General features: G+C 51.9%; 4 protein-coding genes across 16 annotated transcripts; 2 read left to right on the top strand and 2 right to left on the bottom strand.

Annotated features, from left to right (window-relative positions):
• Positions 1 to 5,439: 5,439 nt before the first annotated feature.
• LOC116406529 lies at positions 5,440 to 8,999 on the bottom strand. Of its 2 annotated transcripts, none has more exons than XM_031890620.1 (2): positions 8,896 to 8,999; positions 5,440 to 6,049 (listed from the first exon to the last, which is right to left on the bottom strand). In XM_031890620.1, exons 1-2 carry the CDS (start codon positions 8,982 to 8,984, stop codon positions 5,608 to 5,610), a joined length of 531 nt encoding a protein of 176 aa, XP_031746480.1. In that variant the 5' UTR covers positions 8,985 to 8,999; the 3' UTR covers positions 5,440 to 5,607. The 2 variants fall into 2 exon arrangements, with proteins under 2 accessions (XP_031746480.1, XP_031746481.1); XM_031890621.1 differs by lacking the exon at positions 8,896 to 8,999 and adding an exon at positions 7,333 to 7,439.
• Positions 9,000 to 27,983: 18,984 nt separating this feature from the next.
• On the top strand, positions 27,984 to 29,411 carry lrrc26 (leucine rich repeat containing 26). The gene is made up of 2 exons (XM_031890619.1): positions 27,984 to 28,785; positions 28,908 to 29,411. Exons 1-2 carry the CDS (start codon positions 28,179 to 28,181, stop codon positions 29,213 to 29,215), a joined length of 915 nt encoding a protein of 304 aa, XP_031746479.1. The 5' UTR covers positions 27,984 to 28,178; the 3' UTR covers positions 29,216 to 29,411.
• A 6,800-nt stretch (positions 29,412 to 36,211) lies between these two features.
• Positions 36,212 to 87,217, bottom strand: grin1 (glutamate ionotropic receptor NMDA type subunit 1). 12 transcript variants are annotated; one of them, XM_031890569.1, is made up of 22 exons: positions 71,498 to 72,515; positions 66,619 to 66,753; positions 65,643 to 65,819; positions 61,354 to 61,416; positions 60,385 to 60,485; positions 57,224 to 57,345; positions 56,252 to 56,426; positions 53,970 to 54,114; positions 53,786 to 53,869; positions 53,183 to 53,318; positions 52,273 to 52,400; positions 51,644 to 51,808; positions 51,405 to 51,523; positions 51,102 to 51,214; positions 50,644 to 50,792; positions 49,799 to 49,956; positions 48,173 to 48,334; positions 47,861 to 47,970; positions 45,608 to 45,753; positions 41,713 to 41,823; positions 40,143 to 40,199; positions 36,212 to 36,935 (listed from the first exon to the last, which is right to left on the bottom strand). In XM_031890569.1, exons 1-21 carry the CDS (start codon positions 71,753 to 71,755, stop codon positions 40,143 to 40,145), a joined length of 2,814 nt encoding a protein of 937 aa, XP_031746429.1. In that variant the 5' UTR covers positions 71,756 to 72,515; the 3' UTR covers positions 36,212 to 36,935.
• Positions 87,218 to 97,119: 9,902 nt separating this feature from the next.
• On the top strand, positions 97,120 to 110,675 carry LOC100216141 (uncharacterized loc100216141). Its single transcript, NM_001142116.1, is given in 7 exon segments — positions 97,120 to 97,597; positions 104,986 to 105,174; positions 105,622 to 105,800; positions 106,705 to 106,830; positions 106,923 to 107,042; positions 108,655 to 108,831; positions 109,870 to 110,675. Coding segments are annotated over 7 exon segments (1,368 nt in total). The 5' UTR covers positions 97,120 to 97,182; the 3' UTR covers positions 110,032 to 110,675.
• Positions 110,676 to 111,834: the final 1,159 nt, after the last annotated feature.

Genomic DNA, 111,834 nt, shown 5'->3' with positions numbered 1-111,834 from the left:
AGGGGGTGCCATAGTGTTTCCCTTAGACAGTACAGTATGGGGGTACAGCTTATTGTGTGCCCAGAACATTCCCTCTCTGTATATTTGTATTTATACATATGGGTAGGGGGTGCCATAGTGTTTCCCTTAGACAGTACAGTATGGGGGTACAGCTTATTGTGTGCCCAGAACATTCCCTCTCTGTATATTTGTATTTATACATATGGGTAGGGGGTGCCATAGTGTTTCCCTTAGACAGTACAGTATGGGGGTACAGCTTATTGTGTGCCCAGAACATTCCTTCTCTGTATATTTGTATTTATACATATGGGTAGGGGGTGCCATAGTGGTTTCCCTTAGACAGTACAGTAATGGGGGTACAGCTTATTGTGTGCCCAGAACATTCCTTCTCTGTATATTTGTATTTATACATATGGGTAGGGGGTGCCATAGTGTTTCCCTTAGACAGTACAGTATGGGGGTACAGCTTATTGTGTGCCCAGAACATTCCTTCTCTGTATATTTGTATTTATACATATGGGTAGGGGGTGCCATAGTGTTTCCCTTAGACAGTACAGTATGGGGGTACAGCTTATTGTGTGCCCAGAACATTCCCTCTCTGTATATTTGTATTTATACATATGGGTAGGGGGTGCCATAGTGTTTCCCTTAGACAGTACAGTATGGGGGTACAGCTTATTGTGTGCCCAGAACATTCCCTCTCTGTATATTTGTATTTATACATATGGGTAGGGGGTGCCATAGTGTTTCCCTTAGACAGTACAGTATGGGGGTACAAGCTTATTGTGTGCCCAGAACATTCCCTCTCTGTATATTTGTATTTATACATATGGGTAGGAGGTGCCATAGTGTTTCCTTAGACAGTACAGTATGGGGGTACAGCTTATTGTGTGCCCAGAACATTCCTTCTCTGTATATTTGTATTTATACATATGGGTAGGAGGTGCCATAGTGTTTTCCCTTAGACAGTACAATATGGGGGTACAGCTTATTGTGTGCCCAGAACATTCCTTCTCTGTATATTTGTATTTATACATATGGGTAGGGGGTGCCATAGTGTTTCCCTTAGACAGTACAGTATGGGGGTACAGCTTATTGTGTGCCCAGAACATTCCCTCTCTGTATATTTGTATTTATACATATGGGTAGGGGGTGCCATAGTGTTTCCCTTAGACAGTACAGTATGGGGGTACAGCTTATTGTGTGCCCAGAACATTCCCTCTCTGTATATTTGTATTTATACATATGGGTAGGGGGTGCCATAGTGTTTCCCTTAGACAGTACAGTATGGGGGTACAGCTTATTGTGTGCCCAGAACATTCCTTCTCTGTATATTTGTATTTATACATATGGGTAGGGGGTGTCATAGTGTTTCCCTTAGACAGTACAGTATGGGGGTACAGCTTATTGTGTGCCCAGAACATTCCCTCTCTGTATATTTGTATTTATACATATGGGTAGGGGGTGCCATAGTGTTTCCCTTAGACAGTACAGTATGGGGGTACAGCTTATTGTGTGCCCAGAACATTCCTTCTCTGTATATTTGTATTTATACATATGGGTAGGGGGTGCCATAGTGTTTCCCTTAGACAGTACAGTATGGGGGTACAGCTTATTGTGTGCCCAGAACATTCCTTCTCTGTATATTTGTATTTATACATATGGGTAGGAGGTGCCATAGTGTTTCCCTTAGACAGTACAGTATGGGGGTACAGCTTATTGTGTGCCCAGAACATTCCCTCTCTGTATATTTGTATTTATACATATGGGTAGGGGGTGCCATAGTGAGTACAATATGGGGGTACAGCCCGGGTCAGTGGCACAGACACAGCTGTCAGTTTGGGGCGGGCAGATGAGCGGTTGCCATGGTACCAGGAAGTGATTAGTTCTGCAGACTCGGTGCCACTCGGCGCTTCCCCGGTAACTGAGCACTTTATAACCCAAACCAATTAACCATTAGGCAGCGCTATTGGCAGGTAGAGGGGAGGCGCCAGTTAACCGTGAATGTGCCAGTGGGGATTAGTTCTGAGGCCGGAGATACACACACACACACAGGGCAACAGCCAATCAGATTCTGGTTTTATGAACAGGTTTTATGTTTCCTTTTTTATTTTGTAAACAATAAAATTGTGTTTATCTGAGAATTCCATTAACCCTTTGGTACCAAACTCACTTGTTCCAGTAGTTTCCAGTCTCCCCCAAATCAGAATCAGCTCTGTTCCTGGGTAAGTACTGGGGGGAGATTGGATTCACTTACCCAGGGGGAGGTTCCTGTCTGACCATGGGAAAGAGAGCAGCCCAGGAGCAGGAAGTACAGAGAATCAGAGCTCTGTACCTGGGTAAGTACTGGGGGGAGATTGGATTCACTTACCCAGGGGGAGGTTCCTGCCTGACCATGGGAAAGAGAGCAGCCCAGGAGCAGGAAGTACAGAGAATCAGAGCTCTGTACCTGGGTAAGTACTGGGGGGAGATTGGATTCACTTACCCAGGGGGAGGTTCCTGCCTGACCATGGGAAAGAGAGCAGCCCAGGAGCAGGAAGTACAGAGAATCAGAGCTCTGTACCTGGGTAAGTACTGGGGGGAGATTGGATTCACTTACCCAGGGGGGAGGTTCCTGTCTGACCATGGGAAAGAGAGCAGCCCAGGGGCAGGAAGTACAGAGAATCAGAGCTCTGTACCTGGGTAAGTACTGGGGGGAGATTGGATTCACTTACCCAGGGGGAGGTTCCTGCCTGACCATGGGAAAGAGAGCAGCCCAGGAGCAGGAAGTACAGAGAATCAGAGCTCTGTACCTGGGTAAGTACTGGGGGGAGATTGGATTCACTTACCCAGGGGGAGGTTCCTGCCTGACCATGGGAAAGAGAGTAGCCCAGGAGCAGGAAGTACAGAGAATCAGAGCTCTGTACCTGGGTAAGTACTGGGGGGAGATTGGATTCACTTACCATGGGGGAGGTTCCTGCCTGACCATGGGAAAGAGAGCAGCCCAGGAGCAGGAAGTACAGAGAATCAGAGCTCTGTACCTGGGTAAGTACTGGGGGGAGATTGGATTCACTTACCCAGGGGGAGGTTCCTGTCTGACCATGGGAAAGAGAGCAGCCCAGGAGCAGGAAGTACAGAGAATCAGAGCTCTGTACCTGGGTAAGTACTGGGGGGAGATTGGATTCACTTACCCAGGGGGGGTTCCTGTCTGACCATGGGAAAGAGAGCAGCCCAGGAGCAGGAAGTACAGAGAATCAGAGCTCTGTACATGGGTAAGTACTGGGGGGAGATTGGATTCACTTACCCAGGGGGGGGGTTCCTGTCTGACCATGGGAAAGAGAGCAGCCCAGGAGCAGGAAGTACAGAGAATCAGAGCTCTGTACCTGGGTAAGTACTGGGGGGAAATTGGATTCACTTACCCGGGGGGGGGTTCCTGCCTGACCATGGGAAAGAGAGCAGCCCAGGAGCAGGAAGTACAGAGAATCAGAGCTCTGTACCTGGGTAAGTACTGGGGGGAGATTGGATTCACTTACCCAGGGGGGGTTCCTGTCTGACCATGGGAAAGAGAGCAGCCCAGGGGCAGGAAGTACAGAGAATCAGAGCTCTGTACCTGGGTAAGTACTGGGGGGAGATTGGATTCACTTACCATGGGGGAGGTTCCTGCCTGACCATGGGAAAGAGAGCAGCCCAGGAGCAGGAAGTACAGAGAATCAGAGCTCTGTACCTGGGTAAGTACTGGGGGGAGGTTGGATTCACTTACCCAGGGGGGGGTTCCTGTCTGACCATGGGAAAGAGAGCAGCCCAGGAGCAGGAAGTACAGAGAATCAGAGCTCTGTACATGGGTAAGTACTGGGGGGAGATTGGATTCACTTACCCAGGGGGGGGGGTTCCTGTCTGACCATGGGAAAGAGAGCAGCCCAGGAGCAGGAAGTACAGAGAATCAGAGCTCTGTACCTGGGTAAGTACTGGGGGGAAATTGGATTCACTTACCCGGGGGGGGGTTCCTGCCTGACCATGGGAAAGAGAGCAGCCCAGGAGCAGGAAGTACAGAGAATCAGAGCTCTGTACCTGGGTAAGTACTGGGGGGAGATTGGATTCACTTACCCAGGGGGGGGGGGGTTCCTGTCTGACCATGGGAAAGAGAGCAGCCCAGGAGCAGGAAGTACAGAGAATCAGAGCTCTGTACCTGGGTAAGTACTGGGGGAGATTGGATTCACTTACCCAGGGGGAGGTTCCTGCCTGACCATGGGAAAGAGAGCAGCCCAGGAGCAGGAAGTACAGAGAATCAGAGCTCTGTACCTGGGTAAGTACTGGGGGGAGATTGGATTCACTTACCCAGGGGGGGTTCCTGCCTGACCATGGGAAAGAGAGCAGCCCAGGAGCAGGAAGTACAGAGAATCAGAGCTCTGTACCTGGGTAAGTACTGGGGGGAGATTGGATTCATTTACCCAGGGGGAGGTTCCTGCCTGACCATGGGAAAGAGAGCAGCCCAGGAGCAGGAAGTACAGAGAATCAGAGCTCTGTACCTGGGTAAGTACTGGGGGAGATTGGATTCACTTACCTGGGGGGGGGGGGGGGGGGGTTCCTGCCTGACCATGGGAAAGAGAGCAGCCCAGGAGCAGGAAGTACAGAGAATCAGAGCTCTGTACCTGGGTAAGTACTGGGGGGAGATTGGATTCACTTACCCAGGGGGAGGTTCCTGTCTGACCATGGGAAAGAGAGCAGCCCAGGAGCAGGAAGTACAGAGAATCAGAGCTCTGTACCTGGGTAAGTACTGGGGGAGATTGGATTCACTTACCCAGGGGGGGGGTTCCTGTCTGACTATGGGAAAGAGAGCAGCCCAGGAGCAGGAAGTACAGAGAATCAGAGCTCTGTACCTGGGTAAGTACTGGGGGGAGATTGGATTCACTTACCCAGGGGGAGGTTCCTGCCTGACCATGGGAAAGAGAGCAGCCCAGGAGCAGGAAGTACAGAGAATCAGAGCTCTGTACCTGGGTAAGTACTGGGGGGAGATTGGATTCACTTACCCAGGGGGAGGTTCCTGCCTGACCATGGGAAAGAGAGCAGCCCAGGAGCAGGAAGTACAGAGAATCAGAGCTCTGTACCTGGGTAAGTACTGGGGGAGATTGGATTCACTTACCTGGGGGGGGGGGGGGTTCCTGCCTGACCATGGGAAAGAGAGCAGCCCAGGAGCAGGAAGTACAGAGAATCAGAGCTCTGTACCTGGGTAAGTACTGGGGGGAGATTGGATTCACTTACCCAGGGGGGGGTTCCTGCCTGACCATGGGAAAGAGAGCAGCCCAGGAGCAGGAAGTACAGAGAATCAGAGCTCTGTACCTGGGTAAGTACTGGGGGGAGATTGGATTCACTTACCCAGGGGGAGGTTCCTGTCTGACCATGGGAAAGAGAGCAGCCCAGGAGCAGGAAGTACAGAGAATCAGACCATTGGACACAGGAAAGTGAGAGACTTTTGTCATTTTCTTATTTTTATTGGTTAGTATTTACATTGCCGCTGAAGCCGATTGGGGGTTGAGACCAAGAGCAGGATTTTCTTGGGGTGTCAGATGATTATAGAGGAGGGGAGGGGCTTATTGAGAGTCTGCGGGGGGGGGGGGGGTGGCAGAACAATCAGTTTTCCTTAAACAGTGGGGTGAGCAGCTCCCCGTTGCCCTGACACAGTTGGTCGATGACGGTGCATTTGTAGTTCCACAAGAGCAGCAGCACCACTATGAGCAGCACAAAGAGCACCCCCAGAGTGAGGAGCAGTCTCTCCCTGCAGGAGCCCCCCGTTCTCTCCCTCACCTCAATCTCTGCATCTTCTGTTCGGATAATACACACTTCCTCCACCGGGCGGCACTCTAACCAGTGCTTTATGTTAGCGGCCATTTTGTGCCCCAGTCTCTGCAGTTTGGGGGTGTCAGTCTGGCGGTGTCCGGTTTCCATGGTTTCGGCCCCTGGGAGGAATTTTGTTTTGGGGTTTGGCTCTTTCTTTTCGCTCTTTACCCAAGATGGAGTCACCATTGTCTCTCCTGCCCTGCGGGGTCCTACTGCCCTAGATAGGATATAGGGGCTGAAACAGAGAAGGGAAGGGTTAATCTGTGCTCTTCACTGGGCTGAAAAGCATAGGGGGTAAGTACTGGGGGGAGATTGGATTCACTTACCCAGGGGGAGGTTCCTGCCTGACCATGGGAAAGAGAGCAGCCCAGGAGCAGGAAGTACAGAGAATCAGAGCTCTGTATCTGGGTAAGTACTGGGGGAGATTGGATTCACTTACCCAGGGGGGGGGGGGGGGGAGGTTCCTGTCTGACCATGGGAAAGAGAGCAGCCCAGGAGCAGGAAGTACAGAGAATCAGAGCTCTGTACCTGGGTAAGTACTGGGGGGAGATTGGATTCACTTACCCAGGGGGGGTTCCTGCCTGACCATGGGAAAGAGAGCAGCCCAGGAGCAGGAAGTACAGAGAATCAGAGCTCTGTACCTGGGTAAGTACTGGGGGGAGATTGGATTCACTTACCCAGGGGGAGGTTCCTGCCTGACCATGGGAAAGAGAGCAGCCCAGGAGCAGGAAGTACAGAGAATCAGAGCTCTGTACCTGGGTAAGTACTGGGGGGAGATTGGATTCACTTACCCAGGGGGAGGTTCCTGTCTGACCATGGGAAAGAGAGCAGCCCAGGAGCAGGAAGTACAGAGAATCAGAGCTCTGTACCTGGGTAAGTACTGGGGGGAGATTGGATTCACTTACTCAGGGGGAGGTTCCTGCCTGACCATGGGAAAGAGAGCAGCCCAGGAGCAGGAAGTACAGAGAATCAGTGGGTGCAAGTCCAGTTCCCATGCATGGGGATGCTCTATAGGGAGACAGGTGGCTATAATACCCCCCCCCCCCCCCCGGTATCAGTGGGGGCTGTGGGGCCGGATCCCTGGGTGCTGTTACCAAGGCAAATAAATAGAGACGGGAGCGCAGGAAGTCGGATGTTGGGTAAATAGTGAAATCACTGTCGCTCTGATGCTCCCGGGGGCCCCCGTCTCTTGTTCAATTTGCTGCTTTATGGGGGCCCCTGTGTAGTAATGGGGGGGCCCCTGTGTAGTAATGGGGGGGCCCCTGTGTAGTAATGGGGGGGCCCCTGTGTAGTAATGGGGGGGCCCCTGTGTAGTAATGGGGGGGCCCCTGTGTAGTAATGGGGGGGCCCCTGTGTAGTAATGGGGGGGCCCTATGGGAAGGAAATGTTGCTGGGAAAGCTTGGGGTCTAATTTGAGGGGCATTTTTGGTTTCTTGCTTGTCTGGGGTTTCTCTCTGGGGCCCTTATAGACACATAACCCCCCCCCCCCCCCACTGTACCCCCCTGTATAATACTCACCCACTCTCCATGCACTCGGGGGCGCCCCCTTTCTGTTTGAATTCAGTTAAACTTCAATCCCCCCCCCGGCCAGCAGGTCAGTTGGAGAGAGCAGGATGCTCAGTAAGCTCCTCTCCTATTGGCTACTCCCTGCCTGTGATTGGCTGAGCAGCTCTGTGTCCCTGGGGTTTATGGGGTTCATGTACCCCCCAATGCTGAGCTCTGATGTATCTGCCCCCCCCCCCCAGGGTACGGTGCCCGCAGGCTGTTCCTGCTGAGAGGGTAAATAATCCCTGTGCCAGGCTGTTTGCACTCAGTCTGCTGACAGCGGGGGGGTGGGGGGGGGGGTATAATCAGTGCCAGTAATGCCCCCCCTATAAACTGTGCCACTCGCTCCGGTGCCCTCGGCATCATTGATCCTCCTTTTATTTCTCTATCCACCCCCTCCTTGCCTGTTACTGGAACCACCACCTGGTCTCTAGGGACACGGGCCTTAGCAACCAGGGATATGAATTCCCACAGTGCAAAGGAACAAGTTTCATTAAGGGAAAAAAACATCCCTTTCCGTGGGGCGAATGCCAGACCCCGGGGCCCTTGGTGCGGAGCGAGGGGGACCCCATAGTGGCGCCACTTTCCAGGGGTTATTTGGGGGAGTTCAGTTCTCTCTCATAATAAAATTAACCCTGTGCGTGCCATACCCTGCAGGGGCAGCCGGTGGTCCCATTGCCATCTAGGGGTCAGGAAGGAATTTACCCCCCTCCCAGGGCAAATTTGAATGGGATTCTGGCAGTCGGGCAGGGTTCACAGAGACAGAAAGGGTTAAAGCTGACGGATGGGGGTCTTTTTCCAACCTGCGTTGGATTAACCAGGATTAACCCCGATATCCCAGGAATCAGTCGGATTTACTTAATGCCCCTCTGCCTCAAATCCAACTGACTGTGCCCCTGGCATTGGGCTGGCGAGTAATTGCCCTACTGGCCCTTCACTGTGGGGCAAATAACACTCTATTACAGCCCCCCACACTGCCAGCTGGGGCAGAACTGAATGCCAGATGCCCTCTGTGCCAGTTGGTACCTTGGGCTTATGCCATATTCCCTAAGGTGAGTGTCAGTCTCTCCCACAAGGCTTACAATCTAATGCCCAGCACCTCTTGCTGTGTATACCTATGTACATGTCCCAGTTACCCTGCCTGGGGCACTAAGCAGGGAATATACCCCCCCTGTAGCCTGGAGGCAGTGCATACTTACTGTGTTTGTGCTGTGAGTGTGAGTGTGTACTCAGCGCTGTACTTGGGCAAATAGTGCAGCTGGGTACCCCGGGTGGGGCAATAAGTGCGTATCATGTACAGCGCTGGGTATAGAAACACAGGCACTGCCCAACGTGGCAGTGAAAGAGTTAAATGCAGCAGCCGCAGTCAGGAATAGGTTAATGAGTGCAACCCCTGCAGCCTCCCTCCTGGAAACTGCCCCACCCCTTTGCCCCTCACCTACCCCCTGCCCCTCTCTAGCGACTGACTGATGTACCCCACTTGGTTGTTAGGGTCAGTCAGCATAGCAACCAGATGAAAGACACACTATGCCTTACCTGGCAGCCGCTGGTGGGTGGGTGGGTGGCCGGGACGCAGGGAGTCGGTGTGAGAGACAGAAGGGTGCGGGGAATCCCTCCCTCCCCATGTGCTGAGGGACAGTATTTATTTACAAGCCCAGGCCCCTCCCCTTGGATTCATTTCACCAATCAGAGAGGCCTATATTTAGCCTTTCCCTGGCAGCTGCCAACTCCCCCTGAGTCTGTGCCGCCCGTGTCTGATAAACAGGGTCCCTCGCCCCTATCTTGGGCGCCCAAATCTGCTGGGAGATGGGACGGGTGGGGGGGCACCTAAGGATTAATCATTTGGTTTGGTTTTACTTTCCCTTTACTGTGAGCAAAGCAGCCCATTGGTTACTGTGGGGTCCTGAGCGTAGGCTTCACCCAGCTGTGGCCCCGGCAGCCCTTGGGCAGCGACACTATTGGGCGCCCAGCTCTTGGGCAGCGACACTATTGGGCGCCCAGCTCTTGGGCAGCGACTCTATTGGGCGCCCAGCTCTTGGGCAGCGACACTATTGGGCGCCCAGCTCTTGGGCAGCGACACTATTGGGCGCCCAGCTCTTGGGCAGCGACACTATTGGGCGCCCAGCTCTTGGGCAGCGACACTATTGGGCGCCCAGCTCTTGGGCAGCGACACTATTGGGCGCCCAGCTCTTGGGCAGCGACACTATTGGGCGCCCAGCTCTTGGGCAGCGACACTATTGGGCGCCCAGCTCTTGGGCAGCGACACTATTGGGCGCCCAGCTCTTGGGCAGCGACACTATTGGGCGCCCAGCTCTTGGGCAGCGACACTATTGGGCGCCCAGCTCTTGGGCAGCGACACTATTGGGCGCCCAGCTCTTGGGCAGTGACACTATTGGGCGCCCAGCTCTTGGGCAGCGACACTATTGGGAACCCAGTTGGCATGGGAAGTCCATAGGCTACAGTGGGGGTACAAATGGGGGTGCTATGGGCCCCAGAGAGCAGCAGGGGTAGGTGGGGGACACCTAATAATAATACAATATAACCTGTGGCCCTTGGGCTGTTACTGAACTACAACTCCCAGCAGCCTGTGGGAAGCCTTTGGCCCTGAGTTGCCTGGAGCAGAGGAGCCCCAGCGGCCAATCACAGAGGGCAATCAGCTCGGGCCCCACAGAGCTCAGAGAGAAGGGCCCTGGTTACCCTGTCAGGGAATTCTGGGGAGGGGCCCGGCCGCCCGACTGGTTCCACCAGATTCAGATTCATGTGTTTGTTGTAAAACATTGTCAGAGCCGACGGGAGTTGGGGGGGGGGGAGCGGCTGCTGGGGGATTGTGGGAGTTGTAGTTCGGCAGGGAATGGTCACTTTAGCTCCGCAGGTTTCCCTTCCCCACAACTGGTTTTAAACGGAAAGTTGTGAGGAGTAAAAAAAACTTTTGTCAGATGCTGTCTGGTTGCTATGGGCAAAAGCCCTAGTAACCAGGAACTAGTTGGCATGTCAGGCAGAAGGGGGAAGAATAACGGAGCCCAGAATAGTGAGATGAGAATATTATCAAATAAATCTGGCTCTCTGTCTGCTTGGTGGTTGTCAGGGGTTGCTGGCCCTAGCAACCACATGGCAGTGTTACGATAAGGAGTTTTCTTGGAACCAATCCTGTGTTCAGCTGTCAGGCTCCTCGGCCAATAAGGGAAGAGATGAGGGCCGCAGTGCAGAAAGTCTGTGAGATGCCCCCCCCCCATACAGTAATTTGGGGGGTCTCCTTGCTCTGCCCTGGGCTGGTGTGTGATAGGGGGGCAACTATGCACCACTGCCAACCCGGGGCCCCAAGCACTCGCCCACTGCTTCCTGGGGGTCAAAGCTTTACAGCACGGGGGTGTCCGACCCTATATGAGACCCCAGCACCTACCCCCCCTCCCCACAGGGCATCACTAGGGCGTCACTAGGGCATCACTAGGGTGTCACTGGGGCATCACTAGGGTATCACTAGGGTGTCACTGGGCCATCACTAGGGCATCACTAGGGTGTCACTAGGGCCTCACTAGGGTGTCACTGGGGTGTCACTGGGGTATCACTAGGGTGTCACTGGGCCATCATTAGGGCATCACTAGGGTGTCACTAGGGCCTCACTAGGGAATCACTTGGGTGTCACTGGGGTGTCACTGGGGTATCACTAGGGAGTCACTGGGCCATCATTAGGGCATCACTAGGGCGTCACTAAGGCATCACTAGGGTGTCACTGGGCCATCATTAGGGCATCACTAGGGCGTCACTAGGGAATCACTTGGGTGTCACTGGGGTATCACTAGGGAGTCACTTGGGTGTCACTGGGGTATCACTAGGGAGTCACTAGGGAATCACTTGGGTGTCACTGGGGCATCATTAGGGTATCACTAGGGCCTCACTAGGGAATCACTTGGGTGTCACTTGGGTGTCACTGGGGTATCACTAGGGAGTCACTTGGGTGTCACTGGGGTATCACTAGGGAGTCACTAGGGTGTCACTGGGGTATCACTAGGGTGTCACTGGGGTATTACTAGACTGTCACTAGGGCATTACTAGGGTGTCACTGGGGTATCACTAGGAAATCACTTGGGTGTCACTGGGGTATCAGGGGTCACTAGGATCCTAGGTGTCACTGGGGTATCACTAGGGAGTCACTTGGGTGTCACTGGGGGTATCACTAGGGAGTCACTTGGGTGTCACTGGGGTATCACTAGGGAGTCACTAGGGTGTCACTGGGGTATCACTAGGGTGTCACTGGGGTATTACTAGACTGTCACTAGGGCATTACTAGGGTGTCACTGGGGTATCACTAGGAAATCACTTGGGTGTCACTGGGGTATCACTAGGGAGTCACTAGGGAGTCACTAGGGTGTCACTGGGGTATCACTAGGGAATCACTTGGGTGTCACTGGGGTATCACTAGGGAGTCACTAGGGTGTCACTGGGGTATCACTAGGGTGTCACTGGGGTATTACTAGACTGTCACTAGGGCATTACTAGGGTGTCACTGGGGTATCACTAGGAAATCACTTGGGTGTCACTGGGGTATCACTAGGGAGTCACTAGGGAGTCACTAGGGTGTCACTGGGGTATCACTAGGGAGTCACTTGGGTGTCACTGGGGTATCACTAGGGAGTCACTTGGGTGTCACTGGGGTATCACTAGGGAGTCACTAGGGTGTCACTGGGGTATCACTAGGGTGTCACTGGGGTATTACTAGACTGTCACTAGGGCATTACTAGGGTGTCACTGGGGTATCACTAGGAAATCACTTGGGTGTCACTGGGGTATCACTAGGGAGTCACTAGGGAGTCACTAGGGTGTCACTGGGGTATCACTAGGGAATCACTTGGGTGTCACTGGGGTATCACTAGGGTGTCACAAGGGTATCACTAGGGTGTTACTAGGGTGTCATTAGGGTGTCGCTGGGGTATCACTATCACTAGGGTGTCAGTACAGAGCAGGGTGCCGGCTCCTCGTGCCCCAGGGCAATATTGTTGCTCTTCCAGTTGTGCGACTCCCGTGTTTATATCACACAAATCTTTCATTTCCATGTTATGCCTACAAACACCGGGGCGAGGGAAGTGGGTGTGCGAGGGAAGTGGGTGTGCGAGAGAAGTGGGTGGGTGAGGGGCAGTGGGTGGGCGAGGGCAGTGGGTGGGCGAGGGAAGTGGGTGTGCGAGAGAAGTGGGTGGGTGAGGGGCAGTGGGTGGGCGAGGGCAATGGGTGGGCGAGGGGCAGTGGGTGGGCGAGGGGCAGTGGGTGGGCGAGGGGCAGTGGGTGGGCGAGGGGCAGTGGGTGGGCGAGGGGCAGTGGGTGGGCGAGGGGCAGTTACTTCCTAGTGGGAAACTAAGAGAACCGCAGACTGGGGGTAAAACAAACATGGCGGCTCTTGTTCTTGGTCCACAGTGAGACACAAACCCCGCCCCTGGCTGAAATGAACCAATAAGAATGTAGAGTGGAGCCGGGTGAGTGAGGTGCCCCCCTTCCCTCCTCACTGCCCCTGGTATTGTGCCCACAGATACTAATGTGTGTTTATGAGAGATCAGCAGTGCTGCCCCACAGGCTGAGTTGTGTTGGGGCCCCCCAGGCTGAGTTGTGTTGGGGCCCCCCAGTCTGAGTGGTGTTGGGGCCCCCCAGTCTGAGTGGTGTTGGGGCCCCTAGGATGAGTGGTGTTGGGGCCCCCCAGTCTGAGTGGTGTTGGGGCCCCCCAGTCTGAGTGGTGTTGGGCCCCCCCCCAGTCCGAGTGGTGTTGGGGCCCCCCAGTCCGAGTGGTGTTGGGCCCCCCAGTCCGAGTGGTGTTGGGGCCCCCCAGTCTGAGTGGTATTGGGGCCCCCCAGTCTGAGTGGTGTTGGGGCCCCCCAGTCCGAGTGGTGTTGGGGCCCCTAGGATAAGTGGTGTTGGGGCCCCCCAGTCTGAGTGGTGTTGGGGCCCCTAGGATGAGTGGTGTTGGGGCCCCCCAGTCTGAGTGGTGTTGGGGCCCCTAGGATGAGTGGTGTTGGGGCCCCCCAGTCTGAATGGTGTTGAGGCCCCCCAGTCTGAGTGGTGTTGGGGCCCCCCAGTCTGAGTGGTGTTGGGGGCCCCCAGTCTGAGTGGTGTTGGGGCCCCTAGGATGAGTGGTGTTGGGGCCCCCCAGTCTGAGTGGTGTTGGGGCCCCTAGGATGAGTGGTGTTGGGGCCCCTAGGATAAGTGGTGTTGGGGCCCCCAGTCTGAGTGGTGTTGGAGCCCCCCAGTCTGAGTGGTGTTGGGGCCCCCCAGTCTGAGTGGTGTTGGGGCCCCTAGGATGAGTGGTGTTGGGGCCCCTAGGATGAGTGGTGTTGGGGTCCGCCAGGCTGAGTGGTGTTGGGGCACCCCAGGCTGAGTGGTGTTGGGGCCCCCCAGTCTGAGTGGTGTTGGGGCCCCTAGGATGAGTGGTGTTGGGGCCCCTAGGATGAGTGGTGTTGGGGCCCCTAGGATGAGTGGTGTTGGGGCCCCCCAGGCTGAGTGGTGTTGGGGCCCCCAAGGCTGAGTGGTGTTGGGGCCCCCCAGGCTCAGTGGTGTTTGGGCCCCTAGGATGAGTGGTGTTAGGGCCCCCCAGTATGAGTGGTGTTGGGGCCCCCCAGTCTGAGTGGTGTTGGGGCCCACCAGTCTGAGTGGTGTTGGGGCCCCCCAGTCTGAGTGGTGTTGGGGCCCCTAAGATAAGTGGTGTTGGGGCCCCCCAGTCTGAGTGGTGTTGGGGCCCCTAGGATGAGTGGTGTTGGGGCCCCCCCAGTCTGAGTGGTGTTGGGCCCCCCAGGCTGAGTGGTGTTGGGGCCCCCCAGTCTGAGTGGTGTTGGGGCCCCTAGGATGAGTGGTGTTGGGGCCCCTAAGATAAATGGTGTTGGGGCCCCCCAGTCTGAGTAGTGTTGGGCCCCCCAGTCTGAGTGGTGTTGGGGCCCCCCAGGCTGAGTGGTGTTGGGGCCCCCCAGTCTGAGTGGTGTTGGGGCCCCCCAGTCTGAGTGGTGTTGGGGCCCCTAGGCTGAGTGGTGTTGGGGCCCCTAGGATGAGTGGTGTTAGGGCCTCCCAGTCTGAGTGGTGTTGGGGCCCACCAGTCTGAGTGGTGTTGGGGCCCACCAGTCTGAGTGGTGTTGGGGCCCCCCAGTCTGAGTGGTGTTGGGGCCCCTAGGATGAGTGGTGTTGGGGCCCCCCAGTCTGAGTGGTGGTTGGGGCCCTAGGATGAGTGGTGTTGGGGCCCCTAGGATAAGTGGTGTTGGGGCCCCCCCAGTCTGAGTGGTGTTGGGGCCCCCCAGTCTGAGTGGTGTTGGGGCCCCCCAGTCTGAGTGGTGTTGGGGCCCCTAGGATGAGTGGTGTTGGGGCCCCTCAGTCTGAGTGGTGTTGGGGCCCCCCAGTCTGAGTGATGTTGGGGCCCCCCAGTCTGAGTGGTGTTGGGGCCCCCCAGTCTGAGTGGTGTTGGGGCCCCTAGGATGAGTGGTGTTGGGGCCCCCCAGTCTGAGTGGTGTTGGGGCCCCCCAGTCTGAGTGGTGTTGGGGCCCCTAGGATAAGTGGTGTTGGGGCCCCTAGGATAAGTGGTGTTGGGGCCCCCCAGTCTGAGTGGTGTTGGGCCCCCCAGTCCGAGTGGTGTTGGGCCCCCCAGTCCGAGTGGTGTTGGGGCCCCCCAGTCCGAGTGGTGTTGGAGCCCCCCAGTCCGAGTGGTGTTGGGGCCCCCCAGTCCAAGTGGTGTTGGGGCCCCTAGGATAAGTGGTGTTGGGGCCCCCCAGTCTGAGTGGTGTTGGGGCCCCCCAGTCCAAGTGGTGTTGGGGCCCCCCAGTCCAAGTGGTGTTGGGGCCCCCCAGTCTGAGTGGTGTTGGGGCCCCCCAGTCTGAGTGGTGTTGGGGCCCCCCAGTAGGAGTGGTGTTGGGGCCCCAAGGATGAGTGGTGCTGGGGCCCCCCAGTCTGAGTGGTGTTGGGGCCCCTAGGATGAGTGGTGTTGGGGCCCCCCAGCCTGAGTGGTGTTGGGGCCCCTAGGATAAGTGGTGTTGGGGCCCCCCAGTCTGAGTGGTGTTGGGCCCCCCAGTCTGAGTGGTGTTGGGCCCCCCAGTCTGAGTGGTGTTGGGGCCCCCCAGTCTGAGTTGTGTTGGGGCCCCCCAGTCTGAGTTGTGTTGGGGCCCCCCAGTCTGAGTTGTGTTGGGGCCCCCCAGTCTGAGTTGTGTTGGGGCCCCCCAGTCTGAGTGGTGTTGGGGCCCCCCAGTCTGAGTGGTGTTGGGGCCCCCCAGTCTGAGTGGTTTTGGGGCCCCTAGGATGAGTGGTGTTGGGGCCCCCCAGTCTGAGTGGTGTTGGGCCCCCCAGTCTGAGTGGTGTTGGGGCCCCCCAGTCTGAGTGGTGTTGGGGCCCCCCAGTCTGAGTGGTGTTGGGGCCCCCCAGTCTGAGTGGTGTTGGAGCCCCTAGGATGAGTGGTGTTGGGGCCCCTAGGATAAGTGGTGTTGGGGCCCCCCAGTCTGAGTGGTGTTGGGACCCCCCAGTCTGAGTGGTGTTGGGGGCCCCCCAGTCTGAGTGGTGTTGGGGCCCCTAGGATGAGTGGTGTTGGGGCCCCTAGGATGAGTGGTGTTGGGGCCCCTAGGATGAGTGGTGTTGGGACCCCCCAGTCTGAGTGGTGTTGGGACCCCCCAGTCTGAGTGGTGTTGGGGCCCCCCAGTCTGAGTGGTGTTGGGGCCCCTAGGATGAGTGGTGTTGGGGCCCCCCAGGCTGAGTGGTGTTGGGGCCCCCCAGGCTGAGTGGTGTTGGGGCCCCCCAGGCTGAGTGGTGTTGGGGCCCCCCAGGCTGAGTGGTGTTGGGGCCCCCCAGTCCAAGTGGTGTTGGGGCCCCTAGGATGAGTGGTGTTGGGGCCCCTAGGATGAGTGGTATTGGGGCCCCTAGGATGAGTGGTATTGGGGCCCCTAGGATGAGTGGTGTTGGGGCCCCCCAGGCTGAGTGGTGTTGGGGCCCCCAAGGCTGAGTGGTGTTGGGGCCCCCCAGGCTGAGTGGTGTTGGGGCCCCCCAGGCTGAGTGGTGTTGGGGCCCCTAGGATGAGTGGTGTTAGGGCCCCTAGGATGAGTGGTGTTGGGGCCCCTAAGATAAGTGGTGTTGGGGCCCCCCAGTCTGAGTAGTGTTGGGCCCCCCAGTCTGAGTGGCGTTGGGGCCCCCCAGTCTGAGTGGTGTTGGGGCCCCCCAGTCTGAGTGGTGTTGGGACCCCTAGGATGAGTGGTGTTGGGACCCCTAGGATGAGTGGTGTTGGGGCCCGTAGGATGAGTGGTGTTGGGGCCCCCCCAGTCTGAGTGGTGTTGGGCTCCCCAGTCTGAGTGGTGTTGGGGCCCCCCAGTCTGAGTGGTGTTGGGCCCCCCAGTCTGAGTGGTGTTGGGGCCCCCCAGTCTGAGTGGTGTTGGGGCCCCCCAGTCTGAGTGGTGTTGGGGCCCCCCAGTCTGAGTGGTGTTGGGGCCCTAGGATGAGTGGTGTTGGGGCCCCCCAGTCTGAGTGGTGTTGGGGCCCCCCAGTCTGAGTGGTGTTGGGGCCCCTAGGATGAGTGGTGTTGGGGCCCCCCAGTCTGAGTGGTGTTGGGGCCCCCCAGTCTGAGTGGTGTTGGGGCCCCTAGGATGAGTGGTGTTGGGGCCCCTAGGATAAGTGGTGTTGGGGCCCCCCAGTCTGAGTGGTGTTGGGGCCCCTAGGATGAGTGATGTTGGGGCCCCACAGTCTTAGTGGTGTTGGGGCCCCCCAGTCTGAGTGGTGTTGGGGCCCCCAGGCTGAGTGGTGTTGGGGCCCCCCAGTCTGAGTGGTGTTGGGGCCCCCCAGGCTGAGTGGTGTTGGGCCCCCCAGTCTGAGTGGTGTTGGGGCCCCCCAGTCTGAGTGGTGTTGGGGCCCCTAGGATGAGTGGTGTTGGGGCCCCTAGGATGAGTGGTGTTGGGGCCCCCCAGTCTGAGTGGTGTTGGGGCCCCTAGGATGAGTGGTGTTGGGGCCCCTAGGATGAGTGGTGTTGGGGCCCACCAGTCTGAGTGGTGTTGGGGCCCCTAGGATGAGTGGTGTTGGGGCCCCCCAGTCTGAGTGGTTTTGGGGCCCCTAGGATGAGTGGTGTTGGGGCCCCCCAGGTTTTTGATTCTGCGCCGCTTGAGGGGAATCAAGGTCGTGGGGCCACATTCTTTCCTTCCCAAATACCCCGGGGGGGGGGGGGGTAAGAATTAAATTTGTTTGTACAAAGAAACAGCAGAAACTGCATCATTTAACCCTTCACCTTATGGACCCCCCCCCCAGGCAGCTTTGCATTCATTGTATTTCCCTTTGGGCTACACTAAGGCACTGGGCGGGGTTTCAGCCCACAAGCTGGAGGGGGAGGGGGCTCCTGGCTGAGGGATTGGGGTTCCCAGTAATGGGGGGCATCGTTACTTACACAGTGCACCATATTTTGAATGAATCTGGGAGTTGCAGGCCAGTAATGTGGGGGTTCAGATCTAAAAGCGACACTGCTGATCCCACTTTCTCTGCTCAGCTGGGTCCAAATAAGCCAGTAACCCCCCCATCTGGGTATTAATGCAGGGCCGATGTGGCCCCAACACTCCCAAACTGCCCCACAAACTGCGAGTAGGTTACAGCCTGCCATGTACTGCTATAGGGGCCCCCGCCCCACTGACTGCTCTTACTGCCTGCCCCCCTCCCCTCTGCCCCCTCAATTGCCTCCCTTCCCAACTGGATGGGTGCAGTTCAGGCTAATGCCAGCGGGGGCAGCAGTGAGACACATTAGGGAACCGTATGGGTGCAGTTCAGGCTAATGCCAGCTGGGGCAGCAGTGAGACACATTAGGGGGAACCGTATGGGTGCAGTTCAGGCTAATGCCAGCGGGGGCAGCAGTGAGACACATTAGGGAACCGTAAGGGTGCAGTTCAGGCTAATGCCAGCTGGGGCAGCAGTGAGACACATTAGGGGAACCGTATGGGTGCAGTTCAGGCTAATGCCAGCGGGGGCAGCAGTGAGACACATTAGGGAACCGTATGGGTGCAGTTCAGGCTAATGCCAGCGGGGGCAGCAGTGAGACACATTAGAGGGAACCGTATGGGTGCAGTTCAGGCTAATGCCAGCGGGGGCAGCAGTGAGACACATTAGGGAACCGTATGGGTGCAGTTCAGGCTAATGCCAGCGGAGGCAGCAGTGAGACACATTAGGGGAACCGTATGGGTGCAGTTCAGGCTAATGCCAGCGGGGGCAGCAGTGAGACACATTAGGGAACCGTATGGGTGCAGTTCAGGCTAATACCAGCAGGGGCAGCAGTGAGACACATTAGGGAACCGTATGGGTGCAGTTCAGGCTAATCCAGCAGGGGCAGCAGTGAGACACATTGGGGAACCGTATGGGTGCAGTTCAGGCTAATGCCAGCGGGGGCAGCAGTGAGACACATTAGGGGGAACCGTATGGGTGCAGTTCAGGCTAATGCCAGCGGAGGCAGCAGTGAGACACATTAGGGGAACCGTATGGGTGCAGTTCAGGCTAATGCCAGCGGGGGCAGCAGTGAGACACATTAGGGAACCGTTTGGGTGCAGTTCAGGCTAATGCCAGCGGGGGCAGCAGTGAGACACATTAGGGGAACTGTATGGGTGCAGTTCAGGCTAATGCCAGCGGGGGCAGCAGTGAGACACATTAAGGGAACCGTATGGGTGCAGTTCAGGCTAATGCCAGCGGGGGCAGCAGTGAGACACATTAGGGGAACCGTATGGGTGCAGTTCAGGCTAATGCCAGCGGAGGCAGCAGTGAGACACATTAGGGAACCGTATGGCTGCAGTTCAGGCTAATGCCAGCGGGGGCAGTAGTGAGACATATTAGAGGGAACCGTATGGGTGCAGTTCAGGCTAATGCCAGCGGGGGCAGCAGTGAGACACATTAGGGGGACCGTATGGGTGCAGTTCAGGCTAATGCCAGCGGGTGTGGCAGCAGTGAGACACATTAGGGGGAACCGTATGGGTGCAGTTCAGGCTAATGCCAGCGGGGGCAGCAGTGAGACACATTAGGGAACCGTATGGGTGCAGTTCAGGCTAATGCAGCGGGGGCAGCAGTGAGACACATAGGGAACCGTATGGGTGCAGTTCAGCCTAATGCCAGCGGGGGCAGCAGTGAGACACATTAGGGAACCGAATGGGTGCAGTTCAGGCTAATGCCAGCGGGGGCAGCAGTGGAGAGACTATTAGGGGTAACCGTATGGGTGCAGTTCAGGCTAATGCCAGCGGGGGCCAGCAGTGAGACACATTAGGGGGAACCGTATGGGTGCAGTTCAGGCTAATCCAGCGGGGGCAGCAGTGAGACACATTAGGGAACCGTATGGGTGCAGTTCAGGCTAATGCCAGCGGGGCAGCAGTGAGACACATTGGGAACCGTATGGGTGCAGTTCAGGCTAATGCCAGCGGGGGCAGCAGTGAGACATATTAGGGAACCGTATGGGTGCAGTTCAGGCTAATGCCATGGGGGGCAGCAGTGAGACACATTAGGGGGAACCGTATGGGTGCAGTTCAGGCTAATGCCAGCGGGGGCAGCAGTGAGACACATTAGGGGAAACCGTATGGGTGCAGTTCAGGCTAATGCCAGCGGGGGCAGCAGTGAGACACATTAGGAAACCGTATGGGTGCAGTTCAGGCTAATGCCAGCGGGGGCAGCAGTGAGACACATTAGGGAACCGTATGGGTGCAGTTCAGGCTAATGCCAGCGGGGGCAGCAGTGAGACACATTAGGGAACCGTATGGGTGCAGTTCAGGCTAATACCAGCGGGGGCAGCAGTGAGACACATTAGGGAACCGTATGGGTGCAGTTCAGGCTAATGCCAGCGGGGGCAGGAGTGAGGCACATTATAGGAACCGTATGGGTGCAGTTCAGGCTAATGCCAGCGGGGGCAGCAGTGAGACACATTAGGGAACTTGTATGGGTGCAGTTCAGGCTAATGCCAGCGGGGGCAGCAGTGAGAAACATAAGGGAACCGTATGGGTGCAGTTCAGGCTAATGCCAGCGGGGGCAGCAGTGAGACACATTAGAGGGAACCGTATGGGTGCAGTTCAGGCTAATGCCAGCGGGGGCAGCAGTGAGACACATTAAGGGGGAACCGTATGGGTGCAGTTCAGGCTAATGCCAGGGGGCAGCAGTGAGACACATTAAGGGGAACCGTATGGGTGCAGTTCAGGCTAATGCCAGCGGGGCAGCAGTGAGACACATTAGGGAACCGTAAGGGTGCAGTTCAGGCTAATGCCAGCGGGGGCAGCAGTGAGACACATTAGGGGGGAAACCGTATGGGTGCAGTTCAGGCTAATGCCAGCGGGGCAGCAGTGAGACAGATTAGGGGGAACCGTATGGGTTGCAGTTCAGGCTAATGCCAGCGGGGGCAGCAGTGAGACACATTAGGGAACCGTATGGGTGCAGTTCAGGCTAATGCCAGCGGGGGCAGCAGTGAGACACATTAGGGGGAACCGTATGGGTGCAGTTCAGGCTAATGCCAGCGGGGGCAGCAGTGAGACACATTAGGGGGAACCGTATGGGTGCAGTTCAGGCTAATGCCAGCGGGGGCAGCAGTGAGACACATTAGGGAACGTAGTATGGGTGCAGTTCAGGCTAATGCCAGCGGGGGCAGCAGTGAGACAGATTAGGGGAACCGTATGGGTGCAGTTCAGGCTAATGCCAGCTGGGGGCAGCAGTGAGACACATTAGGGAACGGTATGGGTGCAGTTCAGGCTAATGCCAGCGGAGGCAGCAGTGAGACACATTAGGGGGAACCGTATGGGTGCAGTTCAGGCTAATGCCAGCCGGGGGCAGCAGTGAGACACATTAGAGGGAACCGTATGGGTGCAGTTCAGGCTAATACCAGCGGGGGCAGCAGTGAGACACATTAGGGGAACCGTATGGGTGCAGTTCAGGCTAATACCAGCGGGGGCAGCAGTGAGACACATTAGGGGGAACCGTATGGGTGCAGTTCAGGCTAATGCCAGCGGGGCAGCAGTGAGACAGTTAAGGGGGAACCGTATGGGTGCAGTTCAGGCTAATGCCAGCGGGGGCAGCAGTGAGACACATTAGGGAACCGTATGGGTGCAGTTCAGGCTAATGCCAGCGGGGGCAGGAGTGAGACACATTAGGGAACCCGTATGGGTGCAGTTCAGGCTAATGCAGCGGGGGCAGCAGTGAAACACATTAGGGGAACCGTATGGGTGCAGTTCAGGCTAATGCCAGCAGGGGCAGCAGTGAGACACATTAGGGTGGGTAATGGGTGCAGTTCAGGCTAATGCCAGCGGGGGCAGCAGTGAGACACATTAGGGGAACCGTATGGGTGCAGTTCAGGCTATTACCAGCAGGGGCAGCAGTGAGACACATTAGAGGGGAACGTATGGGTGCAGTTTAGGCTAATACAGCAGGGGCAGCAGTGAGACACATTAGGGAACCGTATGGGTGCAGTTCAGGCTAATGCCAGCGGGGGCAGCAGTGAGACACATTAGGGAACCGTATGGGTGCAGTTCAGGCTAATAACCAGCAGGGGCAGCAGTGAGACACATTAGGGAACCGTATGGGTGCAGTTCAGGCTAATGCCAGCGGGGGCAGCAGTGAGACACATTAGGGAACCGTATGGGTGCAGTTCAGGCTAATGCCAGCGGGGGCAGCAGTGAGACACATAGGGGAACCGTATGGGTGCAGTTCAGGCTAATGCCAGCGGGGGCAGCAGTGAGACACATTAGGGGGAACCCGTATGGGTGCAGTTCAGGCTAATGCCAGCGGGGGCAGTCAGTGAGACACATTAGGGAACCGTATGGGTGCAGTTCAGGCTAATGCCAGCGGGGGCAGCAGTGAGACACATTAGAGGGACCGTATGGGTGCAGTTCAGGCTAATGCCAGCGGAAGGCAGCAGTGAGACACATTAGGGGGAACCGTATGGGTGCAGTTCCAGGCTAATGCCAGCGGGGGCAGCAGTGAGACACATTAGGGGGAAGGTATGGGTGCAGTTCAGGCTAATGCCAGCGGGGGCAGCAGTGAGACACATTAGGGGGAACCGTATGGGTGCAGTTCAGGCTAATGCCAGCGGGGGCAGCAGTGAGACACATTAGGGAACCGTATGGGTGCAGTTCAGGCTAATGCCAGCGGGGGCAGCAGTGAGACACATTAGGGGAACCGTATGGGTGCAGTTCAGGCTAATGCCAGCGGGGGCAGCAGTGAGACACATTAGAGGGAACCGTATGGGTGCAGTTCAGGCTAATGCCAGCGGGGGCAGCAGTGAGACACATTAGGGAACCGTATGGGTGCAGTTCAGGCTAATACCAGCGGGGGCAGCAGTGAGACACATTCAGGGGAACCGTATGGGTGCAGTTCAGGCTAATGCCAGCGGGGGCAGCAGTGAGACACATTAGGGGGAACCGTATGGGTGCAGTTCAGGCTAATGCAGCGGGGGCAGCAGTGAGACACATTAGCGGGAACCGTATGGGTGCAGTTCAGGCTAATGCCAGCGGGGGCAGCAGTGAGACACATTAGGGGAACCGTATGGGTGCAGTTCAGGCTAATGCCAGCGGGGGCAGCAGTGAGACACATTAGGGGAACCGTATGGGTGCAGTTCAGGCTAATGCCAGCGGGGGCAGCAGTGAGACACATTAGGGGAACGTATGGGTGCAGTTCAGGCTAAGTGAGACACATTAGGGAACCGTATGGGTGCAGTTCAGGCTAATGCCAGCGGGGGCAGCAGTGAGACACATTCAGGGAAGCAGCAGTGAAACATTAGGGAACCGTATGGGTGCAGTTCAGGCTAATGCCAGCGGGGGCAGCAGTGAGACACATTAAAGGGAACCGTATGGGTGCAGTTCAGGCTAATGCCAGCGGGGGCAGCAGTGAGACACATTAGGGGAACCGTATGGGTGCAGTTCAGGCTAATGCCAGCGGGGGCAGCAGTGAGACACATTAGGCTGGGACCGTATGGGTGCAGTTCAGGCTAATGCCAGCGGGGGCAGCAGTGAGACACATTAGGAACCCGTATGGGTGCAGTTCAGGCTAATGCCAGCGGGGGCAGCAGTGAGACACATTAGGGAACCGTAAGGGTGCAGTTCAGGCTAATGCCAGCGGGGGCAGCAGTGAGACACATTAGGGAACCGTATGGGTGCAGTTCAGGCTAATGCCAGCTGGGGCAGCAGTGAGACACAGTAGGGGAACCGTATGGGTGCAGTTCAGGCTAATGCCAGCGGGGGCAGCAGTGAGACACATTAGGGAACCGTATGGGTGCAGTTCAGGCTAATGCCAGCGGGGGCAGCAGTGAGACACATTAGGGAACCGTATGGGTGCAGTTCAGGCTAATGCCAGCGGGGGCAGCAGTGAGACACATTAGGGGGAACCGTATGGGTGCAGTTCAGGCTAATGCCAGCGGGGGCAGCAGTGAGACACATTAGGTGGAACCGTATGGGTGCAGTTCAGGCTAATGCCAGCGGGGGCAGCAGTGAGACACATTAGGGGAACCGTATGGGTGCAGTTCAGGCTAATGCCAGCGGGGGCAGCAGTGAGACACATTAGGGAACCGTATGGGTGCAGTTCAGGCTAATGCCAGCGGGGGCAGCAGTGAGACACATTAGGGGAACCGTATGGGTGCAGTTGAGGCTAATGCCAGCGGGGGCAGCAGTGAGACACATTAGGGAAACCGTGTGGGTGCAGTTCAGGCTAATACCAGCGGGGGCAGCAGTGAGACACTTAAGGGAACCGTATGGGTGCAGTTCAGGCTAATGCCGCGGGGGCAGCAGTGAGACACATTAGGGGAACCGTATGGGTGCAGTTCAGGCTAATACCAGCAGGGGCAGCAGTGAGACACATTAGGGGAACCGTATGGGTGCAGTTCAGGCTAATGCCAGCGGGGGCAGCAGTGTGACACATTAGGGGGAACCGTATGGGTGCAGTTCAGGCTAATACCAGCGGGGGCAGCAGTGAGACACATTAGGGGAACCGTATGGGTGCAGTTCAGGCTAATGCCAGCGGAGGCAGCAGTGAGACACATTAGGGGGAACCGTATGGGTGCAGTTCAGGCTAATGCCAGCGGAGGCAGCAGTGAGACACATTAGGGGAACCGTATGGGTGCAGTTCAGGCTAATGCCAGCGGGGGCAGCAGTGAGACACATTAGGGAACCGTATGGGTGCAGTTCAGGCTAATGCCAGCGGGGGCAGCAGTGAGACACATTAGGGAACCGTATGGGTGCAGTTCAGGCTAATGCCAGCGGGGGCAGCAGTGAGACACATTAGGGGAACCGTATGGGTGCAGTTCAGGCTAATGCCAGCGGGGGCAGCAGTGAGACACATTAGGGAAACCGTATGGGTGCAGTTCAGGCTAATGCCAGCGGGGGCAGCAGTGAGACACATTAGGGGAACCGTATGGGTGCAGTTCAGGCTAATGCCAGCGGGGGCAGCAGTGAGACACATTAGGGAACCGTATGGGTGCAGTTCAGGCTAATGCCAGCGGGGGCAGCGTGAGACACATTAGAGGAATCGTATGGGTGCAGTTCAGGCTAATGCCAGCGGGGGCAGCAGTGAGACACATTTAGGGAACCGTATGGGTGCAGTTCAGGCTAATGCCAGCGGGGGCAGCAGTGAGACACATTAGGGAACCGTATGGGTGCAGTTCAGGCTAATGCCAGCGGGGGCAGAGTGAGACACCATTAGAGGGAACCGTATGGGTGCAGTTCAGGCTAATGCCAGCGGGGGCAGCAGTGAGACACATTAGGGGAACCGTATGGGTGCAGTTCAGGCTAATGCCAGCGGGGGCAGCAGTGAGACACATTAGGGGAACCGTATGGGTGCAGTTCAGGCTAATGCCAGCGGGGGCAGCAGTGAGACACATTAGGGAACCGTATGGGTGCAGTTCAGGCTAATGCCAGCGGGGGCAGCAGTGAGACACATTAGAGGGAACCGTATGGGTGCAGTTCAGGCTAATGCCAGCGGGGGCAGCAGTGAGACACATTAGAGGGAACCGTATGGGTGCAGTTCAGGCTAATGCCAGCGGGGGCAGCAGTGAGACACATTTAGGGAACCGTATGGGTGCAGTTCAGACTAATGCCAGCGGGGGCAGCAGTGAGACACATTAGGGAACCGTATGGGTGCAGTTCAGGCTAATGCCAGCGGGGTCAAGGCAGCAGTGAGACATATTAGAGGGAACCGTATGGGTGCAGTTCAGGCTAATGCCAGCGGGGGCAGCAGTGAGACACATTTCGGGGAACCGTATGGGTGCAGTTCAGGCTAATGCCAGCGGGGGCAGCAGTGAGACACATTAGAGGGAACGTATGGGTGCAGTTCAGGCTAATTGGCAGCGGGGGCAGCAGTGAGACACATTAGGGAAACCGTATGGGTGCAGTTCAGGCTAATGCCAGCGGAGGCAGCAGTGAGACACATTAGGGGAACCGTATGGGTGCAGTTCAGGCTAATGCCAGCGGGGGCAGCAGTGAGACACATTAGGGAACCCGTATGGGTGCAGTTCAGGCTAATGCCAGCGGGGGAAGCAGTGAGACACATTAGGGGGAACCATATGGGTGCAGTTCAGGCTAATGCCAGCGGGGGCAGCAGTGAGACACATTAGGGAACCGTATGGGTGCAGTTCAGGCTAATGCCAGCGGGGGCAGCAGTGAGACACATTAGGGAACCGTATGGGTGCAGTTCAGGCTAATGCCAGCGGAGGCAGCAGTGAGACACATTAGAGGGAACCGTATGGGTGCAGTTCAGGCTAATGCCAGCGGGGGCAGCAGTGAGACACATTAGGGAACCGTATGGGTGCAGTTCAGGCTAATGCCAGCGGGGGCAGCAGTGAGACACATTAGGGAACCGTATGGGTGCAGTTCAGGCTAATGCCAGCGGGGGCAGCAGTGAGACACATTGGGAACCGTATGGGTGCAGTTCAGGCTAATGCCAGCGGGGCGCAGTGAGACACATTAGGGAAACCGTATGGGTGCAGTTCAGGCTAATGCCAGCGGGGGCAGCAGTGAGACACATTAGGGAACCGTATGGGTGCAGTTCAGGCTAATGCCAGCGGGGGCAGCAGTGAGACACATTAGAGGGAACCGTATAGGTGCAGTTCAGGCTAATGCCAGCGGAGGCAGCAGTGAGACACATTAGGGAACCGTATGGGTGCAGTTCAGGCTAATGCCAGCGGAAAGGCAGCAGTGAGACACATTAGAGGGAACCGTATGGGTGCAGTTCAGGCTAATGCCAGCGGGGGCAGCAGTGAGACACATTAGGGAACCGTATGGGTGCAGTTCAGGCTAATGCCAGCGGGGGCAGCAGTGAGACACATTAGGGGAACCGTATGGGTGCAGTTCAGGCTAATGCCAGCTGGGGCAGCAGTGAGACACATTAGGGGGAACCGTATGGGTGCAGTTCAGGCTAATGCCAGCGGGGGCAGCAGTGAGACACATTAGGGGAACCGTATGGGTGCAGTTCAGGCTAATGCCAGCGGGGGCAGCAGTGAGACACATTAGGGAACCGTATGGGTGCAGTTCAGGCTAACGCCAGCAGGAGTGAGACAGTTATATAAATACATTATATAAGGAGTCCAACAGTCCCATAAACAACCCCCCCCAGGGCAGGGCACTATCAGGCAGGTATGGACTTTGGCTGAGACTGGGAGGGCAATAAGCCAAGGGCAATGGGAGCCGTTACTGATAGAGAGACCGCACCTGTCTGTGGGGCACGGCTTATCTCTCCCTGGTGGGTTATTATTACCCCCCCCCCCCCCCCCCCCCCCGGGCAACGGCCGGGGCAGGAGGGTAAATACACAGACAGTGAGAGTGTTTGTTTTTTTGGCTCTGTCTCTCGCCCTTTCTTTAACACTTTCTCGCACTCTCTAATACCCTTTCTCTAACACTCTCTCTCTGTCTCTAAATCTCTCTAATACTCTCTCACTAAGTCTGGAAAGCTCACTCTAACACTCTAACTCTTCTCTGTAACACTCTCTCTCTAACACCCACTCTCTAACGCCCTATTCCTCAGGGGAAACAGTGTGTTGTTTTGCCCCCCCCGTTACCCCCACAAGGGGCTGCCAGTGGCCCCAGTACAGAGCGGGGTAACATTCCCAGGGCCCTGGGGGGCAGGTGGGTGTCACATGGGTGCGCCTCTCTCTGGGGGAGTCACTGTGGGGGCTAAATGTCGGTACAGGGTCAGTTATTAACCCCTGGGGCAATAGGATCTGCACAAACCCCAGGGTACTGACAGGATTGGGGGTAACTGCTGCCCCCCGGCCAATGGGACACAGACTCCCCGACACCAGTTTCTCCCCTCTGTGCTGGTCCGGCTGGGGCACAGGGGGCTATAGTGACAGGGGCGGGGCACAGGGGGCTATAGTGGCAGGGGCGGGGCACAGGGGGCTATAGTGAAGGGGGCGGGGCACAGGGGGCTATAGTGACAGGGGCGGGCACAGGGGCTATAGTGACAGGGGCCGGGGCACAGGGGGCTATAGTGACAGGGGCGGGGCACAGGGGGCTATAGTGACAGGGGGCGGGGCACAGGGGGCTATAGTGACAGGGGCGGGGCACAGGGGGCTATAGTGACAGGGTGGCGGGGCACAGGGGGCTATAGTGACAGGGGCGGGGCACAGGGGGCTATAGTGACAGGGGGCTATAGTGACAGGGGGCGGGGCAAGATCCCTAAGTATGGGCATGGGGTGCTAGTGGGTACCCTAAAGGGGTTAAAGGTTTCTCCCGGTGCCGAGGGGGGAGCCAAGGAGGCTCCCAGCAGAACAATGGCGTGCCAAGCGCATAATTAAGCCCTGCTGATATTTGCAGAGATCACATGACGTGCTGTTTGCTTAGTAAATTGGGAGGTACCGGAGCACCACAGAAAGTTCTGGGGCTCGGAGCCCGACTTGCCCACGTGGCACAATGGCCGGCTGTGTGGCGCCCCGGGCAGTGCTCTTGGCTGCGGTTCTAGGGGGCACATTGGGCTGTACCAGTAGCTGTACCTGCAGGGGGGGCAGAACGGACTGTACCAATAAGGGGCTTTACTTCATCCCCAGGGATATGGAGGGAGACTCCCACACGGTGCTGCTGGGCTACAACCACATCGGCGCCATCACTGGGCTGTGCCTGCAGCGGTACCGGCGGATGGAGCATCTGGACCTGCGCAGCAACCGCATCTCCACCATCCACAGCCGAGCCTTCCGGTACCAGCAGAACCTCACCTACCTGGACCTGAGCGCCAACCAGCTGGCCACCATCCCGGCCGAGCTCTTCCGGCCCCTGGCCAACCTGCTCACATTGGACCTGGGCAACAACCGGATCTCGGAGCTGCCTGGCAGTGCCCTGGACTCCTCGCTCGCCCTAGATACCCTCTATTTGCATAATAATGCCCTGACGGGCTTAGCCGGCCCACTCCTGGGCAACCTGGGCAACCTGAGGCACCTGCGGCTGGACGGGAACCCTTGGGCCTGTACGTGCCAGATCCAAACGCTGCTGAACTGGATCAAACAGAACCCGGAGAGATTAGAAGGTGAGGCACTTGTGTTCTGCCCCAAACCCTCCTACTGAGGGGCAATTCATCTATAAGGGCAACTGTTTGGGGCTGATACCCCCCTACTGTGGGTAGTAACCTCTCCTCCCATTCCCTTACAGAGCGGGACAGAACACTGTGTGGGTTCCCGGGGTATCTGGACCAGTACCCGCTGCTGGGGATACAAGGGGACTCCTTCCGGCAGTGCCAGAACCTTCTCTCTCTCTCGGCCCAATTGTATTTCCTCTGCATTGGGCTCACTCTGTGTATTGGGAGCATCGGCCTCTGCTTCGCCATTGGCTCCCTGGTGGTCACGTGCCAACACTTCCAGCACTGGCGGAAAGCGAGGCCCCACATGTACCGGAAAAGCATTGTGACCCGGAGGGATGCCATTATCTACGGGCACCAACTGCCTGAGTGCAGAACCTGACTGGTACTGGTGCCAAGAGACTGGCCAGTCGGGGGGTTTGTTATTGGACTGGGGGAGAAACCATTAGGCGGGGGGGATTGGTGCCAAGAGACTGGCCAGTCGGGGGGTTGTTATTGGACTGGGGGGAAACCATTAGGCGGGGGGGATTGGTGCCAAGAGACTGGCCAGTCGGGGGGTTTGTTATTGGACTGGGGGAGAAACCATTAGGCGGGGGGATTGGTGCCAAGAGACTGGCCAGCATGCGGGGTTTGTTATTGGACTGGGGGAGAAACCATTAGGCGGGTGGGATTGGTGCCAAGAGACTGGCCAGTCGGGGGGTTTGTTATTGGACTGGGGGGAAACCATTAGGCGGGTGGGATTGGTGCCAAGAGACTGGCCAGTCGGGGGGGTTTTGTTAATTGGACTGGGGGGAAACCATTAGGCGGGTGGGATTGGTGCCAAGAGACTGGCCAGTCGGGGGTTTGTTATTGGACTGGGGGGAAACCATTTAAGGCGGGGGGGATTGGTGCCAAGAGACTGGCCAGTCGGGGGGTTTGTTATTGGACTGGGGGAGAAACCATTAGGCGGGGGGAATTGGTGCCAGAGACTGGCCAGTCGGGGGGTTTGTTATTGGACTGGGGGAGAAACCATTAGGCGGGTGGGATTGGTGCCAAGAGACTGGCCAGTCGGGGGGTTTGTTATTGGACTGGGGGAGAAACCATTAGGCGGGTGGGATTGGTGCCAAGAGACTGGCCAGTCGGGGGTTTGTTATTGGACTGGGGGAGAAACCATTAGGCGGGGGGGATTGGTGCCAAGAAGACTGGCCAGTCGGGGGGTTTGTTATTGGACTGGGGGAGAAACCATTAAGGCGGGGGGATTGGTGCCAAGAGACTGGCCAGTCGGGGGGTTTGTTATTGGACTGGGGGAGAAACCATTAGGCGGCGGGGGATTGGTGCCAAGAGACTGGCCAGTTGGGGGGGTTTGTTATTGGACTGGGGGACAAACCATTAGGCAAAGCCCGGGGGTGGCTGATGTTGCCAGTACTATTAGGGTACCTATACGGCTCGTGTTTGTAAGATCCCCCAGTACTTCGATGGCCCTTTAGAATGGATAGTGTAGGCAGCTGGGGGGGGGAATGTGGGGGTCAGTATGTGGGCAAGACAACCCCGAGGGGGGCACTACATTTCCTGCTACAGAAGGAAGGGCAAGTTACCCATACGGAGGGGGCAGGGGAGAGAGGGGGCCCAATCAGCTTCCAGATAAACCCAAATGGGATATTAGGGGGAGGTGCATAATATATAGTGGCTTTACCACTTAAGGGCCACACAATTGTATGGGGGCCTCACTAGGGAAGATGGGGGGGTCTCACTAGGGGGTGGGGGGGTCTCACTGGGGAGTGGGGGGGTCTCACTAGGGGTGGGGGGTCTCACTAGGGAGTGGGGGGTCTCACTAGGGGGTGGGGGGTCTCACTAGGGAGTGGGGGGTCTCACTAGGGAATGGGGGGTCTCACTAGGGAGGGGGGGTCTCACTAGGGGGTGGGGGGGGTCTCACTAGGGGGTGGGGGGGTCTCACTAGGGGTCGGGGTCTCACTAGGGGGTGGGGGGGTCTCACTAGGGAGTGGGGGGGTCTCACTGGGGGTGGGGGGGTCTCACTGGGGAGTGGGGGGGTCTCACTGGGGAGTGGGGGGGTCTCACTAGGGAGTGGGGGGTCTCACTAGGGAGTGGGGGGTCTCACTAGGGAATGGGGGGGTTCACTAGGGGGTGGGGGGGTCTCACTAGGGGGGTGGGGGGATCTCACTAGGGAGTGGGGGGTCTCACTAGGGAGTGGGGGGGTCTCACTAGGGGGTGGGGGGGTCTCACTAGGGGGTGTTGGGGGTCTCACTAGGGGGTGGGGGGTCCTCACTAGGGAGTGGGGGGTCTCACTAGGGAGTGGGGGGGTCTCACTAGGGGTGGGGGGGTCTCACTAGGGAGTGGGAGGGTCTCACTAGGGGGTGGGGGGTCCTCACTAGGGAGTGGGGGGTCTCACTAGGGGGGGGGGGGTCTCAATAGGGAGTGGGGGGTCTCACTAGCGGGGTGGGGGTCTCACTAGGGAGTGGGGGGTCTCACTAGGGGGTGGGGGGTCTCACTAGGGGGTGGGGGGTCTCACTAGGGGGTGGGGGGGTCTCACTAGGGGTGGGGGGGTCCTCACTAGGGGGTGGGGGGGTCTCACTAGGGGGTGGGGGGTCTCACTAGGGGTGGGGGGTCTCACTAGGGGGTGGGGGGGTCCACTCAGGGGTGGGGGGTCTCACTAGGGGGTGGGGGGTCTCACTAGGGGGTGGGGGGGGTCTCACTAGGGAGTGGGGGGTCTCACTAGGGGGTGGGGGGTCTCACTAGGGGGTGGGGGGTCTCACTAGGGGGTGGGGGGTCTCACTAGGGAGTGGGGGGTCTCACTAGGGGGTGGGGGGTCTCACTAGGGGGTGGGGGTTCTTCCTGTTATTGCAAATAAAGTGATGTAGTGATGACAATCTCTGCCTGTATGGGATGTGCCCAGACATATGTATAAGTAATAATCATACTCAGGGCCATGTTAGATATATTATGTGTATGTACCACTTGGGGGCGCCTTAGGGGTGTTGGTGCTGATGGGGGTAATACTGTTAGTGGGTGCAAGGGGATATACACAGGTGGCTGCTTAGGGGCACGGCACTAGGGTGAAGCCAGGGAACCCGCTAAGCCCCCGGGGTGAGTCTCTCTGTGTGTAATGAGCATAATAAAGTGACTTATTCATAATGACGTGAGCCCCAGGAGCCCCCTTTGGCTTTTTTAATTTTTGGTTTTTTTTTTTTTTTTTTTTGTTTGTTTTTTTTAAAATTTTTGGGTTTAAAATTTTTTGGGAGGCGTGGCAGCACCCACACTTCCTGACTACAGTGAGTGCCCCCCTGATTTATCTAATCCACCCCCTCTCCTCCCATTCTCCCTCTGCCCCGCCCCCTCTCCTCCCATTCTCCCTCTGCCCCGCCCCCTCTCCTCCCATTCTCCCTCTGCCCCACCCCCTCTCCTCCCATTCTCCCCCTGCCCACCCTCGTCCTCCCATTCTCCCTCTGCCCCGCCCCTCTCCTCCCATTCTCTTCTCTGCCCCGCCCCCTCTCCTCCCATTCTCCCTCTGCCCGACCCCCTCTCCTCCCATTTCCCTCTGCCCACCCCCTCTCCTCCCATTCTCCCTCTGCCCGACCCCCTCTCCTCCCATTCTCCCTCTGCCCCACCCCCTCTCCTCCCATTCTCCCTCTGCCCCACCCCCTCTCCTCCCATTCTCCCTCTGCCCCACCCCCTCTCCCTCCATTTCTCCCTCTGCCCCACCCCCTTCTCCTCCCAATCTCCCTCTGCCCCACCCGCACTCTCCTCCAATTCTCCTCTGCCCCACCCCCTCTCCTCCCATTCTCCCTCTGCCCCACCCCCTCTCCTCCCATTCTCCCTCTGCCCCACCCCTCTCCTCCCATTCTCCCTCTGCCCCACCGTCACTTCCTCCATTCTCCCTCTGCCCCACCCCCTTCCTCCCATTCTCCCTCTGCCCCACCCCCTCTCCTCCCTCTGCCCCCACCTCTCCTCCCTCTGCCCCACCCCCCCATCCTCTCTCCTCCCATTCTCCCTCTGCCCCACCCCCTCTCCTCCCATTCTCCCTCTGCCCCACCCCCTCTCCCTCTGCTCCACCTCCTCTCCTCCCATTCTCCCACCTGCCCCACCCTCTCCTCCCATTCTCCCTCTGCCCACCCCCCTCTCCCTCTGCCCCCCCCTCTCCTCCCATTCTCCCTCTGCCCCCACCCCTCTCCTCCCATTCTCCCTCTGCCCCACCCCCTCTCCCTCTGCTCCACCTCCTCTCCTCCCATTCCATCCCTCTGCTCCACCCTCTCCCTCTGCTCCACGCTCCTCTCCTCCCCAATTCTCTCCTCTGCCCCACCCTTCTGCACTTCCTACTCCTCCCATTCTCCCTCTGCACCCCACCCCCTCTCCTCCCATTCTCCCTCCTGCCCACCCCCTCTTCTCCCATTCTCCCCTCCTGCCCCAACCCCCTTCTCCTCCCTTTCTACCCTCTGCCCCGCCCACCCCTCCTCCTCCCATTCTCCCTCTGCCCCATCCCCCTCTCCTCCCATTTCTCCCTCTGCCCCACCCCCTCCTCCCATTCTCCCTCTGCCCCACTCCCCTCTCCTACCCCAATCTCCCTCTGCCCCACTCCCTCATGCCTCCGTTCTCCCTCTGCCCACCCCCTTCCCGCCATTGCTCCCTCTAGCCCCCACCCCCTCTCCTCCCCCTCTCCCCTCTGCCCACCCGCCTCTCCTCCCATTCTCCCTCTGCCCCCACCCCCTCTCCTCCCTCTTGCCCACCCCCGTCTCCCTCCCTCTGCCCCACCCCCCTCCTCCCATTCTCCCTCTGCCCCACCCCTCTCCTCCCATTCTCCCTCTGCCCCCACCCCCTCTCCTCCCATTCTCCCTCTGCCCCACCCCCTCTCCTCCCATTCTCCCTCTGCCCCACCCCCTCTCCTCCCATTCTCCCTCTGCCCACCCCCTCTCCTCCCATTCTCCTCTGCCCCACCTCCTCACCCCCTCTCCTCCCATTCTCCTCTGCTCCACCCCCTCTCCCTGCCCCACCCCCTCTCCTCCCATTCTCCCTCTGCCCCACCCCCTCTCCTCCCATTCTCCCTCTGCTCCACCTCCTCTCCTCCCCATTCTCCCTCTGCCCCACCTCCTCACTTACTCTCCTCCCATTTCCCTCTGCACACATGACTAAGGAGTGGGCGGGCCATCATGGCCCCACCCCCAGCAGAGTAAAGACCAAAGGACAAGGTGTTTCTCATGGATTTAATTACAAATGGGTTTATTTCAGAACATTCAGGCTCTGTTCCTGCCGTAGGAATAGGACACACTCTGTGCATCAGAACCAGGGACATTCTGTACAGGGGATACAAACGGATCAGCGCTCTGTATCTGTTACATGTAATGTCTCTATAGCGGCACCAAACCCTCTGCAGGGTCTGTACTGCCCCCCCCCCCATGGGTCAGTCCCCCCTAGGCCCAAACTGTACTAATGGCACCGACGTGTTTATGGGTCAGTCCCCCCTAGGCCCAAACTGTACTATGGCACCGACGTGTTTATGGGTCAGTCCCCCCTAGGCCCAAACTGTACTAATGGCACCGACGTGTTTATGGGTCAGTCCCCCCCTAGGCCCAAACTTTACTAATGGTACCGACGTGTTTATGGTCAGTCCCCCCTAGGCCCAAACTGTTACTAATGGCACCGACGTGTTTATGGTCGGTCCCCCCTAGGCCTAAACTGTACTAATGGCACCGACGTGTTTATGGGTCAGTCCCCCCTAGGCCCAAACTGTACTAATGGCACCGACGTGTTTATGGTCGCGTCCCCCTAGGCCCAAAACTGTACTAATGGCACCGACGTGTTTATGGGTCGGTCCCCCCTAGGCCCAAACTGTACTAATGGCCCCGACGTGTTTATGGGTCAGTCCCCCCTAGGCCCAAACTGTACTAATGGCACCGACGTGTTTATGGGTCAATCCCCCCTAGGCCCAAACTGTACTAATGGCACCGACGTGTTTATGGGTCGGTCCCCCCTAGGCCCAAACTGTACTAATGGCACCGATTTATGGTAGTCCCCCCTAGGCCCAAACTGTACTAATGGCACCGACGTGTTTATGGTCGGTCCCCCTAGGCCCAAACTGTACTAATGGCACCGACGTGTTTATGGGTCGGTCCCCCTAGGCCCAAACTGTACTAATGGCACCGATGTGTTTATGGGTCAGTCCCCCCTAGGCCCAAACTGTACTAATGGCACCGACGTGTTTATGGGTCAGTCCCCCCTAGGCCCAAACTGTACTAATGGCAGTGACGTGTTTATGGGTCAGTCCCCCCTAGGCCCAAACTGTACTAATGGCACCGACGTGTTTATGGGTCGGTCCCCCCTAGGCCCCAAACTGTACTAATGGCAGTGACGTGTTTATGGGTCAGTCCCCCCTAGGCCCAAACTGTACTAATGGCACCGACGTGTTTATGGGTCAGTCCCCTAGGCCCAAACTGTACTAATGCAGTGACGTGTTTATGGGTCAGTCCCCCCTAGGCCCAAACTGTAACTAATGGCACCGACGTGTTTATGGGTCAGTCCCCCTAGGCCCCAAACTGTACTAATGGCAGTTGACGTGTTTATGGGTCAGTCCCCCTAGGCCCAAACTGTACTAATGGCAGTGACGTGTTTATGGGTCAGTCCCCCCCTAGGCCCAAACTGTACTAATGGCAGTGACGTGTTTATGGGTCAGTCCCCCCTAGGCCCAAACTGTACTAATGCACGACGTGTTTATGGGTCAGTCCCCCCTAGGCCCAAACTGTACTAATGGCACCGACGTGTTTATGGGGGTCAGTCCCCTAGGCCCCAAACTGTACTAATGGGACCGACGTGTTATGGGTCGGTCCCCCCTAGGCCCAAACTGTACTAATGGCACCGACGTGTTTATGGGTCGGTCCCCCCTAGGCCCAAACTGTACTAATGGCACCGATGTGTTTATGGGTCAGTCCCCCCTAGGCCCAAACTGTACTAATGGCAGTGACGTGTTTATGGGTCAGTCCCCCCTAGGCCAAACTGTACTAATGGCACCGACGTGTTTATGGGTCAGTCCCCCCTAGGCCCAAACTGTACTAATGGCAGTGACGTGTTTATGGGTCAGTCCCCCCTAGGCCCAAACTGTACTAATGGCACCAACGTGTTTATGGGTCAGTCCCCCCTAGGCCCAAACTGTACTAATGGCACCAACGTGTTTATGGGTCAGTCCCCCCTAGGCCCAAACTGTACTAATGGCAGTGACGTGTTTATGGGTCAGTCCCCCCTAGGCCCAAACTGTACTAATGAAATACTTACCAACTGTCAGGACTCTTGTTGCCCTTGCCCTTTACCCTCTGCCCATAGATATAATACTGCCCAACTGCCCTGTGTCCCACGGTGGGGAGGGCTTAGGGGAATTATGGGAGTTCTTGTACCCACACAGTGTGTATATGGTATTTATTTAGTATTTGTTGCTTGCTCACAGGGTTGTACACCCCCAAATAACAGGGATATGGGGGAAACCATCAGTTGGGGGGCCCTGCCCCCCCCTAGTAACATTACATGATCGCGGCCCATGTATATATACAAGTATGTACAACATATGGTACAGACAGGGGTGTGTATATAATATATATATATATAGCAGAAGACAGTATATACAGCATTATACAGCGATTATCCATGCAATGAGCTAAACGCAGGGCGGAGCCATAATCCTTAGCGGGCAGCACTGACGCGGGCCCCCATCCTGCGCACAAAGGATTATCCGAATAGAACCATCGGGGCGTACAAAAGTCTCTTTTATTCCAACCGGTCTCGGGGGAGAAAAAAAATATATATATATTTACAGATTACTCGGTGGGGAGGGGGGGGCATTTTCCAGTCACTGTTGCAATGTCCCAATAAAATCCAGTGCCAGTCCCAGTATCCGGCGTCGGCCCTGCCCGCGTCCGTACCCACAGAACAGTCATTGTCTCTCCGTTGGGGGGGTTACACCACAGTGCTAACAGAAGGGTCGGACAGATTTAGCTGCCCCGTGATATCGGTGGGGTGGTATTGCTGTAAAATACAAATACACAGAGAGCAAACATGAGGCACAACTGGGGCCAAGGCGCGGGGGGGCTGGCAGCTCCTGTTCTGTACTGCTCTGCAGATTTTTATGTCTGTAAAATGACAACAAGTTGGGCCCGTTATAGAGGCAGGCGAGGACCTGGCGCCCATGGGCGAAACACAATTGCTTTACATTGAGAAACGGCAATACAGGCAAGACACGACGGGGCGTTCGGGCGCCGTGGGGCACTTGCTCACCCAGCGGGGGGGTGGGCTACAGATACAGAGAGGCTCTGAACAGGCACAGACGGGGGGCTCTCCAGAGCTGGCGGGACTACACACCAGGGGGGGGATGTAGCTCTGCAACGTATGGAGCGCCCCCCGTATGCACTCACAGGTCCCTACACCTACAGAGAACATGAACCCTGCCCCCCCCCCCCCGGGCTTCTGTACAGACGGACACACGCACACGGACCCATGGGATGCTGGGGGGGGGCGCTCTGTATGTGTATTAGGGCTATGTGGCACAGCCTGGCACTGTATACAGCCAGAACCAGCACTGGGCCAAACGGGGATACAACTCAAGCACAGCCTCCCCATGTATATATACTAACCCCCTGTATACAGATCTGAGCCCCCTGTATATATATATAGATCTGAGCCCCCCTCCATATATAGATTTGAGCCCCCCTCCATATATAGATCTGAGCCCCCCCATATATAGATCTGAGCCCCCCCGTATATAGATCTGAGCCCTCCCGTATATAGATCTGAGCCCCCCCTATATAGATCTGAGCCCCCCTTATATATAGATCTGAGCCCCCTGTATATAGATCTGAGCCCCCTGTATATAGATCTGAGCCCCCCGTATATAGATCTGAGCCCCCTATATAGATCTGAGCCCCCTGTATATAGATCTGAGCCCCCTGTATATAGATCTGAGCCCCCTTATATATAGATCTGAGCCCCCTGATATATAGATCTGAGCCCCCCATATATAGATCTGAGCCCCCCGTATATAGATCTGAGCCCCCCGTATATAGATCTGAGCCCCCTGTATATAGATCTGAGCCCCCCCATATATAGATCTGAGCCCCCTGTATATAGATCTGAGCCCCCCCATATATAGATTTGAGCCCCGTTTATATAGATCTGAGCCCCCCCATATATAGATCTGAGCCCCCTGTTTATATAGATTTGAGCCCCCCCATATATAGATCTGAGCCCCCTGTTTATATAGATTTGAGCCCCCCCCATATATAGATCTGAGCCCCCTGTTTATATATATTTGAGCCCCCTGTATATATCTGAGCCCCCGTCTATTCCACTATTGGATTTCTCCCCAATCCCTAAGCCTGTGTGTTTCCCAGCAAGCCCACGCTGGCACTACAGCCCATTATCAGAGCGGCCGCTGCTACACGGCTGCCATGCTGGGAGATACACAATGGCCGCCCATGTACGGAACAAAGCTCTCTCCTGCCATAGAGAAACCTCACAGGGCTGTTCCTGCCTGAATGTGCTGGATACAAAGCCGCTGGCACAGGGCAGCACTAACATACGGCTTCCCCGGCTTTGTACAGAGTCTTATGTATAGATAAACAACAGAAATATCCACTATGCCCCCCCCCCCCCCCCCAATGCCCAGGGCCAACAATGAAGATTAGTGAGATACAGTGATACAGGGCTGGCACTTCCACCAGTCCATAAATCCCAAATAGTGCAACTGCCAGCACTTCTACTAACTGCCACACACTGCCAACCTGCAATGGGCTTCCCTGGGATCTAATGGCAACACTGGCTCAAAACTGGGATTCTGGTGCTGTATCCAATCCCCTGGCCGGGGCCGGAAGTGCCGGGAATCAGGCCTGGACTGGCAATCTGTGGGTTCTGGCAAATGCCAGGGGGGGGGGCTGTAAGGTGCCACAGACAGTCACTATTTATTGGGCTGGGGGGGGGCTGTTTGTGCCTCTGGGTACTGGGAATGCCAGGGGGGGCTGTAAGGTGCCACAGACAGTCACTATTTATTGGGCTGGGGGGGGGGGGATGTTTGTGCCTCTGGGTACTGGGAATGCCGGGGGGCTGTAAGGTGCCACAGACAGTCACTATTTATTGGGCTGGGGGGGCTGTTTGTGCCTCTGGGTACTGGGAATGCCAGGGGGGCTGTAAGGTGCCACAGTCACTATTTATTGGGCTGGGGGGGGCTGTTTGTGCCTCTGGGTACTGGGAATGCCAGGGGGCTGTAAGGTGCCACAGACAGTCACTATTTATTGGGCTGGGGGGGCTGTTTGTGCCTCTGGGTACTGGGAATGCCAGGGGGGCTGTAAGGTGCCACAGACAGTCACTATTTATTGGGCTGGGGGGGGGCTGTTTGTGCCTCTGGGTACTGGGAATGCCAGGGGGGCTGTAAGGTGCCACAGACAGTCACTATTTATTGGGCTGGGGGGGGGGGCTGTTTGTGCCTCTGGGTACTGGAATGCCAGGGGGGCTGTAAGGTGCCACAGACAGTCACTATTTATTGGGCTGGGGGGGGCTGTTTGGGCCTCTGGGTACTGGGAATGCCAGGGGGGCTGTAAGGTGCCACAGACAGTCACTATTTATTGGGCTGGGGGGGCTGTTTGTGCCTCTGGGTACTGGGAATGCCAGGGGGCTGTAAGGTGCCACAGACAGTCACTATTTATTGGGCTGGGGGGGGCTGTTTGTGCCTCTGGGTACTGGGAATGCCAGGGGGGCTGTAAGGTGCCACAGACAGTCACTATTTATTGGGCTGGGGGGGGGGGCTGTTTGTGCCTCTGGGTACTGGGAATGCCAGGGGGGCTGTAAGGTGCCACAGACAGTCACTATTTATTGGGCTGGGGGGGGGCTGTTTGTGCCTCTGGGTACTGGGAATGCCAGGGGGCTGTAAGGTGCCACAGACAGTCACTATTTATTGGGCTGGGGGGGGCTGTTTGTGCCTCTGGGTACTGGGAATGCCAGGGGGGCTGTAAGGTGCCACAGACAGTCACTATTTATTGGGCTGGGGGGGCTGTTTGTGCCTCTGGGTACTGGGAATGCCAGGGCCTATTTTGTACCCCAGTCCAGGCCTGGAGCTTTGCACTTGTGGGGGGGGGGGGGGGGGGGGACAAGGTTCCTACTGAGGATCTGACCCCTTATCACTAAGCTCCCCTAGAAGCAGGTATGTAACACGGGGCCCGACTGAGGTATCAGAATAGAATGGCACTAGGAGACAATAAGCAAGGAGGTTCCGCAGTTGTTATAGTTTGGGTCAGAAAAGTCACAGAAAGCTACTAACGAGGGACTAACGACAGTGACACCAAATTTACCTAAAACAAGGGGCGCCCTCGCGTTTCTCTGGTAATGTCTGTCCTTAACAACTCGACCTACAAAATCAGCGGCAGCAAATACACATATATTCAATGTATGCCACAAATTGCCCTACTACCCTCTCCCCATGTGTGCCTGCTGGGGGTGGGGGGGGGGTGGGGGGGTGGGAGGGGGCAAACAGACCCCCTCCTACATTATGTGTGTGATTTACATGCTCGTGTATGGAACAGATAGATACAGGTGTGTGTATAGTGAGGTCTCAATAATGTATAGAGATTAAATGTTAGTATGTTATAGAAAGGCCAATTCTAAGCAGCTTTTCAATTGGTCTTCATTGTTTATTTGTTATAGTTTTTTAATTATTTGTTGTCTTCTTCTAAACTCTTTGCAGCTTTCCAATGGGGGTCACTGACCCCGGCAGCCAGAACCTATTGCTCTGTGAGGCTCCAGTTTTATTGTTATTGTTACTTTCTACCACTTATTTTTGTATTCTGGTCCCCCCTCCTATCTATATACCAGTGTCCCATTGAAACCACTCCATGGTTGCTAAGGTAATTCAGACCCTAGCAACCAAAAAGAGAGCTAAAAAAAACTACAAATAATAAAAAATGAAGACCAATTGCAAACTGTCTCAGAATATTACTCTCTACGTCATACTAAAAGAAGCCCTTATAGGAGGAGAGAGCACTGTGGGCTGTGAGTGCCCGTCCCTAGCCCCTAGTACAGGAGAGACAGCTATGAGAGACTGCTGTATATGTATAGCTCTATAGTATATCTGTATATAGCACATACTCACACACTGAAGTACACAGCGGAAACCAACCAGTAACATAACATTCTGACATTTCTTTTGTAAGGATAAAAAAGGTTCCGGTACTGAAAGTTTGTTTGCACTTGGAAATGATGAAAGGGTTAACTTCACAGGGGGGGGTTATGATATTTAGAGCGGGGGGTGGTGGGACCTTCAGAAAAGTGCCATCGTAACAAACAGAAAATACAGGTACGTGTAACGCAAAACATGACTCTCAGTGATGTGAAACCTGGGGCAAAAGAAAATTCCGGGTGCCCCCCCCACCCCCCCGAGGCGTACAACAAGGAACGACAGAACATTCAAAAGAAAACACAAAAAGAAGGGGCTTTAGTATAAAAAGTTGGCACCAGTAGGAAAAAAAATATAGAGATTTCTTTTTTTTTTTTTTGCAAAAAGAGAAAGTTGCGGCTTGTTAAAGAGACAAAAAGGGACAGTTTGGCTCCGGGGCCCTTGCTGGAGAGCGCTGGGTTAGAGCTAGGTACATTAGAGATGACCGACCAAAGTGACCAACTGACTGACTGTGGACGAACATGAGGCCATGGAATGCTGCGGGTACATGTGCAGCAGCTTCTGAACGGGCAATTGGCAGTCAATGGGATGGCAGAGAGAGGAGAGAGAGAGATAGAGAGGATGAGAGAGAGTTAGAGAGAGAAGCATAGAGTAGAGACAAGGGATGAGACTGAGCCATGAGAGAGTAGGAAGAGCAAGCCAAAGAGAGAGAGAGAGATAGAGAGGGCTGAAAGTCTTCTTCCTCTTACCGTGTCTTTGGAGGACCTACGTCTCTTGAAGCTGGAGGCCAGGGTGGAGGTGATGGACCTAAAAGAGGCTTTCTTTTTAGGGTCAGGTTCTGCTCTACCACTTTTTCTATCCTAAAATGAATATGTATAAGCAATTAGATCTCTAACGGGCCTCTGCGTCAGCCTATATGCGCTATAAGCTGGGGGGTAGGGGGGGAGTCCTGTCCTCCAATCCTGAGCAAGACTAAGGCCCTCTTCTGCTCCCTCGCTGGGCTGGGGCTGTTATACAGATGGTCACCGCATAGGTAGATATGGCCGTTACTTGGGCACTGAGGATGGGCCTGTATGTTTGTTGGGTCGGCCACCGGGGCAAGATAAAAAGGTGGCAGTCTCTGTGCCTCTCTGCCATCTTGTTTGCTCCAGCTACGACTCTATTGGTGCATCTGTGGCTCCATCCTGCACTTTGCTAGTTATGGTGCCTCAGGCGTAGGGTGAGGTGACCAAGCCAAGGGTTGGGCAGCTCTAAGCTGGGGTTGGGGGGGGTCTATGGACGGCTAAAGGATCTGTATGCTGGAGGCTGGGTCATAAGAAAGATAGAAGACTGCATTAGAAAGCGGCCATTTATGAGTATTCTGTAAAAAATGTATTCAAAAATTTAAATGGTGCATCGGCTGAAAGCGTCAATTTTTTTCCAAAGCAGAAAAAAAACCAAAAAGAATAAAAACAAAATGGCAAAAGAAAAGCATCAAGCAAATGCTACCGCTGGGTGAGGTGGTTACTATAATGGTATGAGACTGGGAAATGAGCAGTGGGGGGGGGGGGGGGGGTAGAAAATAAATGGCTTCCGTTATACCCACCGGGATATAACACAAATTTATTCCACGGGTGAGGGGCACCGCAGATGGGATAAATTTTGCGGTTCCTTTCTGATATCCATGCACATACGGGGTGGGGAGGGGGGGAAGCAGGATGGATGCAATGAAATGGCGTTTCACTCCGTTTCTAGTATCTACGTGTGATCCCAAAGCCAAATTTCATGGAAATTTATCTTTTTTTTCACTTGCTTCCCTTCTGCTATTTGTTTTCTTTCTAAAATCTGGAGGGGGGAAAAAGTGTCGGATTGTCAAAATGGTCGCCCGTGGGCCTGGTGTAGGAAGGGCGGCAAGTGAAAACTGCGGTGCTGCTGCAGTCCAGTGCTGTGTGCAGACTTCTCCTCGGCGGGGGGGGGGAGAGAGCGCAGACATCGTGTGTACTGCACGTGCCCAGAGTCGCCGGCTTCCCAGTCACCATGTGACTTCTATTCGCTTTGCCCACAACCGTTAATGATTTCCAGATACTCGGAGCTTAAGGCTTCCGGGTCCGACTGGGACTTGTGCATGACAGGCGCCGGTTTCTGGTGGTTATGGAGGAGAATAGGGTCCGATAAATAGGATTTTCAGCCCGACTGTGCCTTAAAGAGGCGGATTCTCTGCAGGCCAGTGAGAACTGTGCCCCCATTTATCTAAAGGCAAAGTAAAGGCCCTGTATGTAGGAATGTTGTGCCCACACAATGAGCTTTGCCAGGGCCTGATTACTAAAATGGGCCAGCCTCAGCTGTACTGGCCACCCACCTGCCTAGCAACCCACCTTGTAACCCAGCAGCTCGACCTTGTTCCTTTTTACAGCCGCTTTGGACTAGGGACTCCTGTGTGTCCAGACTGGCAGATGTGCCACCCTAGGCGCGGGCCTTCCCACAAATCCAGGCCAGAGCGTTGCCAATCATTGCACCCTGCACCCAGGGCACACAAAGTTGGATTTGCGGGTGGTGCCCCGTTGCTAGACACTAAGGAGATAGCTGATGCCAAGGGCTCGGTACAGTAGGCACCGGCTGGGGCAGCAATTCTGCTTTGTGAATCTGCCCCTTTAAGTCACAGCGGCGGCTGAGCGATGTGGCATTTCCCGCCGTCCCGTTATACACGGATCAATGTCTCCATCTCCCAAGTCTGCAGGACCTGACAGACCTAAAGCACACGCACCACTTTGCTTGGGAATCAAAGTCTCGCAAATGAAGAGTTTGCAACCGCACTTTTTTTTTTTTTTTTTTAACAAATCCCCAAAAATAAATTTTTGGAAAAACAAAACAAAAAAAAAAAGAATCGGTATTTGCGTCATGGTAAAAAATCAGCTACAGGAGCAACACGGGTTCATAACTTGGTATTTGCCCGCCGACGTGGCGGGTCAGGAATGGGTGCATCGGCGGGAATGTGCGGCAGTCGGGCGATTTAGAGAGTGTGATTGGATGCAAGCTACAAACCCATGTGGCTGCTGTAGGCATTTTTTCTTAAAGTGCAGTCCAATGGTACACCGATGGAAATGACTCAGATTACTGAACTGATGTTCCGGGCTGCAAAGGAAAGGCTTCGTTAATTAGCACATTAATGACAGGAAATTGAGAGATTCCAACACAAGGAGCGAGGGGGGTCGCTACTAAAGCTGCAGTATTATTGCCCTGTGTGGCCAGCGACTCCCCGCACACCTAGCGAATAAACACATCATGCACCTCATAGGGCTCAACCCCAGTGCCAGCTCTCAGAATAGATTACTTCCCCTTTAATCCTGCTCATTGTCAGGAGAAGGAAAGGGCCCTGCAAAGAAAACTGGGTGTGCCCTACTGTGCCCGGGTTAAGTGGGAGGTCACTATTGTGCCCGGGTTAAGTGGGAGGTCACTATTGTGCCCGGGTTAAATGGGAGGTCACTAGTGTGCCCTGGTTCAATGGGAGGTCACTAGTGTGCCCGGGTTAAATGGGAGGTCACTAGTGTGCCTGGGTTAAAGGGGAGGTCACTACTGTGCCCGGGTTAAATGGGAGGTCACTACTGTGCCCGGGTTAAGTGGGAGGTCACTAGTGTGCTTCGGTTAAATGGGAGGTCACTAGTGTGCTTCGGTTAAATGGGAGGTCACTAGTGTGCCCTGGTTCAATGGGAGGTCACTAGTGTGCCCGGGTTAAATGGGAGGTCACTAGTGTGCCTGGGTTAAAGGGGAGGTCACTACTGTGCCCGGGTTAAATGGGAGGTCACTACTGTGCCCGGGTTAAGTGGGAGGTCACTAGTGTGCTTCGGTTAAATGGGAGGTCACTAGTGTGCTTCGGTTAAATGGGAGGTCACTAGTGTGCTTCGGTTAAATGGGAGGTCACTAGTGTGCTTCGGTTAAATGGGAGGTGACTACTGTGCCCGGGTTAAATGGGAGGTCACTAGTGTGCCTGGGTTAAAGGGGAGGTCACTACTGTGCCCGGGTTAAATGGGAGGTGACTACTGTGCCCGGGTTAAATGGGAGGTCACTAGTGTGCCTGGGTTAAAGGGGAGGTCACTACTGTGCCCGGGTTAAATGGGAGGTCACTACTGTGCCCGGGTTAAATGGGAGGTCACTACTGTGCCCGGGTTACATGGGAGGTCATTACTGTGCCCTGGCTAAAAGGCAGGTCACTACTGGGCCCTGGTTGAAGAGGGGGTGCAACCATCTCAGGCTCTGGGGAACAGACTGATGTCCTATTACTCCGTACTGGGGAGGCGAATAACACAAGGGTGACATCAGATAATACTGCAGCTTTGTGGTTTGATTCACTTTATGCTCAATAGGTAACAGAATGGCACAGCCGTATGCCGCGTCAGTGTCAGAAGGGGGGGCCATACTGCTGGCGCCGCTCTGCCAGTGACAGGGCAGTGGAGCTGGAGTTAGAGGAATGGTGATTATACGCTGTTACGTGGCGCCACCTGGGAGTCACAGTGAAATGGAAAAAGTGGATGGAAACCCCACGACATCCAATAATAATAGTAATAATAATCCAGTTAAAAGGAGGCTTATCTGCTTATCTGTGAGAGGGAGCGCCACCTGGCACCTGGCAGGGAATGGCTCTAAAACACAGGGGTTTGTTCCTCATACCTGCAGGTTTTTTCTCCATACGTTAACGGCAGCAAAGGCCAACTGCATCTGCTTCCTGCGGGCATCCTTGTGCCGCTTGTAGGCAATCTCAATGAATATCAAAAAGATTCCGGCAACAATGCCCCCAGCGACCAGCATGAAGACCCCTGCAAGGAAAATCAGAGAATTAGGAGGGGTTTAATTACCAGGGTAAGACTGGGTTTAATTACCAGGGTAAGACTGGGTTTAATTACCAGGGTAAGACTGGGTTTAATTACCAGGGTAAGACTGGGTTAAATTACCAGGGTAAGACTGGGTTTTATTACCAGGGTAAGACTGGGTTTAATTATCAGGGTAAGACTGGGTTAAATTACCAGGGCAAGACTGGGTTAAATTACCAGGGTAAGACTGGGTTTAATTACCAGGGTAAGACTGGGTTTAATTACCAGGGTAAGACTGGGTTTAATTACCAGGATAAGACTGGGTTTTATTACCAGGGTAAGACTGGGTTTAATTACCAGGGTAAGACTGGGTTTAATTATCAGGGTAAGACTGGATTTAATTACCAAGGTAAGCCTGGGTTTTATTACCAGGGTAAGACTGGGTTAAATTACCAGGGTAAGACTGGGTTTAATTACCAGGGTAAGACTGGGTTTTATTACCAGGGTAAGACTGGGTTAAATTACCAGGGTAAGACTGGGTTTTATTACCAGGGTAAGACTGGGTTTAATTACCAGGGTAAGACTGGGTTTAATTACCAGGGTAAGACTGGGTTTAATTACCAGGGTAAGACTGGGTTAAATTACCAGGGTAAGACTGGGTTTTATTACCAGGGTAAGACTGGGTTTTATTACCAGGGTAAGACTGGGTTTAATTACCAGGGTAAGACTGGGTTTAATTACCAGGGTAAGACTGGGTTTAATTACCAGGGTAAGCCTGGGTTTTATTACCAGGGTAAGACTGGGTTAAATTACCAGGGTAAGACTGGGTTTAATTACCAGGGTAAGCCTGGGTTTTATTACCAGGGTAAGACTGGGTTTTATTACCAGGGTAAGCCTGGGTTTTATTACCGGGTAAGCCTGGGTTTTATTACCAGGGTAAGACTGGGTTAAATTACCAGTGTAAGACTGGGTTTAATTACCAGGGTAAGACTGGGTTTGATTACCAGGGTAAGACTGGGTTTGATTACCAGGGTAAGCCTGGGTTTAATTACCAGGGTAAGACTGGGTTAAATTACCAGGGTAAGACTGGGTTTTATTACCAGGGTAAGCCTGGGTTTAATTACCAGGGTAAGCCTGGGTTTAATTACCAGGGTAAGACTGGTTTTAATTACCAGGGCAAGACTGGGTTAAATTACCAGGGTAAGACTGGGTTTTATTACCAGGGTAAGACTGGGTTTAATTACCAGGGTAAGACTGGGTTTAATTACCAGGGTAAGACTGGGTTTTATTACCAGGGTAAGCCTGGGTTTAATTACCAGGGTAAGACTGGTTTTAATTACCAGGGCAAGACTGGGTTAAATTACCAGGGTAAGCCTGGGTTTAATTACCAGGGTAAGACTGGGTTTAATTACCAGGGTAAGACTGGTTTTATTACCAGGGTAAGACTGGGTTTTATTACCAGGGTAAGACTGGGTTTTATTACCAGGGCAAGACTGGGTTTTATTACCAGGGTAAGCCTAGGTTTAATTACCAGGGTAAGACTCGGTTTTATTACCAGGGTAAGACTCGGTTTTATTACCAGGGTAAGACTCGGTTTAATTATCAGGGTAAGCCTGGGTTTTATTACCAGGGTAAGACTCGGTTTAATTATCAGGATAAGCCTGGGTTTTATTACCAGGGTAAGATTGGGTTTTATTACCAGGGTAAGACTGGGTTTAATTACCAGGGTAAGACTGGGTTTAATTATCAGGGTAAGCCTGGGTTTTATTACCAGTGTAAGCCTGGGTTTTATTACCAGGGTAAGATTGGGTTTTATTACCAGGGCAAGACTGGGTTTAATTACCAGGGTAAGACTGGGTTTAATTATCAGGGTATGCCTGGGTTTTATTACCAGGGTAAGATTGGGTTTTATTACCAGGGTAAGATTGCGTTTTATTATCAGGGTAAGACTGGGTTTCATTACCAGGGTAAGACTGGGTTTTATTACCCAGGACAAGGGTTTCTCAGTGGACTCAAATTTCATCTCATGTGGTTAAAGGCCTTGTTTACACTCCATAACAGCCACGTGTAGCTAGGGGTGCCATGTATTAGGGGCTCACCCCTATTCACATACCTGCCATGTTCTCAAAGGTCAGTGTGGCTGGGGCATTGCTGCGGGAATCGCACTCCTGGTACCTGACCCAGGTCTTATCCAGCTCTTCCATAAAGCCGTTCTCGTGGGACCTGCAAACACCAGAACTGGATTAGGAGGGGTATTTTCCACCCTACAGGGAGGGTCAGAGTAACAGGGGATCTCCTGGGCAGCCCAGACCCTAGGGGCCCCAGCTGTATAGGACACACAGGTCTGGCAGACATTGTGGAAGCCAAAAACCCCTCTCGCTAAAGGGCAAGTAGGAGTGGCAGCAATATGCCAGGGGGTACTTACTTTAGGATGTTGAGTGAGACGTTCTGTTTCCAGGGGCTGTCTTTTCTCATGCCAATGCCGAAGCCGGAGCGGAAGAACAATTCACCGGTGGTAACAAGGTCACACTTCTGAGAGGCCTCAAACTCCAGCACGGCCGAGTCCCATATAAACGCATGCAGTTTGCTGAGGTGCAAGAGGAAAAGGGTCAGTACCAAATTGGGGGGGGACCCCCTAATGTAAGGTGCATTACAGAGCAGTCATCACTAGGGGTCAGCAGCACTCTGTAAGTCCCAAGGAGGAAACCCACCAAACCGGTTCAGACTAATGCTGACTTTCTTACAGCTCCTCTGTTGCACCGACACGGCAGAACCCAACTATAGAGGGAGCCTGTATTTCTACATGACTCTCAGTACAATTCCATAGCTTATTGCACTGTATTCTTTTAGGAAAGCTTTCATGCTAAAGGGGGTGCTTCACCTTTAAGTTTTAGTATGTTACAGAATACCCTATTCCTAGTAACTTTGCAATTGGTCTTCATTATTTTTTTTTTTTATAGTTTCTAAATTATTTGCCTTCCTCTTCTGCCTCTTTCCAGTGCCCTTTACTATTCACATTCCCACCACTGCCTGGTCGCTAGGGTAAATAAAACTCTAGCAACCAGACAGCTGCTAAAGAACGAAATGGGGAGCTGCTGAGCAAAAAGCTAAGTAATTGAAAAACCATAAAAACTGAAGACCAATTGTAAATTGTCTCAGGATATCAATGTCTACATCATATTAAAAGTTACGGTGAACTACCCCTTTAACAGGGAATGATAGAGAATATCCTCATACAATTGGTGCCAGTATCTCACTGAATTCCCCTACATTCCTTGCTACACAAACACACCCATGAGCAGTGCAAGTGCTTGTTTACACCAGACCAGATCATTTTGTGTAAAGGTGGCCATACACAGACAGATTTCAGATGCCAATTCGGGGCCTTAAGCCCAACTTGGCAGCTTATCTGCCTGTGTATGGGGCCCCCCAACAGGCCTCCCTGACCAATTTCTGATTGGCTCATTGCTGCAGTCCTTAAGGTGGCCGTACACCTTAAGATCCGCTCGCTTGGCGATGTCGCCAAGCGAGCGGATCTTCTTCCGATATCCCTACCTACGGGTGGGCAATATCGGGGGAATGTAGGCTAATTCGAATTATAATGACGGGCATAGGCAAAGTCGGTTCGGGGACCGCATCAACGGGTCGATGCGGTCCCCGATCCGACTAGGTTTTCTAACCTGCCGATCGAGATCTGGCAGGCCCGTCAGTAGTCCCCATACACGGGCCGATTAGCTGCCGAATCGGTCTAAGGGACCCATATTGGCAGCTAGAATCAGCCCGTGTATGGGGGCCTTTACTCTAACCTTCCCTATCCCCTTCATTGCAATGCAATCGTTTGGCCCCAAGGTGGGCATATTGGGGGAAAGATTTAGTCTTTTGGCAATATCACCAAACAAGCAAATCTTATGGTGTATGGCCACCCTACAGGGGGGCAATTGATGCTCCCTCATTTAGTCAATTGGTATTGCCCCATAGATTGTTCTGCTCTTGCAAGGGATCTCTATGGGGAACATAGGAGTGTTTTGAGCCAAGCCCCATGGGCGCTTACTTGTCCCGCACAGCTTGTATGGCTTCCGCTGCGCTCTCGTAGTTGTGCTTTTCCATGTGTCTGTACATGGTGCTGAGTTCTACCTGTCTCCGGAAATATATGTCCACAGAGCTTTGCTTGACGGTGGCGTAGATAAACTTGTCACTGGGGTTGCGCAGCTGTGTGTGGAGAAAGCAAGAAAGTGTTAAAGGGGTAAAACTGGGGGCAAGTTATTAGTCCCAGGAATTGCAGGGGATTTCCACCCAGCTTAATGGCCATGTAGCCAAGCCACGGGGGGTCAGGGAGATTCCGCATTACTTGCAGGTTTCCCACCCTGGGAACTGGAGGGGGAGAAGGGGCAGAAGTGAAAGGCATAGCTAGGAAAGAATACATTTTGCAATAAAACATGACTCTGCAGATGGGATACCTCACACCCATTAGCCTTGCTGCACTGTGCGAGTGTGTGTTTGTGTGGTCTCCAGAGCAGCGGGACACAATCGGCCCATACAGGAACGACCTGACTGGGTAAATATCTGTCAAACGACGAGGCTCGAGGCCGAGAACAGTTAGGAGAATAAAGGAATGGTTGCTGTGCTTGTGTATTAGCGACACCTATCCCAGTAGTGATACAAGTGAAAGACTATCACTATTCAGAACTTGGCCGCCGGCCCCAGGCATGAATTCCACTCACTTATCCACCCAGAAACTACCCTGCAGTGACCCCAGTGTGTGCAATGCCCCTCCTAGTGGCACCAGTGCATTCCTGGGCCCCCCTTATCTCCACTTGTGGCTAATAATAATGCTAGTAGCCAAACAACATGGTATCAGGCAGGTATAATTAACCAATCAGAGAATGTCCTACTTACCCGGGGATCATTAATGCCAGTTATCCTCTCCTCTGGCCTGTCCAACACCAGGAAGGCAGCCAGGTTGGCAGTGTAGGAGGCTACAATAATCATAGCGAATCCAGCCCAGACCATGCCAAGGATTCGGGCAGAGAAACTCCTGGGAGCCCCTAGAAAAAGCCACAGGGAGCCTTGGTTACTGCACACCCCCACAGTCCAGCCAACTTATGGTACAGCCCTATGGCCCACCTATAGGCACAAGCTTTTCAGGCCTGTTTGTTAAATAAAGAATTTGGAGAAAAGAGGCATTTTACTATATGTTACAGGGACAGGCCCTGGAATTAACATAGAGTGTTACACAGAGAATGAAAAGGGAAATAATAAAAAAAAAACTACAAAAAATTAAGACCAACTGCAAACTGTCTCTTCAGCTGCATTGCTAGGATGCCAGTGGATTGATTCCCAAAACCCAACCTCACCTTCTCCAATACCAGAGTTCAAGAGGACCCCCCAGGAAAACCACATGGCTGAAGACAGTGTCAAAGCATCTTCCTCTTCCTCTTCGCTGTTGACTTTAAATCGCCCGAACGGACTGAAAGAGAACGTTGCTATTATCTCTATGTGTAGGTTACATTTATATTGCCAAAACAGACAGAAAACAACAGTCCGTGGGAAACCAATGAGTCTGGGCATGACCAATCAGCCCCACCCCAGGGTAACAGGCCAGGGGCATAATACGGTGGGTAAGAGAGGAGAGCCGATAGGCCAGCTCCCAAACTGACCTGAATCGATCCAGTAGGTATAACATCACCGCCACCACATGCACCGAGAGTCCAACCAACAGCCAGAGTGTGCTCTGAAACGGCTGCATGAATGAGTCCAGAGTGCTCCTTGGGATTTCCTGAGAAGAGACAAATCACCTTTATCTAAAGCCTCTCTAGCTGGGGAGTGATCAGGCAGCTGGGCATTAGTACATGGGATGCATTAGTACATTGGAGAGAGAGAGATCACGGGACGGTACCTTTTTCACGAGGATAGTGAGTCCTTGGTACTTGAATGGCTTGGAGAACTCAATATACTGAGCCCGCTCATTATTAATGGTGAGTGGGGCGACTATCATGTCTGCTTGGCCGCTCAGTAACTCTCCCATCATGCCGTTCCACTCCTTTTTGTTGCTGTTATTGACCTGCAGGAGGGAAAGGATTATAGCTTTATGCCTTTGCTCTCTCCTACCCCCCCCCCAAGTGAAATTGTGTGAGATGATGTTTGTAGCTTAATGCAAGCTAATGGTGGGCTCAAGGCACAGCTAAAACATGGAGCCCCTAGGAGAGAATAATCCTGTAAGCAGGGATATAATATGGCACTTTTCCCTGGGGAGCCTGAATATTTAAGCTTTATTATTCCCCATAATGGCCCTACTGTAAGCATTGCTGCCATGCAGGGGTGCCCAGTGTGCAGCTAAAAGGGCCCCCATTTTCACAGGCACCACAAGCGAGGCCCTCCGGCACTCAGTAGCCATAAATCATAGCATTACAGCGCTGCGGAATATGTTGGTGCTTTATAAATAAATGTTAATAATAATAATCAACATCCGAACAAAGTCAGCCTGAAAGCCAAATGTGCCGGGTGTGAATGGCCTGTAATACTCACCCGCTCCTGAGTGCCGAATTTACCGTCGGCTACCAAGTGAACCTCGTAGGTGAAGTTCATTTCTCTGGCAAGTTTGATAAGCAGGTCAATGCAAAAGCCGTAGCAGCACTGGGGTACAGTCGGGCGACCTGTGCAGGCAGAGGATAGAGGGGTGGAACGAACAGGTTTATATAGGCATAACTGATAAGCAGTCACAATTTCCTTACTAGTTTTGCTCATAGCCTGTACAGAGAAATACCATAAAACTATGGCACATAGGGATTCCCCTGTACTAAGCACAATTCAGCAGGAACAGCCCCCAAAGTTTGCCCATAGCCTGTACAGAGAGATACCATAAAACTATGGCACATAGGGATTCCCCTGTACTAAGCACAATTCAGCAGGAACAGCCCCCTAAGTTTGCCCATAGCCTGTACAGAGAAATACCATAAAACTATGGCACATAGGGATTCCCCTGTACTAAGCACAATTCAGCAGGAACAGCCCCCTAAGTTTGCTCATAGCCTGTACAGAGAAATACCATAAAACTATGGCACATAGGGATTCCCCTGTACTAAGCACAATTCAGCAGGAACAGCCCCCTAAGTTTGCTCATAGCCTGTACAGAGAGATACCATCAAACTATGGCACATAGGGATTCCCCTGTACTAAGCACAATTCAGCAGGAACAGCCGCCTAAGTTTGCCCATAGCCTGTACAGAGAGATACCATAAAACTATGCCACATAGGGATTTCCCTTTACTAAGCACAATTCAGCAGGAACAGCCCCCTAAGTTTGCTCATAGCCTGTACAGAGAGATACCATCAAACTATGGCACATAGGGATTCCCCTGTACTAAGCACAATTCAGCAGGAACAGCCCCCTGTACAAAAACACCATACATAATTGACCAGGAATTATCTCCCCTACCTGGGATGGTCTCATTGGGACCGTTACAAATAACTTTTTTGATGGGATCTCCATTGATGGTGTATTCTTCCCTGCACGTTCCATCAGTCATTGTTGGCTTCACATATACAAACGGTTCTTGGTGGATGGTAACTATCTGGGGATGGAAGGCATAAACGAGTCAGTATTTGAAGTTAAATAATCAGAATTGCTTCTTATTATTGACTTTATGTGCTGGGTAGGGGAGAATATCATATGTATTTCATTAGCATAGTATGTGTGTATGAAACAACTTTAAATCCTAAGCAGCAGGGGAGAGTAGTAGATACATGGAATTATTGGAAACTGATGGGACATTAAGCTTACCATCAGTATTTCATTCATTTCATTATGATCCTTTTGTGCCCCCACCCTAGCCCCCATAGACTTCTATAGTCCAGCTGGCAAGAATGTAATGGGGTGCTGTCCTCCATGATAAAAATCACACCAGGGCCTGTAGGGATCTGCTGTAATCTCCCCACTGGGTTGCTATGTTGTACAGTTAGTTACCCTTAGTGGGCCGCTACGATCCATTGTTGTACTCAGACCCACACACACACATATATCCATAGGCCTACTCCATACCTTCAACCTCGTGGACATTTGATAGCCCTGTGGTCTCTCTGTTTCCCCGCCGGGCCAAATAATCTTTCTGTCGTTCTGTATAACCTGCAGGAAGCACAAGGGCCGGGCCAGTCAGAAGAGCATCAGATATGGCCATTCACTATCATTAGGGAGAATATGTACCTCATAGTACCACATGACTTACATGGCTGCCATTGAAAATCCCGACCTGAACCAATTTGCGGTTCTGTAGGTTCATTATGCTGTAATTGGCAAATTTCCTGTCTCCGTCCTCATTGAACTCAATTCTTCCTGTTACCCCGTCGGGGTATTTGGAGGACATGAGAACCCTAGAACAGAATTAAAGGCAAAATTCATGGTTACTGGCAAATATTAAATGCCCTTTCATGTTGCTGTGCTGCGTGGCATCTCCTATTTCATTTCATGGGTTAATGGTTTTAGTGGGTGGGTTAATTGATACATACAGCATATAACTGGTGAGACACCAGTCTCCCTGTGCAATCACCCAATAAAACACCCTCTGCTTCCGGTACCATAAATTCTGATGACACGTCCCAATAAAGACCAGATTGTCACCTCGTCATTATTTACACTTTTAAATAAAGGGAGCTCCCAGCTAGCCCTGACATACAGTAAGGATGTACTATCACCCTGACACACAGATATGCGTAAGGATATGTCAGGCCTGGAGCAGAGAGCACTCGCTCATCCCATTTTCATTGCTTTGTTTAAATTTTCTCAGCAGGAAACTGACCCAGATATTCAACTGCCCATGGCCCAAACATCAGCAGCCATGTCTGTCCTTAGGCACCACTTACAGCTCTATATCAATATATGTGTGAGATACAGGTCATTATCCCCAAGGTTTGGGGGTGCAGGAGTATAGAGGGGCCAGTGGGGTTCCTGACTGATGTACAATATATGTGTGAGATACAGATCATTATCCCCAAGGTTTGGGGGTGCAGGAGTATAGGGGGGCCAGTGGGGTCCCTGACTGATGTACAATATATGTGTGAGATACAGATCATTATCCCCAAGGTTTGGGGGTGCAGGAGTATAGGGGGCCAGTGGGGTCCCTGACTGATGTACAATATATGTGTGAGATACAGATCATTATCCCCAAGGTTTGGGGGTGCAGGAGTATAGGGGGGCCAGTGGGGTCCCTGACTGATGTACAATATATGTGTGAGATACAGATCATTATCCCCAGGGTTTGGGGGTGCAGGAGTATAGAGGGGCCAGTGGGGTTCCTGACTGATGTACAATATATGTGTGAGATACAGATCATTATCCCCAAGGTTTGGGGGTGCAGGAGTATAGGGGGGCCAGTGGGGTCCCTGACTGATGTACAATATATGTGTGAGATACAGATCATTATCCCCAAGGTTTGGGGGTGCAGGAGTATAGGGGGGCCAGTGGGGTCCCTGACTGATGTACAATATATGTGTGAGATACAGATCATTATCCCCAAGGTTTGGGGGTGCAGGAGTATAGGGGGGCCAGTGGGGTCCCTGACTGATGTACAATATCAATATATGTGTGAGATACAGATCATTATCCCCAGGGTTTGGGGGTGCAGGAGTATAGGGGGGCCAGTGGGGTCCCTGACTGATGTACAATATCAATATATGTGTGAGATACAGATCATTATCCCCAGGGTTTGGGGGTGCAGGAGTATAGGGGGGCCAGTGGGGTCCCTGACTGATGTACAATATCAATATATGTGTGAGATACAGATCATTATCCCCAGGGTTTGGGGGGGCAGGAGTATAGGGGGGCCAGTGGGGTCCCTGACTGATGTAAAATATATATGTGTGAGATACAGATCATTATCCCTAAGGTTGGGGGGTGCAGGAGTATAGGGGGGCCAGTGGGGTCCTTGACTGACAATATATGTGTGAGATACAGATCATTATCCCCAAGGTTTGGGGGTGCAGGAGTATAGAGGGGCCAGTGGGGTCCCTGACTGATGTACAATATATGTGTGAGATACAGATCATTATCCCCAAGATTTGGGGGTGCAGGAATATAGGGGGGGCAGTTGGGTCCCTGACTGATGTACAATATATGTGTGAGATATAGATCATTATCCCCAAGGTTTGGGGGTGCAGGGGTATAGAGGGGCCAGTGGGGTCCCTGACTGATGTACAATATATGTGTGAGATACAGATCATTATCCCCAAGGTTTGGGGGTGCAGGAATATAGGGGGGGCAGTTGGGTCCCTGACTGATGTACAATATATGTATGAGATATAGATCATTATCCCCAAGGTTTGGGGGTGCAGGGGTATAGAGGGGCCAGTACAAAGGTGGGTATAGCAGATACAATGAAGCAGATTTTCCTTTGGAAGAGCAGAGCTAATAAAGGTACAAGCACTGCCCCCCCAATGATTTACAGGCTGGATCAATGCTAAAGACTAAGTGCCACATTTCTCACTGGTTACAAAGTGACAGCTGACGGAGCACCTTTTGAACAGAGGTCCAGTCTTCCATATATTGGTGTTTCCAACGCAGCCCCTCGGGGGGTCGGTAATGTTTTCCATTTCAAATAACTCGTGTATTGCCTGGGCCGCTACAGCCACTGCGTCGCTTATATGCGCCGACTCGTTCTTCCCATTGATCAGCTGCAGCCCAATAATTCCTAAGGGAAAAGACAGACAAAGAAATAGGGGCCCCTGGTCAAAGCCACAACAATCCCTTTTGGCCCTTTTCCCCATCCTTCTAGTCTGTCTCTATTACCTGCCCAGAGCAGGCTACTGATTTGCACGTTGATATTTAGGCTTAATGTGCCCTTTAAAGTGAACACAGAACATAACATTAAGCCTATTTTCCCCAATCCCACCACATTCCCCTGGGGGCAAAGTGAAATCGATGCCAATATGGATATTTAAAGGGACGGTACACCTTTAAGTTAACTCTTAGAATGTTATAGAATGACAGATGCTGCCTTCTGCTTCTTTCCAACTTTCAGATGGGGGTCACTGACCCCGGCAGCAAAAAAAACTGTTGTTCTGTGAGGCGACAACTTTATTTCTATTACTTATCTCTTTCTTCAGCCCCTCTCAGTCTCTCAATCGAGCTACTGCCTGGTTGCTAAGGTAATTTGAACCCTAGCAACCAGATAGCTGCTGAAATGCCGAACTGGAGAGATGCTGATCAAAAAGCTACATAATTCAAAAACCACAAATGATAAATAATGAAGACCAATTGCTAATTGTCTCGGAATATCACTCTCTACATCATACTAAAAGATTAATTTTAAAGGTGAACTACCCCTTTAACTCTTCGCTACTGCCTATCTGTGATCTGAACCTTGCCCACAGGTCAGCAAATGATTGGTTTAGCCACCATTATACTCTCCAAGGGAAAGATGGGCAGACAACATGGCAGCTGAGTGGCTGTGAGTGACATGGGAACCCACGAGGAACATGACAGTACCATCGGGCGCATATCTCAATGCACTTCCGGATATCTCCCTCTCTCCCACCAACCAGACGTAGCCGGCGCCGGTCATGTCCAGCATTGCTGCCGATTTGTACACCGCCGTTGCATCGTCCTCACTGCAATAAAAAAAAAACACAATGTAAATGTTGCAGTTGGTCAGATAGTTGGTTATCTGGTTGCTAGGGTGCTGTTTACCTAAGCAACCAGGTAGTGGTGTGAATGAGAGACTGGAATATGAATAGAAGAGGGACTAAATAGAAAGATAAGGAATGAAAAGTAACGATAAAAAAATAACATTGTATCCTCAGAGAGCTTGAGTATTTTGGCTGCCGGGGTCACTGACCCCCATGGGAAAGATGTAGACATCAAAGGCAAATAATTCATTAACTATAAAAATAAATAATGAAGACCAATTGCAAGGTTGCTAGGAATCCTACATTCTATCATATACATGTATGGGATCCCTTATCCAGAAACCCATTATCCAGAAAGCTCTGAAATACGGAAAGCCTGTCTGCCATATACTCCATTGCAATCAAATAATTCAGAATTTAAGAACTGATTTCCTTTTTCTCTGTAGTAATAAAACAGTACCTTGTAATTGACCCCGACTAAGATATAAATAATTCTTATTGGATGCAAAACAATCCTATTTGGGTTAAATTCATGTTATATTGATTTTTTAGTATACTTAAGGTTTGGAGATCTAAATTATGGAAAGTCCCCTTATCCGGAATACCCTTGGTCCCGAGCATTCTGGATAACGGGTCCAATACCTGTACTAAACGTTATCTTAAAGTTGTACTGCCCCTTTAACCATTCACTGAGCAATAAAGCCAAACCCAGTAGTTCCCACACACTGCTAATGCCATAAACATATGAGATCATTTTATTGTTCCTGAGGCCCCCTGTTATGGCTTTCCAAGATCTGTTATATTCCCTTTATAGAAATGCCCCCTTTATATCTACTGCTTGTGGAGTTGGTTGTGGTCACTGGATTTGTGCCCAGAAACAAGATTGTGGACAGGTCCCATTTCCCCTTACCTCGTGGATACATGAAACGCTGCCGTGGCACATTGTTCAGTAAGCAAACAGGAAGGGAGACACGCAGAGTTACAGTTACACAAGCACAAATGGGAAGCACAGGGGGCGGTGGGTCCCCACAGGGAGCCCTGGGAGACATTAGCAATCCCTATTTATCCCTATTTATAAGTAGAACTGAGCTTGCACTGCTGCCACGGCTACAATGCCAACCTGACTGGTAGGTAATTCTATACACTGGCGCCTGTGGGTAATGCCACACACTGGCCCCTGTGGGTAATGCCATACACTGGCCCCTGTGGGTAATGCCATACACTGGCCCTTGTGGGTAATGCCACACACTGGCCCCTGTGGGTAATGCCATACACTGGCCCTTGTGGGTAATGCCACACACTGGCCCCTGTGGGTAATGCCACACACTGGCCCCTGTGGGTAATGTCACACACTGGCCCCTGTGGGTAATGCCATACACTGGTCCCTGTGGGTAATGCCATACACTGGCACCTGTGGGTAATGCCATACACTGGCACCTGTGGGTAATGCCACACACTGGCACCTGTGGGTAATGCCATACACAGGGGGCGGCTGGTCCCCACAAGGAGCCCTGGGAGACATTATGATCCCTATTTATAAGTAGAACTGAGCTTGCACTGCTGCCAGGGCTACAATGCCAACCTGACTGGTGGGTAATGCCACACACTGGCCCCTGTGGGTAATGCCATACACTGGCCCCTGTGGGTAATGCCACACTCTGGCCCCTGTGGGTAATGCCACACACTGGACCCTGTGGGTAATGCTACACACTGGCCCCTGTGGGTAATGCCATATACTGGCCCCTGTGGGTAATGCCACACACTGGCCCCGGTGGGTAATGCCAGACTGGCCCCTGTGGGTAATGCCATACACTGGCACCTGTGGGTAATGCCATACACTGGCACCTGTGGGTAATGCCATACACTGGCACCTGTGGGTAATGCCACACACTGGCACCTGTGGGTAATGCCATACACTGGCACCTGTGGGTAATGCCACACACTGGCACCTGTGGGTAATGCCATACACAGGGGGCGGCTGGTCCCCACAGGGAGCCCTGGGAGACATTATGATCCCTATTTATAAGTAGAACTGAGCTTGCACTGCTGACAGGGCTACAATGCCAACCTGACTGGTAGGTAATGCCACACACTGGCCCCTGTGGGTAATGCCATACATGGGCACCTGTGTGCAGTAGGGTCAGTAATGCCACACACTGGCCCCTGTGGGTCCCCCCTGCTTGCACTGCTGCCAGGGCTACAATGCGAACCTGACTGGTGGGTAATGCCCCACACTGGCCCCTGTGGGTAATGCCACACACTGGCCCCTGTGGGTAATGCCCCACACTGGCCCCTGTGGGTAATGCCACACACTGGCCCCTGTGGGTAATGCCACACACTGGCCACTGTGGGTAATGCCATACACTGGCCCCTGTGGGTAATGCCACACTCTGGCCCCTGTGGGTAATGCCCCACACTGGACCCTGTGGGTAATGCTACACACTGGCCCCTGTGGGTAATGCCATATACTGGCCCCTGTGCGTAATGCCACACACTGGCCCCGGTGGGTAATGCCACAGACTGGCCCCTGTGGGTAATGCCATACACTGGCCCCTGTGGGTAATGCCATACACTGGCACCTGTGGGTAATGCCATACACTGGCACCTGTGGGTAATGCCACACACTGGCACCTGTGGGTAATGCCATACACAGGGGGCGGCTGGTCCCCACAGGGAGCCCTGGGAGACATTATGATCCCTATTTATAAGTAGAACTGAGCTTGCACTGCTGACAGGGCTACAATGCCAACCTGACTGGTAGGTAATGCCACACACTGGCCCCTGTGGGTAATGCAATACATGGGCACCTGTGTGCAGTAGGGTCAGTAATGCCACACACTGGCCCCTGTGGGTCCCCCCTGCTTGCACTGCTGCCAGGGCTACAATGCCAACCTGACTGGTGGGTAATGCCCCACACTGGCCCCTGTGGGTAATGCCACACACTGGCCCCTGTGGGTAATGCCACACACTGGCCCCTGTGGGTAATGCCACACACTGGCACAGGGAATGAAACCAATTTACCTGGCAGAGAGGATGATGACTCTGGCTTCCAGTTCCTTGGCCTCAAGGAGGAGGGCCGTCAGGTTTTTGGTTCCAGGTTCAAACTGCAGGACTTTGTCTGCCTGTGATCAGTGTGAGCAGAGGGCATTAGCACATGTATGTAACATGGCGCTGAGAGAGAGAGCGAGCCATGCTATCATGAGAAAAGAAGGTTACAGAGTTCCTTACACAAATGTGACATTTTCTATGTTCAGTATTTTGCTTTCTTTTTTCCTTTTTATTTCTCTGATTTTGCACTCTGCATGCAAACGGAAGTCCATCAAGGCTCAAAAAAAGAAAGAAAAAATAAAAAACACACGTGCATATTTCTATAGATAGTAGAAAAACAAAAAATCTGGGAGTGCAATTAAAAATTCCTCTTCCCAAAATAACCAAAAAAAAAAAAAAAGACCAAAGAGAAAAGTCAGAAATGAAAAGAAGAAAAGAACGGAAAGAGCTTTGGTTCCGAGGTTTTACCTTGGAGAAGCAGAGAGATTATTATTATCTGGCACTGCACAATAATGACATCTTCTTCCATACAAATGAAATGATAACAAAAAAAAAGAACAAATAAAAGAAAAAAAGGCTTGCAGGTTAATTCATTGGTTCACATGCACCCCTGCCTGACCAATAGCTGCTGGAGGGCACCAACTCCATTCACTGCAATGACTGCTGGCCCTCCAGCAACTGGGGTATCAAGAGCTTATTGCTGAATAGGAACTTACATTCTTCCTTTCTTTGGCCAATCCATTACCGGATTGCACGCATAAAAGAAATTTGGTTGTTACGGCAGACGGTCATGGACCACCCAATATATAGGTGGGGTGGGGGGGGGCTGGATTAAGATTGCGTTTGATCGATTTGTTTTGGTTTGGTTTTGGGGTGTCTGTGGCTAGCTGTCATTGGCTAGTTAGATTCGGTGGGCTACGTGCATTTTCCATGCATATATACCTTGGGTCCACGCTTGTTGTCATAGGAAAGTTGGTCGAGGTTCTCATAGTTCCTTTTTTTACTCTGATGAATAATGTGCACAGAGAAAATATGTAGACACAGAAGAATATTATAAACAGTTGAAAATGGCGTGTAGTAAAGCAATCCAACATCCACCTCCTCTCTCCAACTCTGCTAAAGGGTTAACTCTGGAGCTTGCAAACACCCATGAGATATGTTAGTGCATGGCCCAGGGGGGGGTAGGGGGGTGTCAGTGCTTATGGAGAATGCACACTCGCCTCAATGCAATCGGTAATGGAAGCCGCCACCGCCGCCGTCGCCACACATGCAATGAACCTCTTCGTACGACCCATTGTTGTTACTGTCGGCAGCTACCGCCATCATGGATCTTTAGTTCTACTGTATTGGCCAGTATAGGAGGCAACTGGGCTGGGACACATGTATTAGGGATAGCCTAACTGCAGCCATGATGTACATGGGTAAGTACTGGGGGGAGATTGGATTCACTTACCCAGGGGGAGGTTCCTGCCTGACCATGGGAAAGAGAGCAGCCCAGGAGCAGGAAGTACAGAGAATCAGAGCTCTGTACCTGGGTAAGTACTGGGGGGAGATTGGATTCACTTACCCAGGGGGGGTTCCTGCCTGACCATGGGAAAGAGAGCAGCCCAGGAGCAGGAAGTACAGAGAATCAGAGCTCTGTACCTGGGTAAGTACTGGGGGGACATTGGATTCACTTACCCAGGGGGGAGGTTCCTGCCTGACCGTGGGAAAGAGAGCAGCCCAGGAGCAGGAAGTACAGAGAATCAGAGCTCTGTACCTGGGTAAGTACTGGGGGGAGATTGGATTCACTTACCCAGGGGGAGGTTCCTGTCTGACCATGGGAAAGAGAGCAGCCCAGGAGCAGGAAGTACAGAGAATCAGAGCTCTGTACCTGGGTAAGTACTGGGGGGAGATTGGATTCACTTACCCAGGGGGAGGTTCCTGTCTGACCATGGGAAAGAGAGCAGCCCAGGAGCAGAAAAGTACAGAGAATCAGAGCTCTGTACCTGGGTAAGTACTGGGGGGAGATTGGATTCACTTACCCAGGGGGAGGTTCCTGCCTGACCATGGGAAAGAGAGCAGCCCAGGAGCAGGAAGTACAGAGAATCAGAGCTCTGTACCTGGGTAAGTACTGGGGGGAGATTGGATTCACTTACCCAGGGGGAGGTTCCTGCCTGACCATGGGAAAGAGAGCAGCCCAGGAGCAGGAAGTACAGAGAATCAGAGCTCTGTACCTGGGTAAGTACTGGGGGGAGATTGGATTCACTTACCCAGGGGGAGGTTCCTGTCTGACCATGGGAAAGAGAGCAGCCCAGGAGCAGGAAGTACAGAGAATCAGAGCTCTGTACCTGGGTAAGTACTGGGGGGAGATTGGATTCACTTACCCAGGGGGAGGTTCCTGCCTGACCATGGGAAAGAGAGCAGCCCAGGAGCAGGAAGTACAGAGAATCAGAGCTCTGTACCTGGGTAAGTACTGGGGGGAGATTGGATTCACTTACCCAGGGGGAGGTTCCTGCCTGACCATGGGAAAGAGAGCAGCCCAGGAGCAGGGAGTACAGAGAATCAGAGCTCTGTACCTGGGTAAGTACTGGGGGGAGATTGGATTCACTTACCCAGGGGGGGGTTCCTGCCTGACCATGGGAAAGAGAGCAGCCCAGGAGCAGGAAGTACAGAGAATCAGAGCTCTGTACCTGGGTAAGTACTGGGGGGAGATTGGATTCACTTACCCAGGTGGAGGTTCCTGCCTGACCATGGGAAAGAGAGCAGCCCAGGAGCAGGAAGTACAGAGAATCAGAGCTCTGTACCTGGGTAAGTACTGGGGGGAGATTGGATTCACTTACCCATGGGGAGGTTCCTGCCTGACCATGGGAAAGAGAGCAGCCCAGGAGCAGAAAAGTACAGAGAATCAGAGCTCTGTACCTGGGTAAGTACTGGGGGGAGATTGGATTCACTTACCCAGGGGGAGGTTCCTGCCTGACCATGGGAAAGAGAGCAGCCCAGGAGCAGGAAGTACAGAGAATCAGAGCTCTGTACCTGGGTAAGTACTGGGGGGAGATTGGATTCACTTACGCAGGGGGAGGTTCCTGCCTGACCATGGGAAAGAGAGCAGCCCAGGAGCAGGAAGCACAGAGAAAAGTGTCATTATACCTTAAACCATGTATCAGAGAGCACTTTAATGTGCAATGATACAGTATATAAAAGGAAAGAGGCCTGTGTGAAGGGGTTCTAGGGGCATGATATTATATGGGCTGAACAGATGCACAGTTCCTCAGCATCCTATTTAGTTAATGGGGCTGTGTGTGACTGTGTGTGTGACTGTGTGTGACATGGAGCTGAGATATGAGATGTCTCACTGCAGAGCCAATAAACGTACCCAGAGTGCATTGTTGCACTGCCATAAAGCTTACTGATACCCATCATGCCTTACTTGTGGCACACCCTCCCCAAAACTCAAGAACAGAACTAAGTAACATTAGGGAAGGGCACATTAAGGGCTCCATAAAACTTGTATCCAATAGGGCCAAGGGATTCAAACTGTCTGAAACTGACACTAATCAGGGACCATTCCAGAACAGGTTTACTGCCTACTGATATCTCTGGCCAATTGTAATGAAAGCAAAGGGTCAATATGTTAACCAATCAGAGCATTGTGTGGGCTGCATAACCCTAGATTTTCTAAAAGGGGCAGGAAAAATTAAATTCTCAAAAAGGGGCATTTTCTCCTGCTTTTCTGCCAGCTTACAAGCTTTTATATTTGTTTTTTACATTAAGAAGGGACTGTATTTTAGTAAGCATATGTACTGCTTCCTGCCATGTAACACAACCTGTGTATATAGAGATATTATTATATATATATATATATGTAAAGGTCCCAATTTGGTTTTCAATAACTCAATGAGCAGATGATATTGTGCCAGGTAAAACACTACAGAGGATGTACCTTATCTATTTCAATGCTGTAAACGCTATCTACCAAGCTGGGCACTTTCCTTTCAGCAACCTATCAACATCCCAGCATGCACTGCCTGGTTGTATGCATGGCTGCTTGCTGGCTTGAGTGTCAGGAAGGCTGAAAGCAGTGCTAAACTGACAGAGTAGTATCCCACCCCTAGCAGCCCCCCACCGGAGACCAGCTAATGAGAAGTCCCAAGGCAGTGAGGCAGGGTATGGTCATGGATTAATACTAAAATAAGCCTACCCAGTGTGCCACATCTGCACTAAAACCCGGTGTTACTGTGACGTGTAGGTGTAAATAAAGTTGTATTGTGCTACAGAGTATTGGCCTCTTTGGCTGCTAATTATTTGTGAGCTATTGTGTCATGTAACTTATGAATATGATTTACAATATTTATAAAATCCAGGCAGAATAAAGATCCAAGCATATGCTGCCAAGCATCAGAACATGCTGGGAGTTATATTCTGGCCATACAGCGTGTTTCATACTAAGCCCCTGTAACGTTCCTATATGTGCCTGGGCATCCCGTTACAGGGCAGAGGGTCTCAGGTGGTCCTAGCAGCAGTCTCAAAGCCCTTGGTAGGTTGTTTTTTATTTAGTTTTGGGCGTACAGTGCATCAGCTCGGGAAGCTGTTTAAAGCCAGGCAGCTCACAGCATGGGCATGTAGGCAAAAGCGGTGCTTAGCATGGAGTCATGGGCATGGGGACCAGGGTGCGGAGGTGGAAGCAGACAGAGCTTGCCAGAGACATTGCACTGTACCAATATGTCTTATAAAGCGACTTGATTGGCTTTCATTTGTCCAATGGCTTGCTGTGCTGGCAGGACTGGACTTAGCAAAGTGGGGGGCCCAGACTTTGCTGGGAGTCTGGGAACCCCCTGAGACAAAACTAAAAGCTCCCTCTCTGCCCTGGTTTGGCTGCCACTTTCTAACGCTGAGCTGCGCCTGTGTATTTGTGGGACACGTTATGGGGGGGGGGGGGGGGGGCACAGGTCTCTTTTTATACCTGGTAGAATATTTGCAGAGCTCCAGGTTATTCCCTTGTATTTGATTGATTTACACGTAGGAGATTTGGCCTATGGCAAAGCAAGTGAAATGAAAGTAGTACAACGTTCTGTTAGGTAATAGTCAGACACTGTCGATGCTTTAAGCAAAATGTGTGCCATGTTATAATGAAGAGAGAAATGTGTCCAACGTACAGATATCTACATACATGGAACAATTTCAGGACTGGCTATTTAACCTACTGCCTCAGAATTCTACTGGAGTGGGGGGAGTGGCGAGGAGATACTGACCTTGGACTCTTTCTCCTCTAAGAGGGTCTCCAGCTTTTTCTGAGCGGCCCGGCCCTCGTGGTCGTCGCTAACGATGAGAATGACATGGTTCCAGTTGAACAGGCGCATCATCTCGAACCAAACCAAGGCCTGGTGGGAGTAGGGGGGCACCGTGCGTAGGAACGAGAGGTGGATGCTCTGGGGGACGGAACACAAAGGGGACTGAGGTAGACATCAGAGCAGATAGGGTTTCCCTAGCTTCTGTAAAGGTTTAACTCTCTCACTGGCAGAGGGAAGCCATTACCCTTTGGCTATATATATATATATAATTGTACAAACTGAAGTGGAGCTAACGTACCAGTCTGAAGACCTAGTCCGAACTCACGGACAATACATATAGAAAGAAACAAAAAGGTCCAGACTTGTCTAAATGAAAAAAGAAAAAATCTTTACTGCATTGTGTGTTCTGCACAATACAGTAAAGATTTTTTCTTTTTTCATTTAAACAAGTCTGGACCTTTTTGTTTCTTTCTATATATCCCTGAAGAAGAACACATTTAGTGTTCGAAACGTTGGATTAATAAAGATTTTTTTTTCTTTTTTAAAGTCCCTCTGTGTGCAGCACTCTGTTCTTCATTTATATATGTATATATATATATAAATCAACCGGCGAAGGATCCGCACTCTCAGGACTTACGTGCAAAAAGTAGAATCTTTATTGAGCAACAAAAACTGATGTTTCGGCTGTGGCTACAGCCTTTCTCAAAGTTGAAACGTCGAAATGTCAGTTTTTGTTGCTCAATAAAGATTCTACTTTTTGCACGTAAGTCCTGAGAGTGCGGATCCTTCGCCAGTTGATTTTTGTGCTATTTGCCTTATGGACTGCACCCAGGCACCTTGATCTACTATATCGTGAGTGCCGACTTGCTATGGTGATATATATATATACAGTAAATATGTGTGTATGTGTGTGTGAGTAGAGGAATGCTGCCTTTACCTTATCGGAATATATAGACATGCGAGTGGTCAGCCCGATGACTGGGATCCGGTAAAAGCCTGCTGTGTAGGATATAGGCGTTGGCGTCAGGTGATCCGTGGGTGCAGGAGGGTGACTAACCAATATGGCGTAGACCTGCAGAACAGATACAGTGGGTGAGAGAGTTAGCATTGAGGCTACGGACATAGAAATAGTGTAACGATAGGGATACTGTGAGGCACAAGTGGGAGCTAATTGGCTGAATTACCCTGTCATTCAGTGGTGGTGCAGCCCAATCAGCACTCAGAATCCACAACTAGGTATCTGCCAGGTACCAGTCACCAGTTTACTAATGCAGACACAATTACATGGGATATAATACAATGCATTGTGGGTAACCAACATGGCCGAAGTATGCAAATGTAAATGAGCGCTGATAGGCTGCAATTGGGCTCTCCATTCCCTGCTGCAAGATATCCCATGAATGGGAAGGTGATGGGTACCCAGGGTGCCCTGCTCAAACCATGATCCGGCACCCACTCCTGGTTGCCCTGGCAACATCACACAATGGGGGAGCAAGGGCAATAGACAGTGCCCCTTTATTTGCTCTGGGCATCGGTTCAGCTTAAAACATATGAGGTTTGTTGGGGCCTCACCCCCGACACACAATGAGGCTTTATGGGGCAACAATGACCCCTTTATAATGATCCTAACAGATTTACAGCATATATATAACCCTTCCGAAGAACAAAATGGCTTCATTAAAGGGGAACATTAGAAAGTCATATCCAAATTTCAGGTTCTGATTACTGAAACAACATAACATAACGGACTTGGAGGAGAATGGATTCTGCTACATAGTTTCAAGAGGCAGAAACCCTGCTCTCAGCAGCCATTACACGGACTCTGCCAATGAATGCCGGGACGCTGATCAAAATGACGTTTTCTATCACTGCGCAAAAGCAGTTTTTGGTAGAGTTGCCCTTTAAGCAAGCCTGGCATTAGCATGACAGAGATATAAGAATGCCCAGCGGTAGTTCCCCCCCCAACAATTGGGGATATGGGGGTTTTATTGCCAACGATCAGCCCAGAGCTGCCAGCGCCAGTCAGACAGGCCTTTCCCAGTGCGATGGCGTAATGCAATTTATTAAGCACACATTTAATCCTCAGTGTAAGTCCCCTGGGAGAGCCGTTATACTCACGCTAATGGGCACTGGGGATCTGCACCAGGAGAGAACTGAATGAGGAGATCAATTGCCCTATTAATAAAGCTGATACTTAAACGCCCGCAACTTCCCCTGCTCCGCTCCTGCACAGGAACTTGGGCACATTTACATACGTGTACAGAACATGCCTGACCCCCCCACACACACGTGTGACTGCAGCTCCCCCCCCCCCCCCCCAAGGCACAAGGACAAGATGGGAAATGTAGGTCTCTGTACACAAGAGGATTCACACACTGAAGGCTCAATACCCGCTGGGTTACAGAGGGGCCCCAGGAAGCGATAATAATGGTAGGAATAGAAGGATTTATTGCCATACCAGTCCCTGTTGCTGCAGTACCAAGAGCATACAGGAGAATATACAGCCCCCACCCCAGGGTGCTTTACACCCACCTTATTTCCCATATATGCTCAGCCTGGCATACTGGCGAAGGCCACGGCTCCCAAAGGGCCTCATGAAACAGCTCCCCTAGTGGCAAGCCTGTGCAAAATGGCAGCCAGCTTCCTTGGCTTTACAGAGCAGTAATGACTGAATGATAGAATCTCACATGGTGCTGTTTTACAAATGTGCCAAGGATTAGACTGATGTGCCCTCTGCTCTGCCTGGCAGCATGTTATATGTAGCAGCCAGCCCTTACACACCAATGTATATTACAGCGGGCACACAGCCCTTACACACCAATGTATATTACAGCGGGCACACAGCCCTTACACACCAATGTATATTACAGCGGGTACACACAGCCAGCCCTTACACACCAATGTATATTACAGCGGGCACACACAGCCAGCCCTTACACACCAATGTATATTACAGCGGGTACACACAGCCAGCCCTTACACACCAATGTATATTACAGCGGGTACACACAGCCAGCCCTTACACACCAATGTATATTACAGCGGGTACACACAGCCAGCCCTTACACACCAATGTATATTACAGCGGGCACACACAGCCAGCCCTTACACACCAATGTATATTACAGCGGGTACACACAGCCAGCCCTTACACACCAATGTATATTACAGCGGGTACACACAGCCAGCCCTTACACACCAATGTATATTACAGCGGGCACACACAGCCAGCCCTTACACACCAATGTATATTACAGCGGGTACACACAGCCAGCCCTTACACACCAATGTATATTACAGCGGGTACACACAGCCAGCCCTTACACACTAATGTATATTACAGCGGGTACACACAGCCAGCCCTTACACACCAATGTATATTACAGCGGGTACACACAGCCAGCCCTTACACACCAATGTATATTACAGCGGGTACACACAGCCAGCCCTTACACACCAATGTATATTACAGCGGGTACACACAGCCAGCCCTTACACAATGTATATTACAGCGGGTACACACAGCCAGCCCTTACACAATGTATATTACAGCGGGTACACACAGCCAGCCCTTACACACCAATGTATATTACAGCGGGTACACACAGCCAGCCCTTACACACCAATGTATATTACAGCGGGTACACACAGCCAGCCCTTACACACCAATGTATATTACAGCGGGTACACACAGCCAGCCCTTACACAATGTATATTACAGCGGGTACACACAGCCAGCCCTTACACAATGTATATTACAGCGGGTACACACAGCCAGCCCTTACACACCAATGTATATTACAGCGGGTACACACAGCCAGCCCTTACACACCAATGTATATTACAGCGGGTACACACAGCCAGCCCTTACACACCAATGTATATTACAGCGGGTACACACAGCCAGCCCTTACACACCAATGTACTGTATATTACAGCGGGTACACACAGCCAGCCCTTACACACCAATGTATATTACAGCGGGTACACACAGCCAGCCCTTACACACCAATGTACTGTATATTACAGCGGGTACATTACATCAAATAGCCAAATAAAACACACACACCATAATATATATTGGCAGGCAGGGCCATACTCATATCCTAGTATATATACACTCCTATCCTAGTATATATACACTCCTATCCTAGTATATATACACTCCTATCCTAGTATATATACACTTCTATCCTCGCATATATACACTCATATCCTAGCATATATCCTCTTATCCTAGTATATATACACTCCTATCCTCGCATATATATACTCCTATCCTAGCATATATCCTCTTATCCTAATATATATACACTCCTATCCTCGCATATATATACTCATATCCTAGCATATATCCTCTTATCCTAGTATATATACACTCCTATCCTAGCATATATATATATATACTCCTATCCTAGTATATATCCTCTTATCCTAGTATATATACACTCCTATCCTAGCATATATACACTCCTATCCTAGCATATATATATTACTCATATCCTATCTTATATACTCTTATTCTAGTATATATACACTGATAGCCTAGCATATATATATATATACACTCCTATCCTAGTATATATCCTCTTATCCTAGTATATATACACTCCTATCCTCGCATATATATACTCCTATCCTAGTATATATCCTCTTATCCTAGTATATATACACTCCTATCCTAGCATATATCCTCTTATCCTAGTATATATACACTCCTATCCTAGTATATATACACTCCTATCCTAGTATATATACACTCCTATCCTAGCATATATACACTCCTATCCGAGCATATATATATTACTCATATCCTATCTTATATACTCTTATTCTAGTATATATACACTGATAGCCTAGCATATATATATATATATATACACTCCTATCCTAGCATATATCCTCTTATCCTAGTATATATACACTCCTATCCTAGCATATATATTCTCATTTCCTAGCATATATCCTCTTATCCTAGTATATATACACTCCTATACTAGCATATATATACTCCTATCCTAGTATATATACACTCCTATACTAGCATATATACACTCCTATCCTAGTATATATACACTCCTATACTAGCATATATACACTCCTATCCTAGTATATATACAATCCTATCCTAGCATATATCCTCTTATCCTAGTATATATACACTGATATCCTAGCATATATATACTCCTATCCTAGTATATATACACTCCTATACTAGCATATATACACTCCTATCCTAGTATATATACACTCCTATACTAGCATATATACACTCCTATCCTAGTATATATACACTCCTATACTAGCATATATACACTCCTATCCTAGTATATATACAATCCTATCCTAGCATATATCCTCTTATCCTAGTATATATACACTGATATCCTAGCATACAGCATATATACTTATATAGTAAGAGACAAATTGAAAGCATTACATATCGCGGTGGGCACACAGCCTTAGGCACAGCATTACATATACCTGTGGGAAAAATCATACATGTACACAAAGCATGACATATACCTTGTGGGAAGACACATCCATGCACATACAATCACACACGCTAGGATATAGAACAGTGCGACACAACAATATATATATACCAGTACTGATACACAGAGACACTCACACACGCCATTTCATACACACACAGAATCACAGCACTACATATACCAATAGACAGACTTACTCTCATTAGACAGACAAACACACACTGTTGAGTCTATGACACACATACACACATATATATGTATACATACATACACACATATTCTGACACATATAAGAGGTGGGTTCCAATAGGAAGGCAGTACCTGGCTGGAGATGAGATCCTCACACACGGAGAGAGCCATCTGGATGGCATTGGGTCGGTGGGTGACAGAGGTGGCATTGAGCTGGATCTTCCAGGTGCCGTGGCGTTTATTTGCCTGGTTTACAGCTTCCCGGAAGATCTGCTCGTGCTTCTTGGTGCTCAGCACTGCCCCGATGTTAACGATTTTGGGGTCACATCCGGCCCGGGCGAAGGAGAACAGAAAGAGTACAGCCAAAAGGAAAAGGCGCATAGTGCCCATGGATTGCGCGGTGCCAAGCGGAGCCAATGTCCTGCCTGGTGGGTGCTCTCAGCTCCAAACAGGAGGAAGCTGAGAGGCAAAACCAATAAAGAAGGGCACGAGGGAGTGTGCCAGCCACCTAGTGTGGAGCAGGAAATCTCTAATGCCTTCTAATCTCTGCCCATTACAGTGCCAGCATACAGAGAAATGGCTCGATGCTGGCACAGTGTATGTATAGTGTGCCCGTAGCCCCTAGCCGTGCCAGAGAGGGAAAGCAAGGTGTCCCTACACTAGCAATGAGCCCAAGCGCCGTGCCAGCAGTACTGCCCTAATGGCTCTCTATACCTAGCTGTGGCAGAATAGGCAATAATTGGCATGGGACGGGCACAGTCCCTCCTTCTTTATATAACAACGGCTGGGTGGGCACTTCTGTCCCCTAATTGGCTGTGGCAATAGAGTAGGAAAGGGCAAGCGGCTGGGAGAGCACCTTTACCAGTAGGGAGCGTATGTCCTTGGTGCTGATATCAGGAAAATCAGATTCCTTCCCTAAATTCCTGTCCCCCCCGATTGGGTTTATTGCAGTGCCGGCTAATGGAGGATTGGGTACGTGCCCCCTCCAGTGCCCGGGGTAAGTGCAATGGGCAGGTAGGTGCCAGGCAGCAGTGAGCTCTCTCCTCTTCTCTTCTCTGTCCTTGGTGCTGAAATGAAGCTGTGACTCCCCCTATCCCCTCTGCAGTGTGAGCCTCCTCCAATGGATGTGAGATCTTCCTTCTCCCAAATGGCCAGGCTGCCAAACCGTGCGCTCCCCCCTCCCTTTAACCCCCTCCTCCCTGCTGCCTTACACTGCTCATAGGGACCTACATAGCTCCATACTGACTCCTACACAGCTATAGCACCCCCTCCCTTTAACCCCCTCCTATACACTGCTCATAGGGACCTACATAGCTCCATGCTGACTCCTACACAGATACAGCACCCCCTCCCTTTAACCCCCTCCTATACACTGCTCATAGGGACCTACATAGCTCCATACTGACTCCTACACAGATACAGCACCCCCTCCCTTTAACCCCCTCCTATACACTGCTCATAGGGACCTACATAGCTCCATACTGACTCCTACACAGATACAGCACCCCCTCCCTTTAACCCCCTCCTATACACTGCTCATAGGGACCTACATAGCTCCATACTGACTCCTACACAGATACAGCACCCCCTCCCTTTAACCCCCTCCTATACACTGCTCATAGGGACCTACATAGCTCCATACTGACTCCTACACACCTACAGCACCCCCTCCCTTTAACCCCCTCCTATACACTGCTCATAGGGACCTACATAGCTCCATACTGACTCCTACACAGATACAGCACCCCCTCCCTTTAACCCCCTCCTATACACTGCTCATAGGGACCTACATAGCTCCATACTGACTCCTACACAGCTACAGCACCCCCTCCCTTTAACCCCCTCCTATACACTGCTCATAGGGACCTACATAGCTCCATACTGACTCCTACACAGATACAGCACCCCCTCCCTTTAACCCCCTCCTATACACTGCTCATAGGGACCTACATAGCTCCATACTGACTCCTACACAGCTACAGCACCCCCTCCCTTTAACCCCCTCCTATACACTGCTCATAGGGACCTACATAGCTCCATACTGACTCCTACACAGCTACAGCACCCCCTCCCTTTAACCCCCTCCTATACACTGCTCATAGGGACCTACATAGCTCCATACTGACTCCTACACAGCTATAGCACCCCCTCCCTTTAACCCCCTCCTATACACTGCTCATAGGGACCTACATAGCTCCATACTGACTCCTACACAGATACAGCACCCCCTCCCTTTAACCCCCTCCTATACACTGCTCATAGGGACCTACATAGCTCCATACGGACTCCTACACAGCTACAGCACCCCCTCCCTTTAACCCCCTCCTATACACTGCTCATAGGGACCTACATAGCTCCATACTGACTCCTACACAGATACAGCACCCCCTCCCTTTAACCCCCTCCTATACACTGCTCATAGGGACCTACATAGCTCCATACTGACTCCTACACAGATACAGCACCCCCTCCCTTTAACCCCCTCCTATACACTGCTTATAGGGATCTACATAGCTCCATACTGACTCCTACACAGATACAGCACCCCCTCCCTTTAACCCCCTCCTATACACTGCTTATAGGGACCTACATAGCTCCATACTGACTCCTACACAGCTACAGCACCCCCTCCCTTTAACCCCCTCCTATACACTGCTCATAGGGACCTACATAGCTCCATACTGACTCCTACACAGATACAGCACCCCCTCCCTTTAACCCCCTCCTATACACTGCTCATAGGGACCTACATAGCTCCATACTGACTCCTACACAGATACAGCACCCCCTCCCTTTAACCCCCTCCTATACACTGCTCATAGGGACCTACATAGCTCCATACTGACTCCTACACAGCTACAGCACCCCCTCCCTTTAACCCCCTCCTATACACTGCTCATAGGGACCTACATAGCTCCATACTGACTCCTACACAGATACAGCACCCCCTCCCTTTAACCCCCTCCTATACACTGCTCATAGGGACCTACATAGCTCCATACTGACTCCTACACAGATACAGCACCCCCTCCCTTTAACCCCCTCCTATACACTGCTCATAGGGACCTACATAGCTCCATACTGACCTACACACCTACAGCACCCCCTCCCATTTGTTGCAAAGATGCTGCCATACTGAGGGGAAATAACAAACATGCCCATCCATTGCCACCCCTCAGCTTTGCCCCAGGGTTGAGATCCCTTCCTTAATGTGAGTGTTTGACATTAAGAAAGCCCAGTATGTGGCACAGACCTGGGTACAGGGTGGGCAGTCTGTGCATCTCACCAGCGAGGCCATGTTGTTATACTTCTTGCTGCTGTCAGACACTTATTGCAGGAGAAGCGGGCACAGTGGGGCTCAGGGCATAATGACTTCACAAGAACAGAACATGGGGGACAGCTGTTGCCCTGCGGTATAAGACCCTTAAGGTGAAAATGTAACATTTACTTAAGGACCAATGAAAGCAATACGGCTTATAGCTGGCACACAGTTGGTACAGTGGCAAAGCCAGGCATGGAGCTGGCACACAGTTGGTGCAGTGGAAAAGCCAAGCATGGAGCTGGCACACAGTTGGTGCAGTGGAAAAGCCAAGCATGGAGCTGGCACACAGTTGGTGCAGTGGAAAAGCCAAGCATGGAGCTGGCACACAGTTGGTGCAGTGGCAAAGCCAGGCATGGAGCTGGCACACAGTTGGTGCAGTGGAAAAGCCAAGCATGGAGCTGGCACACAGTTGGTGCAGTGGCAAAGCCAGGCATGGAGCTGGCACACAGTTGGTGCAGTGGCAAAGCCAAGCCTGGAGCTGGCACACAGTTGGTGCAGTGGCAAAGCCAGGCATGGAGCTGGCACACAGTTGGTGCAGTGGCAAATCCAAGCACGGAGCTGGCACACAGTTGGTGCAGTGGCAAATCCAAGCACGGAGCTGGCACACAGTTGGTGCAGTGGCAAATCCAAGCACGGAGCTGGCACACAGTTGGTGCAGTGGCAAAGCCAAGCATGGAGCTGGCACACAGTTGGTGCAGTGGCAAAGCCAAGCACGGAGCTGGCACACAGTTGGTGCAGTGGCAAAGCCAAGCATGGAGCTGGCACACAGTTGGTGCAGTGGCAAAGCCAAGCATGGAGCTGGCACACAGTTGGTGTAGTGGCAAAGCCAGGCATGGAGCTGGCACACAGTTGGTGTAGTGGCAAAGCCAGGCATGGAGCGGGCACACAGTTGGTGCAGTGGCAAAGCCAAGCATGGAGCTGGCACACAGTTGGTGCAGTGGCAAAGCCAGGCATGGAGCTGGCACACAGTTGGTACAGTGGCAAAGCCAAGCCTGGAGCTGGCACACAGTTAGTGCAGTGGCAAAGCCAAGCATGGAGCTGGCACACAGTTGGTGCAGTGGCAAAGCCAAGCCTGGAGCTGGCACACAGTTGGTGTAGTGGCAAAGCCAGGCATGGAGCTGGCACACAGTTGGTGCAGTGGCAAAGCCAGGCATGGAGCTGGCACACAGTTGGTGCAGTGGAAAAGCCAAGCATGGAGCTGGCACACAGTTGGTGCAGTGGCAAAGCCAAGCCTGGAGCCGGCACACAGTTGGTGCAGTGGCAAAGCCAAGCATGGAGCTGGCACACAGTTGGTGCAGTGGCAAAGCCAAGCCTGGAGCTGGCACACAGTTGGTGCAGTGGCAAAGCCAAGCATGGAGCTGGCACACAGTTGGTGCAGTGGCAAAGCCAAGCATGGAGCTGGCACACAGTTGGCGCAGAGGCAAAGCCAAGCATGGAGCTGGCACACAGTTGGTGCAGTGGCAAAGCCAAGCATGGAGCTGGCACACAGTTGGCGCAGAGGCAAAGCCAAGCATGGAGCTGGCACACAGTTGGTGCAGTGGCAAAGCCAAGCATGGAGCTGGCACACAGTTGGCGCAGTGGCAAAGCCAAGCCTGGAGCTGGCACACAGTTGGTGCAGTGGCAAAGCCAGGCATGGAGCTGGCACACAGTTGGTGCAGTGGCAAAGCCAAGCCTGGAGCTGGCACACAGTTGGCGCAGAGGCAAAGCCAGGCATGGAGCTGGCACACAGTTGGTGCAGTGGCAAAGCCAAGCCTGGAGCTGGCACACAGTTGGTGCAGTGGCAAAGCCAAGCCTGGAGCTGGCACACAGTTGGTGCAGTGGCAAAGCCAAGCCTGGAGCTGGCACACAGTTGGCGCAGAGGCAAAGCCAAGCCTGGAGCTGGCACACAGTTGGTGCAGTGGCAAAGCCAAGCCTGGAGCTGGCACACAGTTGGTGCAGTGGCAAAGCCAAGCCTGGAGCTGGCACACAGTTGGTGCAGTGGCAAAGCCAAGCCTGGAGCTGGCACACAGTTGGCGCAGAGGCAAAGCCAAGCCTGGAGCTGGCATAAGTTACTTGAGAGATGCTAAGGATGATGGGAAATCTGCTCTTTTCCTGGTGTAGTTTATCTCCTTGGCACACAGCGACTTAGTAGCCATGATTTATGTGTGTGTTGTGCCTCTTGCTTCAGTAAAGCCGGGGGCTGAGGCAGTGTATGAGTGGGCAAATGCCAAAGCTGTTGGTACCCCGGGCCCTTATTCCTGTCCCAATGGCAGATCTGAGAGCCCTCAGTAAAAGGGCTGTGCAAGGTGGAAGCCTAGAATGGAGGCCTTGTTGCTAAGCAACCAGCTCCCACATTTTCCCCATGCAAGAATGAATTGAGGCCAATGCGGCACTTTCCTGCGCAGGCTGAGCCCTAGGAAGGACCCGAGGGGAGCAGAACACTTAGCTCCAGCGCCAGTACATGTGTCCCAATCTGGGCTCTAATTGGCTGAGTATGTGCTTGAGTGAGGGATATGAGTGCAGGCTGCGTGGGCAAGTCACAGGGAGGGAGGATGAAATAAATATATAGGGGATAAGGAGAATTATACAGATGCCTGGCCAGATGCTTCTTTGCCTTTAGTAAGCCCCCTCTTACCCCAACGGCAACACTGGCATAACTGCCCCCAAACAGCCCCCAAGTACCCGTTGGTTGTGTATAGAGCACATTGGCATGGTCAGTCTGAGCTAATGATATCCCTCACACAGCCGCCAATCCCCCATCCCGACAGGCACTCGCTTGGGCTGTAATTAATCTTCTTCAGCGCCGGCCCCCCACACCATTAATTCTAACAGTTGATGTTCCTACTTAGCAGTTGCCATGGATACCAATTATCAGGGACACTTTCTTATAAAAGCCTGATGCTTAGTATGTGTTTAGATATATAGGCGAGAAAAGCTTAATATAATTAGGGCTACAAGATATCTATACCCCCATACTGTACTGTCTAGGGGAAACACTATGGCACCCCCTACCCATATGTATAAATACAAATATACAGAGAAGGAATGCTCTGGGCACACAATAAGCTGTACCCCCATACTGTACTGTCTAAGGGAAACACTATGGCACCCCCTACCCATATGTATAAATACAAATATACAGAGAGGGAATGTTCTGGGCACACAATAAGCTGTACCCCCATACTGTACTGTCTAAGGGAAACACTATGGCACCCCCTACCCATATGTATAAATACAAATATACAGAGAGGGAATGTTCTGGGCACACAATAAGCTGTACCCCCATACTGTACTGTCTAGGGGAAACACTATGGCACCCCCTACCCATATGTATAAATACAAATATACAGAGAAGGAATGCTCTGGGCACACAATAAGCTGTACCCCCATACTGTACTGTCTAAGGGAAACACTATGGCACCCCCTACCCATATGTATAAATAAAATATACAGAGAAGGAATGCTCTGGGCACACAATAAGCTGTACCCCCATACTGTACTGTCTAAGGGAAACACTATGGCACCCCCTACCCATATGTATAAATAAAATATACAGAGAAGGAATGCTCTGGGCACACAATAAGCTGTACCCCCATACTGTACTGTCTAAGGGAAACACTATGGCACCCCCTACCCATATGTATAAATACAAATATACAGAGAAGGAATGTTCTGGGCACACAATAAGCTGTACCCCCATACTGTACTGTCTAAGGGAAACACTATGGCACCCCCTACCCATATGTATAAATACAAATATACAGAGAGGGAATGTTCTGGGCACACAATAAGCTGTACCCCCATACTGTACTGTCTAAGGGAAACACTATGGCACCCCCTACCCATATGTATAAATACAAATATACAGAGAAGGAATGTTCTGGGCACACAATAAGCTGTACCCCCATACTGTACTGTGTAAGGGAAACACTATGGCACCCCCTACCCATATGTATAAATACAAATATACAGAGAGGGAATGTTCTGGGCACACAATAAGCTGTACCCCCATACTGTACTGTGTAAGGGAAACACTATGACCACTCTTTTGGACATCTCGGCAAGTGATTGAATGTGATTGTGTACGACGACTTTAAGATATAATGTAGGTATGTATAATACAGAATGAAAGAATGCTCCCATCACAAAGGCACAATGCCTGGGGGAACCGTACATAACAAATACAGATACTGCAGAATAGGCAGCCCTTGCTGCTGGTGCCCCCTGCCAGTTTACAGCACAAGACGCACGGCTTAATGGTGTCTCTTGCTGCCTGCCCCGCAGCGAGCAGTGCCCCGGCCTCGCCATGCTGAATGGACAGCTGTACTGTCTGCGCTGAATCCAAAGGCTCCCACTGGGCCGCTCTTGTACAGCGGAGTGAGGGCAGACAATGGGAGGACATAGCTGAGCGCTGCTGCCTGTACTGCGGCCAAACTAGTACTGCAAGGGTTAAGGGAACCAGTGTCCCTGCACACGTACGGAATGGCACCCAGCAGAACAGGTTCCCCTACTGAGAAAGTTGCCTTCTGCCCTGCTCACTGTGCGGAGCCAATACATACAGTGCCGCACACGCTAAGCAACGAGCAGAGTCAATACATATCGTGCCGCACACGCTAAGCAATGAGCAGAGCCAATACATACAGTGCCACACACGCTAAGCACATAGGCTGCTCATTGCATTAGAATGTGCATAATAACAGGCTTGGGTATAGATCATTGTATGGGAAGGGGGGGACAGAGTTGTTCTGGGGTCTGTCTGACAATTCCCAAGAGCAGCCAGAGAAGTATACATTTCATTTTACCCACATTCCCCTTCCCATGTATAGGAACAGTCACACCAACATGTCTCTCAGCTAATTATTTATCCCATCATGCACTTGGGTTACCATGCATCTTGTGCATATTAATCAAACGACTCCCATGATGCACTCTGCTAACCTGCACCTCCTGCACATTATTCTCCCCAGTGATAAACAACAGACACACTTATTTTCCCCCATGATGCAATGCAGCACATGCTGATATAACATATATGATGGAAGCTCAGGGTAAGGGCTTGCCAATAGGAAAAGGGTTTTTTTAGCTCATTTGGTGCAATTCCCTGTTTCGGATGAGTTCAATACCTCCCTGGAATTTTAATGTGGTCCCTCTGCTGTTGCCATGGTGAACTGTTGCTAGGGAACATGATGGAGATGCTTGAGCAGCAATCCGGATTCCTGCCAAGGAGACATGTGTTATATAGAAATATATTGAAAGATGAAGGGGGCTTTAATTGAACCCTATCTCACCCAGGGGGGGGGCCCTCCGCTAACCTTCCCAGAATGTACAAATAAACCTGTACCCTGTAGAGCAAGATGGCAGCCCCCATGGAGCAATGCAATCTAACTGAGGATTGGCTGAGTTTTCACATTTCCCCGCTGGCAATTGCCCTCGGCAAATGTAGGGCAGGTTGGATTGATGGGACGTACAGCTCCGGAAGTATCCGCCCAAGTATAAAAGTATTCAGCCACCTACACACGGTACAATAAAGGTACAATAATAGAATATGGCAGGGGGCGGGGCTCAATGAGCAAACGCTCATGTTAACCCTACATGGGGTGCTTGTTCTGACCCAATGGAACCATATGTCAAAGCAGTGATAAGCCCCCTCCCCATAATAAAGCACAGGGATGTGGGTCTGTATGCCCAGGCCAAGGGTTTCTAGGTGCCGGCAGCTGGTAAGCGTATGGGTGCTAGTTACAGTTTAACAGTAATTATTCATAGCTGAGTTAATTGAGGATGTTGCCTCACTCTCATTAAAGGAACAGGAAGAAATATTTGCTGCACAGATTCTGGGCACCCAATGACGGTAGATAGCATGCACTATATAGATACAGATGAGCCAGACTGTACCCCAAGGCAGCACCTGAGGGGATCCCTAGTGCCAGAGGAATGAGAGGAATATTGTTGATTACAGCTGTGAGTGCAGAACAGGGTACCAATCCCAAGCATGGTACAAAGGGGGTCTCTAAGAACCCATAATGCTGCTTATACTGTAGCGCCACCTATAGGCCACCATACAGTGTTCTCTCTAAGCAACAGTGTAGGGGATGGGCTTTATATGTGTGTTTTATTAGCAAAGAGTAAATATTTCCCTCTGGTTGGTTCCACGGCCACTGATTCTCACATTCTCCCCTGTGTTTATGGAACAGAAGCTACTTCAGCCATTATCCCCCACAGCACAGGGGGCTTAACAATGGCTGCCCTTCTAGGAACAAGGTGAAAATGTATTTGGGCTTCTTGGGCATTGCCCGCGTGTGGTGCGGGAGGATGGAGCTGCTTGCAGTGGGTATGAGAGAGGGATTTGGCATAATAATATGTTTGGTTTACAAGCCTGTCTATCAAGGCTTTCTGTGTAATAGACCCAATTCAGTCTGAAACTCCCTCAGTTGAAGTTATGGGTCATTCAATTGACCCATAACTTCATATGCGACATTCTAGTGTTCAGCCCCAGGGCACTAAAGGGCTTAGCTGTGTGTCTGCCTTAGTGCTGGGTGATTGTGAACTGATAATGTGGTGCCATTATTCAAAAATGATCCCATGCTCAGCCAGGTAACTGTGGGCCTATTAGTCTGACACCTGTGTATTTGTAAAGCACCAGCGGGTAGGTATTAAGAGACGAGTTCAGAGATGAAGGGTGGGCAGAGTTAGGAACCGCTTTCAATGTGAGGGCCATTAGTTTGAATTTTATTCTAAATGGTAGAGGAAGTCAGTGCAGGGACTGGCAGAATGGTGAGGCTCAGACTGGTATTAGAGACCATATGAGTTGAAAAGAGAAAATAATAAGGGGCCCAGGGCAGAGCCTTGAGGAACCCCAACAGAAAGAGGTAAGGGAGAAGATGATGCCCCATTGTAAGGGACACTGAAAGAACAATTTGTGAGGTAAAACATCCCACAGGCATCTATATTGACTGTAATAAGTCCAGAGATCTGAAAGACACATGGACTTCCTGTTAACTTTATTGACAATTTCCTATTGGACATATGTGCACTTTGGTGTGAAAATTTCCAGACTGGGGGCATTTATTTAAGGTGCACGGGGCTAATCTGAAATTCGCACTTGGCCCCCGGAGGAATGCGCTTGGGGAATAAGGACTATTGGAGCAGATATTGCTGCACATTCACTCATTGCCCACACATTGCTATTTAGCATTACTAATATTTGGTCTCCCAAGCTTGTGATTATTATAATGACATTGTGTAAATACTATTATTTATAAACAGGGAATGAATGCGAAGCTGTGTGCGTACCTGGGTACCTGTGTGTGAGGCAAACTAACAGCAATTACTAGTTCTACTTGGGTGTGGGTGTGGTTTCATCTATTTGCATTGAATAAATGTGTGTTTTAAAAGAGTTCATGAATAAAAAGGGGATCGTCCTTGGGAGTTTTTACTTCTATTTTTTCATGAGTGTTTTAACCCTGGGAATCATCTCACCCACTATAAGGTGTTTCCGAAGCTCTTTAAACCTCAATACAGTGGTGTGAAAAACTATTTGCCCCCTTCCTGATTTCTTATTCTTTTGCATGTTTGTCACACAAAATGTTTCTGATCATCAAACACATGTAACTATTAGTCAAAGATAACACAAGTAAACACAAAATGCAGTTTTTAAATGAGGGTTTTTATTATTTAGGGAGAAAAAAATTGCCCCCTGAACCTAATAACTGGTTGGGCCACCCTTAGCAGCAATAACTGCAATCAAGCGTTTGCGATAACTTGCAACGAGTCTTTTACAGCGCTCTGGAGGAATTTTGGCCCACTCATCTTTGCAGAATTGTTGTAATTCAGCTTTATTTGAGGGTTTTCTAGCATGAACCGCCTTTTTAAGGTCATGCCACAACATCTCAATAGGATTCAGGTCAGGACTTTGACTAGGCCACTCCAAAGTCTTCATTTTGTTTTTCTTCAGCCATTCAGAGGTGGATTTGCTGGGTGTTTTGGGTCATTGTCCTGCTGCAGCACCCAAGATCGCTTCAGCTTGAGTTGACGAACAGATGGCCGGACATTCTCCTTCAGGATTTTTTGGTAGACAGTAGAATTCATGGTTCCATCTATCACAGCAAGACTTCCAGGTCCTGAAGCAGCAAAACAACCGCAGACCATCACACTACCACCACCATATTTTACTGTTGGTATGATGTTCTTTTTCTGAAATGCTGTGTTACTTTTACGCCACCTTCCAAAAAGTTCAACTTTTGTCTCGTCGGCCCACAAGGTATTTTCCCAAAAGTCTTGGCAATCATTGAGATGTTTTTTAGCAAAATTGAGACGAGCCTTAATGTTCTTTTTGCTTAAAAGTGGTTTGCGCCTTGGAAATCTGCCATGCAGGCCGTTTTTGCCCAGTCTCTTTCTTATGGTGGAGTCGTGAACACTGACCTTAATTGAGGCAAGTGAGGCCTGCAGTTCTTTAGATGTTGTCCTGGGGTCTTTTGTGGCCTCTCGGATGAGTTGTCTCTGCGCTCTTGGAGTAATTTTGGTCGGCCGGCCACTCCTGGGAAGGTTCACCACTGTTCCATGTTTTTGCCATTTGTGGATAATGGCTCTCACTGTGGTTCGCTGGAATCCCAAAGCTTTAGAGATGGCTTTCTAACCTTTACCAGACTGATAGATCTCAATTACTTTTGTTCTCATTTGTTCCTGAATTTCTTTGGATCTTGGCATGATGTGTAGCTTTTGAGGTGCTTTTGGGCTACTTCTCTGTGTCAGGTAGCTCCTATTTAAGTGATTTCTTGATTGAAACAGGTGTGGCAGTAATCAGGCCTGGGGGTGACTACACAAATTGAACTCAGGTGTGATAAACCACAGTTAAGTTATTTTTTAACAAGGGGGGCAATCACTTTTTCACACAGGGCCATTTAGATTTGGAGTTATTTTCTCCCTTGATAACGTAAACCTTCATTTAAAAACTGCATTTTGTGTTCAATTATGTTATCTTTGACTAATAGTTAATGGTTTTTGATGAGCAGAAACATTTAAGTGTGACAAACATGCAAAAGAATAAGAAATCAGGAAGGGGGCAAATAGTTTTTGGTGAGGCAGTGTCTGTAGAGGAAAGGCAGGTATGGGTTACTGCAGGTAGGTTCTGTTAAATACATAGTAAGTTGGGTTGAAAAAAGACATACGTCCATCAAGTTCAACCATAAAAAGGCTGTAGGAGTTGTGAGTGGAAGTAAGTTTGTTGCAGACTGAGTGGGAATTCCAGGGGCACAGGAGATATGAATGGTGGCTTTGGGTATAGGGATAAGGTTTGTGTAGTATAGGGAGTTACAGGGTGGGCTGGCCGTAACAACACAGGGATGGGGTAAGGCAGGGGTCCCCAACCACCGGGCCGTTGACTGTGCTGAACTGGGCCACCTGGTCTCCCATTGATATTATAGTGAGCTGTATTATATTTTATAATGTAATAATATCAATAACAATAAAAATAAAGTGCATAATATAAAATGTAATAATGACATTTACATTATATATGTAATAATTAACTTCTATACTATGAACTAGTTGCGCCCCTACCAACCTCGGTCCTTCGGTGGTGCAAAAAAGGTTGGGGACCTCTGGGGTAAGGGGCAGGTTGGGGGGAGAGGAGTATAAGGTGGGATTTGTGTGTTTCTGCTGGAGAGAAGGAGATAATTGGACCTACAGAACAGATCACTTTAATGTGCAGAGAGGGAAGGGGAGGCAGGTAGGGAGGCTGGAATCTCTGTACCTTTCTGACTTGTTGGAGGAAGTGGCAGGAAATCTAATAAAAAGCATGAAAGTGTGTGTGTAAGGTAGGAAGTATCAAACTGCCAGATACAAACATTCTGTGTTGGTGGCAGATAATCCACTGCCTTGGGCCTTGTCACTGCCTTGTGTAACTGTCATTTGCCTGCATGGGAATTATAAGTGATCAGCACTAAAGGGTTACACAGAGGGGCAGAATAATACTGGCGTATATACAGCGCCGGGTTACACAGAGGGGCAGAATAATATTGGTGTATATACAGCGCGGGGTTACACAGAGGGGCAGAATAATACTGGTGTATATACAGCGCGGGGTTACACAGAGGGGCAGAATAATACTGGTGTATATACAGCGCGGGGTTACACAGAGGGGCAGAATAATACTGGTGTATATACAGCGCGGGGTTACACAGAGGGGCAGAATAATATTGGTGTATATACAGCGCGGGGTTACACAGAGGGGCAGAATAATACTGGTGTATATACAGCGCGGGGTTACACAGAGGGGCAGAATAATACTGGCGTATATACAGCGCGGGGTTACACAGAGGGGCAGAATAATATTGGTGTATATACAGCGCGGGGTTACACAGAGGGGCAGAATAATATTGGTGTATATACAGCGCGGGGTTACACAGAGGGGCAGAATAATACTGGTGTATATACAGCGCGGGGTTACACAGAGGGGCAGAATAATACTGGTGTATATACAGCGCGGGGTTAAACAGAGGGGGCAGAATAATATTGGTGTATATACAGCGCGGGGTTACACAGAGGAGCAGAATAATATTGGTGTATATACAGCGCGGGGTTACACAGAGGAGCAGAATAATACTGGTGTATATACAGCGCGGGGTTACACAGAGGAGCAGAATAATACTGGCGTATATACAGCGCGGGGTTACACAGAGGGGCAGAATAATATTGGTGTATATACAGCGCGGGGTTACACAGAGGAGCAGAATAATATTGGTGTATATACAGCGCGGGGTTACACAGAGGGGCAGAATAATATTGGTGTATATACAGCGCGGGGTTACACAGAGGGGCAGAATAATATTGGTGTATATACAGCGCGGGGTTACACAGAGGGGCAGAATAATACTGGTGTATATACAGCGCGGGGTTAAACAGAGGGGCAGAATAATATTGGTGTATATACAGCGCGGGGTTACACAGAGGGGCAGAATAATATTGGTGTATATACAGCGCGGGGTTACACAGAGGGGCAGAATAATACTGGTGTATATACAGCGCGGGGTTACACAGAGGGGCAGAATAATACTGGTGTATATACAGCGCGGGGTTACACAGAGGGGCAGAATAATACTGGTGTATATACAGCGCGGGGTTACACAGAGGGGGCAGAATAATACTGGTGTATATACAGCGCGGGGTTACACAGAGGGGCAGAATAATATTGGTGTATATACAGCGCGGGGTTACACAGAGGGGCAGAATAATATTGGTGTATATACAGCGCGGGGTTACACAGAGGGGCAGAATAATACTGGTGTATATACAGCGCGGGGTTAACACAGAGGGGCCAGAATAATATTGTGTATATACAGCGCGGGGTTACACAGAGGGGCAGAATAATATTGGTGTATATACAGCGCGGGGTTACACAGAGGGGCAGAATAATACTGGTGTATAACAGCGCGGGGTTACACAGAGGGGCAGAATAATATTGGTGTATATACAGCGCGGGGTTACACAGAGGGGCAGAATAATACTGGTGTATATACAGCGCGGGGTTACACAGAGGGGCAGAATAATACTGTGTATATACAGCGCGGGGTTACACAGAGGGGCAGAATAATATTGGTGTATATACAGCGCGGGGTTACACAGAGGAGCAGAATAATATTGGTGTATATACAGCGCGGGGTTACACAGAGGAGCAGAATAATATTGGTGTATAACAGCGCGGGGTTACACAGAGGAGCAGAATAATATTGGTGTATATACAGCGCGGGGTTACACAGAGGGGCAGAATAATATTGGTGTATATACAGCGCGGGGTTACACAGAGGAGCAGAATAATATTGGTGTATATACAGCGCGGGGTTACACAGAGGGGCAGAATAATATTGGTGTATATACAGCGCGGGGTTACACAGAGGAGCAGAATAATATTGGTGTATATACAGCGCGGGGTTACACAGAGGGGCAGAATAATATTGGTGTATATACAGCGCGGGGTTACACAGAGGGGCAGAATAATATTGGTGTATATACAGCGCGGGGTTACACAGAGGAGCAGAATAATATTGGTGGGGTTACACAGAGGGGCAGAATTACTTGAGTTAGTTCCACGGAACTGCCTTGTGTAACTGCCACTAGCACTGGTGAAACGTTAGCACTTCGCAAATACAGTCATGTGAAAAAGTTTGGGAACCCTTCTCAGCCTGCATAATAACTGACTCCGCTTTCAACAAAAAAAAGATGTGGTCTTTCATTTCCCAGTATAGAGAGGTGTGTTATATTGGTGTATATACAGCGCGGGGTTACACAGAGGGGCAGAATTACGTGAGTTAGTTCCACGGAACTGCCTTGTGTAACTGCCATTTCCTAGCACTTTGCACGTACAGTATTAGCATCAGTGCCTTCCCCTTTGCTAGGCCTGGTTTATATGCAGCTGATTGGCTGCTTACTTTCCATAGCTGGAGACTGACAGAGTATTATGAATGGGTTACATACCTGTTAATGTATATGTGGGTGCCAGGGAGTATGCGTGGGTGCCAAGGTCTGTCTGTGTGGGTGGCACATTACGGCGCACAGTTCTGCACATAAAGGGACAAGCAGGAAGTATCAGTTATAAAACTCACACATCATAAAAAGACAATTAAATGGATACAATCTCTATTAATGCCCCCCAGAGACCTCCTGTAGGGGATACAGGCACCCAGATACTGATTGCATCAAGACTGGGCACATTATACCAGTCTGTACCGTGCCAGCATGGCATATATGTCCCAGTGGCACAGCACCTTCCTGCTGGCATCAATGGGTTTGGTACTTCCCTACTGGGAGCCCGGGAAATGGCTGAACTTCCTGGATGTGGGATCTGCCCTTATGTCTGGGCTCCTATCCCAAGCATATCAGTGTTATACCAATATAACGCAGTGTTAGAAAGGGGTATTAAAAGCTGCAATGTTTGTTACTGCTCTAGTAACCCTTAGCAACCGATCAGCAGGTAGCACTTTCTGGTTGGTTGCTATGGGTTACAAGATGGGCAAAGAAAAGTTGTGCCCCGTGTGCAACTGATAGTACCCACACCAAGGGCAAAAGTGTCCCTAATTGTAAAAAAAAGCAAATACCTCCCAATTCCAGTGTCAGATTTGTGCACACAGAGTGCAAGCTCCTATGTCCCGGTGAATAATGTCAGTGCCGGCACTGCTGCTTCTCCCTGTGACTTGCACGAGCCAATGGGAATGCTCGGCTTATTTGGCACCCTCTCAGCCTGGGCTGGGGCACGGCCATTGTTATAGGACAGGGTGCAGCCTTCCTGCCCCGGCGGGGCCCCCCCAGCCCTACATGGGGCCGCCAACTGCGCCCGGAAGCAATGGAACCTTATCTCTGAGAGTCAGAACCATAACAAACAGCGGGGGAATCAAATGGGATACAAAAGACCCAACCAAGGGCAATTATAAGAGGCACCTACACCTGCTGGGGCAGAATTATGAGGGGACAGTTATACCTGCTGAGGGGCAGAATTATGAGGGGACAGTTATACCTGCTGAGGGGCAGAATTATGAGGGACAGTTACACCTGCTGAGGGGCAGAATTATGAGGGGACAGTTACACCTGCTGAGGGGCAGAATTATGAGGGATAGTTACACCTGCTGAGGGGCAGAATTATGAGGGGACAGTTACACCTGCTGAGGGGCAGAATTATGAGGGGACAGTTACACCTGCTGAGGGGCAGAATTATGAGGGGACAGTTACACCTGCTGGGGCAGAATTATGAGGGACAGTTACACCTGCTGAGGGGCAGAATTATGAGGGGACAGTTATACCTGCTGAGGGGCAGAATTATGAGGGGAAGTTACACCTGCTGAGGGGCAGAATTATGAGGGGACAGTTACACCTGCTGAGGGCAGAATTATGAGGGATAGTTACACCTGCTGAGGGGTAGAATTATGAGGGGACAGTTACACCTGCTGAGGGGCAGAATTATGAGGGACAGTTACACCTGCTGAGGGGCAGAATTATGAGGGAAAGTTACACCTGTGAGGGCAGAATTATGAGGGATAGTTACACCTGCTGAGGGGCAGAATTATGAGGGATAGTTTACACCTGCTGAGGGGCAGAATTATGAGGGGACAGTTACACCTGCTGAGGGGCAGAATTATGAGGTGCAGTTACACCTGCTGAGGGGTAGAATTATGAGGGATAGTTACACCTGCTGAGGGGTAGAATTATGAGGGACAGTTACACCTGCTGAGGGGCAGAATTATGAGGGGACAGTTACACCTGCTGAGGGGCAGAATTATGAGGGAAAGTTATACCTGCTGAGGGGCAGAATTATGAGGGATAGTTACACCTGCTGAGGGGTAGAATTATGAGGGACAGTTACACCTGCTGAGGGGCAGAATTATGAGGGGACAGTTACACCTGCTGAGGGGTAGAATTATGAGGGACAGTTACACCTGCTGAGGGGCAGAATTATGAGGTGCAGTTACACCTGCTGAGGGGTAGAATTATGAGGGATAGTTACACCTGCTGAGGGGCAGAATTATGAGGGACAGTTTACCAACCCTTGCTGAGGGGCAGAATTATGAGGGGACAGTTACACCTGCTGAGGGGTAGAATTATGAGGGACAGTTACACCTGCTGAGGGGCAGAATTATGAGGTGCAGTTACACCTGCTGAGGGGTAGAATTATGAGGGATAGTTACACCTGCTGAGGGGTAGAATTATGAGGGAAAGTTATACCTGCTGAGGGGCAGAATTATGAGGTGCAGTTACACCTGCTGAGGGGTAGAATTATGAGGGATAGTTACACCTGCTGAGGGGTAGAATTATGAGGTGCAGTTACACCTGCTGAGGGGCAGAATTATGAGGGACAGTTACACTGCTGAGGGGCAGAATTATGAGGGACAGTTTATACCTGCTGAGGGGCAGAATTAATGAGGGGACAGTTACACCTGCTGAGGGGCAGAATTATGAGGGGACAGTTACACCTGCTGAGGGGCAGAATTAGAGGGACAGTTACACCTGCCTGAGGGGCAGAATTATGAGGGAACCGTTACACCTGCTGAGGGGCAGAATTATGAGGGGACAGTTACACCTGCTGAGGGGCAGAATTAATGAAGGGATCAGTTACACCTGCTGAGGGGCAGAATTATGAGGGACAGTTACACCTGCTGAGGGGCAGAATTAATGAGGGACAGTTACAGCCTGCTGAGGGGCAGAATTATGAGGGGACAGTTACACCTGCTGAGGGGCAGAATTATGAGGGGACAGTTATACCTGCTGAGGGGCAGAATTATGAGGGGACAGTTACACCTGCTGAGGGGCAGAATTATGAGGGGACAGTTACACCTGCTGAGGGGCAGAATTATGAGGGGACAGTTACACCTGCCTGAGGGGCAGAATTATGAGGGGACAGTTACACCTGCTGAGGGGCAGAATTATGAGGGGACAGTTACACCTGCTGAGGGGCAGAATTATGAGGGGACAGTTACACCTGCTGAGGGGCAGAATTATGAGGGGACAGTTACACCTGCTGAGGGGCAGAATTAATGAGGGACAGTTACACCTGCTGAGGGCCAGAATTATGAGGGACAGTTACACTGCTGAGGGCAGAATTATGGGGACAGTTCCCTGCTGAGGGGCAGAATTATGAGGGACAGTTACACCTGCTGAGGGCAGAATTATGAGGGGACAGTTCACACCTGCTGAGGGGCAGAATTATGAGGGACAGTTACACCTACTGAGGGGCAGAATTATGAGGGGGACAGTTACACCTGCTGAGGGGCAGAATTATGAAGGGACAGTTACACCTGCTGAGGGGCAGAATTATGAGGGGACAGTTACACCTGCTGAGGGGTAGAATTATGAGGGGACAGTTACACCTGCTGAGGGGCAGAATTATGAGGGATAGTTCACCTGCTGAGGGGCAGAATTATGAGGGACAGTTACACTGCTGAGGGGCAGAATTATGAGGGATAGTTAGCACCTGCTGAGGGGCAGAATTATGAGGGACCAGTTACACCTGCTGAGGGGGCAGAATTACTGAGGGGAAGCAGTTACACCTGCTGAGGGCAGAATTATGAGGGGACAGTTACCAACCTGCTGAGGGGCAGAAATTATGAGGGGACAGTTACACCTGCTGAGGGGCAGAATTATGAAGGGACAGTTACACCTGCTGAGGGGCAGAATTATGAGGTGCAGTTACACCTGCTGAGGGGCAGAATTATGAGGGGACAGTTACACCTGCTGAGGGGCAGAATTATGAGGGATAGTTACACCTGCTGAGGGGCAGAATTATGAGGGACAGTTACACCTGCTGAGGGGCAGAATTATGAGGGATAGTTACACCTGCTGAGGGGCAGAATTATGAGGGACAGTTACACCTGCTGAGGGGCAGAATTATGAGGGGACAGTTACACCTGCTGAGGGGCAGAATTATGAGGGGACAGTTACACCTGCTGAGGGGCAGAATTATGAGGGGACAGTTACACCTGCTGAGGGGCAGAATTATGAGGGGACAGTTACACCTGCTGAGGGGCAGAATTATGAGGGACAGTTACACCTGCTGAGGGGCAGAATTATGAGGGACAGTTATACCTGCTGAGGGGCAGAATTATGAGGGACAGTTACACCTGCTGAGGGGCAGAATTATGAGGGGACAGTTACACTGCTGAGGCAGAATTATGAGGGGACAGTTACACCTGCTGAGGGGCAGAATTATGAGGGACAGTTATACCTGCTGAGGGGTAGAATTATGAGGGGACAGTTACACCTGCTGAGGGGCAGAATTATGAGGGGACAGTTACACCTGCTGAGGGGCAGAATTATGAGGGGACAGTTATACCTGCTGAGGGGCAGAATTATGAGGGGACAGTTACACCTGCTGAGGGGCAGAATTATGAGGGACAGTTACACCTGCTGAGGGGCAGAATTATGAGGGACAGTTAAACCTGCTGAGGCGCAGAATTATGAGGGGACAGTTACACCTGCTGAGGGGCAGAATTGTTACACCTGCTGGGGGCAGAATTATGAGGGGACAGTTACACCTGCTGAGGGGCAGAATTATGAAGGGACAGTTACACCTGCTGAGGGGCAGAATTATGAGGGACAGTTACACCTGCTGAGGCAGAATTATGAGGGGACAGTTACACCTGCTGAGGGGCAGAATTATGAGGGGACAGTTAATACCTGCTGAGGGGCAGAATTATGAGGGACAGTTACACCTGCTGAGGGGCAGAATTATGAGGGGACAGTTACACCTGCTGAGGGCAGAATTATGAGGGGACAGTTACACCTGCTGAGGGGCAGAATTATGAGGGGGACAGTTACACCTGCTGAGGGCAGAATTATGAGGGACAGTTACACTGCTGAGGGGTAGAATTAATGAGGGACAGTTACACCTGCTGAGGGGCAGATTATGAGGGACAGTTACACCTGCTGAGGGGCAGAATTATGAGGGGAAGTTACACCTGCTGAGGGGGAGAATTATGAGGGGACAGTTACACCTGCTGAGGGGCAGAATTATGAGGGGGACAGTTACACCTGCTGAAGGGCCAGAATTATGAGGGACAGTTACACCTGCTGAGGGGCAGAATTATGAGGGGACAGTTACACCTGCTGAGGGGCAGAATTATGAGGGGACAGTTACACCTGCTGAGGGGCAGAATTATGAGGGGACAGTTCACCCTGCTGAGGGGCAGAATTATGGGGGACAGTTACACCTGCTGAGGGGCAGAATTATGAGGGATAGTTACACCTGCTGAGGGGCAGAATTATGAGGATAGTTACACCTGCTGAGGGGTAGAATTATGAGGGATAGTTACACCTGCTGAGGGTAGAATTATGAGGTGCAGTTACACCTGCTGAGGGGTAGAATTATGAGGGGACAGTTACACCTGCTGAGGGGTAGAATTATGAGGGATAGTTACACCTGCTGAGGGGCAGAATTATGAGGTGCAGTTACACCTGCTGAGGGGCAGAATTATGAGGTTACAGTTACACCTGCTGAGGGGCAGAATTATGAGGGACAGTTACACCTGCTGAGGGGCAGAATTATGAGGGACAGTTATACCTGCTGAGGGGCAGAATTATGAGGGACAGTTACACCTGCTGAGGGTAGAATTATGAGGGATGTTAACACCTGCTGAGGGGTAGAATTATGAGGGAAGTTACACCTGCTGAGGGTAGAATTATGACGGGAAGTTACACCTGCTGAGGGTCAGAATTATGAGGGACAGTTACACCTGCTGAGGGGCAGAATTATGAGGTGACAGTTACACCTGCTGAGGGGCAGAATTATGAGGGACAGTTACACCTGCTGAGGGGCAGAATTATGAGGTTGACAGTTACACCTGCTGAGGGGCAGAATTATGAGGGGACAGTTACACCTGCTGAGGGGCAGAATTATGAGGGGGACATTACACCTGCTGAGGGGCAGAATTATGAGGGGACAGTTACACCTGCCTGAGGGCAGAATTATGAGGGACAGTTTACACCTGCTGAGGGGCAGAATTATGAGGGACAGTTACACCTGCTGAGGGCAGATATGAGGGACCAGTTACACCTGCTGAGGGGCAGAATTATGAGGGACAGTTACACCTGCTGAGGGGCAGAATTATGAGGGCAGTTAACCTGCTGAGGGGCAGAATTATGAGGGGACAGTTACACCTGCTGAGGGGCAGAATTATGAGGGGACAGTTAAACTGCTGATGGGCAGAATTATTGAGGGACAGTTATACCTGCTGAGGGGCAGAATTATGAGGGGACAGTTACACCTGCTGAGGGGCAGAATTATGAGGGACAGTTATACCTGCTGAGGGGCAGAATTATGAGGGGACAGTTACACCTGCTGAGGGGCAGAATTATGAGGGGACAGTTACACCTGCTGAGGGGCAGAATTATGAGGTACAGTTACACCTGCTGAGGGGCAGAATTATGAGGGAAAGTTATACCTGCTGAGGGGCAGAATTATGAGGGGACAGTTACACCTGCTGAGGGGCAGAATTATGAGGGAAAGTTATACCTGCTGAGGGGCAGAATTATGAGGGGACAGTTACACCTGCTGAGGGGCAGAATTATGAGGGACAGTTATACCTGCTGAGGGGCAGAATTATGAGGGGACAGTTACACCTGCTGAGGGGCAGAATTATGAGGTACAGTTACACCTGCTGAGGGGCAGAATTATGAGGGAAGTTATACCTGCTGAGGGGCAGAATTATGAGGTACAGTTACACCTGCTGAGGGGCAGAATTATGAGGGGACAGTTACACCTGCTGAGGGGCAGAATTATGAGGGGACAGTTATACCTGCTGAGGGGCAGAATTATGAGGTACAGTTACACCTGCTGAGGGGCAGAATTATGAGGGAAAGTTATACCTGCTGAGGGGCAGAATTATGAGGTACAGTTACACCTGCTGAGGGGCAGAATTATGAGGGGACAGTTATACCTGCTGAGGGGCAGAATTATGAGGTACAGTTACACCTGCTGAGGGGCAGAATTATGAGGGAAAAGTTATACCTGCTGAGGGGCAGAATTATGAGGGGACAGTTACACCTGCTGAGGGGCAGAATTATGAGGGACAGTTACACCTGCTGAGGGGCAGAATTATGAGGGAAAGTTATACCTGCTGAGGGGCAGAATTATGAGGTGCCAGTTATACCTGCTGAGGGGCAGAATTATGAGGGGATAGTTATACCTGCTGAGGGGCAGAATTATGAGGGAAAGTTATACCTGCTGAGGGGCAGAATTATGAGGGACAGTTATACCTGCTGAGGGGCAGAATTATGAGGGGACAGTTTACACCTGCTGAGGGCAGAAATTATGAGGGGACAGTTACACCTGCTGAGGGCAGAATTATGAGGGGACAGTTACACCTGCTGAGGGGCAGAATTATGAGGGACAGTTACACCTGCTGAGGGGCAGAATTATGAGGGACAGTTACACCTGCTGAGGGGCAGAATTATGAGGGACAGTTATACCTGCTGAGGGGCAGAATTATGAGGGGACAGTTACACCTGCTGGGGCAGAATTATGAGGGACAGTTACACCTGCTGGGGCAGAATTATGAGGGGACAGTTATACCTGCTGGGGCAGAATTATGAGGGGACAGTTACACCTGCTGAGGGGCAGAATTATGAAGGGGACAGTTACACCTGCTGGGGCAGAATTATGAGGGACAGTTACACCTGCTGAGGGGCAGAATTAATGAGGGGACAGTTTACACCTGCTGAGGGGCAAGAATATGAGGGACAGTTATACCTGCTGAGGGGCAGAATTATGAGGGACAGTTATACCTGCTGAGGGGCAGAATTATGAGGGACAGTTTATACCTGCTGAGGGGGCAGAATTATGAGGGGACAGTTACACCTGCTGAGGGGCAGAATTATGAGGGACAGTCTATACCGCCTGAGGGGCAGAATTATGAGGGAAAGTTACACCTGCTGAGGGCAGATTATGAGGGACAGTTACACCTGCTGAGGGGCAGAATTATGAGGGACAGCTTATACCTGCTGAGGGGCAGAATTATGAGGGGACAGTTACACCTGCTGAGGGGCAGAATTATGAGGACAGTTATACCTGCTGAGGGCAGAATTATGAGGGACAGTTACACCTGCTGGGGCAGAATTATGAGGGGACAGTTACAACCTGCTTGAGGGGCAGAATTATGAGGGACAGTTATACCTGCTGAGGGCAGAATTATGAGGGACAGTTACACCTGCTGAGGGGCAGAATTATGAGGGACAGTTATACCTGCTGAGGGGCAGAATTATGAGGGACAGTTACACCTGCTGAGGGGCAGAATTATGAGGTACAGTTACACCTGCTGAGGGGCAGAATTATGAGGGGACAGTTACACCTGCTGAGGGGCAGAATTAATGAGGGACAGTTACACCTGCTGGGGCAGAATTATGAGGGACAGTTACACCTGCTGAGGGGCAGAATTATGAGGGACAGTTACACCTGCTGAGGGGCAGAATTATGAGGGGACAGTTACACCTGCTGAGGGGCAGAATTATGAGGGACAGTTACACCTGCTGGGGCAGAATTATGAGGGACAGTTATACCTGCTGAGGGGCAGAATTATGAGGGACAGTTACACCTGCTGGGGCAGAATTATGAGGGACAGTTATACCTGCTGAGGGGCAGAATTATGAGGGACAGTTATACCTGCTGAGGGGCAGAATTATGAGGGACAGTTACACCTGCTGGGGCAGAATTATGAGGGACAGTTACACCTGCTGAGGGGCAGAATTATGAGGGACAGTTATACCTGCTGAGGGGCAGAATTATGAGGTGCAGTTATACCTGCTGAGGGGCAGAATTATGAGGGACAGTTATACCTGCTGAGGGGCAGAATTATGAGGGACAGTTACACCTGCTGAGGGGCAGAATTATGAGGGACAGTTACACCTGCTGGGGCAGAATTATGAGGGACAGTTATACCTGCTGAGGGGCAGAATTATGAGGGACAGTTATACCTGCTGAGGGGCAGAATTATGAGGTGCAGTTATACCTGCTGAGGGGCAGAATTATGAGGGGACAGTTACACCTGCTGAGGGGCAGAATTATGAGGGGACAGTTACACCTGCTGAGGGGCAGAATTATGAGGGGACAGTTACACCTGCTGAGGGGCAGAATTATGAGGTGCAGTTACACCTGCTGAGGGGCAGAATTATGAGGGGACAGTTACACCTGCTGAGGGGCAGAATTATGAGGTGCAGTTATACCTGCTGAGGGGCAGAATTATGAGGGGACAGTTACACCTGCTGAGGGGCAGAATTATGAGGGAAAGTTACACCTGCTGAGGGGCAGAATTATGAGGGACAGTTACACCTGCTGAGGGGCAGAATTATGAGGGGACAGTTACACCTGCTGAGGGGCAGAATTATGAGGGGACAGTTACACCTGCTGAGGGGCAGAATTATGAGGGATAGTTACACCTGCTGAGGGGCAGAATTATGAGGGACAGTTACACCTGCTGAGGGGCAGAATTATGAGGGACAGTTACACCTGCTGAGGGGCAGAATTATGAGGTGCAGTTTATGCTGCCAGAGGTAAATGTGTGATGGGGCAATAACACTACTATATAAGGGGCAGTTACCCTGCAGGGGGCGGGAGTATGTATGAGGGTCCCACACACAGCAGTATCAGTACCAATCACCTCACACCTTACTCAGTGGGCGGGGCAGTAGGTTAAACGGTGCAGGGGGGGGGCAGGACTGGGGAAGTAGGTTAGAGGGGACCCAGGGTACCTCACGTCTCACACAAACACTCACACACACCTGTTGCTGCCGGACCGGCTGAGCAGGGTTCCATATCCAATCAGAGAGAGGCAGCGGGCGGTTGCTAGGGTAACCATAGGGCACGCAGTACGTGAAGGAAGCAGGTGTGGCCCCGCCCCTGGATACAGACGCCGCAGGTGAGGGGTTGCTAGGGAGAGTCTATATAAGGGGCGGGGTTAGCGGGACAAGTGTCAGTGTGAGACGGGAGAGAGGGAGCAGGGGACACGCACGCTTATACACAGCCCAGTGGGTCTCGGTGCCGGGAGGTATGGAGTCTGTGGGGCGCTCGCTGCTGACCCTGTCGGTTCTGTGCCCGCTTGGGGCGCTGTTGCTGTGCTGGGTCGGGAGTGTTCTGCTGGGGGCCGGGCTCCTACCCTCCCTCGCCTTCTCCCTGTCCCCCCGGGACCCCCCGTATTCCCCCCGCTCCTGGCTGCTCCTGCTGCCTGTGGCCGCGCTGCTGCTGTGGGGCTGGAGGCTCCTGTCCCGGCCGCTGGAGATGCTCAGGAGCCCGGAGGAGGTGGGGTACATCCCGGAGAAGGGCAGGAGCCGTGCCCAGACTGCCAACCAGGTGCGGAGGAGGAGGCGGAAGGGAGATCTGCCCCCTGTCTACCCCAATGGCTGGTACCGGGCCCTGGACTCCCACTTGCTGCCCCCCGGGGCTGTACAGGACTGCACCCTGCTAGGTGAGTAACTTTAGGGGTGCACCCAAACTTCCGGGGGGCGGGGCAACTGCACAGCGCTAGGTCATGTGAGGTCTCCATCCTGATAGATAGATGGGTGGGGGTAACACTGTATGGGGGCTCTGTATCCTGATAGATGGGTGGGGGTAACACTGCATGGGGACTCTGTATCCTGATAGATAGATGGGTGGGGGTAACACTGCATGGGGACTCTGTATCCTGATAGATAGATGGGTGGGGGTAACACTGCATGGGGACTCTGTATCCTGATAGATAGATGGGTGGGGGTAACACTGTATGGGGGCTCTGTATCCTGATAGATGGGTGGGGGTAACACTGCATGGGGGCTCTGTATCCAGATAGATGGGTGGGGGTAACACTGTATGGGGGCTCTGTATCCTGATAGATGGGGGGGGATAACACTGCATGGGGACTCTGTATCCTGATAGATGGGTGGGGGTAACACTGCATGGGGGCTCTGTATCCTGATAGATGGGTGGGGGTAACACTGCATGGGGGCTCTGTATCCTGATAGATAGATGGGTGGGGGGTAACACTGCATGGGGACTCTGTATCCTGATAGATAGATGGGTGGGGGTAACACTGCATGGGGACTCTGTATCCTGATAGATAGATGGGTGGGGGTAACACTGTATGGGGGCTCTGTATCCTGATAGATAGATGGGTGGGGGTAACACTGTATGGGGGCTCTGTATCCTGATAGATAGATGGGTGGGGGTAACACTGTATGGGGGCTCTGTAACCTGATAGATAGATGGGTGGGGGTAACACTGTATGGGGGCTCTGTATCCTGATAGATAGATGGGTGGGGTAACACTGCATTGGGGGCTCCGTATCCTGATAGATAGATGGGTGGGGGTAACACTGCATGGGGGCTCTGTATCCTGATAGATGGGTGGGGGTAACACTGCATGGGGGCTCTGTATCCAGATAGATGGGTGGGGGTAACACTGTATGGGGGCTCTGTATCCTGATAGATGGGGGGGGGATAACACTGCATGGGGACTCTGTATCCTGATAGATGGGTGGGGGTAACACTGCATGGGGGCTCTGTATCCTGATAGATGGGTGGGGGTAACACTGCATGGGGACTCTGTATCCTGATAGATGGGTGGGGGTAACACTGCATGGGGGCTCTGTATCCTGATAGATAGATGGGTGGGGGTAACACTGCATGGGGGCTCTGTATCCTGATAGATAGATGGTGGGGGTAACACTGTATGGGGGCTCTGTATCCTGATAGATAGATGGGTGGGGGTAACACTGTATGGGGGCTCTGTATCCTGATAGATAGATGGGTGGGGGTAAGACTGCATGGGGGCTCTGTATCCTGATAGATGGGTGGGGGTAACACTGCATTGGGCTCTGTAACCTGATAGATGGGTGGGGGTAACACTGCATGGGGACTCTGTATCCTGATAGATGGGTGGGGGTAACACTGCATTGGGGCTCTGTATCCTGATAGATAGATGGGTGGGGGTAACACTGCATGGGTGCTCCGTATCCTGATAGATGGGTGGGGGTAACACTGTATGGGGGCTCTGTATCCTGATAGATAGATAGATGGGTGGGGGTAACACTGTATGGGGGCTCTGTATCCTGATAGATAGATGGGTGGGGGTAACACTGCATTGGGGCTCCGTATCCTGATAGATAGATGGGTGGGGGTAACACTGCATGGGGGCTCTGTATCCTGATAGATGGGTGGGGGTAACACTGCATGGGGGCTCTGTATCCAGATAGATGGGTGGGGGTAACACTGTATGGGGGCTCTGTATCCTGATAGATGGGGGGGGATAACACTGCATGGGGACTCTGTATCCTGATAGATGGGTGGGGGTAACACTGCATGGGGGCTCTGTATCCTGATAGATGGGTGGGGGTAACACTGCATGGGGACTCTGTATCCTGATAGATGGGTGGGGGTAACACTGCATGGGGGCTCTGTATCCTGATAGATAGATGGGTGGGGGTAACACTGCATGGGGCTCTGTATCCTGATAGATAGATGGGTGGGGGTAACACTGTATGGGGGCTCTGTATCCTGATAGATAGATGGGTGGGGGTAACACTGTATGGGGGCTCTGTATCCTGATAGATAGATGGGTGGGGGTAAGACTGCATGGGGGCTCTGTATCCTGATAGATGGGTGGGGGTAACACTGCATTGGGGCTCTGTAACCTGATAGATGGGTGGGGGTAACACTGCATGGGGACTCTGTATCCTGATAGATGGGTGGGGGTAACACTGCATTGGGGCTCTGTATCCTGATAGATAGATGGGTGGGGGTAACACTGCATGGGTGCTCCGTATCCTGATAGATGGGTGGGGGTAACACTGTATGGGGGCTCTGTATCCTGATAGATAGATAGATGGGTGGGGGTAACACTGTATGGGGGGCTCTGTATCCTGATAGATAGATGGGTGGGGGTAACACTGTATGGGGGCTCTGTATCCTGATAGATAGATGGGTGGGGGTAACACTGCATGGGTGCTCCGTATCCTGATAGATGGGTGGGGGTAACACTGCATGGGTGCTCCGTATCCTGATAGATGGGTGGGGGTAACACTGCATTGGGGCTCTGTATCCTGATAGATAGATGGGTGGGGGTAAACACTGCATTGGGGCTCTGTATCCTGATAGATAGATGGGTGGGGGTAAGACTGCATGGGGGCTCTGTATCCTGATAGATGGGTGGGGGTAACACTGCATGGGTGCTCCGTATCCTGATAGATAGATGGGTGGGGGTAACACTGCATGGGTGCTCCGTATCCTGATAGATAGATGGGTGGGGGTAACACTGCATTGGGGCTCTGTATCCTGATAGATGGGTGGGGGTAACACTGCATTGGGGCTCTGTATCCTGATAGATAGATGGGTGGGGGTAACACTGCATTGGGGCTCTGTATCCTGATAGATAGATGGGTGGGGGTAACACTGCATTGGGGCTCTGTATCCTGATAGATAGATGGGTGGGGGTAACACTGCATTGGGGCTCTGTATCCTGATAGATGGGTGGGGGTAACACTGCATTGGGGCTCTGTATCCTGATAGATAGATGGGTGGGGGTAACACTGCATTGGGGCTCTGTATCCTGATAGATAGATGGGTGGGGGTAAGACTGCATGGGGGCTCTGTATCCTGATAGATGGGTGGGGGTAACACTGCATGGGTGCTCCGTATCCTGATAGATAGATGGGTGGGGGTAACACTGCATGGGTGCTCCGTATCCTGATAGATAGATGGGTGGGGGTAACACTGCATTGGGGCTCTGTATCCTGATAGATAGATGGGTGGGGGTAACACTGCATTGGGCTCTGTATCCTGATAGATAGATGGGTGGGGGGTAACACTGCATTGGGGCTCTGTATCCTGATAGATGGGTGGGGGTAACACTGTATGGGGGCTCTGTATCCTGATAGATAGATGAGTGGGGTAACACTGCATTGGGGCTCTGTATCCTGATAGATGGGTGGGGTAACACTGCATTGGGGCTCTGTATCCTGATAGATAGATGGGTGGGGGTAACACTGCATTGGGGCTCTGTATCCTGATAGATAGATGGGTGGGGGTAACACTGCATTGGGGCTCTGTATCCTGATAGATAGATGGGTGGGGTAACACTGCATTGGGGCTCTGTATCCTGATAGATAGATGGGTGGGGGGTAACACTGCATTGGGGCTCCGTATCCTGATAGATGGGTGGGGGTAACACTGCATTGGGGCTCTGTATCCTGATAGATGGGTGGGGGTAACACTGCATTGGGGCTCTGTATCCTGATAGATGGGTGGGGGTAACACTGCATTGGGGCTCTGTATCCTGATAGATAGATGGGTGGGGGTAACACTGCATTGGGGCTCTGTATCCTGATAGATAGATGGGTGGGGGTAACACTGCATGGGGGCTCTGTAACCTGATAGATAGATGGGTGGGGGTAACACTGTATGGGGGCTCTGTATCCTGATAGATAGATGGGTGGGGGTAACACTGCATTGGGGCTCTGTATCCTGATAGATGGGTGGGGGTAACACTGCATTGGGGCTCTGTATCCTGATAGATGGGTGGGGGTAACACTGCATGGGGGCTCTGTAGTTTATACACGGCACGGCCTCAGTAAGAACCTTGCGGGGAGTTTATACACGGCCTCAGTAAGAAGCCTGCGGGGAGTTTATACACGGCCTCAGTAAGAAGCCTGCGGGGAGTTTATACACGGCCTCAGTAAGAAGCCTGCGGGGAGTTTATACACGGCCTCAGTAAGAAGCCTGCGGGGAGTTTATACACGGCCTCAGTAAGAAGCCTGCGGGGAGTTTTATACACGGCCTCAGTAAGAAGCCTGCGGGGAGTTTATACACGGCCTCAGTAAGAAGCCTGCGGGGAGTTTATACACGGCCTCAGTAAGAAGCCTGCGGGGAGTTTATACACGGCCTCAGTAAGAAGCCTGCGGGGAGTTATACACGGCCTCAGTAAGAAGCCTGCGGGGAGTTTATACACGGCCTCAGTAAGAAGCCTGCGGGGAGTTTATACACGGCCTCAGTAAGAAGCCTGCGGGGAGTTTATACACGGCCTCAGTAAGATGCCTGCGGGGAGTTTATACACGGCCTCAGTAAGAAGCCTGCGGGGAGTTTATACACGGCCTCAGTAAGAAGCCTGCGGGGAGTTTATACACGGCCTCAGTAAGAAGCCTGCGGGGAGTTTATACACGGCCTCAGTAAGAAGCCTGCGGGGAGTTTATACACGGCCTCAGTAAGAAGCCTGCGGGGAGTTTATACACGGCCTCAGTAAGAAGCCTGCGGGGAGTTTATACACGGCCTCAGTAAGAAGCCTGCGGGGAGTTTATACACGGCCTCAGTAAGAAGCCTGCGGGGAGTTTATACACGGCCTCAGTAAGAAGCCTGCGGGGAGTTTATACACGGCCTCAGTAAGAAGCCTGCGGGGAGTTTATACACGGCCTCAGTAAGAAGCCTGCGGGGAGTTTATACACGGCCTCAGTAAGAAGCCTGCGGGGAGTCTATAGTGTATACATTTCAGCTTTGCTCTGTGCTGCGGGCAGAGTGGTGCCAGTGTGCCCCTGGGTATTGCTGTAATTGAGTAAGGATTGGCTTTTGTTTTCATGGCATTGGGCACCAGGAAATGATAGGGGCTATGGTACCCGGTGGGTTCCGGGAGTAGCAGTGCTGGGAGTTACTGATTATGCTGCTCAGCGGCTCCTAACTGCAGCAGGAATAACTGTAGTGCCACGTTGTGCCATGCGTTGGTGCCCAAGGTGCCAGGATTCCTCTAAGGACACTGCGGTATGAATGAGCCCTTACCCCTTCTCACTGCCCCTGGCTCTCCCCATTATCATTCAGGGTGGTGGGCTTTTCCCATCAGGCCCCCAGACTTTGCCTCCTGTAACCTCCCTTTTCCCCAGATAGTGCCCGCTGGCACCCTACATAATGGGGCCGAGTATTGTATTGGTGAAGGGTGTGAGTGGTGTCTATGGGGCAGGTGGAGATGCCCCCTGTGCATGCAGTTAGATACAGGCAGGGGGCATTTAGTCATGGTGGGCTGCTGGCGCCTCGCCCAGACAGTGGGTTCTACCCCCCGTGCTTCCTATTACCCACGTGACTCCCCTGTATTGAACTTGCTGACTCTATAGAACAGGAATTTGCCCTCCCCGGTGCGTCTATCGTAAATTGGCACGGGACCCACTGTAATCGCACTGCTGGCTGATAAACTGCTCCCAACCTTGGCAAGGGGACAATCTAATAACCTTTATCTGATTCTGCCCCGGGGCAAACGGTTCAGCACACCGACAGCACAAACATAGGTTTCCCAATAGAAACTGATTGCATTTTGGGGTGGAAGGTCACAGTAGGGGGCACTAAGTAGGGGGCAGTTTCTCTCTCATAGGCACTAAGGATCCAGGCCCAAATGTGGCCTACTCTTTAGTACTGGTCCAACAGCACCCCTGAGCCTCTAGCCCCCCAATTCTGCTTGTTAGCTGCATAGTAACGGGGGGTCCAATCAGAAGCAATGCTAGAGATAGGAGTCGGAGTGTCGGGGGCCTGGGGGTGGGTGCAGGGTGGGGTGCCTGGGGGGTGTGTCTCGCATGTGAGTGGGATCCAGGCTGACCTGGTGGGGTTGGACCTGATTGCACCTGTTCCGGGGCAGATCTGTTAGAGATAAATACCCTGCCCAAACTTGTTCTTCCTGTTCCCAAATCTGCCAGCCGTGCCTAATCTCCTGCACACGCTAATGGCACACGTGTTGGATCCCAAGGGGGGGTGCATTGCATTGTGGGGGGGGGGGGGGTCCAGCCTGGCACTCTCTATCCACAGTCACTCGTGCCAGTCTATTCACCCACTGTGGCATCATCCAGGGCAACCAATCAGCACCAAGCTCTCACCAGCCAATGAATGGGCTCTTACATGGGATCACTGGGTCCCTCTTATGGAAGTGAGGGAAGGGTCCAGCCCAGGCTTTCTGTTTAAAGGGTTAATGTAGCAGAGGGGAAGATTATAATAGGTTAATGCTGTGTAAATAAGGTGATGTATTCCGGTAACTATGTAACCTCTCCTCCTATTGGGCAGTGCTGGGTTTGGGTATAAGAATCAGCAGAGAAGGCGTTGGTTCCTAACTTGCTTTGTAAGCTCGCTCCTGTGTACATTGATTGTAAGCTCTTTGGGACAGGGACCTGCTTCTTTTTGGCACATACCCCCTTATGTAATAAACTGCACTAAGTTTGCAGTAACCCGTAGCAACCAATTTGCTTTTAAACAGGTGCCCAGTAAATGCTACCCGCTGATGGGTTGCTATGGGTTACTGCTCCTGGGCATCCTTAGTTGGGGTTCATTTATAAACAATGGGCAAGTTTGCACCTGGGCAGTAACCCATAGCAACCAATTAGTGATTACATGTTTCCAGCCGACTGCAGGTATAACAATGAAGGCGGACTTCTGATTGGTTGCTATGTGTGTTACTGCTCCTGGGCAAACTTAGTGTCTCATTCTTATTCATTCGAATGGTGCATAGCCCCCCTTTATATACCGTATATTCCCCCTGTGCCTCCCACCTACCCCCCTGTCCTGCCCGTGGAATCCAGAATAGCCCCAGGGAGCTTGCATTTACCCCCAGTTCCCTTGGCTGCCCTGTAACCTGCATTGTCGCCCAGTGAACCTTAGTTACCTCGGGCCGATACCGGTAGAACCAGTTCTAGCAGCTCCCATTGTCACTTTCCTTGGCTTGAGAATAATGCCTCCTTGTTCCTAATTAGGGGAGGCACAAAGGTGGCTTGTTGGCCACAGAGTGCCCAGTCACGATGCCAGTTGGTGCCCAAATGCCCATCTCTCATGCCCGTGTATTGACAGGACTGTGCTTGCCTTGCAGGGGAACAGCTGGCAGTGTATCGGACCTTGGAGGGCAAAGTCTACGTGGTAGAAGCCTACTGCCCTCACCTTGGCGCCAACCTTGCCGTGGGGGGCAAAGTGGTGGGAGACTGTATTGAGTGCCCCTTCCATGGCTGGCAGTTCCACGGGGAAGATGGCAAATGCACAAGCATACCCTACGCAGAGAAAGGTAAGTTCTTCCATCTTTGTGCCCAAATGCTCTTCCCTGTGTTTTCAGCATTGGCCACATCCGGCCCGACTATATCAGTCCTTAGGGACTGGGGGGCCGGGAGCCCCCCCTGACCGACCAGTAACAAACCACCCTAACCGACCAGTAACAACCCAGCTCCTAGAATGACCTGCAAGGGGCTGCCATTTTGTCTGCCCTGAGAGCCCAGTGGTGCCCAAAGGAATCGGGGTAAAGGGCCCTGATACTGTCTCAGTACACTTGCCCCATACACAAGTGCCCCCCCATTCTGCCACTCTGAGCCTGCAAGGGTTAAACCCACATGTCCCATGCCCACTGGCCAATCACTAAAATCTATTGATGGTCAGGATACTGTTCCAAAGGTGATTGGCTGTAGGCCATTGCCAGGGTGCATATGATTGGGGAGTTTACGGGGTGTCTCTCTTGCAGTGCCAGATTTTGCCAAGATCAAGACCCGGGCATCCTGCGAGCTGAACGGAATGGTGTTTGTGTGGTACCACTGCGATGGCGTGGAGCCCACGTGGAGTGTCCCGGAGCAGGAAGAGATTACCAAAAAGGAGTGGGTGTACCACGGCCGCACTGAGCACTACGTCAATGCCCATATCGAGGTAGGGGCACCGTTACAGGCTGCACAGGGGGCTCTGGGATCCTTAGCCACAACCTCTGCCCAAATTATTTCTGAAGCAAGTGCCCCAGTCCCTGAATGTGCCCCCGTTCAGCGCCACGAACGAGCGAGCGCAGAGGCACATTCTTTCACTGCCGCGCCTTGCCCCACCGCATTGCCGAAATGCACCAGGAATTCCAAACATGTGAAGCTGAATATGCGACTGTCATTTCCCAGAAACTGGGGGGGGACCGGTGGCCCCAAAGTGGCATTTTTTAGGGGAGGGGGAAGGGTTGAGCTAAAGGGGATTTAGTTTTGTCATTGTCACCTTTGCACCAGAGACAATTCCTATTGCCCCGTTTGGCACCCCTGGGAATGTATGGAATGCCCGAGTTGACAATTGCCCCCTTCCCCTATATCGCAGACAGGCTTGCACTACACGCATGTACATAACAATGGCTTTATATTCAGCAACTCTGCAGTTTGGTATTTTAGCAGCTATGCGGTTGCTAGGGTCTCAATTATCCTAGCAACCAGGCAGTGGTTTGAATGAGAAACTGGAATACGAAAAGGTGCGGGTCTGAATAGCAAGAATAGTCATACAAAGTAACAATGAAAGTGTAGCTCCAAAGAGCAATAGTGTTGTGGCTGCCGGGGTCAGTGACCCCCATTTGAAAGCTGCAAAGAGTCTGAAGGAGAAAGCAAATAATTCAAAACTATATAAAAAAAAAAAGACCAATTGAAAAGTTGCTTAGAATGGCCCATTCTCTAACATACTAAAAGAATCAGGAGCTTATTCTCATAGGCTGCCTGTAGTGTTTGCACCCGTGTTCCGTTCCCAGGGGGCGGGGCTCAGTAGGCGGCAGGCTTGCAGCACACGTATGTAACATGTAGCCCTTTCCGTGTAGGAGATCCCAGAGAACGCGGCAGACATCGCTCACCTGGATTTCCTGCACACCCCCGGCATTCTGAGCGGCGTGGATCTGCGCTACACCAAATCCAGGATATGGGACTTCGTTAAACACTCGTGGAAGGTGCGTTCGGCCGCGTTTAATTTCCTCGTAAACTGCTCCTTGTCAGCGAGTCATTGGCTTTACTTACCCTTGGCTGCCTGTCTGCCCCGCAGGTTCAATGGATACCGGAGCCCTCGCCCAACAAGCACTGCTCCCAGATGCTCCTCGCCCACTCCATCCTTCTCTTTGGGAAACATTTCCCACTTCTGGATGTCAATGTCGTTGCAAGACAGGTAAGTCCCCCCCATTAGTTACATACGGTGTGTCCTGATTGGTCTCTCTGTGTCATGTGTATCGGAGGGGGGTATATCCCTGTACCAGTGCCAGATAGGCACATCGGGGGGGGGTATATCCCTGTACCAGTGCCAGATAGGCACATCGGGGGGGGGAGTATATCCCTGTACCAGTGCCAGATAGGCACATCGGGGGGTGGGGTATATCCCTGTACCAGTGCCAGATAGGCACATCGGGGGGGTGGGGTATATCCCTGTACCAGTGCCAGATAGGCACATCGGAGGGGGGTATATCCCTGTACAGTGCCAGATAGGCACATCGGAGGGGGGTATATCCCTGTACAGTGCCAGATAGGCACATCGGAGGGGGGTATATCCCTGTACCAGTGCCAGATAGGCACATCGGAGGGGGGTATATCCCTGTACCAGTGCCAGATAGGCACATCGGGGGGGGTATATCCCTGTACCAGCACCAGATAGGCACATCGGAGGGGGGTATATCCCTGCACCAGTGCCAGATAGGCACATCGGAGGGGGGTATATCCCTGTACCAGCGCCAGATAGGCACATCGGGGGGGGGGGGTATATCCCTGTACCAGCGCCAGATAGGCACATCGGGGGGGGGGGTATATCCCTGTACCAGTGCCAGATAGGCACATCGGAGGGGGGTATATCCCTGTACCAGCGCCAGATAGGCACATCGGGGGGGGTATATCCCTGTACCAGTGCCAGATAGGCACATCGGAGGGGAGTATATCCCTGTACCAGCGCCAGATAGGCACATCGGAGGGGGGTATATCCCTGTACCAGTGGCAGATAGGCACATCGGAGGGGAGTATATCCCTGTACCAGCGCCAGATAGGCACATCGGAGGGGGGTATATCCCTGTACCAGTGCCAGATAGGCACATCGGGGGGGGGGGGTATATCCCTGTACCAGTGCCAGATAGGCACATCGGAGGGGGGGTATATCCCTGTACCAGCGCCAGATAGGCACATCGGAGGGGGGGTATATCCCTGTACCAGATAGGCACATCGGGGGGGGGGGGGGCTATATCCCTGTACCAGTGCCAGATAGGCACATCGGAGGGGGGGTATATCCCTGTACCAGATAGGCACATCGGAGGGGGGTATATCCCTGTACCAGTGCCAGATAGGCACATCGGAGGGGGGGTATATCCCTGTACCAGATAGGCACATCGGAGGGGGGTATATCCCTGTACCAGTGCCAGATAGGCACATCGGAGGGGGGGTATATCCCTGTACCAGATAGGCACATCGGGGGGGGGGTATATCCCTGTACCAGCGCCAGATAGATCTCTGGTTGTGCACATTGGCTGCGTGCGATGCTCCCGGCTGCCAGGGATGATGGGGGGGCTGTAAGTCGATCCCAAACGTGGCCTATCAATTTCAGTTATTTAGGAATCCAAGCGATCCGGTTTCCACGGCAACGTGTTTCTATGAAAAAAATCAATAATTTTTACTTGAAGTTGACAAGTGATCCGCATCGGGGCTTGTCTGTTTAGCCTGCGGTTTGCTGGGAGTCGGGCAGTGGCGGCACGGGATGCAACCGGATCCCCGGCGGCTTCCAGTAATCCCTCCCCTCTCCGCAGGTGGGACCCGGAATCGTCTTCCTACACTTCAAGCACGCGTTCCTGGGGCAGGGGGTCATCCTGCACTGCGTCACTCCCGTGGAGCCCCTGCTTCAGAAGGTGGCGCACAGCATCTACTACCAACGGAACATCCCCTCCCTCATCCCCAAGTTCATCCTAAAGGCCGAGTGCATTCAGGTAACCGCTTCACCCCTTTCCATTGCTCCACCTTTCATTTAACGGGGTTGTTCCCCATAGAGAAACCTTTTAGTATGATGTAGAGTGATATTCTGAGACAATTTGCAATTGGTCTTCATTTTTTACTATTTGTAGTTTTTTAGTTATTTCACTTTTTGTTCAGCAGCTCTCTGGTTGCTAGGGTCCAATTTACCTTAGCAACCGGGGAGTGGTTTGAATGAGAGGCTGGTATATGAATAGGGGAGGGAGCTGAATAGAAAGATAAGGAATAAAAAGTAACAATAACAATAAAACTGGAGCCTCACAGAGCAATAGGGTTTGGCTGCCGGGGTCAGTTATCCTGTTGCTAGGGCTCAAATTACCTTAGCAACCAGAGAGTGGTTTGAGAGATTTATTGATATATGAATAGGAGAGGGGCTAAACAGAAAGATAAGGAATAAAAAGTAACAATAACAATAATACTGGAGCCTCAGAGCAATAGGTTTTGCCTGCTGGGGTCAGATATCCTGTTGCTAGGGCTCACATTACCTTAGCAAACAGGGAGTGGTTTGAATGAGAGACTGGTATATGAATAGGGGAGGGGCTGAATAGAAAGATAAGGAATAAAAAGTAACAGTAACAATAAAACTGGAGCCTCACAGAGCAATAGGTTTTGCCTGCTGGGGCAGATATCCTGTTGCTAGGGCTCAAATTACCTTAGCAACCAGAGAGTGGTTTGAGAGATTTATTGATATATGAATAGGAGAGGGGCTAAACAGAAAGATAAGGAATAAAAAGTAACAATAACAATAAAACTGGAGCCTCACAGAGCGATAGGTTTTGGTTGCCAGGGTCAGTGACCCCCATTTGTAAGAAGGGAAATAATTCAAAAACTATAAAGATAAAAAATGAAGACCAATTGCAAAGCTGCTAGGAATAGGGCATTCTATAACATACTAAGGGTGCCCCACCCCACGGGCAGTAGATGTAGCGCCAAGCCCTGCCCATGTGGCCATATTGGACAACGGGGGGGGTCACAGCTTTGCTTCTGTTGTGCAGTTTGAGCGGGACGTGATGATCTGGAACAACAAGAAGTACATATCCAAACCCATGCTGGTCAAAGAGGACGCCGCCATCCAGAAACACCGCCGCTGGTTCTCCCAGTTCTACAGCGACAACAGCCCCCAAATGAGCTTTCAGCAGGAAGGACTCGACTGGTGACACTGCTGTGCCCACAGTCACATGACCCCGGTTGCTAAGGGCCGCCCCCGATGGTCTGAAAGTGCCAACCTATCATTCTGTGCCAGGCACCTTAGGGGTTAAACTCGGGTTGGCATCATATGAACCGCCCCCGAGGCCGCGGTGCCCACCCCATGAACATTGCTAGTCTCCCCTTTCTGTATATTCTGCCCCCGGGCCTTGTCGCAAAGCTAACTGTCATTGCTGCCATCCCAGGGGGCAGTTTTTGAGAAGACTTGAATGTATTTACCCCCCCCCCCCAAGAGCGTAAAACCGGGCGGTTTGCGTTTCCTCCCTTCGAAATAATCTACGAAACTATTTTTTAATATTCACTTCCCTTGGAGGGGAGCCAATATTATGTTTAATAATATTTAATGACTGTTAAACATGAGAAATATTTATTTTTATATGTAAAGATAAAGGGTTTGTGGGGTTTTGCTGCAATAATAACCACCTTGCCAATAGTGGGGCGGGGTCACGCGTCGTCCGGGAAACCGGCGGTGTCTTCCAGCCCCACAAAGTGCTTTTTTTTTTTAGCAGAGTTGTGTATATAGTGCCTTGCTTAGCTCCTCCCCCTCGGGCTGTTCTAACCAATCGTATCATTAATCTTCATAAAGAGACAAATTTGTACATTTGAGACGAGTGGTTATTTGTCTGTAGCCTCGGGACGCTATTGCCCACCCTGCTCGGTGTGAATACGGCAAGATGCCCCGTGCCCACCCTTCCCCCTTGGGTACCAGGCAATTTCATTGGGCATCTAGGGGGCTTTTGCACAGGTTGACCAGTTTGACTGGTTGTGGGCTGGTTCGGGTTGATCCCTTCCTTTCACTCTCCCCGCCCACGACCTTACTGTGCCCACTTCTGCCTCCAGTGCGCCCCTTTTATAGTTGGCTCTGCCCCCTTCTGTGACATTGGGGTGGGTGTTTAAAGTTGGGAGGTGGATTGGGGTCATGGTCCCTATTCTGCCTCGCCCCCCATGGTTCTGTGGTTGTCTTGGTCAGGGCTTAGTCTGGAGGAGGTTCTTAGGTTCTCTACAAGTCCTACATAGGGTTCCTCACTAACATCCAGGCATTGTAACTGGCGTCTGTGGCCTTAGATTTTGGGTTCCATGGTGGCAGGGAATGATGTGCCTGATGAACATGTTGGGATTGGATGCGGCAGGTGGGGAGGGGGTTCTTGTGGGTCCGGCCCGGTGAATTTTGCTTGGGAAGGGGCCCCGGTCGTAAAGTTATGCGATTTATGTAACTTGCGTATCAAGTAAAAGACCATGTAGATCCGCTTGACCCCCCCCCCCCCCATGAGGTAAATTCCACTGCCCCCCAATAACCTGACTAATTTATTACCCACTTTTTTGGGTTTGGCCGAATCCCGAACTGAATCCTAATTAGCATATGCTAATTAGGATCAGGAAGGGTTAAGAAGCACTTGACACCCCCCCCCCCCCCCAATGAGTTAGAAAGGTAAATTCCACTGCCCCCCAATGAACTGACTTATGTATTAGGGATGCACCGAACCCACTTTTTCTGCCGAATCCCGAACCGAATCCTAATTAGCATTTGCTAATTAGGATCAGGAAGGGTTAAAAGCACTGACCCCCCCCCCAATGAGTTAAAAAGGTAAATTCTACTGCCCCCCCAATGAACTGATTAATTAGAAGGGATGCACCGAACCCACCCCAACGGATTCTACTGAATCCCGAACTAAATCCTAATTAGAGAGGCTGGATTCGGCCCGCCCCTATTTATCTTTTTATTGTGCACACAAGGGGCGGGGCCAATGTTTTGG

Source organism: Xenopus tropicalis, chromosome 8 (genome assembly GCF_000004195.4).
Source record: "Xenopus tropicalis strain Nigerian chromosome 8, UCB_Xtro_10.0, whole genome shotgun sequence".
Taxonomy (NCBI): domain Eukaryota; kingdom Metazoa; phylum Chordata; class Amphibia; order Anura; family Pipidae; genus Xenopus; species Xenopus tropicalis.
The sequence above is the reverse complement of the archived record's forward strand: the minus strand, read 5'-3'. Positions and strand labels throughout refer to the sequence as shown.

Excerpts from the sequence above, each read along its gene's own strand:
- lrrc26 (XM_031890619.1), top strand. The coding sequence starts at position 28,179 with ATGGCCGGCTGTGTGGCGCCCCGGGCAGTGCTCTTGGCTGCGGTTCTA. Across the intron at positions 28,786-28,907 it reads GAACCCGGAGAGATTAGAAG|AGCGGGACAGAACACTGTGT; the intron begins GTGAGGCACTTG and ends ATTCCCTTACAG.
- LOC116406529 (XM_031890620.1), bottom strand. The coding sequence starts at position 8,984 with ATGGGGAGGGAGGGATTCCCCGCACCCTTCTGTCTCTCACACCGACTC. Across the intron at positions 6,050-8,895 it reads CACCCACCAGCGGCTGCCAG|CCCCTATATCCTATCTAGGG; the intron begins GTAAGGCATAGT and ends TCTCTGTTTCAG.
- grin1 (XM_012969766.3), bottom strand. The coding sequence starts at position 71,755 with ATGGGCACTATGCGCCTTTTCCTTTTGGCTGTACTCTTTCTGTTCTCC. Across the intron at positions 57,346-60,384 it reads GTCATCATCCTCTCTGCCAG|TGAGGACGATGCAACGGCGG; the intron begins GTAAATTGGTTT and ends TTTTTATTGCAG. Across the intron at positions 51,524-51,643 it reads TCACTATCCTCGTGAAAAAG|GAAATCCCAAGGAGCACTCT; the intron begins GTACCGTCCCGT and ends GTCTCTTCTCAG.